The sequence below is a fragment of the Salmo salar genome, chromosome ssa10 (genome assembly GCF_905237065.1).
Source record: "Salmo salar chromosome ssa10, Ssal_v3.1, whole genome shotgun sequence".
NCBI classification, from domain to species: Eukaryota; Metazoa; Chordata; class Actinopteri; order Salmoniformes; family Salmonidae; genus Salmo; species Salmo salar.
The window spans coordinates 36,404,183-36,548,361 of NC_059451.1; the positions used below are offsets into that span (position 1 = coordinate 36,404,183).

The 144,179-nt window shown below is 42.7% G+C and overlaps 4 protein-coding genes across 11 annotated transcripts; 3 read left to right on the plus strand and 1 right to left on the minus strand.

Annotated features, from left to right (window-relative positions):
* Positions 1–24,680: 24,680 nt before the first annotated feature.
* Positions 24,681–29,502, plus strand: LOC106560321 (60S ribosomal protein L5). Its single transcript, XM_014123121.1, has 8 exons — positions 24,681–24,820; positions 25,483–25,552; positions 25,710–25,825; positions 26,256–26,390; positions 27,069–27,271; positions 27,828–28,005; positions 28,963–29,051; positions 29,341–29,502. The coding sequence occupies exons 1-8, from the start codon at positions 24,818–24,820 to the stop codon at positions 29,441–29,443; spliced, it is 897 nt and encodes a 298-aa protein (XP_013978596.1). The 5' UTR covers positions 24,681–24,817; the 3' UTR covers positions 29,444–29,502.
* Positions 29,503–29,990: 488 nt separating this feature from the next.
* On the minus strand, positions 29,991–51,763 carry dipk1a (divergent protein kinase domain 1A). Of its 5 annotated transcripts, none has more exons than XM_014123120.1 (7): positions 51,642–51,763; positions 51,172–51,255; positions 32,779–32,913; positions 32,434–32,571; positions 32,027–32,203; positions 31,517–31,732; positions 29,991–31,333 (listed from the first exon to the last, which is right to left on the minus strand). In XM_014123120.1, exons 2-7 carry the CDS (start codon positions 51,223–51,225, stop codon positions 30,734–30,736), a joined length of 1,320 nt encoding a protein of 439 aa, XP_013978595.1. In that variant the 5' UTR covers positions 51,226–51,255; positions 51,642–51,763; the 3' UTR covers positions 29,991–30,733. The 5 variants fall into 5 exon arrangements, with proteins under 5 accessions (XP_013978595.1, XP_013978594.1, XP_013978592.1 ...); XM_014123119.2 differs by lacking the exon at positions 51,642–51,763 and adding an exon at positions 51,373–51,512; XM_014123117.2 differs by lacking the exon at positions 51,642–51,763 and having other exon boundaries at positions 32,464–32,571; positions 51,172–51,509.
* A 107-nt stretch (positions 51,764–51,870) lies between these two features.
* LOC106560319 (coiled-coil domain-containing protein 18) lies at positions 51,871–105,996 on the plus strand. 4 transcript variants are annotated; one of them, XM_014123112.2, is made up of 27 exons: positions 51,872–52,247; positions 52,455–52,532; positions 52,654–52,821; positions 52,982–53,091; positions 53,178–53,306; positions 54,723–54,819; positions 54,995–55,116; positions 55,383–55,671; positions 55,887–55,959; positions 57,894–58,111; positions 63,894–64,049; positions 64,298–64,408; positions 64,734–64,865; positions 65,283–65,396; positions 67,091–67,168; positions 67,252–67,368; positions 67,725–67,892; positions 68,849–69,012; positions 71,429–71,631; positions 74,864–75,077; positions 88,978–89,098; positions 89,291–89,407; positions 91,080–91,148; positions 103,588–103,725; positions 103,981–104,118; positions 104,466–104,678; positions 104,830–105,729. In XM_014123112.2, exons 2-27 carry the CDS (start codon positions 52,482–52,484, stop codon positions 104,968–104,970), a joined length of 3,651 nt encoding a protein of 1,216 aa, XP_013978587.2. In that variant the 5' UTR covers positions 51,872–52,247; positions 52,455–52,481; the 3' UTR covers positions 104,971–105,729. The 4 variants fall into 4 exon arrangements, with proteins under 4 accessions (XP_013978584.2, XP_013978587.2, XP_013978586.2 ...); XM_014123109.2 differs by having other exon boundaries at positions 51,871–52,247; positions 88,978–89,407; positions 104,830–105,994; XM_014123111.2 differs by having other exon boundaries at positions 71,429–71,592; positions 88,978–89,407.
* Positions 105,997–111,492: 5,496 nt separating this feature from the next.
* Positions 111,493–126,729, plus strand: LOC106560322 (gelsolin). The gene is made up of 16 exons (XM_014123122.2): positions 111,493–111,752; positions 118,217–118,401; positions 118,795–118,949; positions 120,072–120,233; positions 121,347–121,496; positions 121,880–121,969; positions 122,126–122,347; positions 122,606–122,821; positions 123,442–123,575; positions 123,723–123,813; positions 124,055–124,225; positions 124,547–124,724; positions 125,066–125,181; positions 125,264–125,341; positions 125,658–125,718; positions 125,997–126,729. Exons 2-16 carry the CDS (start codon positions 118,221–118,223, stop codon positions 126,155–126,157), a joined length of 2,166 nt encoding a protein of 721 aa, XP_013978597.1. The 5' UTR covers positions 111,493–111,752; positions 118,217–118,220; the 3' UTR covers positions 126,158–126,729.
* The last annotated feature ends 17,450 nt before the right edge of the window (positions 126,730–144,179 follow it).

The following is a 144,179-nucleotide window of genomic DNA, read 5'->3' on the forward strand; positions in this document are numbered from 1 at the left end:
GTAGTCCGCAAGACAAGAGCCTCTGGAATTCACCTGACAGCGGGTGGCTCAGAACAACGTCAGTCACCAACTCATGTGACATCACACAAACTTAGAGTGCACTACTAGAGACATAACTTTGACCTCAAGAGGAAGTCTGAGGAACCTCAGTCATCAAGCAGGTTTTTGTTGTTCTGTCAAAAATGGTGAGTCACTTGATTTCTAGATCATTGCAAATATTCCCTGACCGTCAATTTCCTTATAATCACCACAATAATAATCCATGTCTAAGCGAGCGAGAAATACTGTATCAGTGCTGAAGAAAAATACAATTTTATCACACTCTCAGAATGACATTTACACAGTACAGTTTCCACTAGCTATAGGCCTAATCATAATGTCTGTTGCAAAAAAAAACAAAAAAACATTTAGTGTTGAGAACAACTAACTAGTCTGCATGTTGTTTTGGCTGACAAACTCAAGCCCATGGCTCTACCCAGTCCCTTGACGCAAAACATTTCGAAAGCAGCAGCTGTTACCATTCTGCTGGAATGAAAATACACACAGCTGTTTCTCTGGAGAGAAGACGCCTACGTCCACACCTGCAACATATTTCTATCTAGTGCTGTGGTGGGACGAATGTTAGAGAGTGACGCAAATTTGACTGTTGAGTGACTGAAATAGAGGATCATTGTATTAGACTAGGCGGCGTATATATTCAGTCTTGGAGAGCAACACTGATTGACATAATGCTATTGCATCTCTGGGAGCCGAGTCACGACTTCACACTTTAACCATATCCTGTCATTTAGATCTGCAGTACTAATGAGGCCTGACTGACATCTTTAGAGAGAAATCCTCAAAAGGAAACCCCTTCTTGAAAGGCTAACCTCAAGTCACTTACTCAATTTACACACAAGCCCACGGGAGCAGATGCTACCAGAGAGCGTCTCAGAGGCGTGTTCTGAAAAGTAACAACTCAGCTCTTCTTCCCGGACCGTCTACATCATTTATACATAGAGGCAATTTGCTGCGTCGTGAGAATGCCAGAGCAGAGCTGAATCCGAGCCGACATCCACCAAAACCTCATGCATTTTGAGTTACTGTAGCTTAATGAGGAAGAATATAGAGCTGGAGCGCTGTCCCATAGTGAGCCTCAGAGGGTGTTTGATTTCTTTCCTTCTTATCTGCTGGGCCAGTTCATTAATTAAAACAACAGCATGGTCTTTAAGTGCTCCAGAGTCCTAACGTTAACCCGTTTAAAGGTCTTATTCACATCGGCTACAGAGAACGTGATCACACAGTTGTCCGGAACAGCTGGTGCTCTCGTGCATGGTTCAATGTTGCTTGCCTCGAAGCAAACATAGAAGGCATTTAGCTCGTCTGGTAGGCTTGTGTCACTGGGCAGCTAGCAGCTGGGTTTCCCTTTATAACCCGTGATAGTTTGCGAGCCCTGCCACATCCCGATAAGCGCCAGAGTAGGTGTAGTAAGATTTGATCTTGGCCCTGTGTTGACGCTTTGCCTGTTTGATAGTTCAGAGGGCATAGCGGGATTTCTTATAAGTGTCCGAATTAGTGTCCCGCTTCTTGAAAGCAGCAACTCTAGCCTATTGCTCAGTGAGGATGTTGCCTGTCTACCTGGCTTCTGGTTGTGATATGTTCACACGGTCACTGTGGGAACAACATCGCCGATGCACTTATTAATGAAGCCGATGACTGACATGGTAAACTCCAATGCAATCGGATGAATCCCGGAACATGTACAGCATCTCATTTCCATATTACCCACAGATACAGTGCATTCGGAAAGTATTCAGACCCATCCTTTTTAAACATTTTGTTACGTTATAGCCTTATTCTAACATGGGTTAAATAAAAACAAATCCTCAGCAACCTACACACCACACCCCATAATGACAAAGCGAAAACAGGTTTAGAAATGTTTGCAAATTTATAAAAAGTCAAAACAGAAATACCTTATGTAAATATGTACTCAGATCCTTTGCTATGAGACTTTCTACAACTTGATTGGAGTCCACTTGAGGTAAACTCAATTGATTGGGCATAATTTGGAAAGGCAACACGCACCTGTCAATATAAAGGTCCCACAGTTAACAGTGCATGTCAGAGCAAAAACCAAGCCATGAGGTCGAAGGAATTGTCCGTAGAGCTCCGAGACAGGATTGTGTCGAGGCACATATCTGTGGAAGGGTACCAACAAAAAAAAATCGCCAGCATTGGGGGATGTTTTTCAGTGTGTCATGACGTTGGCCTCTCTCTGGGAACAGGGAGCACAGTTGACCCCTCCCCCTTGCACCATCCCACCACCTACCTCTTCCTACCCAGGCCCTGTGAAAACGGTCGTAAATTCCAAAGGAAATGTCCTGCCTAACAGGCCACAGTTGAGACAGAGGGGTTTCATAGAGAGACAAAGGAAATTCTTCCAACTCACAGAATTGGAGAACCGAATGACATTTATGTTCTGGAGAAGGTATAAAAGATCGGTGAAGAATCCAGCTACGAACTGGTCCGCTTGGTACAATTTGGTGATACCCATTGGAGACAATAGTACCATATTACCATACTAAGGTTTCTATAATAGCCTCAGCTATGGGACTTGCATCTAAATGGTTGTATAAAATGTATTAATAAGGATAAAGCTATTTGGAATACGTTGAGATGCTATGTACTGATGTTAATGTGATAGAATGTATTTCTGTTCAAAACTTAAAATCAGTCATCGGCACGCCCCCCCCAGGGACACAGACAGGACCAGGCGTCATGTGACATGCCTGTTCTATGTTCACGTATAAAACCCCCACCCTGATTTTCTTTCATCAGACCAGGCCTCCACTCCATTGCGAGTTGGCCAATAGGTTTGACCATCCAATTCCTCTACTGAAAGTTAACTTTTAGACTACCGATACTGACAGATTAAGAACAAGTCTTTGATATTAATTATTAGTCTGCAGCTAAGTACTCGATATCATCGAACGCGAAGACCGACGAAACATCCATTCTATAACGACATTAATGAATGTCGCTTTGAAAGATCCATTCTAACAGAGAGAGAACGCGGACAAAACTCTCCAACAGAACTCTCCAACAAGGATCCCGACACACACTGAGCGTAAATATATATTGATTGCAATTGTTCCCGAATGAGTGAGCGTTCATGTGCAAAGGATTAGCATATCAATTGTTAATATTAATGAACTTTGTGTGCCTTCTCAGCTGCCCTTTATGACCCTTTGTTTTAACAAGACACCACTAGGGCACATTACTCTACCAATTCTTTGTGACGATAATTACTGTTTGTATGCTTTCTGTGAATTACTTAGTTTAGTAAATAAATGATTTTAAGACAATTGATGTATGGATGACTTTTAGCAAAGGCTGGATTCGTGCAGATACAACAATTTACGACGTTTGGAATGAGACTGGACGCGAGGTAAAATACACCATTTAACCTGTTAGGGCTAGGGGGCAGCATTTGCACGTCTGGATAAAAAAATGTACCCGATTTAATCTGGTTACTAATCCTACCCAGTAACTAGAATATGCATATACTTATTATATATGGATAGAAAACACTCTAAAGTTTCTAAAACTGTTTGAATGGTGTCTGTGAGTATAACAGAACTCATTTGGCAGGCAAAACCCTGAGACATTTTCTGACAGGAAGTGGATACCTGATGTGTTGTATTGACTTTAAACCTATCCCATTGAAAAACACAGGGGCTGAGGAATATTTTGGCACTTCCTATTGCTTCCACTAGATGTCACCAGCCTTTACAAAGTGTTTTGAGTCTTCTGGAGGGAGATCTGACCGAACAAGAGCCATGGAACGATGATGGCCCATTAGACACCTGGCGCGAGTTCATGTTGGGTACCCTCGTTCCAATACGTTATAAAAGAGTATGCATTCGTCCACCTTGAATATTATTCATGTTCTGGTTAAAAAGGCCCTAATGATTTATGCTATACAACGTTTGACATGTTTGAACGAACGGAAATATATTTTTTCCCCTCGTTCATGACGAGAAGTCCGGCTGGCTTAGATCATGTGCTAACAAGACGGAGATTTTTGGACATAAATGATGAGCTTTTTTGAACAAAACTACATTCGTTATGGACCTGTGATACCTGGAAGTGACATCTGATGAAGAGAATCAAAGGTAATGGATTATTTACATAGTATTTTCGATTTTAGATCTCCCCAACATGACGTCTAGTCTGTATCGCAACGCGTATTTTTCTGGGCGCAGTGCTCAGATTATTGCAAAGTGTGATTTCCCAGTAAGGTTATTTTTAAATCTGGCAAGTTGATTGCGTTCAAGAGATGTAAATCTATAATTCTTTAAATGACAATATAATATTTTACCAATGTTTTCTAATTTTAATTATTTAATTTGTGACGCTGACTTGACTGCCGGTTATTGGAGGGAAACGATTTCCTCAACATCAATGCCATAGTAAAACGCTGTTTTTGGATATAAATATGAACTTGATAGAACTAAAAATGCATGCATTGTCTAACATAATGTCCTAGGAGTGTCATCTGATGGAGATTGTAAAAGGTTAGTGCATCATTTTAGCTGGTTTTATGGTTTTGGTGACCCTGTCTTTGACTTGACAAAACATTACACACAACTCTTGTAAATGTACTGTCCTAACATACTCTAAATTTATGCTTTCGCCGTAAAACCTTTTTGAAATCGTAAAACGTGGTTAGATTAAGGAGATGTTTATCTTTCAAAGGGTGTAAAATAGTTGTATGTTTGAAAAATTTGAATTTTGACATTTATTTGGATTCAAATTTGCCGCTCTTGAAATGCACCTGCTGTTGATGGAGTGCACCACGGGTGGCACGCTAGCGTCCCACCTAGCCCATAGAGGTTAAACCAGAAGATAATCGGCCTATACTACAATATATAATGTTATAATATAGGAAAGTTATATTAGGAAAATTATAACTTTGTAATCTGAATATTTTCCTTGGTGCCCCGATCTCCTAGTTAATTACAGTTAAACGATTAATCAGTTTAATCGCGTAATAATAATAACAACAACAAAACAACAACAACAACAACAACAACAACAACAACAACAACAACAGGGAGTTATTTTGATAAACATGTCTTCAGTTAATGGTGCCCAAAGACACGACAAGTTGCAGGGACTGGGAGACTAGTCAGGATCAAAAAATGAAAAATGAACGGAGCAAAGAACAGCGAGATCCTTGATGAAAACCTGCTCCAGAGTGCTCAGGACCTCAGACTGGGGGCGAAGGTTCACCTTCCAACAAGACAACCACCCTAAGCACAAAGCCAAGACAACGCAGGAGTGGCTTCGGGAGAAGTCTCAGAATGTCCTTGAGTGGCCCATCCAGAGCACAAATATCTCTAGAGAGACCTAAAAATAGCTCTGCAGCGACGCTCCCCAACCAACCTGGCAGAGCTGGAGAGGATCTGCAGAGAAGAATGGAATAAACTCCCCAAATACAGGTATGCCAAGCTTGTAGTGTCATACCCAAGAAGACTCGAGGTGGTAAATGCTGTCAAAGGTGCTTAAAAAAAAATACTGAGTAAAAGGTCTGAATACTTATGTCCATGTGAGTTTATTTGTTAAACATTTTTCTTCTTCTAGAAACCCGTTATTGCTTTGTCATTATGGGGTATTTAATGGGTGGGTGGGGGGCAATTTAATCCATTTTTGAATAAGGCTGTAACGTAACAAAATGTGGAAAAGTGAAGGGTTCAAAAAAGTTTCCAAATGCACTGTATGGGCATTTCACTGTTAGGTTTTAATCGCATGCAGGTAACTGGCACAGTAGAGTGCACTCAGTCACAAAATTCATTAATGGCTTACTTAGCTCACATTACAAAAAAGCCAGTTAAGTCTCAATGATGCACCTACTTTGTTTCACTTCTAATAAACAGTTCCAAAAAAATATAAATAAGAGTCAAGCATCTAGGCTATGCTTACCATGGCATCTAGGCTATGTTAAGGACCCTAATAATTAACTATTTATAGCCTGCAGATGTTAAAACACACACTAAAGGTGGCTAAGGTGTATGTAAACTTCCGACTTCAACTGTATATATGTATGTGTGTGAGATCAGACAGACATACATATATACAGTTGAAGTCGGAAGATTACATACACCTTAGCCAAATTCATTTAAACTCAGTTTCACAATTCCTGACCTTTAATCCTAGTAAGAATTCCCTGTCTTAGGTCAGTTAGGACCACCACTTTATTTTAAGAATGTGAAATGTCAGAATAATAGTAGAGAGAATGATTTATTTCAGCTTTAATTTCTTTCATCACATTCCCAGTGGGTCAGAAGTTCACATACACTCAATTAGTATTTGGTAGCATTGACTTTAAAATTGTTTAACTTGGGTCAAACGTTTCAGTAGCCTTCCACAAGCTTCCCACAATAAGTTGGGTGAATTTTGGCCCATTCCTCCTGACAGAGCTGGTGTAACGGAGTCAGGTTTGTAGGCCTCCTTGCTCGCACACGCTTTTTCAGTTCTTCCCACAAACGTTCTATAGGATTGAGGTCAGGGCTTTGTGATGGCCACTCCAATACCTTGACTTTGTTGTCCGTAAGCCATTTTTCCACAACTTTGGAAGTATGCTTGGGGTCATTGTCCATTTGGAAAACCCATTTGCCACTGAACTTTAACTTCCTGACTGATGTCCTGAGATGTTGCTTCAATACATCCTCATAATTTCCCTTCCTCATGATGCCATATATTTTGTGAAGTGCACCTGTCACTCCTGCAGCAAAGCACCCCCACAACATGATGCTGCCACCCCCGTGCTTCACAGTTGGGATGGTGTTCTTCGGCTTGCAAGCCTCCCCCTTTTTCCTCCAAACATAACAATGGTCATTATGGCCAAACAGTTCTATTTTTGTTTCATTATACCAGAGGACATTTCTCCAAGTACAATCTTTGTCCCCATGTGCAGTTGCAAACCATAGTCTGCCTTTTTTATGGCGGTTTTGGAGCAGTGGCTTCTTCCTTGCTGAGCGGCCTTTCAGGTTATGCCGATATCGGACTCGTTTTCATGTGGATATAGATACTTTTGTACCCGTTTCCTCCAGCATCTTCACAAGGTCCTTTGCTGTTGTTCTGGGATTGATTTGCACTTTTTGTACCAAAGTACGTTCATCTCTTGGAGACAGAACGCGTTGTCCCATGGTGTTTATACTTGCGTACTATTGTTTGTAGAGATGAACGTGGTACCTTCAGGCGTTTGGAAATTGCTCCCAAGGATGAACCAGACTTGTGGAGGTCTGCAATTTTTTTTTTCTGAGGTCTTGGCTGATTTCTTTTGATTTTCTCATGATGTCAAGCAAAGAGGCACTGAGGTTGAAGGTCAGCCTTGAAATACATCCACAGGTACACCTCCAATTGACTCAAATGTTGTCAATTGGCTTTAGAAGCTTCTGATAGGCTATGACATCATTTTCTGGAATTTTCCAAGCCGTTTAAAGGCACAGTCAACCTAGTTTATGTAAACTTCTGACCCACTGGAATTGTGATATAGTGAATTATAAGTGAAAATATCTGTAAACAATTGTTGGAAAAAAGATGCACAAAGTAGATGTCCTGACCGACTTGCCAAAAACTATAGTTTGTTAACCTCTCTAGGGCAGGTGGCACCAAATCGTCCCACCTACGTAACAGCCAGTGTAATCCCGTGGCGCGTTATTCAAAAACCTCAAAAATGCAAAAACTTCAATTTTTCAAACATATGACTATTTTACACCATTTTAAAGACAAGACTCTCGTTAATCTAACCACACTGTCCGATTTCAAAAAGGCTTTACAACGAAAGCAAAACATTAGATTATGTCAGCAGAGTACCCAGCCAGAAATAATCAGACACCCTTTTTTCAAGCTAGCATATAATGTCACATAAACCCAAACCACAGCTAAATGCAGCACTAACCTTTGATGATCTTCATCAGATGACAACCCTAGGACATTATGTTATACAATACATGCATGTTTTGTTCAATCAAGTTCATATTTATATCAAAAACCAGCTTTTTACATTAGCATGTGACTAGCATTCCCACCGAACACTGCCGGTGAATTTACTAAATTACTCACGATAAACGTTCACAAAAAGCATAACAATTATTTGAAGAATTATAGATACAGAACTCCTCTATGCACTCGATATGTCCGATTTTAAAATAGCTTTTTGGTGAAAGCACATTTTGCAATAGTCTCAGTAGATAGCCCGGCATCACAGGGCTAGCTATTTAGACACCCAGCAAGTTTAGCACTCAGCAAAGTCACATTTACTATAAGAAAAATGTTATTACCTTTGCTGTCTTCGTCAGAATGCACTCCCAGGACTTCTACTTCAATAACAAATGTTGGTTTGGTTCAAAATAATCCATAGTTATATCCAAACAGCGGCGTTTTGTTCGTGCGTTCAAGACACTATCCGAAAGGGTAAATAAGGGTGACGAGCATGGCACAATTCGTGACAAAAAAATTCTAAATATTCCATTACCGTACTTCGAAGCATGTCAACCGCTGTTTAAAATCAATTTTTATGCAATTTTTCTCATAAAAAAGCGATAATATTCCGACCGGGAATCTGCGTTTAGGTAAACAGACGAAAGAAAATAAAGCAGTCGGTCGACTCGGGCACGCGCCTAAGCCCATAGTACTCTGATCGGCCACTTGCCAAAAGCGATAATGTGTTTCAGCCAGCGGCTGCCTCGATATCGTTCAGCTTTTTCCCGGGCTCTGAGAGCCTATGGGAGCCGTAGGAAGTGTCACGTTAGAGCAAAGATCCTCAGTCTTCAATAAAAAGAGCCAAGATAAAAGACAACTTGTCAGACAGGCCACTTCCTGCATGGAATCTTCTCAGGTTTTGGCCTGCCATTTGAGTTCTGTTATACTCACAGACACCATTCAAACAGTTTTAGAAACTTTAGGGTATTTTCTATCCAAAGCCAATAATTATATGCATATTCTAGTTACTGGGCAGGAGTAGTAACCAGATTAAATCGGGTACGTTTTTTATCCGGCCGTGTCAATACTGCCCCCTAGCCCTAACAGGTTAACAAGAAATTTGTGGAGTGGTTGAAAATGAGTTTTAATAACTCCAACCTAAGTGTATGTAATCTTCCGACTTAAACTGTACACACACACACACACACACACACACACACACACACACACACACACACACGTTTAACAACTCAGCAAAAAAAATAAAAAGAAACATCCCCTTTTCAGGACCCTGTCATTCAAAGATAAGTAAAAATCCAAATAGCTTCACAGATCTTTATTGTAAAGGGTTTAAACACTGTTCCCCATGCTTGTTCAATGAACCATAAACAATTAATGAACATGCACCTGTGGAACAGTCATTCAAACACTAACAGCTTACAGACGGTAGGCAATTAAGCATGTCAAAAATACTGCTAAAACATTTCCTTCCGCTTCTCTGTCTGTCCTGTATTGCTGCCGGTATGAGTGCTTCAGTAGAGAATGCGTGATCAACAAACAGGATGATATTAAAACAATTTCCTCTCTCCATGTCCCTGTTATTCATGGACTGATCTGTTAACTGGTTTATCATCAGCTCCATTTTGCCAAATAGGAGATATTCTGTCATTCATTGGAGGTTATCTAGCAAGCTTCACAACTTGTCATTTTACTTTTGTTTGACTGCCGTTAGAAAGTTTGCATGATTTCGACAACGCTATAGCCTTCTCAGGGTGCGTCCTGAGAGCGCTCTGTGTCGAGATATGCTGAATTAATTGAGGAACATAACGCTTTGAATTTATGAACTGCCTGTTTCGCAATTCACAATGTCATTAGTTGATCAAAGTTACTCTGTCATTACTAAATATCAGTTTCATTTGCTGTGAAATCTTTACATAGAAGCCGAGAAGGTGGCATCTAAGAACACCCTGGCATGGTGACCATATCTTGGTTTTAAATGCTTAAAATGGGCACTTCGATTTTTGCGGTATTTCATGACATTCCTCGGGAGAAATATGAATTATTCCCGTTATTGAAACTTGTTAGATTCTCTGGAAAATATTTATCCCTAGTGGGGAGTGTGACTTGAGATTTGAATTACCCCACTGAGACTGAGCTTGTGGAGGACTGGCTTGTCTGTACTCACCACCATGACACTTTGGTCTTTGTTCTATGACAGAGAGCTCCCCTCTTCATTCTTGTCTAACCATAAACCATATAGAGTAAACTACAGGGATGGCACAATCCACATGAATCTAAAGGTGTGATTTAGCAGAGAACTGAAAAAATAAGAGGCTTCACAAATCACATTCACAGCTAATTCAGTTCCTTTGTAGTGTTCATTTTCTCAACATCATAGTGTGTGGATGTGTTGTCATAAAATCAGTTATTAGCATTCAGACATCAACATGGGAATACTGTTGTAGGCCACGTGTAAATTGTCTAGCCTAGGGTTTTCAATTGAATGCCAGCTTACCGTGTAATGGTTATTGCATTGAGGAAAGAACCTCGGAGGCCATCTGAAAATGCTGAGATGCCCTCTGTGTTTGAACTGAAAGGCCTTTATTCTCACGCATGGGAGAAAGTGTGCTTTTTCTGGAAGCACCCCCTTTCCCGTAGAACCCTCTCAGACAACAGCAAATGGAATGTACAGTGGCAAGAAAAAGTATGCGAACCCTTTGGAATTAACTGGATTTCTGCATAAATTGGTCATCAAATTTGATCTGATCTTCGTCTAAGTCACAACCATTGATAAACACACTTTGCTTAAATTAATAAAACACAAATTATTGTATTTTTCTTGTCTATATTGAATACATCATTTAAACTTTCACAGTATACGTTGGGAAAAGTATGTGAACCCCTAGGCTAATGACTTCTCCAAAAGCTAATTGGAGTCAGGAGTCAGCTAACCTGGAGTCCAATCAATGAGACGAGATTGGAGATGTTGGTTAGAGCTGCCCTGCCCTATAAAAACACTCACAAAATGTGAGTTTGCTATTCACAAGAAGCATTGCCTGATGTGAACCATGCCTTGAACAAAAGAGAGCTTAAATGACCTAAGATTAAGAATTGTTGACTTGCATAAAGCTTGGAAAGGGTTACAAAGCCTTGATGTTCATTAGTCCACGGTAAAACAAATTCTCTATAAATGGAGAAAGTTCAGCGCTGTTGCTACTCTCTCTTGGAGTGGCGGTCCCGCAAAGATGACTGCAAGAACACAGCGCAGAATGCTCACTGAGTTTAAGAAGAATCCTAGAGTGTCAGCTAAAGACTTACAGAAATTTCTGGAACATGCTAACATTTCTGTTGATGAGTCTACAATACGTAAAAAACTAAACAAGTAGGGTGTTCATGGGAGGACACCACAGAAGATGCCACTGCTGTCCAAAAAATAATTACTGCACGTCTGAGGTTTGCAAAACACCTGGATGTTCCACAGCACTACTGGCAAAATATTCTGTGGACAGATTAAACTGAAATTGAGTTGTTTGGAAGGAACACACATCACTGTGTGGAGAAAAAAGGCACAGCACACCAACATCAAAACCTCATCCCCAATGTAAAGTATGGTGGCGGGAGCATCATGGTTTAGGGCCTGGACAGCTTGCTATCATCGACAGAAAAGTTTATCAAGGCATTTTGCAGGAGAATGTAGGGCTATCTGTCCCCCAATTGAAGCTCAACAGAAGTTGGGTGATGTAACAGGACAACGACAAAAAACACAGAAGTAAATCAACAACATAATGGCTTCAACAGAAGAAAATGCGTATGTTTGAGTGGCCCCGTCAGAGTCCTGACCTCAACCCAATTGAGATGCTGTGGCATGACCTCGAGCGGTTCATACCATACATCCCAATAATATTGCTGAACTGATATAGTTTTGTATAGAGGAATGGTCCAAAATTCCTCCTGACTGTTGTGCAGGTCTGATCCTCAACTACAGAAAATGTTTGAGGTTATTGCTGCAAAAAGGAGGGTCAACCAGTTATTAAATCCAAGGGTTCACATACGTTTTCATGTCTTTACTGAACACCGTGTAAACATTCACAGTGCAGGGTGGAAAAAGTATGATTGTTTGTGTGTTATTAGTTTAAGCAGACTGTTTGTCTTGTGGCTTAGATGAAAATCAGATCAAATTGTATGACAAATGTATGCAGAAATGGAGGTAATTCCAAAGGGTTTCTTGCCACTGTATGTTCTCTGAAGGTGGCCCACATTTTAAAATTATGTTTTCTAATCTCCCTACTGTGCCACACTGCAATTTGAATTCTTATCGTGTGGAGTGGAGAAAGTATGTTTGTGTGCAATATAAATAATATTCTGTTCTTTTCTCATCCAGAAGTGACAGCAATGGATTAAAGTAAAATGGTGATTTTCCTCATGCTTATTTACTGAAAAAAGCTATCATAATTCACAGCATGTCAGGGCTCTACGTTGACTTTTTTTTCCTTTTTTTTTTCCAAGGATCACGTGTCTGCCTAGGTAGGAGCACACAAAGAAATTGAGGAGCACAATGAAAAATATTTGCAGTAACAAGCCGTTTTGTTTGTAGTAATGGCGCAAGCATGACGGTCACGAATCTGCACTCCGTGTATTCTCCATGGCACTCAGGGGCTGCAGTACAGTGAAGTTATCATTGCCACAATTATCATCTGGGTGATTTTTTTTTTCTAGGTGTACTGGTGCTCCTAAATAAAAATTCCAGGTCGCACAGCAAAATATTTAGGAGCATATGGAAGTAAAATGGTCGCGCGGTAGAGCCCTGCATTTAATTAGTTAGGTAAATAGGCTTAATTGATAGCTGGATTTGTTTTACGTTGTAGAAAACATAAGGGAAATACTGCTTTTCAAGGCGTATCCTAGTTAGGTTAATAGTGCCATGTTGGTCTATTCAGCAGTGTGGCACTGGGTACATTGCTCTTGGCTGCTATAGGCTTAGCCCCCAAGCATAGATAAGGAAATGCCTTTCTCGGTCTCTTTGTGAGTTTCAGTTCCCTGGTCTCAACGGCAATGTTGGTTTGCTGAGGAGCCCTTTATTCAGACTTCAGAATCATGCCTTGCTGTGTCTTTCATTAGCCATGCTGAATGCTTCTCTGGCTGGGTTGCAAATGGCACCCTATTCCCTATATAGTGCACTATATAGGGAATAGGGTGCCATTTGGGATGCTGCTTCTGAGTCGGGCCCCATTCATTCACCCCTCTGTTCCTTGGCTTAACAAAGGAGGAAATGATCACTGACTGCACCCACCCAGGATTTATGTAGGGGAGACTCAATACTGCATAGGCCAAGCTACTGAGAGGAATGTCAGTAGGGGTAGCCTACCACCTGCGCACTAGCAACCCTTTCAAGTATTTAATTGCATAGGCCTTGGCCTACTCCTGGTATTATTTTCAATTAAGGGCCTACAGCACAGAGGTGATGTCCGCTAGAGTGAGTTGTCCATCCGAGCCACATCCATCCACCCTGTACCCTACAACAACACGATGTGGACCTGAAGCATTAAACCCTGGAACAGGCTGTCTCTCTCTTCTTCCTTCCCTTTCAGTTTTAATCCCAGATAGTCATCTTTTCTCCTGCCAGTTAGTTCTGCCTGGCATGACACATTGGGGATGTGCTGAAGGAGCCTCTCACGCACTAACATCCTACTCTTGACTCCCAGGAGGAGGCTACCACCCAAATGGCACCCTATTCCCTACGTAGTGCATAGGGCACTGGTTAAACGTAGTGCACTGTACAGGGAATAGGGTGCCATTTGGGATGCAATCGGGTGGTATAGTAGAGCCTGGCTTTTTACCGAGACACCAATCGATGCCTGGGTAACATGAAAGGAAACAAACTAAATCAGACACCACAAATGTTCTATCAATATATATCTATCTCAGCAAAAAAAGAAACGTCCTCTCACTGTCAATTCAACAACTGAGACAAACTGAACAACTTCCACAGGCATGTGACGAACAGAAATTGTACCTGAACTAAGGGGGGGTCAAAATTAACAGTATCTGGTGTGGCCACCAGTTGCATTAAGTACTGCAGTGCATCTCCTCATGGACTGCACCAGATTTGCCAGTTCTTGCTATGAGATGTTACCCCACTCTTCCACCAAGGCACCTGCAAGTTCCCGGATATTTATTGGGAGAATGGCCCTAGCCCTCACCCTCAGATCCAACAGGTCCCAGACGTGCTCAATGGGATTGAGATCCGGGCTCTTCGCTGGCCATGACAGAACACTGACATTCCTGTCTTGCAGGAAATCACGCACAGAACGAGCAGTATGGCTGGTGGCATTGTCATGCTGGAGGGTCATGTCAGGATGAGCCTGCAGAAAGGGTACCACATGAGGGAGGAGGATGTCTTCCCTGTAACGCACAGCGTTGAGATTGTCTGCAATGACAACAAGCTCAGTCCGATGATGCTGTGACACACCGCCCCAGACCATGACGGACCCTCCACCTCCTATTCGATCCCGCTCCAGAGTACAGGCCTCGGTGTAACGCTCATTCCTTTGATGATAAACGCGAATCCGACCCTCACCCCTGGTGAGACAAAACCATGTCTCGTCAGTGAAGAGCACTTTTTGCCAGTCGTGGCTGGTCCAGCGACGGTGGGTTTGTGCCCATAGATGACGTTGTTGCCGGTGATGTCTGGTGAGGACCTGCCTTACAACAGGCCTACAAGCCCTCAGTCCAGTCTCTCTCAGCCTATTGCAGACAGTCTGAGCACTGATGGAGGGATTGTACGTTCCTGGTATAACTCGGGCAGTTGTTGTTGCCATTCTGTACCTGTCCCACAGGTGTGATGTTCGGATGTACCGATCCTGTGCAAGTGTTGTTACACGTGGTCTGCCACTGCGAGGACGATCAGCTGTCCGTCCTGTCTCCCTGTAGCGCTGTCTTAGGCGTCTAAGAGTACGGACATTGCCATATTTTTTGCCCTGGCCACATCTGCAGTCCTCATGCCTCCTTGCAGCATGCCTAAGGCACGTTCACGCAAATGAGCAAGGACCCTGGGCATCTTTCTTTTGGTGTTTTTCCAGAGTCAGTAGAAAGGCCTCTTTAGTGTCCTACGTTTTCATAACTGTGACCTTAACTTTTACATCTAGATGTTCCGCTAGCGGAACACCGCTCCAATATCCAATGATAGGGCGTGGCGCGAATTACAAACTCCTCAAAAATCCGAAAACTTCCATTTTTCAAACATATGACTACTTTACACCATTTTAAAGACAAGACTCTCCTTTATCTAACCACATTGTCCAATTTCAAAAAGGCTTTACAACGAAAGCAAAACATTAGATTATGTCAGGAGAGTACCCAGCCAGAAATAATCACACACCCATTTTTCAAGCTAGCATATAATGTCACAAAAACCAAAACCACAGCTAAATGCAGCACTAACCTTTGATGATCTTCATCAGATGACACTCCTAGGACATTGTTATACAATACATGCATGTTTTGTTCAATCAAGTTCATATTTATATCAAAAATCAGCTTTTTACATTAGCATGTGACGTTCAGAACTAGCATACCCACCGAAAACTTCCGGTGAATTTACTAAATTACTCATGATAAACGTTGACAAAATACATAAATTATTTTAAGAATTATAGATACAGAACTCCTTTATGCAATCGCTATGTCAGATTTAAAATAGCTTTTCAGTGAAAGCACATTTTGCTATATTCTGAGTACATAGCTCGGCCATCACGGCTAGCTAATTTGACACCCACCAAGTTCGGGGCAACCTAAACTCAGAATTACTATTAGAGAAATTGGATTACCTTTGCTGTTCTTCGTCAGAACGCACTCCCAGGACTTCTACTTCAACAACAAATGTTGTTTTGGTTCCAAATAATCCATAGTTATATCCAAATACCTCCGTTTTGTTCGTGCGTTCAGGTCACTATCCGAAGGGTAACGCGCGAGCGCATTTCGTGACAAACAATTTCAAAATATTCCATTACCGTACTTAGAAGCATGTCAAACGCTGTTTAAAATCATTTTTTATGCTATTTTTCTCGTAAAATAGTGATAATATTCCAACCGGACAACGTTGTATTCATTCAAAGACTGAAAGAAAAAAATTGAGAAGTCTCGTGAATGCGCATTTCAGTCTCACTGTCCCCAGGCAGGCCACTTACAAACTCTGCTGCTGTACTTTGCCCAGAGACAGCAGACACCCCATTCCACTTTCTGGTGGCTTTAGAGAGCCAATGGAAGCCTTAGAAAGTGTCACGTTACAGCACAGATGCTGTAATGTCGATAGAGATGCAACAGAAGGACAATAAATTGTCAGACAGGGCACTTCCTGCATGGAATCTTCTCAGGTTTTGGCCTGCCATATGAGTTCTGTTATACTCACAGACACCATTCAAACAGTTTTAGAAACGGTTGAGTGTTTTCTATCCAAATCTACTAATTATATGCATATAACCAGTTTAAATCGGGTAAGTTTTTTATCCGGCCGTGAAAATACTGCCCCCTAGCCCCAACAGGTTAACAAACCTCCAAACGAGCTTCAATGCCATACAACACTCCTTCCGTGGCCTCCAACTGCTCTTAAATACTAGTAAAACAAAATGCATGCTCTTCAACCAATCGCTGCCTGCACCCACCTGCCCGATTAGCATCACTACTCTGGAAGGTTCTGACTTAGAATATGTGGACAACTATAAATACCGAGGTGTCTGGCTAGAATGTAAACTCTCCTTCCAGACTCACATTAAGCATCTCCAATCCAAAGTAAAATCTAGAATCGGCTTCCTATTTTGCAACAAAGCATCCTTCAGTCATGCTGCCAAACATACCCTCATAAAACTGACTATCCTACCAATCCTCGACTTCGGCGATGTCATTTACAAAATAGCCTCCAACACTCTACTCAGCAAATTGGATGCAGTCTATTACAGTGCCATCCGTTCTGTCACCAAAGCCCCATATACTACCCACCACTGCGACCTGTACGCTCTCGCTGGCTGGTCCTCGCTACATTTGTGTCACCAAATTCACTGGCTCCAGATCATCTAAGTCATTGCTAGGTGAAGCTCCACCTTATCTCAGCTCACTGGTCACCACAGCAACACCCACCTGTAGCACGTGCTCCAGCAGGTATATTTCACTGGTCATCCCCAAAGCTAACACTCCCTTTGGCCCCCTTTCCTTCCAGTTCTCTGCTGCCAATGACTGGAACGAATTGCAAAAATCACTGAAGCTGGAGACTTATCTCCCTCACTAACTTTAAGCGTCAGCTGTCAGAGCAGCTTACCGATCTCTGCAGCTGTACACAGCCCATCTGTAAATAGCCCATGCAACCAACTACGGACCCGTGTGGATCAGTTGGTAGAGCATGGTGTTTGCAACGCCAGGGTTGTGGGTTCGATTCCCACGGGGGACCAGTACGGAGAAGAAGAAAAAAAATGTATGAAATGTATGCATTCACTACTGTAAGTCGCTCTGGATAAGAGCGACTGCTAAATGACTAAAATGTAAATGTAACTACCTACCCCGTTTTTGTTTTTCTGCTCTTTTGCACACCAGTATTTCTACCTGCACATATAAATCACTCCAGTGTAAATTGCTAAATTGTAATTTCTACGCCACTATTGGCCTATTTATTCCCTTACCTCCTTACTTCATTTGCACACACTGTATACAGATTTTCCTATTGCATTATTGACTGTACGTTTGTTTATCCCATGTGTAACTCTGTGTTGTTGTTTTTGGTCGCACTGCTTTGCTTTATCTTGGCCAGGTCGCAGTTGTAAATGAGAACTTGTTCTCAACTGGCCTACCTGGTTAAATAAAAAAAAACTCTGCAAATGTGACAAAAAGTTTGATTTGATATCCCCAGCCTAATTGTTACAAAATATCCAAACGGAGATTCAGTGAAAACAAAAATCTGACATTGATTGATCTAGACGAGGACCCCACTCTTGTCTTAAAGCAGTGTGATGGCGCAGTCCCAATCAAAACGGTGCTGAAATGATCATCTAGGTGACCACATACGACTATTGCTTTAAAATGAGTAGAATGGCTGGATATGACTTTGGGAGTTTCAGTACAAACAAGAATTTGACACGCCTTCAATTGCATTAGCCTACTTTATTCCAATATTTTCATCCTTCAGTTAACTATAACTAAGGTGAGTTTTCCGCTTTTTCTAGGCCCAATGACTGTTCCCTCACTCCGCAGCCAGCCGCCTCCGCTGCGCTGTTCTCAACACCAGTTTAAATAAATATAGCATACTGTTGTCTAGAAATCTTTCTTTTCTTTTTTTCCCCCAGGTTCAGGCTCATTTAATTTCTGTGATCTCGGGCTTCAGGTCACCGGGCTTGGGTTGAACTGGGATTGAATTTTCAGTTCTGATTAGAACTCTAAACTGCATTCGGGTCTTGTGTGCAGTCCGGCATTGTCAATTATGCGTGTGCTTTGTGTGAAGCAAATACACTAGTCTAAAGGCTTCCATGTAACAACCTGTTTAGATGTGCTGTTTTTTTTTTGCCAATCTGCTGCTGCGCATGTTGTGTATTTCGTGGAATTACATTAGCGCTACATTGGTGAAAAATGTAAACTAATTTCCTGGGTCTTGTCATTTCATTTTTTCGGGAAATGTGAAGAGTTGTCCCTCTCCCGGGATCCCAGTGTTAATCGCTTCTACCCACTACTCCTCCTAGCCAACAAACAAGCCAAGAAATCACTGAGGTTACATGGCAGGCCTGGACTGTAAGACAGCAGGACAGAGCAGCATGTGATTGTATTACAAAGCGCTTAACCTTAATGTCTAAAAACAGGTGTGCCTGTGAGGAGTAGTTTCCTAGTGTTATCAACTAGGCTAGGTCTAAGCTACGAAGTGGTATAATAGGGAGGGTGAAATTTTTTGTCTTTAGTCGATCAGTGATATGAAAAAGGAGGAAGAACCGTGTCAGCTAGCTACAGCATTACTAACTAACACCCAGCATAGCAACAGATGACTGCATGCCTGGATCAGCAGTTAAGTGGATCATGATGAAAGGGGATCTTCAGCACCCACTACGTCCCAAATTGTACCCTATTCTCTAAATATTCCACTACTTTTGACCATACGGTTCTGGTCAAAGTAGTTCAACAATTAGCAAATATGGTGCCATTTGGGACATACCCAGAGAGTTAGGGTTGAGGAGTGTTCCTGCATAGTGAGAGTGCAGCTATGTTTACTTCTAAGGCTCAGATGGAAACAGTGGGGGTTATAGAAACATTTCAGCAAGGATTTCATCTAGCACCTATGATGAAAATCCCTTGGTGTGCTTACATTCCATGAAAAGTAAACAAGCTAAAAAAAGGCGAATGGAAAATCAATGTCCTTGGCTGGCCCTACTGACACTGACTTATTTCTCACTGTACACAAAGAATTGGATGGCAGTACAGTAGAGGTAACAGTTGCAGTTCTCTCTCTCAGCCAATTACTTCAATTACAGGAGTGTGTCATCCAGGAAACCCTCATTTGAATAATTTAAAAGACCCCACATGGAAATTGACTGTGGTGGACTAGAAACAGATTATCTTCAACTAGATATGCTGTCTCAAAAGTGTAAAACGATGAGCAAATAAAATATTTCAGTTCCACCATTGTGTGACTAACGTTAACGTTACTATGACAGTAAAACGTAACTAACGTACAGCAACTGAAATGTGTTTAACGGGGGTTGTTTCTACAGTCATTATAAATGAGGCGTAAGTTTGTTAACTGTCCACGTTATAACTAACTTTCTGTTAAAGTTCATTGGATGGCTACAGGATTCAGTAAACAGTTTGCATGAAGTTCAACTAGCAATGATTTATAAATCCATAGCTAACCGTTGAACATATATTCGATGAGCAAACACCTTATGAAAGTTGCTAACGTTAGTTAGATTGCTAACTTAGCTTGTTGTAATACCTAAACAACTACCTATTTGGCGACATAAAAAGCCTAACTGAAATGCAGTGCCCTATATATCAACATACCAAACACATGATTAGCTCCAGGCTATTTCCAAACACTTTAACGTTAGCTAGCTAGTTACTGTAGTTAGTTAGCCAAAGCAACAGCTCCTTGCTCACAAAAATTTTTTTAAAGTCTGAACCGCGCTTACCGTGCCTAGTCGCGTTTTCAATCCTGAGAGATAAACATTAACTTTCCATTGACCAAAGTACAACTGCACAGACTTGCGCAATTGAATTTAAACAAGTTCAATAGCCTGGTTTCGGATTTATTTTTAGGCCGAGGCTGCTAGTTAGCTAGCTGATTCCACCAGGCAACAGCTCCACGTCCAACCAACCCATCGAGCCGAATACGTGTACACAAATCGAGTGCCAGCTCGTGCCAACAAAAGGGCAGCTCCAATGTTTACATCCACGGTACAGAGCATGCGTCACGTCAGTCGACCTCAAAAACCCAACTACCGAAAAATAGTACACTACTACTGCCATCTACTGTTTATTTTATTACCGTACACTTAGCTACAGTTGTTTAAATAACAAACCTTCAAGTTCCTTGATCAACTCTTTGACCTCTATATTAACTCCATCAGCTATAGCTAGGTTTTTGTCAACAGCCTTTTGAAAAATGTATCAAGTTCATGTCTATTAGTTCTTGTCAGCACACAACAAAATACCCTATCAGAGATTATAAACTGGGTGGTTCGAGCCCTGAATGCTGATTGGCTGACAGCTGCAGTATATGAGACCATATACCACAGGTATGACAAAACATATTTTTTCTGCTCTAATTACGTTGGTAACCAGTTTATAATAGCAATAAGGCACCTCGGGGTTTTGTGATATATGGCCAATATAAGGGCAAAGGGCTGTATTGGCCACATACTACACCCCCTCGTGCCTGATTGCTTAAATATAGACCCATTTGATAATTCGGTATCATACTTTTCATGTCATTAAAAAGAATCTAAACAATATCATATAATACAATATAAATCAAATCAAATTGTATTTGTCACATGCGCCGAATACAACAGTAAACAGTAAAATGCTTACTTACAAGCCCTTAACCAACAATGCAGTTTTAAGAAAATACCTACAAAAAAATATTAAAGTAAGAGATAAGAATAACAAAAAATTCAAGAGCAGCAGTAAATAACAATAGCGGGGCTATATACAGGGGGGCCCGGTACAGAGTCAATGTCAATGTGCTGGGGCACCGGTGTCTAGGTAATTGAGGTAATATGTATATGTAGGTAGAGTTATTAAAGTGACTATGCATAGATACAGGTCCTGGATGGCAGGAAGCTTGGCCCCGGTGATGTACTGGGCCGTACGCACTACCCTCTGTAGTGCCTTGCGGTCGGAGGCCGAGCAGTTGCTATACCAGGCAGTGATGCAACCCGTCAGGATGCTCTCGATGGTGCAGCTGTGAAACCTTTTGAGGGTCTGAGGACCCATGCCAAATCTTTTCAGTCTCCTGAGGGGGAATAGGTTTTGTCATGCCCTCTTCACGACTGTGTTGGTGTGGTTGGACCATGTTAGTTTTTGGTGATGTGGACACCAAGGAACTTTAAGCTCTCAACCTGCTCCACTACAGCCCAGTCGATGAGGTTGGGGGCGTGCTCGGTCCTCCTTTTCCTGTAGTCCACATTCATCTCCTTTATCTTGATCACGTTGAGGGAGAGGTTGTTGTCCATGTACCACACGGTCAGGTCTCTGACCTCCTCCCTATAGGCTGTCTCATCGTTGTCGGTGATCAGGCCTACCACTGTTGTGTCATCAGCAAACTTAGTGATGGTGTTAGAGTCGTGCCTGGCCGTGCAGTCATGAGTGAACAGGGAGTACAGGAGGGGGCTGAGCACGCACTCCTGAGGGGCCCTTGTGTTGAGGATCAGCGTGGCGGATGTGTTGTTACCTACCCTTACCACCTGTGGGGCGGCCTCTCAGGAAGTCCAGGATCAAGTTGCAGAGAGAGGTGTTTAGTCCCAGGGTCCTTAGCTTAGTGATGAGCTTTGAGGGCACTATGGTGTTGAATGCTGAGCTGTAGTCAATGAATAGCATTCTCACATAGGTGTTCCCTTTGTCCAGGTGTAAAAGGGCAGTGTGGAGTGCAATAGAGATCGCATCGTCTATGGGTCTGTTGGTTCGGTATGCAAATTGAAGTGGGTCTAGGCTTTCTGGCGTAATGGTGTTGATGTGAGCCATGACCACCCTATCAAAGCATTTCATGGCTACAGACGTGAGTGCTATGGGTCGGTAATCATTTAGGCAGGTTAACTTAGTGTTATTGGGCACGGGGGGAGTATGGTGGTCTGCTTGAAGCATGTTGGTATTGCAGACTCAGACAGGGAGAGGACGAAAATGTCAGTGAAAGGGCCTCCCGAGTGCCGCAGTGGTCTAAGGCACTGCATCGCAGAGCTAGCTGTGCCACTAGAGATTCTGGGTTCGAGTCCAGGCTCTGTCACAGCCGGCTGCGACCGGGAGACCCATAGGGCGGCGCACAATTGGAGAAAAAGGGCCAAAAATATTAATTATAAAAAATTATAAAATAAATCAAATTGTCAGTGAAGACACTTGCCAGTTGATCAGCGCATGCTCGGAGTACATGTCCTGGTAATCCGTCTGGCACTGCAGCCTTGTGAATGTTGACCTGTTTGAAGGTCTTACTCACATCGGCTGCGGAGAGCGTGATCACACAGTCGTCCAGAACAGCTGATGCTCTCATTAATGTTTCGGTGTTACTTGCCTCGCAGCGAGCATAGAAGTTATTTAGCTCGTCTGGTAGGCTCGTGTCACTGGGCAGCTCTCGGCTGTGCTTCCCTATGTAGTCTGTAATAGTTTGCAAGCCCTGCCACATCCAACGATCATCGGAGCCAGTGTAGTACGATTCGATCTTAGTCCTGTATTGACACTTTGCCTGTTTGATGGTTCGTCTGAGGGCATAGTGGAATTTCTTATAAACTTCCGGGTTAGAGTCCCGCTCCTTGAAAGCGGCAGCTCTACCCTTTAGCTCAGTGTGGATGTTGCCTGTAATCCATGGCTTCTGGTTGGGGTATGTACGTACAATCACTGTGGGTATGACTTCCTTGATGCACTTATTGATAAAGCCAGTGACTGATGTGGTGTACTCCGCAATGCCATCGGAATGTTCCCGGAACATATTCCAGTCTGTGCTAGCAAAGCAGTCCTGTAGTTTAGCATCTGCTTCATCTGACAACTTTTTTATAGATTGAGTCACTGGTGCTGCCTGCTTTAATTTTGGCTTGTAAGCAGGAATCAGGAGGATAGAATTATGGTCAGATTTGCCAAATGGAGGGCGAGGGAGAGCTTTGTACGCTTTGTATCTCTGTGTGTGGAGTAAAGGTGGTCTATAATTTTTTTCCTCTGGTTGCACATTTAACATGCTGACAGAAATTAGGTCAAACTGATTTAAGTTTCCCTGCATTAAAGTCCCCGGCCACTAGGAGCGCCGCCTCTGGATGAGCGTTTTCCTGTTTGCTTATGCCGGTATACAGCTCATTGAGCGAGGTTTTAGTGCCAGCATCAGTCTGTGGTGGTATGTAGACAGCTATGAAAAATACAGATGAAAACTCTCTAGGTAGATAGTGTGGTCTACAGCTAATCATGAGATACTCTACCTCAGGCGAGCAAAACCTTGAGACTTCCTTAGATATTGTGCACCAGCTGTTGTTCACATATATGCATAGGCCCCAGCCCCGTGTCTTACCAGAGGTTGCTGTTCTATCCTGCCGATGGAATGTATAACCCGCCAGCTGTATGTTCTTAAATGTCATTGTTCATCCAACATATAAACCAGCGTTCATATAATAACACCTTGTGATGGAAGCCAATCACTACAGCACAAACTCACCGGTGGCTCATTGTTGCCTCTGACAGTAGTATCAATTTCACAGGAAGTTTTGGAATGTTGCTGTCTAGAGTGGATTACAGCAAACATGTCACACTCAGAGGGGGTGAAATAGTAATCTTGGTTAACCCAGAAGTAAAATCGATGCAGAATCTGCCCACAGGAGATTAGTGACAGGGAGAATATTCAATGTCAGACAGAAGATGTTGAAATAAAGGTTCACTATCAGCTGTCCAGCTCAGACTAAAATAAGCACTTTGCCTTTTTTAAAACAGGTGAGAATGAGGCTAATGGCAGAACCGACTATCATGATCCACATAAGAACAAAAGGTCATCAAACAAACTTTTCTGGTTTTACATGGAAATTCCAGTGATACAAACATATCATATTTCTTATATCAGCCACACCCTCATCTGTCCTAAAAAAAACACTGACTTAAGACTCTTGCTTACACAATACTGTCTACTATGGAATGAAAATCAGACATAATTACAGAAAAACCCTCCCTTTGATGTCCCATGTGTCTTCTGTACAACATCATTTGGGTCTGTTGTTTTAATTATTAACATGTTCCTATTGCAATGTTTATTTTTATTCAGTAGATGTTCATAATATGCATGCACACACAGCATGGCACAGTCACAGTGTGATGTAATTTGTGTTGTAGGACACTTTGCAAATGCCTTCAATAAAAGTACTTGGAGGGTTTATTACAAACCCTCAAAGGAAAATCCCTCAGTGATGCACATTTTTTACCATGTACTGTTGTTGGAGCCATCTTATCACCTGGTATTGACATTGTCCACCCTATACAGTAGAGGGCAGTGTAGCATTTGTCGTACTCTAAAGCTACATCCTGCGACACGCTATTTACGCAACATGCGCAATGCCAACTTCCTTTTTCTAATGCAGCGGAGTCAAATCCCCTGTCTTTGACTCCAGGCTCCTGGTTAAGGAGACAGAAAAGACTGAAAATGGTTAGTAAAACGCCAAAATATGTTCCTACATACATATATAAGACATCAGATATGTGTTGTGTGCAATCACATGTTTCAGATGATTTTGAAAGCCATAGATGAAGATGGATTCCGTCCAGTTACCTCTCACGGGGGTCTATCAAACGTGGCCTAATGGCCGCCTGAATCAGTTCATGCTTCCTGTAGCTCTGTAGAGATCTTCTTAGCGATTTGTTACATTGTCTGTAATCAAGTCCAGTGATGTGAATCGCTAATAAACATGTTTGCAGTGTTGCCAAAGTCAGAGGATCGAAATTAAAACTAGCCCGAGGCTAGTACTTTTCACACCGGCTGGCTAGTAGAAAATGTGGTCAACTAGTTCGACAGTTGGTGAAATTGTTTTTTCATATATCGCATGGCACAGATTTTGGACCGGGATAGGAAAATGTGGTCAGTGCCCAAAATCCATCCCTGTGCTGAACACCGCAAAGTAGTGCTAACTAACTGCTAACTAGCCCATCAGCGAAGATGGGCCCAAGACTTGGTGTAACAATGTCTGACAGTTTAGCCACATAACATAAACTTTCAGTGCAGCATGTGTAACGTTAGGTCTACTTTGTATGTTGACAAGTAGCCAGGTAGTTGTACCGACATGGTAATTGGGTTACTGTCTTCTCTTATAGGGTTTTGTAAAAGTGGTGAAAAATAAGTCCTACTTCAAGAGGTACCAGGTCAAATTCAGGAGGAGGCGAGGTAAGGGATTTCTAAATAGTCAAAATTATTTGTTTTAGCACGTGATTGGAGTTGCAAATGCCATGACTGTCCAGATATTTCCTTTCACACTAAATACCCTATTCATTCCATTGATAAACCTCCATCTCACTGACTTTGGTATCCTTGTTCTGCATAGAGGGAAAGACTGACTACTTCGCCCGTAAGCGCCTGGTCATCCAAGATAAAAACAAGTACAACACACCCAAATATAGGATGATTGTCCGCTTCTCCAACCGGGATATCGTCTGCCAGGTAAGATGGGGGGAATTACCAGAATGGACAATTTATTTAGCAGAAACTTTTCTGAAGCAGCTTACGATTGACAGTAACACATTCATCAGTAACACACAATTGACAGTTACACATGTGGCCCATGTTAGAGTCAAACCCACAACTGTTGCCACCTGAGCACCATGCTCTAGTCCAGTTTAGTCCACTGAACAAAATTTGGAACTGCATTCTCGGCTCAATTCCACTAGATTGACCCCATTCTCACATGTCCCATGACGCTTTGATTTGAGGTAATCTGAGATGTCTCATGACGCTTTGATTTGAGTTAATCAGAGATGTGCCATACTATGAGGGGTTGGTTACCAGAAATCGGCGCAGCACGTGATATTGCCTTAAATGTTGTAGACTATATTGTCATTATTTCTCGTGTTACTTATGTGATTTGCTCCAGATTGCCTATGCCAAGATCGAGGGGGACATGATCGTGTGCGCTGCCTACTCCCATGAGCTGCCCAAGTACGGGATCGCCGTGGGTTTGACTAACTACGCAGCAGCCTACTGCACTGGTCTGCTGCTGGCCCGCAGGGTAAGATCAGCTCTCATACACCCCTGCTCTGACCTGATGCTCCCTCCATAGTTTTGTTCAATTTGCAGCACTATTAGTTAATGGGTATTCTATGCTTCTACCCTGTTAATGAAAGCTGTCTTTTCTCAACATTGCTTGTGCCATTTCCTTTCTGCAAACCTTGTTTAATCTTTTACACCTTGAACTCATTTCTAAGCTATTGACATAACTCTGGATCGCGTTCTGGATTGTTTGTTATAGAGATGCCATGATTCCCTGTATTACATGAGAAGTATGTCTGTTCTGGATCTGAATGGCCAAACAATCCTGTTGAACCATGCTTTTCTTTTTGCTCATTGTGAGGAATTGGCAGTTACAGGCGAAAGGCCACCTGTCAGTTTGACTTGATCCACTTGTTTAGCAACTGACTGTAATATAATATGCCATTTAGCAGACACTTTTATCCAAAGCAACATAGTCATGCGTGCATACATTTTCTACATTTGGGTGACCCTGGGAATGGAACCCACAATCTTGGCATTGCAAGCACAATGCTTTTCCAACTGAGTCATACAGGACCTCTGCTTTAGCCACCTACGGTGTTTCTTTCTTGCTGAGCGAGAACACCCTACCATTGTAGTCAGCTTGGCTTAATACTACAACAGATTTCTCCAATCCTGTTTTTGTCTTCCCCTCCAGCTGCTGAACAAGTTTGGCCTGGACAAGGTGTACGAGGGACAGGTGGAGGTCACTGGAGATGAGTTCAACGTGGAGAGCATCGACGGTCAGCCAGGTGCGTTCACCTGCTACCTGGATGCAGGGCTCGCCAGAACCAGCACTGGCAACAAGGTTTTCGGAGCCCTGAAGGGGGCTGTAGATGGAGGCCTGTCCATCCCCCACAGGTAATTACACTTTCCCTGGCTTAAGAACACGTTTTTGTAGCCAGGGGCCGTATGTATCAAGTGTCTTGGCGTAAGAGTGCTGATTTAGGATCTGCTCCCCCCTGTCCACAATCTTATTCATTGTCATTGAAAAGGCAAAACTGATCCTAGATCAGCATTCCTACTCTTGAGGCACATGATGCATACATCCCCAGGTCAAGATTTGTTTGTATACATCACACAGATCTGGGACTAGGCAAGTACTTCTGAGGTGGCCAGGATCTATGTTTTGCTTGATGATGATACACTTGAGGCTGAGTGAATTGTAGTTGGTCCTTCATTTGCCCAGGTTGATGTAACATGTCCTGTTTCAAGACGGGGCTGAGAGCAATATGAATCAGTAGTTTACCAGCCAAATGTTACGTTCTTGGTGTTCTGCGATCAATCATTTCATATGGCATTAGTGAAACTATTGGTCTTAGTGCACTGCCTATAATCCTCAGTCAAAATGACTGGGTCAGTAGTCCCTTTCTGGCTGACATTGTCCTGTCCCCTCTTCCCCTTCCTTTCTCCCAAGCACTAAGCGCTTCCCTGGATATGATGCGGAGAGCAAAGAGTTCAATGCAGAGGTCCACCGCAAGCACATCATGGGCGTCAATGTGTCCGAGTACATGAGCTATCTGATGGAGGAGGATGAGGACGCATACAAGAAGCAGTTCTCTCGCTTCATCAAGAATGGCGTTGCCCCTGATACGGCAAGTTCAAAGTTCACTCTGAACTCATTGTGATGTATCGGGAGGTGCCTGCCAATACATGTCTATTAGTTAAATTAGACCACAGCTGGATGGTTACGTGTTTATCTGCACTAGTAGCCACTTGGGATTGTATCACACACCCAGTTCTACCCGGTTTTCACTGAACCAAACTAAACCTGAGCTAGCATGGTTAGCTACTACTGCTCTGTTAAATTCTTAGGCCTCATGCCTGTAAGCATACTGGGGATCATATCAGCTTATGATGCAAATAAATTCTGAAGGGAAAGTTGTGCTGAATCCCAAACCAGTCTCTTCCCCTTGGCCCTCCATTTGCGTGTTCACGGAGCCCTATTTAAATGTGGAACATGAATTGTCATTCAAGTCACCCGTGTGTCCTGAAGTTAATGGTTTAATTTAATTCCCTCATCACTTAGGATGTCTCCACTTGGAGTTGTCAGCAACACGTGACACCAGAGTGCCCTCAAAACGATTTGGTAGGGGCGAGGGCCTGGTTTGGGATTCTGCGTTAACTTACTGTCCATTGCTTCAATCTATTCAATGTTCTCTGATCTACAGGAGGGGATAGGTGTTGACTTGGAAAGTCTGTAGTAACTGCTGCTTGATGATGATGCACTTGAGGCTGAGCAAATTGTAGTTGGTCCTTCATTTGCCCAAATTGATGTAATCAACGTTTCAAGACGGGGCTGAGAGCAGCACAGTTAATACATTTGTCACATATGTACGAGTCCTAAAATACAACTGACAAATGTGACATCCAACTCATTCCTATTATCAACTGGATGTGTAAAGTGTGTAGAGTAGAAACTATACTGAATCAAGTCTGCATCCAGCAGGAGCCTCTGTACCATTGCGTTAACATGTATTTGGTCTGTGCAATTGACTTTTTTTATTTACTCACTCCACATGGTACTAATGTTTGCCACACTTGTCTCGCAGGTTGAGGAGATGTACAAAAAGGCCCATGCTGGCATTCGTAACAACCCAGTCCACGAAAAGAAGCCCAAGAAAGAAGTCAAGAAGAAGAGGCAAGTTGATGAGCAATTTTGGCTATTTTCTATTGGAATGCAGTACTTACTACTGCGTTGTTGGTTTTCATGCTGTTATGACTAAAACCTGATGGTAAACTTGACTAGATGATCATGGTCTGAGTTGGGGTCAATTCCATTTCAATCTACCTCTTTGTATTTTAACATAACACATTTCAGTTTACTTATTGAATTGTCCCCAACCCTGCCCTTGGCATTGTAGTCATGTTCCCTGACATTGTTAAAATGCATGGTAATGTAGTAATTCTGACATGTTTGTCTCCCCCAGGTGGAACCGTGCCAAGCTCTCTCTGGCCCAGAGGAAAGACCGCGTTGCTCAGAAGAAGGCCAGCTTCCTCAGGGCTCAGGAACAGGAGGCTGCCGACAGCTAAACTCTGGTCCTAATGATGTAGGGACAATTCTTTGTTCTAATAAATCTACAGAAAAAGAATATAGCCTCTGTCTGTTATTGGTTTACCCCTCTATTATAGAAGCTACTGTGGAACTGATTTACTTACTCCTCTGAAGTGTTGGCTAGTCTCTTGATTGAAAACCATCCACCAGGGATATTCAAATATGAACCTCCAAGTTCTACTGCTGATTTCCATTCGTTCTCTCTAATCGGGAACTTATTTAGACCTGGGACACCAGGTGGGTGCAATTTTATCTGGAAGAACAAAAAACAGCAGTACGCCGACCTAGCTCGATTTGAATACACCCGCTATAGACAGTGTTCAATGCCGATTTGTTTGTCAACTTTTCCCTCAACATCCATTTAAAAAAACAATGGAATACAATTGGCATTGTTTACTAGAAATGTACAATGAGTCTAAACATTATACAATGAAGGGGGAAATTAACCCCTTCCCCTCAATTTGTAAAGCATTTTTACATGACGGTTTGATTGTCCCTCTATATACAAACGACATTCAACATCTGTCAATTGAAATGAGTTTATTAGTCACTAATCTGGCTTTCACATGACTGAGCAGGGGTACAGTCATGGGAGGGCATAGGTTAAAAACAAAAGGCCCAGCCAATCAGTTTCATTACAGACAGCTGATGAAACGGAGTAATTCTCTAGGTGGCTGGTCTCCGATGATCCCACAGGTAAATTAGCCAGATGTGGAGGTCCTGAGGCCGGTTGGATGTACTGCCAAATTCTCTAAAACTGAGGCAGTTTATGGTAGAGAAATTAACAGTCAATCCTCTGGCAACAGCTCTGTTGAACATTCCTGCAGTCAGCATGCCAATTGCATGCTTCCTCAACTTGAAACATCTGTGGCGTTGTGATCAGTGGCCTTTTGTCCCCAGCACAAGGTGCACCTGTAATGATCATGCTGTTTTATCAGCTTCTTGATATGCCACACCTGTGAGGTGGATGGATTAACGCTCACAAACATTTATACACAAAATGTAAGATTTGTGTGTATGGAACATTTCTGGGGTCTTTATTTCAGCTCGTGAAAAACAGAACCAACACTTTACATGTTGCGTTTATATTTTTGTTCATTATAGTTCCCAAAAAAGCTTAGAGGAGAGGGCGTTAGGGGGCAGCAGTGGTGTTCATCTGTGTCCTGATTCTCCACCCTTTCCCAAAGTGTGGATTTACAATGGTAGAAACGCAGTTCCAACCAATACTTTCAAATCCAGGGTCTAGATGTACCTATGTTTTAACCTCATTAGGAGTCCTTGGTGTGCGAAATCTTTTTCCACAACAAGCTCTTCAGGTTGTTCAGTATAAGCGAGTGTTCCATCTCCATCTGTTCGGCCGAGCCCTTTAATGCTATACAGGCATACAGCTGTTTCTCTAGCTCCTCCTGAATGTCAGACGGCGCCCCGTTCAGGAGGTAATCCTTCAGTGCGCCGCACGCCTTGGCCAGGTTGGGCTGCGTCACCTCTGGCGTACACCGGTGCTTGGTGAGGTCACAGGAAGTGCGACAGTCGGCACCGTACAAACAGTCCTCTTCCGTGTCGCATCGCCGCTCCCTCATGGCTTTCTGGAAGGTGGCCTCAGGGACAATGTGGCGAGTGTCCATCACCTTCAGGTCGTGGCGGTCGTTGTAACCAAAGCCGTCTGCGCTCACGTCACACATGAGGAAGGAGCCGAAGGTCCCGTGGAAAACATCCTCAACGAGCTCCAGGAGGCCGATGGAGATCTTGGCCTTGCGGGGCCAGGAGGGCGTGAACCACTGGTCCATGCTGCGTCGTACCCCCGCGGGGATCCACAGCTCCACCACCCAGGGCAGGCTGATGCCGTACAGGGGAGCATAGGGCACCTTCTCCACGTACAAGTTCAGAGGAAAAGGGAACAAGAGAGATGGGGGGTATTGAAAGAGGCAGAGGAGAGAGAGCTGTGATGACTTTCATCACATAAATAAGCTCATGATTTGAATCAATCTGTCATGATTACTGGATAATTTGTGGGGGTTTTTCTTCATAAATGGGCATTCCTATTAGATTACCTTCTCCATCACATACATGTCCCCACAGAAGCCCAGGAGCCTAGGGGTGTGCTCTCTGTCCTGCAGGACTATTGCTAGCAGAAACTCATTGAGCTGGAGAAGAGCCCACATGGAGCGGGCCTCCGGCAAGGAGATGAGGCCATCTTTGTTGTAGTCGGCCACGGAGAAAACCAGGCTCACTAGGTCTGGAAGGTTGGCCTGTTCACCCACCTTGGTCTGGAGAGGAATAAGGGGTGAGAGATACCTTCGTAACAGAACTGCATTAATGAACATGCTAGCCACTAAAGTCATAACACACTAACAAAGATGGAAATAAGTTACGTGAATGTGAATACTGTGACAAAATATCAATTAGCATTTATGAAATATTGGTGTCCTGATTATAAATGCATAATGTATGGATTATGAATGTGTTATGAAGACCTTCAAATAAGTGTTGCAAACATGAACCTATTAATAAAAGCTGGTAGTCTAATGAATCACACTGGGACGAGATGACAGTATTCTGACCTTGAGGTGGCTGAGGACCATCTCTTTGAACTTCTCTACGGAAGTTCCCTTGGTGGGCTTGTTGAACGGCGACGCCTCCTTCCTGTGCTCCATCTCAGCTCCCAGGTTATAATGAGGAACCTCCTCCATCTGGCACTTAATCACCCCCTCCAGGTCCCCCCAGCCACCTGAGTACACCTGAGACACACAGACCCACAACATGCTCATGTTAGTTCTCAGACGCGGAAACACTGTAGCTCTAAACACTATGGGTGAATCTCAAGTCCTTCCTTGATTCCTCATGTCCTCTCTCCACATCACCTGCCCAATGTCAGAAGGAAGTGAGATGCAGGTGGATTGGAGGAGAAGATCCTTGGATGCTCTCCTTCCCTCTTACATTTTGGAAAGGAAAGACTTTTGAGATTTACCGTAGAACTTGGATCAGAGTCAGATCTGACCTGGTTGTTCGGCTTGGCAGAGAGACACTTCCCCAGGTACAGCGTGTCTTTTTCACACAGGCTTCTGCATGCCGAGCCGTCGATCACTCCTTTCCTGTACTTGTCACACTTGGATAAATAGACATGGTGTTGGTTTGTATACTGTAACTAACAAATAGACAGACATGGTGTTGGTTTGTATAGTAACTCACAGGATGGTTTTAATACAATATGGAAGCTGACACTGGAATGCTGTATTTGAAGGAATAGTATTTTTTTAACCAGTAGGAGGCTCCATCAATTTACTAATTTCATATAAGGAAATAGAGAACTCACTATGGAATTCTTGCACTCATGTCCACGACACAGCTCTGAGTAGGATGAGTACTCCACATACACCACCCAGCTACCCACAAACACTGCCAGCCATGAGAAGAACAGATACTTCATGTGCAGGTAGGAGAATCGGGCCTGAAACAGAGAGAGCAAGGGAGTGAGGGAGAGAGAGAGTATATAATGAGATAGAGGGGGAGAGAGAGCTGTGATGACTTTCATTACATAATAATAAGATCATGATCAGAATACATAAATGGGCATTCCTATTCAAAGAGTTCAGGTGGAACAGCCTCCTTTATGATACTTGAACAGAACTTGACCCAGATATAGTGAGACTGAAGACGTGTAAACAGTATTTAGTTAATGTGAGTTTGATTATCCACAGGAGTAAATATCATGGAATGTAGAAAATGAATGATAGGTATGCTAAATATTGCCCCACATTTATGTTGCAATAACAAATGTGAAGTTGAGATGCACTGAGCATTACAGGGATTTTCAGTCATTTCCATAAGCAGGCTGGTCTAGTACCAGTAGTGTTGTTATCCAATTAATAAATGAATAGCTCCTTCACTGGGGTGCATGATGAAATATGAAACTTTAACTGAGATTCAGTATTATAACAATCATACAATCATGCAGAATAGATGAGGTGAGAGATTAACAGATAACACACTGACATAATTTGCGCTAAAACAGGGTCAGGTTGTGAGACGTGAAGATTCATAGAAAGAACAAAATTCAAAACGACACTTCCTCAAAAACGAATGTCAATTTAGATTTGAGTGGGTTTCAACAGAATGCATTTGGGGAAAGAAATAATTCATTTTGCTGTGCCAGAAAATCCTACCTTTCTCCATGTTCGTCAGGAACTAACAGCAAACAGAGCCATTTGAAATCTAAATGCCACTCAATGAAATTTGGCCGGATTGGCGTAAATCCCAGACCCCTCGTGGCTTAACATTCTCTAATCAGACATCTTAAACCTGCTTACTGTGTTATTCCTCTCCAGAAGGGCTGGGTGATCTTGTAAAATGTATAACGTGAAAGGAGTAATAACTATTGTTATTGAGAGGGAGAGCATGAGAGAGAGAGAGATGAGAGAGAGAAACAGTGTGTGCTTGGGGACAGGGAGTCGATACAGCCATAGGGCTCTGGTAAAATGAAGTGCACTATATAAGGAATAGGGTGTCATTTGGGACATAGACAGTGATAGACCAAGGAGGGAGGAGGGGTGAGGCCTTCTGTCTTGTTCCCAGTGTCTGTTGCGCCTGCATCTATGCTTGTTGTAGTCTAGCAACCATCTGTGAGAACAGACCATGTGACTCGTTCTTCCTAGACAGACTTGGCCACCGCAACAGAGAGAACAATAAATCACTGAGGTGAGGAGGGTCATATAATGAGGGGGGAGAGCGAGAGACATATCATCTATATATACTGTACGAGCCAGCATTGAGTCAATCATGTCATTTCATATGATCCCATATAGTGGCTTGCGAAAGTATTCACCCCCCTTGGCATTTTTCCTATTTTGCTGCCTTACAACCTGGAATTAAAATAGATTTTTTGGGGTTTTGTATCATTTGATTTACACAACATGCCTACCACTTTGAAGATGCAAAATATTTTTTTTATTGTGAAACAAACAAGAAATAAGACAAAAAAACGGAAAACTTGAGCGTGCATAACTGTTCACTCTCCAAAGTCAATACTTTGTAGAGCCACATTTTTCACCAAGTTCAGCTGCAAGTCTCTTGGGGTATGTCTCCATAAGCTTGGCACATCTAGTCACTGGGATTTTGCCCATTCTTAAAGGCAAAACTGCTCCAGCTCCTTCAAGTTGGAAGGGTTCCGCTGGTGTACAGCAATCTTTAAGTCATACCACAGATTCTCAATTGGATTGAGGTCTGGGCTTTGACTAGGCCATTCCAAGACATTTAAATGTTTCCCCTTAAACCACTCGAGTGTTGCTTTAGCAGTATGCTTAGGGTCATTGTCCTGCTGGAAGGTGAACATCTGTCCCAGTCTCAAATCTCTGGAAGACTGAAACAGGTTTCCCTCAAGAACTTCCCTGTATTCAGCGCCATCCATCATTCCTCCAATTCTGACCAGTTTCCCAGTCCCTGCCGATGAAAAACATCCCCACAGCATGATGCTGCCACCACCATGCTTCACTGTGGGGATGGTGTTCTCGGGGGGATGAGAGGTGTTGGGTTTGAGCCAGACATAGCGTTTTCCTTGATGGCCAAAAAGCTACATTTCAGTCTCATCTGACCAGAGAACCTTCTTCCACATGTTTGGGGAGTCTCCCACATGCCTTTTGGCAAACACCAAATGTGTTTGCTTGTTTTTTTCTTAAGCAATGGCTTTTTTTCTGGCCAGTCTTCCGTAAAGTCCAGCTCTGTGGAGTGTACAGCTTAAAGTGGTCCTATGGACAGATACTCCAATCTCCGCTGTGGAGCTTTGCAGCTCCTTCAGGGTTATCTTTGGTCTCTTTCTTGCCTCTCTGATTAATGCCCTCCTTTGCTGGTCCGTGAGTTTTGGTGGGCAGGTTTGCTGTGTTGCCATATTCTTTCAATTTTTTAATAATGGACTTAATGGTGTTCCGTGGGATGTTCAAAGTTTCTGATATTTTTTTATAACCCAACCCTGAACTGTACTTCTCCACAACTCTTCATAGTGCCGCTTGCTTGGTGGTGCCCCTTGCTTAGTGGTGTTGCAGACTCTTGGGCCTTTCAGAACCGGTGTATATATCTACTGAGATCATGTGAATCTTAGATTCCACACAGGTGGACTTTATTTAACTAATAATGTGACTTCTGAATGTAACTGGCTGCACCAGATCTTATTTAGGGGCTTCATATACAGTTGAAGTCAAAAGTTTACATACACTTATGTTGGAGTCATTAAAACTCGTTTTTCAACCACTCCACAAATTTCTTGTTAATAAACTATAGTTTTGGCACGTCAGTTAGGACATCTACTTTGTGCATGACACAAGTAATTTTTCCAACAATTGTTTACAGACAGATTATTTCACTTATAATTCACTGTATCACAATTCCAGTGGGTCAGAAGTTTACATACACTAAGTTCAATATGCCTTTAAACAGCTTGGAAAATTCCTGAAAATGATGTCATGGCTTTAGAAGCTTCTGATAGGCTAATTGACATCATTTGAGGCAATTGGAGGTGTACTTCAAGGCCTACCTTCAAACTCAGTGCCTCTTTGCCTGACATCATGAGAAAATCAAAAGAAATCAGCCAAGACCTCAGAAAAAGAATTGTAGACCTCCAAAAGTTGGGTTCATCCTTGGGAGCAATTTCAAAATGCCTGAAGGTACCATGTTCATCTGTACAAACAATAGTACGCAAGTATAAACACCATGTGACCACACAGCCGTCATACCGCTTCGGAACGAGACGCGTTCTGTCTCCTAGAGATGAACGTACTTTGGTGCGAAAAGTGCAAATCAATCCCAGAACAGCAGCAAAGGACCTTGTGAAGATGCTGGAGGAAACAGGTACAAAAGTATCTATATCCACAGTAAAACGAGTCCTATATCGACATAACCTGAAAGGCCGCTCAGCAAGGAAGAAGCCACTGCTCCAAAACCGGCATAAAAAAGACAGACTATGGTTTGCAACTGCACATGGGGACAAAGGTCATACTTTCTGGAGAAATGTCCTCTGGTCTGATGAAACAAAAATAGAACTCTTTGGCCATAATGACCATCGTTATGTTTGGAGGAAAAAGGGGGAGGCTTGTAAGCCCGAAAAACACCATCCCAACCGTGAAGCACGGGGTGGCAGCGTCATGTTGTGGGGGCGCTTGGCTGCAGGAGGGACTGGTGCACTTCACAAAATCGATGGCATCATGAGGTAGGAAAATTATGTGGATATATTGAAGCAACATCTCAAGACATCAGTCAGGAAGTTGAAGCTTGGTCGCAAATGGTCTTCCAAATGGACAATGACCACAAGCATACTTCCAAAGTTGTGGCAAAATGGCTTATTGACAACAAAGTCAAGGTATTGGAGTGGCCATCACAAAGCCCTGACCTCAATCCTATAGAACATTTGTGGGCAGAACTGAAAAAGTGTGTGCGAGCTAGGAGGCCTACAAACCTGACTCAGTTACACCAGCTCTGTCAGGAGGAATGGGCCAAAATTCATCCAACTTATTGTGGGAAGCTTGTGGAAGACTACCCGAAACGTTTGACCTAAGTTAAACAATTTAAAGGCAATCCTACCAAATACTAATTGAGTGTACATAAACTTCTGACCCACTGGGAATGTGATGAAAGAAATAAAAGCTTAAATAAATCATTCTCTCTACTATTATTCTGACATTTCACATTCTTAAAATAAAAGTGGTGATCCTAACTGGCCAAAGACAGGGAATTTTTACTAGGATTAAATGTCAGGAATTGTGAAAAACTGAGTTTAAATGTATTTGGCTAAGGTGTATGCAAACTTCCGACTTCATCTGTATAGCACGCACCACTTTTTTAACTAATTATTTTTTGAATTTCACTTCACCAATTTGGACTAATTTGTGTATGTCAATTACATGAAATTCAAATAATAATCAATTGAAATGACAGGTTGTAATGCAACAAAATGGGAAAAGCGCCAAGGGGGATGAATACTTTTGCAAGGCATTGTATCTCATCTATGTGGAACAATCACCTACATCTTTTGCGCATCCACAGAGTGTTCTACCCTGCATAACTATATCTACAACATATTACAGTCCTTCATTAAAACATAATTCTGCTCACTGCTATAACAGCACATTCATGTACACTACAGATGAGCCTGTTTGTAATGAACTAGTTTATTCTAATTAGAGAGCAATTGATGGAGAAACAGGCCTTAAATTGGGATATACATGGGTAGTTGCCTATAGTGGGCCTTGTGGAGTACAGTAATACTTCATCATTACAATGACTTGATTATGAGCTCTGTAATCAACAACCCAATGGTTCTCTGTGGTAACACATGGTTCGTTACAGGCAGACAGCTACTGTACAATCTTTTTCCTTTTTGACACACTCCAAATTGTTATTGCCTTTTGATAACATTTTCTTCCTGATTCATAATTCTAAAATGGACTATCTTAATGTTCTCAATAGATCAATAATGACATTACTTCAACACAGAGAGCTGGCTGAGTGGAGGAATAACAGACATTCAGAAACCCTTTCTATTCCATCTATTAATAATAAATATGTCCAATGTTTGACAGTGATGGACTCCCCCAGCCTCTCTCCCTCTTTCAGTTCCAATTTGCTTTATTGACATGACTGTCTCTCTCTGTATCTCTTCTGTGCAATTCTCAACTTAATACAGTACTTTGAGTGCCAATCTTCTCCCTCTATTCCATGTCGTGATGCTGTGTGTGGATCTGTAACCACATCTTACTCAATTCCCACATTTCCTTACCGTCCAATGGCTATGGACACGATTGTGAGTAAAGGTGAACTCTTGCGTCGTCTTTGCCCAGCACTTATAATGTGTTGTACATTGGACAATACCACTTTCTAAAGATGAACCCTTTACGCAAATGAGAGTCCCTGTTATCTGAATTGGATTTGAGTTTCTCTCTATAAGAACTCTTTTATTAGTGATGATGCACAAGACTTGGACTTGACACTCTCCCTTCATCTTCCACCCACCCTCTTTCACTGACAGTAAAGATGACTCTTCTTAAATCAATTTAGCCCTTCAGTCTGCATCCATCTCGCTCTCTAATCTAATCCTTCTCTCTCCCTATTCAATGGACCTCTTACTGTAATGTCAGTCCATTACTCTCCTCTTTTGTCTAGTGGAACACTTTGTCATCTCAGTGTTGAGAGCTGTGGAGTCTATTTTTTTTATTTTAACCTTTATTTAACTAGGGAAGTCAGTTAAGAACAAATTCTTATTTTCAATGACAGTCTAGGAACAGTGGGTTAACTGCCTTGTTCAGGGGCAGAATGACAGGTTTGTACCTTGTCAGCTCGGGGATTCGATCTTGCAACCTTTCGGTTACTAGTCCAACGCTGCCGCTCCTGACTAGTCACAAGTCACTTCTCTATTGTGATTGCAGGTTCAGAGCAACCGCTTTTTAGCGTATACTGGCTTGAGTTTCCTCTCTCCCCAAAGCCCAACCTCATTCTGTGGTCCTAGACCTGGACGGTGGTTGGAGCAGCTAGAGGTCAACGAGCTGTAATCTCAGTTAACCCTTTTCCTCTGTGCTTAGATTTTTCCATACTTGTGGAAAGAGTTTGTGCTTTCCAGATAAGTGTTCTCCCAGCCGTAGTGCCTTGATATTAAACCTAAAACATTCAGCATTCCACAGGACCGACAACTGCTCAGAATGTCATTTATAACAGCATGGTGTCTAGTGTAGTCCCTCTCTACATGCAGGCTGATCTCTGCCTCAGTCTCTCAGAGAACCAGATACACTTCACTTGGGAGGTGTGCCACAAAATATGATTAGAGCCAGGCTAATAACATAATCTGGAGCTTGCCTTGTAATTTATCTGTGGCCTTCCCTGGTCAAGTAATCTGAAGACCTCATACACTTGACTTTACACTGAGTGAACAAACATTAAGAACACCTGCTCTTTCCATGACATAGACTGACCAGGTGAATCCAGGTGGAAGCTATGATTCCTTATTGATGTAACTTGTTAAATCCACTTCAATCAGTTTAGATGAAGGGGAGAAGACAGGTTAAAGACGGATATTTAAGCCTTGAAACAATTGAGACATGGATTGTGAATGTGTGCCATTCAGAGGGTGAATGGGCAAGATAAAGAATGTAAGTGCCTTTGAACGGGTACGTTAGTAGCTGCCAGGCGCATTGGTTTGTGTCAAGAACTCCAACGCTGCTGTTTTTTTTACCCTCAACAGTTTCCTGTATCAAGAATGGTCTACAACCCAAAGGACATCCAGCCAACTTGACACAACTGTGGGAAGCATTGGAATCAACATGGGCCAGTATCCATGCCCCAACGAATTGAGGATGTTCTGAGGGCAAAAAGGTGGGGTGCAACTCAATATTAGGAAGGTGTTCTTAATGTTTGGTATACTCAGTGTACTGTATGTTTAGCGTGAGCATAATCTGTAGGTGTCCTAGTACTTTCCCAGTGTTTTTATACAAACCTATACCCAGAACTAAAGTCTTGCGTAATTGGTCAGAGGCTCGATTAAGTTCAGGGTCCATATGTGGGAAGACAGAAAGAGTATCAGAACTGGAACAAAGAACTCTCTCTTTGCAAGTTGCAGGCAAGTCTATGGCCAAATGTTCCCTCTCCTTTCGAAATTCTAAAAAGATGCTAACACCTTGTGAAACCAAGATTTGTCCAAAGCACCGGAGCAAATCCTGCTCGTTATCTCACGCATGCCATTGTACAAATCATGACAGATCTACAGTAACATTTATGTTTACGTAGTCTGTCCATGAGAGACTAAGAGAACTGCTACAAAGCAGCATGACCACACAAACAAAGCACTGTGTTCCATATTGATTCTTGCGTAGGTAGGTGCTGTAAATTGCATCCAACTGCAAAGTCATTATAGATAACACTCTGAAGGAAAATAAATATGTGGTTGTTCTTTAAAAATCTATGTTTTGAGGGCTTTCATTTTAACTCTGTGATTATGCATTTCTCACTCCTTTACAGGAGCCCATAGGCTGCTGGTGGGGAAAGAGCAAGGCTACATCCCAAATGGCTCCATATATAATGCAAATCGTGCCCTATGGGCTCTGGTAGAAAGAAGTGCACTAAAATGGAGCCCTAAAACACAGCTAATGAGGCAGCATTGATCCTGGCTGTTGTGACTGCTTGTTATTAATTACCAGCTGTAATCAGAGCTGTGGTGATGTAATGGGGTGTGTGGATGGGAAGGGTGGCAAGTCATTATAGTGCACTACCTTTGCCCTAAGATCCCGGGTCAAAAGTGGTGCACTATAAAGGGACACAGCCTCAGCCATTGCTTAGCCACTAAATAATCATGCATCCCATCAGGCCTTGGGTTTTATTTCCTTAATTGATTATCCCCTACATATTATATGTCTGAAACATGCTGGAGATACCAACAGGTCAATCGACATACAGAGACCACTGGTGTGCTGGGACTATAGTCTAACTAACCCTAACTACAGTCCAGCCTTTTACACTGAGCAGAGGTCCAGACATTGAGTCCATGCACAACAAATACATGGACAAAGGATGCACAACAAATACATGGACAAAGCACTTGTTATTTATGACCTGAAACTGCTCTTTGGCATCCAAATATACAGGGAGAGAAGATAGAAATGTTCTCTGCTCTTGACCCATTTCTATGCTGACACTTGTTTTGCAGCCCTGCTCACCAGTCATCCATTATTCATGATCATAAAGCTAGTCCTCTCTAATGGGCACTCTCTCCAGCGGTGAAGAGAGAGAGAAATGGAAAGAGAGAGATATATGGAGAGATGAGGGAGCGAGAAAGAGGGATAGAGAGATGAGGGAGGGAGGGACATATGAACAGGGAGAGGAAAGGGGGATACCTAGTCAGTTGTACAACTGAATGCATTCAACTGAAATGTGTCTTCCGCATTTAAGCCAACCCCTCTGCATCAGAGAGGTGCGGGGGGCTGCCTTAATTGACATCCACGTCATCGGTGCCTGGTGAACAGTGGGATAACTGCCTTACGAGGGATAGAGATGAGAGAGGAGATGAAGGGGAGAGAGAGAGAGGAGATGAAGGGGAGAGAGAGAGAGGGGATGAAGGGGAGAGAGAGAGAGGAGATGAAGCAGGGATAGAGAGGGAGAATTAAAAGAATGTGTCACACAGACAAAAGCAAAGCATTTTCCTCCCTAATATTCTACATGGGGAACACTAATAGGCTTATGCACAGTGCACACACATGGGAATCGTCAAGCGTGGAAGATGTTTCCTGGTGAGAGCTTCTTTTTGCACCACCTGTGTAAACTCTCTGCTTGCATCTCCCTCTCTCTCATAGGAGTTACGCACCAGTAACTCATCTGTCCCAGCATCCATCTCTCTTACTCCCAGGACTCCAACTCTCTAAAGGAAGGTGTCATTACTATTTGCTGTGTGCACTGTGCAGGCTCAGAGAGATGTCACACTCTGTGCATCCCAAATGGCACCCTATTCTCTACAAAAACACTATATAGGGAATATGGTGCCTTTTGGGAATCACACACTCTATTTGTGTGCACGGTGCAGGCTCTGGGAGATGTAACACTGTCTCTGTCTGTCTGTGCTATGTGCAGGAGCTATGCGCTGCCTGGTTGATCAGACTCATCCCAGTCCCAAGTCGGACAGCATACAGCAGGCAATAAGAAAGATGCCACCCCTCCCTCCTGGTCGAGGACACACCCTCCTGGTCGAGGCCACACCCCAATCCCCACACTGACTCAACCTGCGACAATAACACTACATGTTAACAGCAGATTTTGGGCCAGTTGTTCACTTTTCACTTACATACTGTATAGATACAACAGGCCATGAACATGGCATATGTAAGTTACAGTCTCCTCACATACAAGCATTCAAAAATACACAGCCTTGCTCACTCTTCCTCTCTCACTCACATATGCACACACACGTAAACAAGTGCACACACACGCGCTCAAACAATCACGCACGCCTACACACACACGCACAGAATAGCAGAAGTTGCCACAACAACTTAACACATTGCTTTTTAGCTCTCCCTTTGTGTCACAGGACAAAGTGACATGTCAATAGCGTTTAATTCTGACTTCCTGCTCTTCTGCTCCAGATCAGTTCAGCCTATCGAGCATGTCCAAAATACAAATGAAGTTTACACCGAAGGAGAGTGGGGTGGGAAGAAAATACTAACCAGCTAAATGCTGCATCTTAAGTAATATTGATTAAATTAGGCTCCCACCAAGTCCTCTGGGACAAGCTTAGACCTCAGACAGTGGTTTGTGAACACATGCTGATAGAGTCATGCACTGCAGAGCATGGAGAGGAGGCAATATGGGAGAGAATGGAGAGATGAGAGCACGCAGGTGTTCCCCTGAGGAGAGAGAGCTGTGGAAAGATGAGTTGGCAAACAGCTCCTCCTTAAACCTCCCCACATCTCTGAGTTTAACTGACTAGAATGTAGGTAACCAAAGCTTCCAAAAACATACAATTTATAACTCTGTTCTGTGCATGTGTGTTCTAGTTGGCACAGTTTGACAGTGCTAACATCAAATAAGATGATCAGCATCGTCATCATATCCCTCTATTGCACATACTGACACAGTTCCTCATATTCAGGCTCGGGCCACATCAGACCTGGTTCTCTCTCTTACTTCACAGGGACAAAACTGGTGGGTGGGCAATGGACGTCGGTCATTTTAATTCCTAATTGCCATACAAAAATACAGCAGTGCCTGATCACACGTTCACACTGTGTTAAATTGGTGACAAATCACAACAGACAAGTTTCTAGGCTACCCATATTAAAATGTGCAGCCAGGGCTACGTGTTTGGTGATCTCAACTATGGCTTTCACACAGGCCCATAGGGCTCTGGTCAAAAGTAGTGCACTATATAGGGAATAGGGTGCCATTTGGGATGAGTCATTCCCAGGATCTAACTCTGGTGGTAAAGGACTCAAGGAGCATTGGATGTCAGATCTGGATGACTGGGTACAGTAAACTGGACCCAGCATGGCAGGATTACCCTGTCTCCTGACAGACAGACAGGATCCATGGAGCAGTTTTATCTTGGCTGGACCACTGAGCTCTGCACACCTAGACAACCATGGCCTTCCACAGTATGTAGCCTATGTGGAGATGAAATTTAGGACGACTGCGATAACTTCAGCCACATGCAGTGCAATGTCTGACACTATTACGAGGAGTAAATCGGAAAGCAGACCCAACTGTACACAATACGCCTTTTGATGCTAAGGATTTGTTGAATGTTTTGTGGAACGATTTGTAATCTCTCATGGCAAGATTTTTGGTCTGGTTTGACAAGATTAAATTATTTGTGACATTCTGGGAAATTCTGTAGGCTACGGGGAGTACAATTTTAAACAGTGCCCTGCATAGATGAAACATAATCACAAGGAATCCATATCTCCTAGTAAGACTGCAGGACATCTGCTTGGGGTTTTATATACAGTTGAAGTTGGAAGTTTACATACACCTTAGCCAAATACATTTAAACTCAGTTTCACAATTCCTGACATTTAATCCTAGTAAAAATTCCCTGTCTTAGGTCAGTTAGGATCACCACTTTATTTTAAGAATGTGAAATGTCAGAATATTAGTAGAGAGAGTGATTTATTTCAACTTGTATTTCTTTCATCACATTCCCAGTGGGTCAGAAGTTTACATACACTCAATTAGTACTTGGTAGTATTGCCTTTAAATTGTTTAACTTGGGCCAAACGTTTCAGGTAGCCTTCCACAAGCTTCCCACAATAAGTTGGGTGAATTTTGGCCCATTCCTCCTGATAGAGCTGGTGTAACTGAGTCAGGTTTGTAGGCCTCCTAGCTCGCACACACTTTTTCAGTTCTGCCCACAAATGTTCTATGGGATTGAGGTCAGGGCTTTGTGATGGCCACTCCAATACCTTGACTTTGTTGTCCATAAGCCACAACTTTGGAAGTATGCTTGGGGTCATTGTCCATTTGGAAGACCCATTTGCGACCAAGTTTTAACGTCTTGACTGATGTCTTGATGTGAATTCAATATATCCACATAATTTTCCTTTCCTCATGATGCCATCTATTTTGTGAAGTGCACTAGTCCCTCCTGTAGCAAAGCACCCCCACAACGATGCTGCCACCCCCGTGCTTCATGGTTGGGATGGTGTTCTTCGGCTTGCAAGCCTCCCCCTTTTTCCTCCAAACATAACAATGGTCATTATGGCCAAAGAGTTCTATTTTTGTTTCATCAGACCAGAGGACATTTCTCCAAAAAGTATGATCTTTGTCCCCATGTGCAGTTGCAAACCGTAGTCTGGCTTTTTTATGCCGGTTTTGGAGCAGTGGCTTCTTCCTTGCTGAGCGGCCTTTCAGGTTATTTCGATTTAGGGTTTGTTTTACTGTGGATATAGATACTGTGGATATAGATACTTTTATCTTCACAAGGTCATTTGATGTTGTTCTGGGATTGAACGTGTCTCCTTCCTGAGTGGTATGATGGCTACGTGGTCCCATGGTGTTTATACTTGCGTACTATTGTTTGTACAGATGAACGTTGTACCTTCAGGTGTTTGGAAATTGCTCCCAAGGGTGAACCAGACTTGTGGAGGTCTACAATTCTTTTTCTGAGGTCTTTGCTGATTTCTTTTGATTTTCCCATGATGTCAAGCAAAGAGGCACTGAGTTTGAAGGTAGGCCTTGAAATACATCCACAGATACACCTCCAATTGCCTCAAATGATGTCAATTAGCCTATCAGAAGCTTCTAAAGCCATGACATCATTTTCTGCAATTTTCCAAGCTGTTTAAAGGCACAATCAACTTAGTGTATGTAAACTTCTGACCCTTTGGGATTGTGATACCTGTTTGGCCCTGTCCGGGGGTTTCATCGGATGGGGCCATAGTGTCTCCTGACCCCTCCTGTCTCAGCCTCCAGTATTTATGCTGCAGTAGTTTATGTGTCAGGGGGCTAGGGTCAGTCTGTCACATCTGGAGTATTTTTCTTGTCTTTTCCGGTGTCCTGTGTGAATTTAAATATGCTCTCTCTAATTCTCTCTCTCTCTTTCCTTCATTCTCTCTCTTGGAGGATCTGAGCCCTAGGACCATGCCTCAGGACTACCTGGCTTGATGACTCCTTACTGTCCCCAGTTCACCTGGCCGTGCTGCTGCTGCTCCAGTTCCAACTGTTCTGCCTGCAGCTATGGAACCGTGACCTGTTCACCGGACGTGCTACCTGTCCCAGACCTGCTGTCCCAGACCTGCTGGAACCCTGACCTGTTCACCGGACGTGCTACCTGTCCCAGACCTGCTGTTTTCAACTCTCTAGAGACAGCAGGAGCGGTAGAGATACTCTCAAAGATTGGCTATGAAAAAGCCAACTGACACTTACTCTTGTGTTACTGACTTGTTGCACCCTCGACAACTACTATGATTATTATTATTTGACCATGCTGGTCATTTATGAACATTTGAACATCTTGGCCATGTGCTGTTATAATCTCCACCCGGCACAGCCAGAAGAGGATTGGCCACCCCTCATAGCCTGGTTCCTCTCTAGGTTTCTTCCTAGGTTTTGGCCTTTCTAGGGAGTTTTTCCTAGCCACCGTGCTTCTACACCTGCATTGCTTGCTGTTTGGGGTTTTAGGCTGGGTTTCTGTGCAGCACTTTGAGATATCAGCTGATGTAAGAAGGGCTATATAAATAAATTTGATTTGATACAGTGAATTATAAGTGAAATAATCTTTCTGTAAACAATTGTTGGAAAAAGTACTTGTGTCATGCACAAAGTAGATGTCCTAACCGCCTTGCCAAAACTATAGTTTGTTAACAAGAAATTTGTGGAGTGGTTCAAAAACGAGTTTTAATAACTCCAACCTAAGTATGTAAACTTCCGACTTCAACTGTATGTTAGTATGAAATCGGCTTGTCTTATTGGAGCGTCCAACCGGCGAGTGACAGTGTTCCATCATGTTATGACCTCATTAGGAAGACGCAGAATGGCCAAGAAAACCCTCCGTGGGACTAAGATGGCAGACACACACACACACACACTCCCCCTTGTGACTGCTGGAACTTTTCACTTACATGGCTACTCACACAGCGGTGTGAAGGAAAAACACACACACACACACACACACGGGTGTGAAGAAAACGGGAGCAAAACAAAACGCAGCTCAGAGTGTCTCCTGGCTGAACAAAACAGACAGATGAGATGAGTTTTTGATGGTTTTTGATTCCGGCTATAAAATAAATTAAATATTTAACAGATATATTGATCACTGGGGGAAAAAAATTGCTACAAACATGAACCATATCTAACCAAATTAAAAAAAGGTTGGGCTTTATAAGTTGCAGTAAAACACCACTCGCATTGTAAAGGTTGGATCTCCTACATGGTCTCCAGAACACTGTATATATCAACTTTCCAAGTTGATTCGAAAAGTATTCAGACCCTTTGACTTTTTCCACATTTTGTTACGTTTAGTTTGTTCCCCCTCAATCTACACAAAATACATAATACTGACAAAACAGGTTTAGACATTTTTGCTAATGTATAAAAAAAAAAAATAGATTACAAGTTGTCCTTTAAAGTTCATGTGGATAATCTTGTGACAAAGCTTAAACTGAAATTGTTTTTGTTTTTTGTAATAAGGCTTTGCTTCCTGCTTATGGCTAGAAAGAAGCTTGTTCATGCCACTTTTCTCTCTGTAATTGATTATGGTGACTTGTCTATATGCATGCAACCTCCTCTGTCTTACAGAGACTGGACTCTGTTTATGATGTATCCTTGTGCTTTTATTACAAATGCCAAGTCACTCAGACACCTATGCACCAAATTGTAGGTTGGACCTCACTTTATATGCGTAGAAAGATACATTTGTATGTGTTCATCTACAAAGCCCTTTTGGGTAAACTCCCTCTTTACCTCTGTAGTCTGGTCTCCTTCACCACCAGCAGTTAACATACCCGGTCTGCTAGGTGGTTGCTACCTAAAGTCCCCAGGACATTCACAGTTTTAGGCAAGACTGCCTTCTCTTCTTGTACACCAGACCCATGAAATAATCTACAATCCATGCTTCATCTAGATATGTAAGTGCCACTGAATGAATTTAAAATATTGATGGGAGACTCTGTTACAGAGGAGTGTAAATGCTTTTATTTTTAGGCTGGATCATGTTGTTGTATGTTTTAATTATGTAATGTATTGATTGTTGCTGCCTTCTTGGCCAGGTCTCCCTTGAAAAAGAGACTCTGGGTCTCAATGGGCTTTTCCTGGTTAAATAAAGGTTAAATAAAATAAAAATACAGGACCTATATACTAGACGATGTCAGAGGAAAGCGCCAAAAATTGTCAAAGACTCCAGTCACCCAAGTCATAGACTGTTCTCTCTGCTACCTCACAGCAAGCGGTACCAGAGCACCAAGTCTAGGACCCAAAGGCTCCTTAAAACCTCTTACATCTAGATGTTCCGCTAGGGGAACACCGCTCCACTATCCAATGATAGGGCGTGGCGCGAATTACAAATTCCTCAAAAATCCGAAAACTTCAATTTTTCAAACATATGACTACTTTACACCATTTTAAAGACAAGACTCTCCTTTATCTAACCACACTGTCCGATTTCAAAAAGGCTTTACAACGAAAGCAAAACATTAGATTATGTCAGGAGAGTACCCAGCCAGAAATAATCAGACACCCATTTTTCAAGCTAGCATATAATGTCACAAAAACCAAAACCACAGCTAAATGCAGCACTAACCTTTGATGATCTTCATCAGATGACACTCCTAGGACATTGTTATACAATACATGCATGTTTTGTTCAATCAAGTTCATATTTATATCAAAAACCAGCTTTTTACATTATCATGTGACTTTCAGAACTAGCATTCCCACCGAACACTTCCGGTGAATTTACTAAATTACTCACGATAAACGTTCACAAAAAACATAACAATTATTTTAAGAATTATAGATACAGAACTCCTTTATGCAATTGCGGTGTCCGATTTTAAAATAGCTTTTCGGTGAAAGCACATTTTGCAATATTCTGAGTAGATAGCCCGGTCATCACAGGCTAGCTATTTTGACACCCACCAAGTTTGGTACTCACCAAACTCAGATTTACTATAAGAAAAATTGGATTACCTTTGCTGTTCTTCGTCAGAATGCACTCCCAGGACTTCTACTTCAACAACAAATGTTGGTTTGGTTCCAAATAGTCCATAGTTATTTCCAAATAGCGACGTTTTGTTCGTGCGTTCAAGACACTATCCGAAGGGTAACGAAGGGTGACGCGCCGGCGCGTATCGTGACAAAAAATGTCTAAATATTCCATTAACGTACTTCGAAGCATGTCAAACGCTGTTTAAAATCAATTTTTATGCGATTTTTCTCGTAAAATAGCGATAATATTCCGACCGGGAGTCATTGTTTTCGTTCAAAGACTGAAAATGTAAAATGGACTCTTCACGTGCATGCGCGCACCAGTCTCATTGTTCTCAGATCGACCACTATCCAAATGCGCTACTGTTTTTCAGCCATGGACTGCAGAGTCATCATTCAACGTTCTGGCGCCTTCTGAGAGCCTATGGGAGCCTTAGAAAGTGTCACGTTACAGCAGAGATCCTCTGTTTTCAATAAAGAGGCTAAAGAAGGCCAAGAAATGGTCAGAGAGGGCACTTCCTGTTTGGAATCTTCTCAGGTTTTGGCCTGCCATATGAGTTCTGTTATTCTCACAGACACCATTCAAACAGTTTTAGAAACTTTAGGGTGTTTTCTATCCAAATCAAACAATTATATGCATATTCTAGTTTCTGGGCAGGAGTAATAAACAGATTAAATCAGGTACGTTTTTTATCCGGCCGTGAAAATACTGCCCCCTATCCAAAACAGGTTAACAGCTTCTACCCCCAAGCCATAAGATTGCTGAACAATTAATCAAATGGCCACACAGACTACTTCCATTGTCCCTCCCTCCCATTGACACGGTACCGGTATCCCCTGTATATAGCCTCGTTATTGTACTGTGTTACTTTTTTACTTTAGCTTATTTGGTCAATATTTTATTAACACTTTCTTGAACGGCACTGTTGGTTAAGGGCTTGTAAGTAAGCATTTCACGGTAAGGTCTACACCTGTTGTATTTGGCGCATGTGACAAAGTTTGATTTGATTTGATCAAGTTGTAGAAACATCTCAAGGATGATCATTGGAAACAGGATGCACCCGAGCTCAATTTCAAGTATCATAGCAAAGGGTCTGAATGATTATATAAATAAGGTATTTCTGTTTAAAATTTTTGATGAATTTGCAAAAATTTGAAACATGTTTTCGCTTTTTATAATGGGGTATTGTGTGTAGATTGAGGATTTTTGAAATGTTTTATCCATTTTAGAATAAGGCTGTAACTTAACAAAATGTGGAAAAAGGGAAGGGGTCTAAATACTTTCCAAATACACTGTATACTAAATGTACAAAACATTATGAACACCTGCTCTTTCCATGACATCGACTGACCAGGTGAAAGCTATGATCCCTTACTGATGTCACATAATGAAGGGGAGGAGATGGGTTAAATAAGGATTTTTAAGCCTTGAAGCAATTGAAACATGGATTGTGTATGAAATTCCAAGGGTGAATGGGCTTGACAAAAGATTTATGTGCCTTTAAACGGGGTATGGTAGTAGGTGCCAGGCGAACTGGTTTGTGTCAAGAACTGCAATGCTTCTAGGTTTTTCACATTCAACAGTTTCCTGTGTGTATCAAGAATGGTCCACCACCCAAAGGACATTCAGCCAACTTGACACAAGTGTGCGAAGCATTTGATACAACATGGGCCTGCATCCCTGTGGAATGCTTTTGACACCTTGTAAAGTCCACGCCCCGACAAAACTGAGTCTATTCTGAAGGTAGGGGGGGGAGAAATCCCAAATATCATAATAATTGTTCATGATTCTTAACTTGCTTGTACAGTTTTAAGACCGTCGACAATCCTTTTTCCAGGATAGTGACCATTTCCACCTTAATGACCAGTTATTATATGCCTTTTATACAACAGGTTACATTGTGTGTGTTTCAAATGGCACCATATTCCCTATAGTGCACTACTTTTGACCAGAGCCCATACGGTAAAAAAAATAGTTATTTAATGAAAAGGTTTTGAATGGGAAGTCAATAGGATAGATAGCATAAGGAGCTCATACACGGACAATGCAAATAAGAAGGCTGATTTAAATACAACATAAGAATGCAAAGAAAAACATAATCTAGCAGACCTTGGGATTTAAATCAGTGCTCTCATCCATGGAAAAAAACCTTGTGTGTCCTGTCTTGTGTGAAAGCTGGATGATCCCTGTTGCTACGGAAACGGTGAGTACCTACTGATTTGGGCCAATGACTACAGCTCTTGGGCATCGACAGCGCAAGTACCCTATTGGAAATTAAATAGGATCAATCCAATACTCAAAAAGAAACAGTTGTATCAGAAACAACAGCCTCAATAATGGCAATGACAACCATATAAAGGCCAAAATGACAGTTTACCGATGATTAAAATATTGCAAATGAATGTATATGAAATCGTGTCCAAAAGAGCCTTATAATGTTCAAAGTAGCCTACCATACAGGGACATGAATAATCCCAACTGTCCAATAGTGAATAGGTGATTGTCTGATCACGAGAAAGTATAGGAAAGATTTCCCACTGGGTTTACCTGTATGTAGATGGGCTTCCTCAGCCAGACCCATGAAAACAGACCTCTTGCCATGGCAAATAGAGCACATCTCACAACACTAACCTGCCAGAGGAAGAAATCGCAATAAGAAGCGAAACATAGAAATCTAATCTCGTCTTCTGCACAATTATTCTGCCTTCTTGTGTAGCAATAATTAACCACAGTGTGTACAAATAATACCAGTCCATTTCACCAAATCCTTTCTCATCCTCCGTCAAATAAGCTCTTCCTTGGAAGTGCGCTTTCGGTGCTGCAAAATAGCAGCCACTTGAACGCTGCAGTACTCTGCCCACTAGAGAGTGGGAGGGGATTGTATAGGAAAAGGGGTCCTTGATAAAGGCGTATAGATTACAATACTGTCACAAATGTTAAAGGCCCAGTGCAGTCAAAAACGTGATTTTTCTGCGTTTTATAATATTTCCACATAATGAGGTTGGAATAATACTTACAATTTTGAAAATGATGATAATGCCCCTTTAGTGTAAGAGCTGTTTGAAAAAACTGCATGTTCATTTCAGCCTAATAAGAAAGAGAGTCCCAACCCTCTCTGCCAAAAACAACTGTTTTTCAGTTTTCCCCTCCTTGCAAAATTCTTGCTTGAGAAATTGCTCATTGCTAAGAAACGATTGTTTGTTTTTGACCATTTTAATTGAAAACAATCACAGTAATGTACTTAATTGTTAACCAGAAATGATTTGCTATTGAGATAAAACACGTCTGCTTTGTACCTTTAAAGAAAAGCTGTTCGGTAGACTGCTACTATGTACTGTAACTGTCTAAACAGCACATAGACAAAGTTGTCAAATAGTTTCTATACTGTCTTTGGTCTTACTAAAACGGTTACAAAGAAACACGCACGTTCTATGATTTTACGTCACTTAATCATGAAGCAGAGCGCAGGATTCCTATCATGTTGTAAAACAACACCACTTCCTCCAGCATGTACAGAGAAGTGTGGAGTGAGTGGCAGGCGAGCTTGATTGTATTCACTCTTCGCACCGATGTTATTTAGATTTTATGTCTAACCGCACCATGTCCACTGATTGACCAAACAGGTAAGAGCAGCACATAACTAAGCAATTGCCTCCGAACAAGGCATCTACTTACTGGTGGCTAACTAACATTAGCTAGCTAGCTAACAAACTTGCTAGCTAACGTTAGCTAAAATGTTAACCAACTGTAATATGTCGCTGACTTTGGTGTTATTGTTGCCTTACCTCTGAAGTTTGGTGCACATACTTCATTGATTTTATTGCATCCAGATTGCCACTGTACACACACTCACCAGGATGGCTGAAGAACGCAGGGTCTGTAGCAGTGCCTCACAAATTGAGTCAAAGGTGAGACGAGCTAACCGTAAATAGAGGCTTGCAAGAGATTATACTTGTTTTATGTATGTGATTCATTTATCAAAAACTGCTATTCAATGGAGGAATGCATTAAAAGTCATATTTTTTTCAGCCTCCCTCATCATCCTCTTCAATGAGGGAACTGGAATCTAAAAACTTGCATCTCAGAAGGAAGTTAAGCTCAGTGGAGGAAGAAAGTGCTTCTGTGATGCAAGAAAACAGACAACTGATCATTGAATTGGAAGCAGTGAATCTCGAACTTGCCAGCTCCAAAACCAAAGTATTCCAGCTTATGCAATTTCGTCCAACCTATTAATGATTATAACGCTATTCATGCAGGCCTTTACAGAGGGCCCAAATAATTGTTAATAATGTTGGGTTTGGTTCCACAGATGCTCAGCTTGAACTAAGACAAATTTGTTCACCTACAATGTTGACAGGTCCGGGTTCTGGGTTCCACCATAGGGTCTAAGACTTCTAGTGTGTGTCATATGAAGGAGGAGATTGAGGTTATGGAGGCTGAGGTTGAGGCCCAAGGGAATGCACTCAGGTTGGTAGGAGAATACACACACACACACACACAGATACACCTTTGTGAATGCAGTTGTGCTAGATGTGTTGCCATGTTCATTGTAGAGATACAGAAAAGAGGCTGGAGGAGACTGAAGAGACATTGGTCATAAAGAGCAGACTAGTGGACCAGCTACAAGAGGAGCTGATGGCTGCTAGGGCTGAGTTAGAAAACAGGACTAATCAGGGGATAAGGTAAGTAGTGATTCTATTTTCTTTAACAATCGCCACTTACTATAAACACGGAGTTCTCAAAACATTAAGAACACCTTGCTAATATTGAGTTGCACCCCCCCTTTTGCCTTCAGAACAGCCTCAGTTAGTCAGGGCATGGACTCTACAAGGTGTCGAAAGCGTTGCACAGGGATGCTGGCCCATGTTGACTCCAATGCTTCCCACAGTTGTCAAGTTGGCTGGATGTCCTTCGGGTGGTGTACCATTCTTGATACACACAGGAAACTGTTGAGCGTGAAAAACCCAGCAGTGTTGCAGTTATTGACACACAATGGTGCGCCTGGCACCCACTACCGTACCCTGTTCAAGGCACTTAAATCTTTTGTCTTGTCCATTCACCCTCTAAATGGCACACATACACACTCTGTCTCAATGCTTAAAAATCCTTCTTTAACCTGTCTCCTCCCCTTCATCTACACTGGTTGAAGTGAATTTAACAGGTGACATAAATAAGCGATCATAGCTTTCACCTGGCCAGTCTGTCATGGAAAGGACAGGTGTTCTTAATGTTTTGTATACTGTAATACACATCACCTGATGTCACCTCCTTGTACTAGTGCTTGTTTGTTAACTAAGATATACAGTTGAAGTTGACATACACCTTAGCTAAATACATTTAAACTCAGTTTTTCACAATTCCTGACATTTAATCCTAGTAAAAATTCCCTGTTTTAGGTCAGTTAGGATCACCACTTTATTTTAAGAATGTGAAATGCCAGAATAATAGTAGAGAGTGATTTATTTCAGCTTTTTTTCTTTCATCACATTCCCAGTGGGCCAGAAGTTTACATACTCAATTAGTATTTGGTAGCGTTGCCTTTAAATTGTTTAACTTGGGTCAAACGTTCCGGGTAGCCTTCCACAAGCTTCCCACAATAAGTTGTGTGAATTTTGGCCCATTCCTCCTGACAGAGCTGGTGAAACTGACCTCCACAACCTGTGGAGGTCTGCAATTTTTTTCCTGAGGTCTTGGCTGATTTCTTTTAGATTTTCTCATGATGTCAAGCAAAGAGACACTGAGTTTGAAGGTGGGCCTTGAAATACATCCACAGGTACACCTCCAATTGACTCAAATGATGTAAATTAGCCTATCAGAAGCTTCTAAAGCCATGATGTAATTTTCTGGTATTTTCCAGGCTGTTTAAAGGCACAGTCAACTCGTAAACTTCTGACCCACTGGAATTGTGATACAGTGAATTGTAAGTGAAATAATCTCTGTAAACAATTGTTGGAAAAATTACTTGTCATGCACAAAGTAGATGTCCTAACAGACTTGACAAAACTGTAGTTTGTTAACAAGAAATTTGTGGAGTGGTTGATACACAACTCGTTTATGTAAACTTCCGACTACAACTGTATTTTCTATTCATCCCAAAGAGTTGAGCAACAGAGAAAGGAAGCTCTTGTTACTGCAGAGAGGCAGACATTGGCTCTCCAGAGTTACAAGGGAAATATGTCTGAGAAACTGAAGAAGGTATGGAATAAGACGAATGACGAGTCGAGCTATGTAAATGACAAAAATGTAAATGTATTTTAAGCCTGTTTGTTCAGAATAAATGCTTGTCAGTACATGGTGAAATGCGCTGCTTATGTTTAGACATTGAAGTCTTTGATTGTATAGCGACGGGATGCTGTGTTGTGGTCCATAGGTGTTGGACAACGAGGCCAGACTGAAGGAGGCTCTTATCCAGTGTGATAAAGAGAGAGTGGTGTGGGAGAGGAGGTGTCTTCAGCTAGAGCAGGACAAGACCGACATGAACCAGCTGATCGGGTTGGTACTCAAGTGTCTGCTCGTCATATCTTACTTATTAGTTTCTGAATCAACCTCTGAAAATGTGTCTTCATCTCAAATAGATTCATCTCTGTGGTTACACTTCACTTGAATCATCTGTGATGAGAAGGACCGTGTAAAAAGGACCATTGTTCTTAAAACCATGATATGTGGATATGGTTGAGATTGGTTGTAGTTAGTAGAATACTAATACCACTGTGATGGACATGCCTTTCGTAATAGTAGTTGGGAATCTCTCTGACCAGCCAGTTGAAGGAAGAGTCGGTCAGAGCCAAGGAGATGAGTGTAGAGAGCGCCACGTTGCGTTCTCGTCTGGAAGAGGCCTCTATCCAGGCTGTGGAGCTGAAGAGAAGACTGAGTGACAGGGAGATAGTTGAGAAGGACATAGAGGTGTTGAGGAAGGAGTGTGGGGACCTACGCCACCTCACTACCAGCCAGGAGCAGAGACTGGAGCACTGTCAGAGAGAAGCACAGCAGAGCCAGGCTGAACAGGCCAGCCTAGAGGCCATCCTCAGCCTGCTGTATCTTAGAGAGGTGAGCCTAGCGCCATACTCCCTACTATACTCTCAAACTATACCCTCTGTGTATTGTTTATACATGCTATATTCTGTATGCTGTATGTGCCCCATACAACCATAGTGCACCCTGCTTATTGCTAACTCAGCATACCCTCAACTCTGTTCCAGACAATGATGGTGGACAAAATGTAATATACTGTTATGTAAAAGTGACCTAAATATTTGTTATAGAGTGGAGGGGGATCACTCTGTGCTAAGCCTTGTCTGCCAGCTCCAGTCTGTGATGTCCCCAAACTCAAGCCAGGTGATTTCCCTAGCTTACTCTTCAATACTATACATCGTATTGTAGTCTGTATAACCTGCGTGTACAAAACACTATCATGCACTTTCCATGACACAGGTGAATCCAGGTGAGAGCTATGATCCCTTATTGATGTCACTTGTTAAAGCCACTTCAATCAGTGTAGATGAAGGGGAGGAGACAAGTCAAATAAGGATTTTTACATTTACATTTACGTCATTTAGCAGACGCTCTTATCCAGAGCGACTTACAAATTGGTGCATTCACCTTAAGATATCCAGTGGAACAACCACTTTACAATAGTACATCTATATATTTTTTGGGGGGGAGGGTAGGGGGGAGGGTTAGAAGGATTACTTAATCCTATCCCAGGTATTCCTTAAAGAGGTGGGGTTTCAGGTGTCACCGGAAGGTGGTGATTGACTCCGCTGTCCTGGCGTCATGAGGGAGCTTGTTCCACCATTGGGGTGCCAGAGCAGCGAACAGTTTTGCCTGGGCTGAGCGGGATCTGTGCTTCCGCAGAGGTAGGGAGGCGAGCAGGCCAGAGGTGGATGAACGCAGTGCCCTTCTTTGGGTGTAGGGACTGATCAGAACCTGAAGGTACGGAGGTGCCGCTCCCCTCACAGCTCCGTAGGCAAGCACCATGGTCTTGTAGCAGATGCGAGCTTCAACTGGAAGCCAGTGGAGTGTGCGGAGGAGCAGGGTGACGTGAGAGAACTTGGGAAGGTTGAACACCAGACGGGCTGCAGCGTTCTGGATGAGTTGTAGGGGTTTAATGGCACAGGCAGGGAGCCCCGCCAACAGTGAGTTGCAGTAATCCAGATGGGAGATGACAAGTGCCTGAATTAGGACCTGCGCCGCTTCCTGTGTGAGGCAGGGTCGTACTCTGCGAATGTTGTAGAGCATGTACGTACAGGATCGGGTCACCGCCTTGACGTTAGCGGAGAACGACAGGGTGTTGTCCAGGGTCACGCCAAGGCTCTTAGCACTCTGGGAGCAGCACACAATGAAGTTGTCAACTGTGATGGCGAGATCATGGAACAGGCAGTCCTTCCCTGGGAGGAAGAGCAGCTCCGTCTTGCCGAGGTTCAGCTTGAGGTGGTGATCCGTCATCCACACTGATATGTCTGCCAGACATGCAGAGATGCGATTCGCCACCTGGTTATCAGAAGGGGGAAAGGAGAAGATGAATTGTGTGTCGTCTGCATAGCAATAATAGGAGAGACCATGTGAGGATATGACAGAGCCAAGTGACTTGGTGTATAGCGAGAATAGGAGAGGGCCTAGAACTGAGCCCTGGGGGACACTAGTAGTGAGAGCACGTGGTGCGGAGACGGATTCTCGCCACGCCACCTGGTAGGAGCGACCTGTCAGGTAGGACGCAATCCAAGAGTGAGCCATGCCGGATTTTTAAGCCTTGAGACATGAATTGCGTATGTTTTCCATTTAGAGTGTGAATGGGCGAGTGCCTTTTGAACAGGGCATGGTAGTAGGTACCAGGCACACCTGTTTGTGTCAAGATCTGCAATGCTGCTGTTTTTTTTTTTTATACTCAAGTTTCCCGTGTGTATCAAGAATGGTCCACCACCCAAAGAACATCCAGCCAACTTGACACAACTGTGGGAAGCATTGGAGTCAACATGGGTCAGCTTTCGACATCGTGTAGAGTCCATGCCCTGACGAATTGAGGCTGTTCTGAGGGCAAAAGGGGGTGCAACTCAATATTTGGAAGGTCTTCCTAATGTTTTGTACACTCAATTTATAGCACATATCTAATCTCCCATCTCTAGGCCATGTATACAGTAGAGTAGGTAAACTCTAACAATATCTTTCTTCCTTGCATGCCGTAACATTGTGGATACACATGAAAAATGCAAAGTATGTTTGTATCCTCCCAAAAAATGGTCTGTTTGTTTTTTGTGTCTACGGTGTGTCAGGGGAGCAGTACCAGCAGCTGCTGCCTGTGTTGCGTGCTGTGGAGCAGGAGAGAGTCACGCAGGCAGCTCTAGCCCTGGACCTGCAGGAGAGACTAAGGCAGACCCAGAAGGAGATGACTGCCCTACAGAACAACATGAACCAGAGAGACCTCCAGCTACAGAAACTGCACACAGAGCTGCAGGAGAGGACAGTACAAATTAACCAGCTGGAGAGAGAGGTAAGGATGGACACATGAATAGTGTACTGTACAACCATTTTTATTATGAGTGGTCTCAAATCAAGGAAGAAGGCTGTATCTCCAAGGAATCTGAGTTACATAGTGTCAAATACCAGTGTCAGAAATTTTGAGATTTGTGGCCAGATATATACACTGCTCCAAAAAATAAATGGAACACTTAAACAACACAATGTAACTCCAAGTCAATCACACTTCTGTGAAATCAAACTGTCCACTTCGGAAGCAACACTGATTGACAATGAATTTCACATGCTGTTGTGCAAATGGAATAGACAACAGGTGGAAATTATAGGCAATTAGCAAGACACCCCCAATAAAGGAGTGGTTCTGCAGGTGGTGACCACAGACCCCTTCTCAGTTCCTATGCTTCCTGGCTGATGTTTTGGTCACTTTTGAATGCTGGCGGTGCTTTCACTCTAGTGGTAGCATGAGACGGAGTCTACAACCCACACAAGTGGCTCAGGTAGTGCAGCTCATCCAGGATGGCACATCAATGCGAGCTGTGGCAAGAAGGTTTGCTGTGTCTGTCAGCGTAGTGTCCAGAGCATGGAGGCGCTACCAGGAGACAGGCCAGTACATGAGGAGACGTGGAGGAGGCCGTAGGAGGGCAACAACCCAGCAGCAGGACCGCTACCTCCGCCTTTGTGCAAGGAGGAGCAGGAGGAGCACTCTCCGAGCCCTGCAAAATGACCTCCAGCAGCGACAAATGTGCATGTGTCTGCTCAAACGGTCAGAAACAGACTCCATGAGGGTGGTATGAGGGCCCGACGTCCACAGGTGGGGGTTGTGCTTACAGCCCAACACCGTGCAGGACGTTTGGCATTTGCCAGAGAACACCAAGATTGGCAAATTCGCCACTGGCGCCCTGTGCTCTTCACAGATGAAAGCAGGTTCACACTGAGCACATGTGACAGACGTGACAGAGTCTGGAGACGCAGTGGAGAACGTTCTGCTACCTGCAACATCCTCCAACATGACCGGTTTGGCAGTGGGTCAGTCATGGTAGGAGGTGGCATTTCTTTGGGGGGCTGCACAGCCCTCCATGTGCTCGCCAGAGGTAGCCTGACTGCCATTAGGTACAGAGATGAGATCCTCAGACCCCTTGTGAGACCATATGCTGGTGCGGTTGGCCCTGGGTTCCTCCTAATGCAAGACAATGCTAGACCTCATGTGGCTGGAGTGTGTCAGCAGTTCCTGCAAGAGGAAGGCATTGATGCTATGGACTGGCCCGCCCGATCCCCAGACCTGAATCCAATTGAGCACATCTGGGACATCATGTCTCGCTCCATCCACCAACGCCACGTTGCACCACAGACTGTCCAGGAGTTTGCGGATGCTTTAGTCCAGGTTTGGGAGGAGATCCCTCAGGAGACCATCCGCCACCTCATCAGGAGCATGCCCAGGCGTTGTAGGGAGGTCATACAGGCACGTGGAGGCCACACACACTACTGAGCCTCATTTTGACTTGTTTTAAGGACATTACATCAAAGTTGGATCAACCTGTAGTGTGGTTTTCCACTTTAATTTTGAGTGTGACTCCAAATCCAGACCTCCATGGGTTGATAAATTGGATTTCCATTGATTCTTTTTGTGTGATTTTGTTGTCAGCACATTCAACTATGTAAAGCTAAAAGTATTTAATAAGATTATTTCATTCATTCAGATCTAGGATGTGTTATTTTAGTGTTCCTTTTATTTTTTTGAGCTGTGTTGTGTGTGTGTGTGTGTGTGTGTGTGTGTATATCTCACACACACACACACACACACACACACACACACACACACACACACACACACAGAGTTCAAGTTGGAAGTTTACATACACCTTAGCCAAATACATTTAAACTCAGTTTTTCACAATTCCTGACATTTAATCCTAGTAAAATGTCCTTGTCTTAGGTCAGTTAGCATCACCACTTTATTTTAAGAATGTGAAATGCCAGAATAATAGTAGAGTGATTTATTTCAGCTTTTTTCTTTCATCACATTCCCAGTGGGTCAGAAGTTCACATACACTCAATTAGTATTTGGTAGCGTTGCCTTTAAATTGTTTAACTTGGGTCAAACATTTCGGGTAGCCTTCCACAAGCTTCCCACAATACGTTGGGTGAATTTTGGCTCATTCCTCCTGACAGAGCTGGTGTAACTGAGTCAGGTTTGTAGGCGTCCTTGCTCGCACACGCTTTTTCAGTTCTGCCCACAAATTTTCTATGGGATTGAGGTCAGGGCTTTGCGATGGCCACTCCAATACCTTGACTTTGTTGTCCGTAAGCCATTTTTCCACAACTTTGGAAGTATGCTTGTGGTCATTGTCCATTTGGAAGACCATTTGCGACCAAGCTTTAACGTCCTGACTGATGTCTTGATGTTGCTTCAATATATCCACATAATTTTCCTTTCCTCATTATGCCATCTATTTTGTGAAGTGCACCAGTCCCTCCTACAGCAAAGCACCCCCACAACATGATGCTGCCACCCCCGTGCTTTACTGTTGGGATGGTGTTCTTTGGCTTGCAAGCCTTCCCCTTTTTCCTCCAAACATAACAATGGTCATTATGGCCAAACAGTTCTAGTTTTGTTTCATCAGACCAGAGGACATTTCTCCAAAAAGTATGATCTTTGTCCCCATGTGCAGTGCGTAGTCTGGCTTTTTTATGGCGGTTTTGGAGCAGTGGCTTCTTCCTTGCTGAGCGGCTTTTCAGGTTATGTCGATATTGGACTCTTTTTACTGTGGATATAGATACTTTTGTACCTGTTTCCTCCAGCATCTTCACAAGGTCCTTTGCTGTTGTTCTGGGATTGATTTGCACTTTTCGCACTAAAGTACGTTCATCTATAGGAGACAGAATGCGTCTCCTTCCTGAGTGGTATGACGGCTGCGTGGTCCCATGGTGTTTATACTTGCATACTATTGTTTGTACAGATGAACATGGTACCTTCAGGTGTTTGGAAATTGCTCCCAAGGATGAACCAGACTTGTTGAGGTCTACAATTATTATTGAGGTCTTGGCTGATTTCTTTTGATTTTCCCATGATGTCAAGCAAGGAGGCACCGAGTTTGAAGGTGGGCCTTGAAATACATCCACAGGTACACCTCCAATTGACTAGAATGATGTCAATTAATCTATCAGAAGCTTCTAAAGCTGTGACATTTTCTGGATTTTTCAAAGCTGTTTAAAGGCACAGTCAACTTAGTGTATGTAAACTTCTGACCCACTGGAATTGTGATACGGTGAATTATAAGTGAAATAATCTGTCTGTCAACAATTGTTGGAAAAATTACTTGTGTCATGCACAAAGTAGATGACCTAACAGACTTGCCAAAACTATAGTTTGTTCACAAGAAATATGTGGAGTGGTTGAAAAACAAGTTTTAATGACTCCAACCTAAGGGAATGTAAACTTCGACTTCAACTGTATCCACACTACCATTCAAAAGTTTGGGGTCACTTAGAAATGTCCATGTTTTTGAAAGAAAAATCCCAAAATTTGGTCCATTAAAATAACATAAAATTTATCAGAAATACAGTGTAGACATTGTTAATGTTGTAAATCACTATTGTAGCTGGAAACAGCTGATTTCTAATGGAATATCTACGTAGGCGTATTGAGGCCCATTATCAGCAACCATCACTCCTGTTCCAATGGCAGGTTGTGTTAGCTAATCCAAGTTTATCATTTTAAAAGGCTAATTGATCATTAGAAAACCCTTTTGCAATTATGTTAGCACAGCTGAAAACTGTTGTGCTGATTTAATAAGCAATACAACTGGCCTTCTTTAGACTAGTTGAGTATCTCGAGCATTTGAATTTGTGGGTTCGATTACAGGCTCAAAATGACCAGAAACAAAGAACTTTCTTCTGAAACTCGTCAGTCTATTCTTTTTCTGAGAAATGAAGGCTATTCCATGTCAGAAATTGCCAAGAAACTGAAGATCTCGTACAATGCTGTGTACTACTCCCTTAACAGAAAAGGCTAAATAGGCTTTAACCAGAATAGAAAGAGGAGTGGGAGGTCCCGGTGCACAACTGAGCAAGAGGACAAGTACATTAGTGTCTAGTTTGAGAAACAGACACCTCACAAGTCCTCAACTGGCAGCTTCATTAAATAGTACCAGCAGAACACCAGTCTCAACGTCAACAGTGAAGAGGCGACTCCGGGATGCTGGCCTTTCTCCTATGGAATAGCCTTCATTTCTCAGAACAAGAATGGACTTTCTTCTGAAACTCATGAGTCTTTTGTTTCTGACCATTTTGAGCCAGTTTCGTACCCACAAATGCTAATGCTCCAGATAATCAACTAGTCTAAAGGTCAGTTGTATTGCTTATTTAATCAGAACAATTTTCAGCTGTGCTAACATAATTGCAAAAGGGTTTTCTAATGATCAATTAGCCTTTTTAAAATGATAAACTTGGATTAGCTAACAAAACGTGCCATTGGAACACAGGAGTGATCGTTGCTGATAATGGGCCTCTGTATGCCTTTGTAGATATTCCATAAAAAATCTGCTGTTTCAAGCTACAATAGTCATTTACAACATTAACAATGTCTACACTGTATTTCTGATCAATTTGATGTTATTTTAATGGACAAAAAAATGTGCTTTTCTTTCAAAAACAAGGACATTTCTAACTGACCCCAAACTTTTGAATGGTAGTGTGTATGTCATATATGGATACATACAGTACCAGTCAAAAGTTTGGACACACCTACTCATTCAAGGATTTTTCTTTATTTTCTACATTGTAGAATAATAGTGAAGACATCAAATCAATGAAATAACACATATGGAATCATGTAGTAACGAAAAAAGTGTCAAACAAATCCAAATATATTTGAGATTCTTCAAAGTAGCCACCCTTTGCCTTGATGACAGCTTTGCACACGCTTGGCATTCTCTCAACCAGCTTCATGAGGAAGTCACTTGGAATGCATTTCAATTAACAGGTGTGCCTTGCTAAAAGTGAATTTGTGGAATTTTGTTCCTTATTAATGGGTTTGAGCCAATCAGTTGTGTTGTGTCAAGGTAGGGGTGGTACACAGATTATACACATTTTGGCCAAGGGATCGGCGGAATAAGTTTAGAGGGTGTAATACAATGTAATATTATTAATCTACAATTTTATGTTCTTAACCCTGGGCAACATGGGCCTGGGAGGCTCACAGGGATATTGGTTGCCACAGTACTCCACCAATTGATATATATTTTTTCAACTCAATACTTCTTGTATTCCCCCAAAAATATAAATAAAATAAAAATATAAATGCACTTGTAATTCAAGCTTTAAAACTGCAGGTATCTCTTTACCTCATGAAAATATGTTGAATTGCAGGATAATAGCTTTAAAGCTGCAGCAAACATCATCAGCAAAACATCTCTGCCACATGGCAAAATGTGTAGAATTGCAGGAAATTAGTTTGAAAACTGCCACATTTTCTATCTGATGCCAATTGGCGGGCCTTTAAAATGTTCCTACCCAAGGCTCGAAACGTGGTTTGTCCGTCTATGCACTGCTGAAGTCCTAGTAAAACTCCTTGATTGCTATTTTTATCTCACTAGAGTTGTGATCTGATTATGAGGGTGTCCCAACAAGTTTGAGAACCCCTGGTGTACTGTATGTGTGACTGATGTCTGTCCCCTGGTGGTGAATGTTGTATTGCAGTTAATATTGCAAACGGACGTGGCATTTCCCCAAGTACGGATTCCAGCTTTCACTTATAACTGTATAACAGCTTTTCACGTATATTTCACGTATAACAGGCGGCTCTCGTACTGGGCCTGCAGGAGAGACTAAGGCGGGCCCAGGAGGAGATGACTACCCTACAGAACAACATGAACCAGAGAGACCTCCAGCTACAGAAACTATATACAGAGCTGCAGGAGAGGACAGTACAAATTAACCAGCTGGAGAGAGAGGTAAGGATGGCCACATGAATAGTGTACTGTACCACCATTTTTATTATGAGTGGTCTCAAATCAAGGAAGAAGGCTGTATCTCAAAGGAATCTGAGTAGCATAATGTCACATACCAGGACAAGTGAGGGTCTCACTCACAGAATCAGAGCAATAAGGCCTTAAACCAGTGCCTGAAACAAAAGATAACACTTGTTGTATACAGTATGTGACAGATGTCTGTCCCTAGTGGTGAATGTGTTGTATTGCAGTTAAGGAGGAAGAATGTCTGCCTGGCAACTACAGAGCAACAGTTAGAGAAGAAAGATGCAGGACTTTCACAGGCTGTAGAGAAGACCACTGAGTTGGAGCTGAACCTGCTGGTAATGATGAAGTACTCAACACACACACACTGAAAATAAATTGTGTTGTCACTATTCTATCAAATGCTGAAGTCGGCTACACTAAACAGACACTGTGTTGTCACTACTCACACCCACACACACACACACACACACACTCACACACACGTGCTTTCACTTACACATGTTGGGTCTGTCTAAATCCACAAGGATGCCTCCCTGCCTTTTGATTGAGACAGACCCAGTTCTCTCTTTTAACTCACATGCACGTCATTTCACACACAGGCTATGTTATATTTAAGTGGGCTAGTTAGTTAGTTGATGAAGTCTCTGGTTTGAAACGTAGGAGAAGAGCACCAGTATCCAGCACTTTAAAACCACTCTGGACTTGAAGAAGCGGGATTTCCAGCAGGAGTTGGAGGAGACTCAGAGAGTTGGCTCAGAGCAACGTAAGGAGCTACAGGATCAAATCAAAATGGTGAGAGGGTACATGTATTGTATTCCTTTATTCACACTTGACTGTTCATAAAAGTCACCCAAGGTTACAATAAGCAATTCCATGAACTTTACATACTTTGTCTTAGAATAGTTATACATGAAAGCTGGAATCCGTATACTTGGTGAAACTGCCACTTCCGTTTGTGGTATTACTGCAAACAAAGACCTCTGTTTTCCTTCACATCATTGCCCATCGTACTTTGCCACGATGCTGAATGCTCCTCTGCTCCGTTTCATTGACAAAACAATAAGAAATGCGCTGGGGGTGAAGAGTGGCACTGTTTCACCTTATTCTGAATTTCAGCTTTAACATACAGTACAGTAGATGTTTGGGCACCTGCAAATATACTTGTTTGCTGCCTGTTTCATGTGATTTTTGTCTGCCTGTCCTATACAGTTGCACTCTCAGAAAGCAGAGCTGGAGAAAGACTTCTCTTCATCCCAGCATGAGAGACAGGAGGCCCAGCACAGAGCAGAGAGACTTCAGACCTCCCTCAACCAGCTCACGCATGTATGTCTGCCCCATACACAACACACCTCACATCACATTACCTTTACCTAGAGTGCATTCGGAAAGTATTCAGACCCCTTGACTTTTTCCACATTTTGTTACGTTACAGCCTTATTCTAAAACGGATTAAATATAATTTTTCCCTCATCAATCTATACACAATACCACGTAATGACAAAGCGAAAGCAGGTTTTTTTTTACATAAGTATTCAGACCCTTTGCTATGAGACTTGAAATTGAGCTCAGGTGTCCATTGATCATCCTTGACATGTTTCTACAACTTGATTGGAGTCCACCTGTGGTAAATTCAATTGATTGGACATGGTTTCTAAAGGCACACACCTGTCTAATATAAGGTCACACAGTTGACAGTGCATGTCAGAGCAAAAACCAAGCCATGAGGTCGAAGGAATTGTCCGTAGAGCTCCGAGACAGGATTGTGTCGAGGTACATATCTGGGGAAGGTTACCAAAACATTTCTGCAGCATTGAAGGTCCCCAAGAACATGGTGGCCTCCATCATTCTTAAATGGAAGAAGTTTGGAACCACCAAGACTTCCTAAAGCTGATTGCCCGTACAAACTGAGCAATCGGGGGAGAAGGGCCTTGGTCAGGGAGGTGACCAAGAATGCAATGGTCACTCTGACAGAGTTCCAGAGTTCCTCTGTGGAGATGGAAGAAACTTCCAGAAGTGCAACCATCTGTAGCACTCCACCAATCAGGCCTTCATGGTAGTGTGGCCAGACGTAAGCCACTCGTCAGTAAAAGGCACATGACAGCACGCTTGGAGTTTGCCAAAAGGCACCTAAAGTGCTCTCAGACCATGAGAAACAAGATTGTCTGGTCTGATGAAACCAAGATTGAACTCTTTGGCCTCAATGCCAAATGTCACGTCTGGAGGAAACCTGCCACCATCCCTACAGTGAAGCATGGTGGTGGTGGTGGTGGTGGCAGCATCATGCTGTGGAGATGTTTTTCAGCTACAGGGACTGGGAGACTAGTCAGGATCGAGGGAAAGATGAACTGAGCAAAGTACAGCGAGATCCTTGATGAAAACCTGCTACAGAGTGCTCAGGACCTCAGACTGGGGTGAAGGATCACTTTCCAACAGGACAACGACCCTAAGCACACAGCCAAGACAACGCAGGAGTGGCTTCGGGTCAAGTCTCAGAATGTCCTTGAGTGGCCCAGCCAGAGCCCGGACGGGAACCCCATCGAACATCTCTGGAGAGACTTGAAAATAGCTGTGCAGTGATGCTCCCCATCCAATCTGACAGAGCTTGAGAGGATCTGCAGAGAAGAATGGGAGAAACTCCCCAAATACAGGTGTGCCAAGCTTGTAGCATCATACCCAAGAAGACTCGAGGCTGTAATCGCTGCCAAATGTGCTTCAACAAAGTACTGAATACTTATGTAAATGTAATATTTTATTTTTAATACATTTGCAAATATTTCTAAAAACCTGTTTTTGCTTTGTCATTGTGGGGTATTGCGTGTAGATTGATGGGGAAAAAACGATTTTGTCAATTTTAGAATAAGGCTGTAACGTAACAAAATGTAAAAAGTCAAGGGGTATGCAATGTAGATCTTCACAGATTTATAAATCACACCCACGTCATTGAGTTTGACACAGAACGACACAGCTGGGCATCTCAGTATTAATCTGACTAGTGCTATAATCCTGTCACTTCCTAGGATACAGAGACGAGAGCCAATCAAGACCAGGAGGCCTTGAGAGCTCTCAGAGTGCAGGCAACAGAGTATATTACCAAGGTCAGTCCTTATGAAAACATATGCTATGGCAAATTAGTTATCAACTAAATCAGACTTTTTTTCCTGTATCGGTCCTGTTGCAGGTGAGGTTTTTGGAGACAGCCCTGACAACATGCCAGGATGAGTTGAGCGACTGTATGCAACAGATAAAGGGAGTGAAGGGACGCTACGAGAGAGAGCTGGAGACAAGCGCTAAAGAAGTAGAACATGAAGACCTTCACCTTGCTTTAATTTCCTGTGAAACACAACATTCCAGACACATTGTGTGATATCTGTGGGTGGGATGTTGTAGTCTGGTCCCAGATCTGTTTTTGCTCTCTTGCCAACTCCTTGTCACTTCTTCTCAAGCTGAACATGACAATGTGTGGCATGACCATTCCATAAGGAGTGGGCAGGAGAGCAGACTGGCACTGAGGAATTTGGGAACAATGTGAAGGATATGAGACCCCAAAAAATCGAGGATATGAGACAAAAGTTAAATACATTTCTAACTTGTGAAGTGTATGGATGAAGACTAGTGAAGTTCAAACAGGCAGTTCCAGTGTTCTGTCCCCAGGTGGAGGCTCTGCAGGCAGAGATGAGGGGTAGCTCTCTGGTGTGTCAGAGCTCCAGTGAGCAGAACTTGCAGCTGCAGCACACTGTCCAGAGACAGCAGACCATGCTGCAGGAGAGCACCTCCCGTGTGGCGGAGCTAGAGGACAGACAGGCGCTGTTACTGGAGCAGGTAGACAGACAGACAGACAGACAGATACTTTACTGTCCTCAGAGAGGAACATTATTTCCACAGCCTGTAAGTTACATACAACATAATGAGCCAACCAGCGTCAGAGATTGAACATAAACACAACACAGCAGTACATACAACATTACAGTTTTAATTGAACTCGGTGAATGAACAAATCGACTACTAGAGCGCGTGAGCTGCAGTTGTCATATCTAATGTACGAGTTTGAGATGCAATACAAATGTCTCTATTTGGAAACATTCTTCATTGCTTTAACTGGTACAGTTCTTTATGTACAAAGCCAGCTTTTGTGGGCCAGCCTGAACTTCCTCTAAGGGCCCAGCAGGGTTAATAAAATAGAGCTCATATCTGTTTATAACTGACTGTGCATGCTTGCTGCTCATACTGTTCATGAGTGTTTTGAAAAGCCTAATTGTTTAGACAGATTCCTGTGTTCAAACTGATTACTTTCGGCTTGCAGGGGGTGACTATAGTGCAGGCCGATTTTGTTTCTTGAGCGGATGGTCGCGGGGCCGGAACATAATAATTTGTAGACTGCAAATTGACCACAAGAAGCCCAAATAGAAATAAAATTTGACTAAAACATAATAATTTCAAACGTTGCTTACATTTGTATATGATCACGTGTCTCTCTTATGTGTGGGAACACTTGGGAACAGATTTCCAAACTTAAAATCACTTGGCGCTGATTTCCTGGTGTTTTTACAGTATTTTATGTCCAACAATAATTTAAAAAAATGCTCAGAAAACTTGGGGGGCCAAATAAAACCACTTCCAGTTGGGGAACCCTGGTATAGTGGGTAAAAAGTAACTATTTGTTCAAATTTACAGTACAGTTTAGCAGACCATTTTATTGTCATGGTTTGGAGGTTTGTTGAGAGGGTTCAATGCACACACTGTGTGTGTGTGTGTGTGTGGTGTGTGCATTCCTCCAGGTGGTCCGCTTGGAGAAGGACCTGGAGAAAGAGAAGGTGTTAGCCTTCAAAGAGCTGAAGAGGAGAGACCAGAGAGCCCAGGAGGCCATAGAGGGACTGCAGGAGGCTAGTCAGCAGGCAGCGAGACGTGAGAGAGAAGCCCTGGAACTCTCCAACTCTGTCACGTGAGACTAGTTTTTACTCCCTCTACTATTCTCTACTCGTCTCTGCTCTAATCTATGCTATTCGACTCTACTCTAATCTATGTTACTGTACTCTACCAGGGTTTGAAACTGTGACAAACTCTTGCGTTTGTGAACGTTTGACTTGGCAGTGTGACACCAATTTTTAATTAGGCACTAGGGTGCCTGTTTATTTTTTTGCTGGTCACATTAGTTTTTCACCTCACTCAAGATTCAACCATGATTTGGTCAAACGGTAAAGTACATTATCCACATGATTCCTGCCCTGTGGCTTGTGCATGTTTTGCTGGGGCCTGTGGCTATGATGAGCGAGCCACTCTGTCCTTTCCCAGGGAACAAAATGCTCCTGGAGAAAAAAAGTGTTCAGATTTTTAAAATCCGATTGCTGGGGATAACACAGCTATCCTGTTGTCACAGTTGAAGAGGGGAGGTTCTCAGCTTTCTGTTGGTATCATTTTTATTCCTGAACTCTCAATTTTGACCTCAATAGCAACTATTCTTCAACCAAGATATTTGATATGGCTTTCATACAGAGTGTGTGAAATGTTGCGCATTTGCTATTGCAATTGCATAGGCATAATTGAGCTGTAGGCTACAACTGCAACGTTTTTTGGACTTGACATTTACTGTTAGATTAATACATGGCTGCCAGCATTGGGTATTATGTTTAGTGTTACCGATCAAGCTAATGTGTTTTGAGATTTTGCGTACTCAGGTGGTGAATTAGCCCAAAATAAATGAGCCTAGAATATTAGTGCACATGTAAAGATGTAGGCAAGATTGTCTCTATTGAACAAAATACAATTCAGAACATTCTGGAGACCTATTTTAACAGTAAAATGTAACAATAATAGCTTATTTGTCAAACCAAAATTCATGACATTCACTGGATTAGGTTGCAGAATATCTTGAATCATGTATTCTTTCATGGACATGTTAGATTAAAGAAGTTTATTTATTTATGTATGTATTTATTACCATCTCAGTAGTTTACACCTCTTAAAAGCACTTCGAATGACCTTTGTAAGATGATTACAAATGTTTTAAATTGTGTGAACTGTGAAAAATATTTGATGCAACCAAATCATGGGCTGGTGCCACCAACTGAAAAAGTTAGTGGTACCAGTGCCACCAGGGGAACATGTTGGTCTGCTCTACTCTATACTACTCTACTGCCAAGAACTGCACTTTACAACACTGCACACACACGACCGCTATTAAATGTATCATTTTGACTTACTCTACTGAAACAAGGCTGCTTGTTGTTCTTGAAAATGTTATAATACTGTAATAAAAATTATAGCTACAATTCCAAGTATAGCTTTTTACCAATGCTCAGACACAACAGTAAAGCTTCATTCAAGAGTCGGTGGGTGGAAGTTCTATCAACATCTGACTTCCATCACCAAGTGATAAGTCTTGTCTTGTACTAATCAAGCTAGTTACTGATTGCACCAGTCTAGTGATTAGGAGTCAAATGAAGCAAAGTCAAACACATGCATGCCTGCAGTAAGGGGAAGTCTATATAAACTGTCTAATTCCTGATAAGGAATTATGTTTAAGTTAAGGTCCCATATGGGTTTCGTTAAACTAGATGCCTTTGTAAAGATGCAGGTTTTGACAACATACTGTACTTTATTATGAAAGACCAAACAGAATACAGTGCAATGGACATCTTAACATTGGATTGGACGTTATTATGTAATTGTGTAATATCAGTTGTTTGTTTATAATCGATAGTTGTCAGAGCGCTCCATTGTTTGTTGTTGGGTGGCTGCATTATAAGGCCTCTTTCAGCTGCTGAGAAGCTGGGAATGCATTTGATATGGCCAGCTTAACTCCCTGAGTTACTTTGACCTTGGCATCTCCAACTGTCATGTTTGTCATTTTCATGAATACAGGCTTGCCTAAATAGACTTGTGCTGAGTTAAATGTTCTCCTTCAACATTGAGCCTAATGTCTGGTTGAGTGTATAATGTCAGTTAGCTGCAGGGCTTGGTGAAGCCAGTCTTCTGACTATAACGCTCTGTTCTCAGTATTTGTTGTTTGGCGACTGTGCTCTCTGTTAGGGGTATATAAGCAGTCTAGATAGCCCATCCCCAAAAGATCAACCGGAGAACAAACACAACATACTATAGACCAGTAGAAGGGAAAGCTTAGAGATGTTCCATCCTGCCCAGCTCAGTACAGGCCAGGGAACCAGGACACGCACAATATCACTGTTATACTTCTCCAGACATCCCAAACCTTTTGTTATACTCACTTGGTTTCTGCATTGACAATTATCATTGTAATCAGTGCAAGCGACTTTAGGGTGACAGTTTACAGACATAGCGTGCCTAGTAGCCTTGTGCTCCTGTTGTTGAGAGCCAGGGTTTGTCTGTGTCCTGTCCTGCAGGCAGTTGTCAGAGGACATGAATAAGGTTCAGGGAGAGCTGAGTGAGCGAGAGCAGCAGATGCTGCTTATACGGAGAGAGAGCGACACCAAGACCTTACAGCTCTCTAAGATGGAGAAGATGCTAGCCGAGACCAGAGGAAAGCTGGACAAGAAGACAGAGTCTGGTACGGAAAGTAAAGGGCGGGACAACCGAGACAATATGGGTCTGTATCAATATCCTTACTTTAAGTCACTGAGCTTCTTCTCTGAAATGCATGAGAACTGCATTGTTTTGGTTATATGGATAAACTATCATAGAAGGATTAAAATGTGCTCTTAGAAAAGGTCGTTCCTAGAACCGTAAAGGGGTTCTTCAATTGTGTCCATAGGTTGGGAGAACCCTCTGAAAGAAACTATTTTTTTTGTTCCAAGTAGAACCTTTTCAAGGTTCTACGTCAGGGGTGGGCAAACTTTGGATCCGGCCTGTGAGCCCATTCAATCGCCCCCCAAAAATTATTTTGGGGTAAACACTCCAGGCCAATCTTGAATGTCTCAAACTAAATAGAAAGTATGTAGCTTTAGAATGGACCTACATGCTTTTTTTGTCTGGCCCGCAAATGGCTTTTGACAAACATTTTGAGAGAGAAAAATCTGTGTGGCCCTCTGCTGAATTTTGAAATCCCAATGTGGCCCTTGAGCCAAAATAATTGTCCATCCCTGTTCTACGTGGAACCCTTACAGGATCCCTTACACCACTAACAGGTTCTAAGTTCGTAGAACCTTTTTCACCATCAAAGGGTTCTACCTGGAACCAAAAAGTGTTCTCCTATGGGGACAAACGAAGTACCCTTTTTTCTAAGTGTAGTTATGTGACAGTGCATGTGCCCTTGATGATTGATTGATTTAATTTATTGGATAATTATTGGGTAAGTATTAGGCTGCTCCAGATGCATACAACATAAAAAATCTAAATCTAAGTATCTACTTTTGATAGCAATTAACTTTACAGAGTAACTAACTGTCTGTGTTCAAATGTTATTAGTCACATGCGACGAATACAACCTTACAGTGAAATGCTTACTTACGAGCCCTTAACCGACAGTGCAGTTTCAATAAGGAGCCGTAAAAATTAACAATATATACAGGGGGGTGCCGGTACAGAGTCGATGTGTTGGGGCACCGGTTAGTTGAGGTAGTATGTACATGTAGGTAGAGTTAATTAAAGTGACTATGCATAGATTACAACAGAGTGGCAGTGGTGTGGAGATGGGAAGGGGCAGGGGAAATGTGAATAGTCTGGGTAGCCATTTGACTAGATGTTCAGGAGTCATATGGCTTGGGGGTAGAAGCTGTTTAGAAGCATCTTGGACCTAGACTTGGCGCTCCGGTACTGCTTGCCGTGTGGTAGCAGAGAGAACAGTCTATGACTAGGGTGGCTGGAGTATTTAACCATTTTTTTGTCCCCAGGGATGTACTGGGCTGTTCGCACTACCCTCTGTAGTGCCTTGTCGGTCGGAGGCCGAGCAGTTGCCATACCAGGCAGTGATGCAACCGGTCAGGATGCTCTCGATGGTGCAGCTGTAGAAGCTTTTGAGGACCCATGCCAAATCTTTTCAGTCTCCTGAGGGGGAATAGGTTTTGTCGTGCCCGCTTCGCGACTGTAATGGTGTGCTTGGACCATGTTAGTTTGTTGGTGATGTGGACACCAAGGAACTTGAAGCTCTCAACCTGCTCCACTGCAGCCCCGTCAATGAGAATGGGGGGCGTGCTCGGTCCTCTTTTTCCTGTAGTCCACAATCATCTCCTTTGTCTTGATCACGTTGAGGGAGAGGTTGTTGTCCTGGCACCACACGGCCAAGTCTCTGACCTCCTCCCTTTAGGCTGTCTCGTTGTTGTCGGTGATCAGGCCTACCACTGTTGTGTCATCGGCAAATTTAATGATGGTGTTGGAGTCGTGCCTGGCCGTGCAGTCGTGAGTGAACAGGGAGTACAGGAGGCGACTGAGCACGCACCCCTGAGGGGCCCCTGTGTTGAGGATCAGTGTGGCGGATGTGTTGTTACCTACCCTTACCACCTAGGGGGCGGCCCGTCAGGAAGTCCAGGATCCAGTTGCAGAGGGAGGTGTTTAGTCCCAGGGTCCTTAGCTTATTGATGAGCTTGGAGGGCACTATGGTGTGGAACGCTAAAGCTGTAGTCAATGAATAGCATTCTCATATAGGTGTTCCTTTTGTCCAGGTGGGAAAGGGCAGTGTGGAGTGCAATAGAGACTGTATCATCTGTGGATCTGTTGGGGTGGTATGCAAATTGGAGTGGGTCTAGGGTTTCTGGGATGATGGTGTTGATGTGAGTGCTACGGGTCAGTAGTCATTTAGGCAGGTTACCTTAGTATTCTTGGGCACAGGCACTATGGTGGTCTGCTTAAAACATGTTGGTATTACAGACTCAGACAGGGAGAGGTTGAAAATGTCAGTGAAGACACTTGCTAGTTGGTCAGTGCATGCTCACAGTACACGTCCTGGTAATCCGTCTGGCCCTGTGGCCTTGTGAATGTTGACCTGTCTAAAAGTCTTACTCACATCGGCTGCGGAGAGCGTGATCACACTCTTCAGATACAGCTGGTGCTCTCTTGCATGTTTCAGTGTTATTTGCCTCAAAGCGAGCATAGAAGTAGTTTAGCTCATCCGGTAGGCTCGTGTCACTGGGCAGCTCTCGGCTGTGCTTCACTTTGTAGTCTGTAATGGTTTGCAGGCCCTGCCACATCCAACGAGTGTCAGTGCCGGTGTAGTACGACTCGATCTTAATCCTGTATTGACGGTTTGTCGGAGAGCATAGCGGGATTTCTAATAAGCTTCTGGGTTAGAGTCCCGCTCCTTGAAAGCGGTAGCTCTAGCCTTTAGCTCAGTGCGGATGCTGCCTGTAATCCATGGTTTCTGGTTGGGGTATGTACGTACAGTCACTGTGGGGACGACGTCATCGCTGCACTTATTGATAAGTCAATGACTGATGTGGTGTACTCCTCAATGCCATTGGAGGAATCCCGGAACATATTCCATCTGTGCTAGAAAAACAGTCCTGTACCTTAGCATCTGCTTCATCTGACCTCTTCTTTATTGATCTAGTCACTGGTGTTTCCTGCTTTAATTTTAGCTTGTAAGCGGGAATCAGGAGGATAGAATTTGATTTATACAAGTATCTTCTTTTTATAGCAATTAACTTTACAGCGTAAGTAACTGTCTGTGTTCTGATGCTATCCCTGTGTATTTTAGCAACTTTTAGATCTTCTTTGTCTGAGCGTCTGTGTCTTTAGGGGCCACTTTCCAGGTCACAGATTAAGCAGAGTCCTTGATTTAAATGCGCGTTCAGAATCTCGTCGAGGACTAGGCTTTATCTGGTGTCATCTCTCCCTCTGAGTGACTGTTTCTAACCTTGTTGTTCTTTGGGCCTTGTCCGGTTCAGTCCAGGATCTGGAGGAGAAGGTGTGTTTCACCAGGAAGGACAGGAGGAACTCCCTCCACCGCACCCAGCTGCTGGAGAGCCAGATGAAGACGGTGAAGGGAGAGCTGGTGGACACACTGGACCACCTGCAGGAGCTACGAGACCGGTTGAGACGCTCACAGGCCAACGCAGAGCAGCGCAAAGTTGACATGGAGAAACTGCAAGCAGGGATGAGGTGAGAGAGCCCCAAATGCAAACAGTCCTGTCCGTTGGCCTCATCTTGTGTTCCTACAGATGAGTTGGGCAGAAGCCCCTTCATCCCTCTCCCAAGTCATTTAGTACCTGAGGCTCCATTTGGTACCTGGTACTTTGGCCTCTCACTTCACTCCTTTTCAACAATGGGTCCATAACACCTCAAGCTTGAAGCTTGACGACAAAGCTGAATCCAAATACTTTTTTATTTGTAAAAATGTATATTGCCTCAAAGTAATGTTAAAATAATTACTGTATCTGTCCCCAAATTATCTGCTCCCAAATTATTTGAAATACTTAGCTACTTTGCTTTTGCGGGCGCCGAAGACGTGGATGTCGATTATGGCAGCCCCCCGCACCTCTGATTCAGAGGGGTTGGGTTCATTGCAGAAGACACATTTCAGTTGAATACATTCAATTGGACAACTGACTAGGTATCCTCCTTTTACTCAGTTTTTTTGTGACTTGATTTTCGTTGGGGGTTGACAAACACTGTGAACTTATTTCAGCTCCTATTCCCAGCACTTCTTACCCTGTCTGGGTTGTGTGGGAACTTGGAGCCAAACCAGAGTGTAAATTATTACCAAAGGACTGTGCTACAAGCCAATGGGAAAGAAGCAAAAATATGATGACCATGGTTCTGTTTTTAACTTGTGTAAAATTAGATAAACGCTGTGTTGCTTCTGTGGTGTTCTATTGTCAAGGGTTGTCCAAGGTTATGTGCTTAAAGTAATTTTCCAGGGGACAAAGACTGAACGTGGCTGTGACCCCACTCTCCAAGAGTGTCTCAGAGGGAGTTGGGATATGCAAAAAACACATGTCCAATTCACACATGCGTATTAATACACACTTGTACATGAAACGGGAGAAATATAATCATCCTAATTAGTTATTATTATTAGTGGGGCTTGCGAAGCAAGAGTCCCCACTTTAAAGGTTAGCCTAATTTCAGGTTATGCGACAAAACAAATAGTCATTGTGTAGAGAATCATTGTACCATCTAACAGCTTTGAAATATATTCTCCATAACAAAAAATATTGTATTTTCAGAAGTTTGAAGCTATTGTACAAAACTGAAAGTAAACGCAAAAGCAAACTTAAGAATGGGAAGCATAGAAATAGCGCACGTAGAACAGATCTACTGCTTCGTAGACTTGCTTTCATCGAGAATGACAGATCTATAATGCACATTTCTATATGGATTTGGTCGGGTCGCCCAAAAAGTTACATATTGCCGCTTTAAATCTTTGACATTCTTCTGACTTTTATTATTATTTAGAAAGCTACTCCTACACTGTTTTTAAAGCTAGGAACGCCATTCAAACTTTAACATGCATATCGGTCTGGAATATTGTGCTTTATCTTTTATACTTTTTAAACTATTAAGCTACTTCTCTGCTAATCAAATCTGATGTCGGTACAGAAATATCTGCTACTAACAATACAGCTGTTTTAGTAACTGCATAAACTGTAATTTTTTTATCACGTTTTCATAACATTAAATGCCTTATGAAATAATGACAGAAAAAAGCTTGTTAATGGAAATTTCAAAGCCCAAAATAGTGAACATTCAATTTCCAAAATATAAAAATATTCCATTGTCTCTGTCAGGTCCACATTGGGTAGATATCAATAGGAAATTACTGTGAAATAATACTAAATTTCAGTTGTGTATATTACTTTTTCCATTGCCTTAGTCATTTAACCTCTGCTCAGGCAGTAGCAGCCAGACAACATTATCTCTGTAGCCTACTCCCCATACTGTTCTGTCTAGTCATCCTGTCTACATTTACATTTAAGTCATTTAGCAGACGCTCTTATCCAGAGCGACTTACAAATTGGTGGATTCACCTTATGATATCCAGTCATTCAAAGAAGATAAAGTATACTTTCACAAACTGTCTATCCCTCTCTCTCGTCGGTGTCTTGTGTACGTTCCTCTCTCATGCGGTCTATGCAGTCTGTGTGTATCTAACCTACGTAGCAGGTGTAAAAGTGTATACATCTCTAGGTGGGGTTTATGACTTTGTGGCTGTGGTAACTAGTCACGACCTTGCCTGAGCCTCCAAAAAACTGCCGCAGTGGATTAATGGAATTCAGGTAATTGAACGGACGTCGGTCAATTAGTTGTTTAATAATCTGGAGAAAAAATCTAAATGTTGGTTAATCGCTCAGTACTACATCTTGGTCTACTTCTCTGCTGTTCAAATCTGGACTCAGAACATGATTATCTCCAATCAAAAGTTACAGATGTTTAGAGGAACTAGCTAACATCAGCTAACAGCTCTCTCATTTCATAATTGAGTAGCCCAAATGGAGCTGTTGCTATGGATACTAACAGACGCAGAGGAGCACGTGGCAGCACAGGCAAAAATTGACGAGGGTGAAGAGGGCAAGGCAGCCAAGGCAACAGTGCATCGTCCTACTTCTCAGGATCTTGCCTCGTGCTCTAAATAACTAAACAGACTATTTTGACTGTCTGTAAAGAGCGAAGCTGTCTCCGTTCACTCGCTTAATATTTCACCCGATCACTTCTCATTGCTGCTCTTTCAGTTTTCACATGCAACAACTGTAGTTTAGACACTAACCACAACTACTGAACCACGACTAGTGACCACAACCACACAACTACTGAACCACATACCTACTTACCAAAACTAATGACCACAACTACTGACCACAACCGCAAAATGGCTGACCACAACTACTGAACCGCACACCAACTTACCAAAACCACTGACCACAACTACTGAACCACACAACTACTGACCACAACCACACAACTACTGCCCTCAACTACTTACGACAACCACAAAACTACCCACCAACAGAACAGTAATTGTAACTCTTGAACCATTCAAGCTAGAGATACCAAATCAGCTTTCACATGTTCAGGCTATCCTATCAACCAACCAATCTTTTCCATCTACTCACTTTTTCAACAATAACCAGTCACCACCATTATTACGGCAGACTATACCAGTACTGTAACTTATTTCAAAACCATACATAGTGTACTTTAAAACAAGCTAGCAAGCACAGCATTTTTCTTTCAGGACACTTTTCAGCGTTAGCTTAAAGAGTTTATTTATTAGATAGAACTACAGCTAGCTATCAGGTCAACATACAAACATTTTCTGTACATAGTTCTTCAATTACCATTTTGTTTTAAAGAGCTGTCATCGCTAGATGCACCATCATATTTATTTCCCCAAATAATAGCCTAAAACTTTAATCATTACATAATTCAACTAAACTCAAACTTCATTTACACTGAACATTTTACAAAACGAAATTACTGTGCATCTAAAGTGCATTCGGAAAGAATTCAGACCCCTTCGTTTTTTCCACATTTTGTTACTTTACTACCTTATTCTAAAATGGATTAAATAAATAAAAAATCTCATCAACCTTATTTACATAAGTATTCAGACCCTTTGCTATGAGACTCGAAACTGAGCTCATGTTTCCATTGATTATCCTTGATGTTTCTACAACTTGATTGGAGTCCACCTGTGGTAAATTCAATTGATTGGACATGATTTGGAAAGGCACACACCTGTCTAATATAAGGCCACACAATTGACAGTGCATGTCAGAGCAAAACCAAGCCATGAGGTCGAAGGAATTGTTCGTAGTGCTCCGAGACGACAGGGTTGTGTCGATGCACAGACCTGGGGAAGGGTAGCAAAATATTCTGCAGCATTGAAGGTCCCCAAGGACGCAGTCCCCAAGGACACTCCAGCATTCTAAAATGGAAGACGTTTGGAACAACCAAAAGACTCTTCCTAGAGCTGGCCACCTGGCCAAGCTGAGCAATCGAGGGAGAAGGGCCTTGGTCAGGGAAGTGACCAAGAACCCAATGGCCACTCTGACAGAGCTCCAGAGTTCCTATGTGGAGATGGGAGAACCTTCCAGAAGGACAACCATCTCTGCAGCACTCCACCAGTCATGCTTTAATGGTAGACTGGCCAGACAGAAGCCACTCCTCAGTAAAGGCACATGACAGCCCGCTTGGAGTTTGCCAAAAGGCACCTAAAGGACTCTGAATGACTATGAGAAAAAAAGATTCTCTGGTCTGATGAAACCAAGATTGAACTCTTTGGCCTGAATTCCAAGCGTCACATCTGGAGGAAACCTGGCATCATCCCTACGGTGAAGCATGGTGGTGGCAGCATCGTGTTGTGAGGATGTTTTTCACTAGCAGGGGCTGGGAGACTAGTCAGGATCGAGGGGAAATATGAACGGAGCAAAGAACAGAAAGATCCTTGATGAACCTGCTCAGGATCTGACTGGAGTGAAGGTTCACCATCCAACAGGACAACGACCCTAAGAACACAGCTAAGACAACGCAGGAGTGGCTTCGGGACAAGTCTCAGAATGTCCTTGAGTGGCCCAGCCAGAGCCTGGACTTTAACCCGATCGAACATCTCTGGAGAGACCTGACAATAGCTGTGCAGCAACGCTCCCCATCCAACGTGACAGCTTGAGAGGATCTGCAAAGAAAAATGGGAGAAACTCCCCAAATACAGGTGTGCTAAGCTTGTAGCGTCATACCCAAGAAGACTGTAATTGCTACCAAAGGTGCTTCAACAAAGTACTGGATAAAGGGTCTGAATACTTATGTAAATGTGATATTTCAGCTTATCTTTATAAATGTCCTAATACTTTATGAATTCACTGTATTTATCTGAAACCTACAGCATGAATGATTGAGTTGCTTTGCTTTCCTAAGAGTGTTGTCCACGTGATCCTGCCTTTTATTCACATCTTACAGAAGATCACTTCGTATGTCTTTATGATTTCAGTTCACGTGCAGAAACTGTAGTAAAGACATTTTTATGATCTAACTGCCCCACAATCCAGAGTAATATGGTTGATATAGTAGTCTATAAAAGTAATCAGACCAATTATTTAACTTTGACTAAATGTAACTGCTTTGCTTTGGAATAGTAAATAAACTTTTTAAAACCTCTTCCATTACCACGGAAATACTTTTTAAAGAGCTACTGGGCGGCAAGTAGCCTATTGGTTAGAGCGTTGGGACAGTAACCCAGATCCGGCAAAGTGAAAAGTCTGATGTGCCCTTGAGCAAGTCACTTAACCCTAATTTGCTGCAGGGGCGCCTTATTACTATAGCTGACCCTGTAAAACAACACTTCATTGCACCTACCCAGTGTAAGGGACAATAAAAACAAAAATATACAGTTGAAGTCAGAAGTTTACATACACTTAGGTTGGAGTTATTAAAACTCGTTTTTCAACCACTCCACAAATTTCTTGTTAACAAACTATAGTTTTGGCAAGTCGGTTAGGACATCTACTTCGTGCATGACACAAGTAATGTTTCCAACAATTGTTTACAGTCAGATTATTTCACTTATAACTCACTGTATCACAATTCCAGTGGGTCAGAAGTTTACATACACTAAGTTGACTGTGCCTTTAAACAGCTTGGAAAATTCCAGAAAATGTCATGGCTTTAGAAGCTTCTGATAGGCTAATTGACATAATTTGAGTCAATTGGAGGTGTGGATGTATTTCAAGGCCTACCTTCAAACTCAGTGCCTCTTTGCTTGACATTATGGGAAAATCAAAAGACCTAAGAAAAAAAATGGTAGACCGTCTGGTTCATCATTGGGAGCAATTTCCAAACGCCTGAAGGTACCATGTTCGTCTGTACAAACAATAGTATGCAAGTATAAACACCATGGGACCACACAGCCGTCATACCACTCAGGAAGGAGACGCATTCTGTCTCCTAGAGATGAACGTACCTTGGTGCGAAAAGTAAAGATCAATCCCAGAACAACAGCAAAGGACCTTGTGAAGATGCTGGAGGAAACGGGTACAAAAGTATCTATATCCACAGTAAAACGTGTCCTATATCGAAATAACCTGAAAGGCCGTTCAGCAAGGAAGAAGCCACTGCTCCAAAACCGGCATAAAAAAGCCAGACTACGGTTTGCAACTGCACATGGGGACAAAGATTGTACTTTTTGGAGAAATGTCCTCTGGTCTGATGAAACAAAAATAGAACTGTTTGGCCATAATGACCATTATTGTTGGAGGAAAAGGGGGGAGGCTTGCAAGCCGAAGAACACCATCCCAACCGTGACGGATGGGGGTGACAGCATCATGTTGTGGGGGTGCTTTGCTACAGGAGGGACTGGTGCACTTCACAAAATAGATTGCTTCATGAGGAAGGAAAATTGTGGATATATTGAAGCAACAACTTAAGACATCAGTCAGGAAGTTAAAGCTTGGTCACAAATGGGTGTTTTCCAAATGGACAAAGACCCTAAGCATACTTCCAAAGTTGTGGCAAAATGGCTTAAGGACAACGATGTCAAGGTCTTGGAGTGGCCATCACAAAGCCCTGACCTCAATCCTATGAAAAATGTGTCGGCAGAACTGATAAAGTGTGTGCGAGCAAGGAGGCCTACAAACCTGACTGTTACCCCTGTTCTGTCAGGAGGAATGGGCCAGAATTCCCCCAACTTATTGTGGGAAGCTTGTTGAAGGCTACCTGAAACGTTTGACCTAACTAAACAATTTAAAGGCAATGCTACCAAATACTAATTGAGTGTGTAAACTTCTGACCCATTCGGAATGTGATGAAAGAAATAAAAGCTGAAATAAATCATTCTCTCTACTATTATTCTGACATTTCACATTCTTAACATAAAGTGGTGATCCTAACTGACCTAAGACAGGGAATTTTTACGGGGTGGGTGTGTGTGTGTGTGTGTGTGTGTGTGTGTGTGTGTGTATGAAACAAAACTATGAAATAACACAGATGGAATCATGTAGTAACCAAAAAAGTGTTAAAGACAGCTTTGCACACTCTTGGCATTCTCTCAACCAGCTTCACCAACAGTCTTGAAGGAGTTCCCACGTATGCTGAGCAATTGTTGGATGCTTTTCCTTCACTCTGCGGTCCGACTCATCCCAAACCATCTCAATTTGATTGAGGTCGGGAATGTGGAGGCCAGGTCATCTGATGCAGCACTCCATCACTCTCCTTCTTGGTCAAATAGCCCTTACTCAGCCTCCTCCATACTTTACGGTGGGAAATACACATGTGGAGATCACCTGTTCACCCACTCCTCGTCTCACGAAGACACGGCGGTTGGAACCAAAAATCTCCCATTTGGACTCCAGACCAAAGAACAAATTTCCACCTGTCTCATGTCCATTGCTCGTGTTTCTTGGCCCAAGCAAGTCTCTTCTTATTATTTGTGTCCTTTTTAGTAGTGGTTTCTTTGCAGAAATTTGACCATGAAGGCCTGACTCACATAGTCTCCTCTGAACAGTTGATGTTGAGATGTCCGTTACTTGAATTTATTTGGGCTGCAATTCCCGAGGCTGGTAACTCTAATGAACTCTGGGTCTTCCATTCCTGTGGCGGTCCTCATGACAGCCAGTTTCATCATAGCGCTTGATGGTTTTTGCAACTGTACTTGAAGAAACTTTCAAAGTTCTTGAAATTTTCCGTATTGACTGAACTTCATGTCTTAAAGTAATGATGGATTTTCTTTTCTCTTAGATGGCGCCGACAGAGATGGTCGCCTCGCTTCGAGTCCTTGTTTTTTTAGGTATTATTTCTTACATTGTTAGCCCAGGAAAATCTTATGTTATTACATGCAGCCGGGAAGAACTATTGAATATAAGAGCGACGTCAATTTACAAACATTACGAGCAATAATACGACTTTCCCGAAGCGCATCCTTTGTTCGGACCACCACCCAGGACATTGGATCTAATCCCAGAGGCCGACCCAAAACAACGTCGCCGCAGAAGGGGTAAACGGAGCAGCCTCCTGGTCAGACTTTGGAGGCGTGCACACCACCCACCACTTCTGAGTATATTACTCGCCAATGTCCAGTCTCTAGACTACAGGGTGGATGAAATTAGAGCAAGTGTTGCCATCCAGAGAGACATCAGAGATTGTAACATTCTCTGTTTCATGTAAACACAGCTCTCTCGGAATATGTTGTCGGTGTCGGTACAGCCACCGGGTTTCTTCATGCGTTGCGCCAACGAAATAAACATCTCTCTGGGAAGAACAACTCATGGTGTAATCATAGCAACATACAAGAATTCAAGTCCTTTTGTTCACCTGACCTAGAATTCCTTACAATCAAATTCCGACCACATTATCTCCCAAGAGAACACTCTTCGATTATAGTCACAGCCGTGTATAGCCCTGGGTCTCGACCCCGCCCTGTGCAACTGGGTCCTGGACTTTCTGACGGGACGCCCCCAGGTGGTGAGGGTAGGAAACAACATCTCCACTCCGCTGATCCTCAACACTGGGGCCCCACAAGAGTGCGCTCTCAGCCCTCTCCTGTACTCTCTGTTCCTCAATGACTGCCTGGCCATGCACGCCTCCAACTCAATCAAGTTTGCAGATGACACTACAGTGGTAAGCTTGATAACCAACAGCGATGAGACAGCCTACAGGGAGGAGGTGAGGGCCCTCGGAGTGTGTTGTCAGGAAAATAACCTCAAACTCAACGTCAACAAAACAAAGTAATGATCGTGGACTTCAGGAAACAGGGGGGTGCTCCCTCTGCTATCTACATCGACGGGACAGTAGTGGAGAGGGTAGAACGTTTTAAGTTCCTCGGCGTACACATCACGGACAAACTGAAATGGTCCACCCACACAGACAGTGTGGTGAAGAAGGCGCAACAGCGCCTCTTCAACCTCAGGAGGCTGAAGAAATGTGGCTTGTCACCAAAAACACTCACAAACTTTTACAGATGCACAATCGAGAGCATCCTGTCGGGCTGTATCACCGCCTGGTACGGCAACTGCTGCGCCCACAACCGTAAGGCTCTCCAGAGGGTAGTGAGGTCTGTACAACGCATCACCGGGGGAAAACTACCTGCCCTCCAGGTCACCTATGTCACAGGAAGGCCAAAAAGATCATCAACGACAACAACCACCCGAGCCACTGCCTGTTCACCCTTCTATCATCCAGAGGGCGAGGTCAGTACAGGTGCATCAAAGCGGGGACCAAGAGCCTGAAAAACAGCTTCTATCTCAGGGCCATCAGACTGTTAAACGGCCATCACTAACATTGAGTGGCTGCTGCCAACATACTGACTCAAATCTCTAGCCACTTAATAGTAAAAAATTGGATGTAATAAATGCATCACTAGTCAATTTATACAATGCCACTTTATATAATGTTTACATACCCTACATTACTCATCTCATATGTGTATATACTGTACTCTATACCATCTACTGCATCTTGCCTATGCCGTTCGGCCATCGCTCATCCATATATTTATATGTACATATTCTTATTAATTCCTGTCATGACGTTGGCCTGTGGGTAAAGTTTATGACCCCCCCCAATAAATACCTTTCTCCCTTCCCTCTCTCTCTGACTCTACTGAATGACTCTTGAATAGCCTTTGTTAAACATAGAGAGTCTGGGAACATCAAACAAGTGGGGGGAAAGGAACCATATTTCGGTAATAGAACCAGTTGAAAATATGCATTGGTACTTAATGTATACGATGTCTGTTCGGTTGTCATCTGAGACATTATGACTGATGACAGGATGACAAATTGTATCTGGGAAATTCTACACATTCTAGTTATCAGATTCACATGGAATTGTTGTGCAAATTAAATGTTTGAATATGAAACTATTTGTGATAAGATTAAATGTAATTTTAGCTTCCAAATGAGAGAATTGGGTTTTCATAAGGTTAGAGCCCTGCTCAATCAGTGGCCCGCCCCTGTGAAGAGACATGGGTTATAAACTATGAAACACACCCTTCTCTCCCTCCACTATATAAGCCCTTGACGAAAATGTAACCTCCTGTTCCGAGGACGATAGGACAATGGCCCATACGTTAAAAAGGACTAACATGTCAACTACAGAACTAAGCCAACCTCAGCGTGAGCTTTGGTTGTGAATGGTATGAACTTTGAACTCTTATTCACTAAAGAAGTGAGACATCCTAGCCGTTGAGTTAGCAACAGCAGCTGTAAACGTGGGCTAGGAAAGGACGGATGACGTATGCAGTCTAACACACAACGAAGATACTACAACATTTACAATTTATCACCAGAGACATTCTTCCGAGAACAGGAAGATCTCTGTTGGGCAACACGGCCAGCATCTACGACCAACCTACCGAAGCGCAGCTCAGAGTAAATGTTTATTGCATTTTCCTTTTCCAAATGGGCGGTAATTTAGAATGCATAAGATACTGTATTTACGATACCACAGCTTCTCCCTTTGTTCCTCAGTCTTCCCGCTCTTTCATTCAAGCCCAACCCCCTCTCTTTGTGTAACCAGCCGTCATATAGTTCCGTCCCCCAGGGAAGTTTTCTGTATGACATTTGCATTCTGTGTATATGTAATTCTGTGTGATTAGTTAGGTATTTAGTAAATAAATAATTAAACCCAATTTTGTATTGCTGATTCAACTTGTTAGCCAGGGTTCGTGAAGATAACCAAGAATTTACAACTTTCAGATGAGACTGAAATAAGGTGACGATTAATATTGACTGCTATTGATGTAAAATATTACTAGGTCTTTTTAAGAGTTTATTCGGAAGATAACAGCTCTATAAACACTCTTTCGTGGTGCCCCGACTTTCTAGTTAATTACATTTACATGATTAGCTTAACCTCTTACATCTAGACGTTCCGCTAGCGAAACACCTGGTCCAATATCCAATGATAGGCGTGGCGCGAAATACAAACTCCTCGAAAATCCGAAAACTTCCATTTTGCAAACATATGACTATTTTACACCATTTTAAAGACAAGACTCTCCTGTATCTAACCACACTGTCCGATTTCAAAAAGGCTTTACAGCGAAAGCAAAACATTAGATTATGTCAGCAGAGTACCCAGCCAGAAATAATCAGACACCCATTTTTCAAGCTAGCATATAATGTCACAAAAAACAAAACCACAGCTAAATGCAGCACTAACCTTTGATCTTCATCCGATGACACTCCTAGGACATTGTTATACAATACATGCATGTTTTGTTCAATCAAGTTCATATTTATATCAAAAACCAGCTTTTTACATTAGCATGTGACGTTCAGAACTAGCATTCCCACCGAACACTGCCGGTGAATTTACTAAATTACTCACGATAAACGTTCACAAAAAAATTACAATTATTTAAAGAATTATAGATACAGAATTCCTTTATGCAATCGCGGTGTCCGATTTTAAAATAGCTTTTCGGTGAAAGCACATTTTGCAATATTCTGAGTAGATAGCTTGCCATCACGGGCTAGCTATTTTGACACCCACCAAGTTTGGTACTCACCAAACTCAGATTTACTATAAGAAAAATTGGATTACCTTTGCTGTTCTTCGTCAGAATGCACTCCCAGGACTTCTACTTCAATAACAAATGTTGGTTTGGTTCCAAATAATCCATAGTTATATCCAAATAGCGGCGTTTTGTTGTGCGTTCAAGACACTATCCGAAGGTTAACGAAGGGTGACGCGCCCGGCGCGTTTCGTGACAAAGAATTTCAAAATATTCCATTACCGTACTTCGAAGAATGTCAAACGCTGTTTAAAATCAATTTTTATGCGATTTTTCTCGTTAAAAAAAGCGATAATATTCCGACCGGGAGTCATTGTTTTCGTTCAAAGACTGAAAATGTAAACATGGAGTCGTCTCGTGCACGCGCGCACCAGTCTCATTGTTCTCAGATCGACCACTTACCAAATGCGCTACTGTTTTTCAGCCATGGCCTGCAAAGTCATCATTCAACGTTCTGGCGCCTTCTGAGAGCCTATGGGAGCGTTAGAAAATCTCACGTTACAGCAGAGATCCCCTGTTTTGGATAGAGATGATCAAGAAGGCCAAGAAATGGTCAGAGAGGGCGCTTCCTGTTTGTAATCTTCTCAGGTTTTGGCCTGCCAAATGAGTTCTGTTATACTCAGACACCATTCAAACAGTTTTAGAAACTTTGGAGTGTTTTCTATCCAAAGCTAATAATTATATGCATATTCTAGTTTCTGGGCAGGAGTAATAATCAGATTAAATCGGGTACGTTTTTTATCCGGCCGTGAAAATACTGCCCCCTATCCATAACAAGTTAATCAGGTAATATTAATTACAGAGAAAGGATTTTATAGAATAGCATGTCATATCACTTAATCCGGCATAGCCAAAGACACAACATTCCTTTACACTTGTGTGTGTATAAGGTAGTTGTTGTGAATGTGTTAGATTACCTGTTAGATATTACTGCATGGTCGGAACTAAAAGCACAAGCATTTCACTACACTCGCATTAACATCTGCTAACCATGTGTATGTGACCAATAAAATTTGATTTGAACTTCACAGATCTTCTTTGTAAAGGGTTTAAACACTGTTTCCCATGCATAAACAATTAATGAACATGCACCGGTGGAACGGTTGTTAAGACACTAACAGCTTACAGACGGTAGGCAATTAAAGTCACAGTTATGAAAACTTAGGTCACTAAAGAGGCCTTTCTACTGACTCTGGCATCTCAATCCCATTGAGCATGTCTGGGACCTGTTGGATCGGAGGGTGAAGGCTAGGGCCATTCCACCCAGAAATGTCCGGGAACCTGCAGGTGCCTTGGTGGAAGAGTGGGTTAACATCTCATAGCAAGAACTGGCAAATCTGGTGCAGTCCATGACAAGGTGATGCACTGCAGTACTTAATGCAGCTGGTGGCCACACCAAATACTGACTGTTACTTTTGATTTTGACCCCCCCCCCCCTTTATTCAGGGAGACATTATTCCATTTGTTAGTCACATGTCTGTGGAACTTTGTTCATTTTGTCAGTTGTTGAATCTTATGTTCATACAAATGTTAAGTTTACTGAAAAATAAATACAGTTGACCCTGAGAGGATGTTTATTTTTTTGCTGAGTTTATGTACATTCCTCCCAAACTGCAGGGCACCATCGTTGCTTGGATGGTTCCAGTGTCTTGAACAGCCGCAGGGGGCATTTGTCTGACTGCGTCTGAAATGGCACCCTATTCTCGATATAGAGCTGTTTGACTAAAGCCCATTGGGCTCTGGTCAAAATTAGTGCACTATTTTTAGGGAATAGATTGCCTTTTGGGATGCTGCCTCTTTCTGTTTTCCTGGTCTTCTCTCTCTGGTTAGTGTCAGCTGAGTGTCTCCGAAGCAGCGCTCATGTTCTAACTCTTAACCCCGTGGCAAAGATGTGATCAGAGTAAATTTAGCATTGTGTTTTTCTCCCACACAGACAGCAGCATCATATGCTAGAAGGCTATCGGCTATGTTTATCATCTCCTGTCCTTGATCAAAACAGTTATCACTGATGTTATTGTACAGTTAGGGTTATCACAAATGTTTAACTTCAGTGAAATTAGAAAAATACCCTAGTCCTTCTGGATTTAGATTTTCTGGATATTGGGGTTTTGTGCCGAGCTCTGCTTGTTGATACACTTTTGGGCCCTTGTGTGTGCGCGATAATGTACTTTTACTTCGTACATTTTCCCTGACACCCAAAAGTACTTGTTACATTTTGAGTGTTTAGCAGGACAGGAAAATGGTCCAATCCGTGCACTTATCAAGAGAACACCCCATGTCATCCTTACTGCCTCTTATCTGGTGGATTCACTAAACACAAATGCTTCGTTTGTAAATTATGTCTGAGTGTTAGAGTGCCCCTGGCTATCCGTAAATTTAAAAAAACAAGAAAATTGTCCCGTCTGGTATGCTTCATATTAGGAATTAGAATTGATTTATACTTTTACTTTTGATACCAAATACTTTTACTTGAGTCATTTTCTATTAAGGTATCTTTTACTCAAGTATGACAATTGGTTACTTTTTCCACCACTGTATGTGTGTTTGTTTCCCCAGGGTGATACACAGTCAGTTGGAGGAGACATGTAGAGAGTTGGAGCAAAAGAAACAGGAGATTATAGACAAAGACACAGAAATTAAGGAAAGGCAGGAGGAACTTGAACTAAAATCCCTCCAGGTGCACCAAAGCAACCCACACACACACTATATGTACACAAGACTACATAACACAGACAATCATTTTTTCAAATATGTGGTTAACTTTTTTTATTTCACTTCTTTTTTTTTATCACTCACAATGGTTGCTCACGTCAACACCATGGTTTTGCCAATTTCTTTAATCCATGTATGTGATTCTCTGTGTGTCAAGCTCAGTAAATTAGAGGCTGCTGTAGAGCGACATACACAGAAGATGCAGCAGAAGCTCATCCTCCAACAGGGGACGCTGGAGATTTCCCAGAGAGAGGCCAAGGAGAGAACCAACCAGGTTTACTACATCACATCTCACTTGAGTTAACAGCACTCACTAATCCGTCTGAGTAGAACAGGTTTTCTGTCAATCAGCAACACATGCAACATGGTTCTGATAGTTGAAATGGATGTATGTTCTACTATGCTAAACTGTTATTGCAAATGTGTTCTGAACTATTATAACGGAGCCGTATGTGTTCCACAAACTCATTTTTGATGACCTGATATACAGTGCCTTCAGAAAGTATTCACACCACTTGACTTTTTTTTTTGTCTTACAAAATTGGGATTAAAATGGATTTAATTATCTTTTTTGGCAACAAACTACACAAAATACTCTGTCAAAATGGAAGAACATTTTTAACATTTGTAAAAAAAAAAAAAAAAAAACTTTTTAAAATAAATAATAATAAAACATGAATATGTCTTGAAGTATTCAACTTCCTGAGTCAATACATTTGGCAGTGATTATTACAGCTGTGAGTCTTTCTGGGTAAGTCTCTAAGTGCTTTCCACACCTGGATTGTGCAACATTTGCCCATTTATTATTTTCAAAATTCTTCAAGCTCTGTCAAATTGATCGTTGCTCATTGCTAGACAACCATTTTCAGGTCTTGCCATAGAATTTCAAGCAGAAAAGTAAAAACTAACTTGGCCACTCAGGAACATTCACTGTCTTCTTCATTAGCAACTCCCGTGTAGATTTGGCCTTGTTTCAGGTTATTATCCTGCTGAAAGGTGAACTCATCTCCCAGTGTCTGGTGGAAAGCCCAGCACCTAAGTTTTAAGGATGTGCGTATGACCACAAACTTTTTTGGGGAAAGTAGACAGAACCAAGTTTTCCTCCAGGATTGCTCCATTCCATTTATTTTTTTATCCAGGAAGAACTCCTCAATCCTTAACAATTACAAGCAAACCTATATGTTTATTCTGTACAGGCTTCCTTTTCACTTTCCATTCGGTTAGTATTGTGGAGTAACTACAATGTTGTTGATCCATTTTCAGTTTTCTCCTATCATAGCCATTAAACTGTAACTGTTTTAAAGTTGCCATTGGCCTCGTGAAATCCCTGAGTGGTTTCCTTTCACTCTGGTAACTGATTTAGGAAGGACGCCTGTATCTTTTTAGTGATTGGGTGTATTGATACACCATCCAAAGTGTAATTAAAAACTTCACTATGCTCAAAGGGATATTCAATGTCTTTTGTTTTTACCCTTCTATGAATAGGTGCTCTTCTTTGCGAGGCATTGGAAAACATCCCTGGTCTTTGTGGTTGAATCTGTGTTTGAAATTCGCTGCTCGACTGAGGGACCTTACAATTATCTGTATGTGTGGGGTACAAAGATGAGGTAGTCATTAAAAAATATTGTTGAACACTTATTACACACTGTCCATGAAACTTATTAAGCACATTTTTACTCCTGAACTTATTTAGGTTTGCCATAACAAAGGGGTTGAATGCTTTTCATTCTTTAATTAATTTGTACATATTTTGAAAAACAGCCCCATAATGTCAAAGTGAAATTGTTTGTCGCTGGCTTACACACAATCTCAATTTAATCCATTTTAAATTCAGGCTGAAACACAAACAAATGTGGAAAAAGTCAAAGGGTGTGAATACTCTCTGAAGGCACTGTACAGGTGCAAATTGTGTAATCTAGTGGTTCAGATGAGTTTGTGTGTGTCAGGTGGAGTTTCTGAGTGAGAGGCTGGAGTTGATACAGAAACAACTGCAGGGAAAGGAGGACCTGGAGAAGGTAGAGTTAGTCTCCATGCTGGAGGACAGTGGATGTATGGCTAATAACAATACTTGATTAGGGTTAGGTATATCATGCTTTAGGGTTAGGTAAAGCATGCTTTAGGGTTAGGTAAAGCATGCTTTAGGGTTAGGTAAAGCATGCTTTAGGGTTAGGTAAAGCATGCTTTAGGGTTAGGTACATTAAGGTTTCCCTAACTCTGTCCTGGGGCAGGTGTACATTTTGGATTTTGCCCAACCACTAAACAGCTGACATTTTTTTTTCAAAGCTTGATCAATAAATCAAATTGATTAATTAAGCCCTTTTCACATCAGCCAATATCACAAAGTGCTATACAGAAACCCGGCCTAAAACCCCAAACAGCAAGCAATGCAGATGTAGAAACACGGGGGCTAGGGAAAACTCCCTAGAAAGGCCGAAAACTAGAGAGGAACCAGGCTCTGAGTGGTGGCCAGTACTCTTCTGGCTGTGCCAGGTGGGGATTATAAGAGTACATGGCCAAGATGTTCAAACATTCATAGATGACCAGCAGGGTCAAATAATAATAATCACAGTGGTTATAGAGGGTGCAACAGGTCAGCAGCTCAGGAGTAGATGTCAGTTGGCTTTTCATAGCCAAGCATTCAGCGTTAAAGACAACAGTTGCAGTAGAGAGAGAGTCGAAAACAGTAGGTCCGGGACAAGGTAGCACGTCCGGTGAACAGGTCAGAGTTCCATAGCCGCAGGCAGAACAGTTGAAAAGAGACCATGTTTGTATGCAGCTTTATTTTTACATTGTTTGCAAACTAATATGTGACACGTATTAATGCCAAAATAACATGCAAAACGCAACAACACCACGTACACGATATATAATATACACTTCTCAAAAAAATAAAGGGAACACTAAAATAACACATCCTAGATCTGAATGAATGAAATAATCTTATTAAATACTTTTATCTTTACATAGTTGAATGTGCTGACAACAAAATCACACAAAAATAATCAATGGAAATCCAATTTATCAACCCATGCAGGTCTGGATTTGGAGTCACACTCAAAATGAAAGTGGAAAACCACACTACAGGCTGATCCAACTTTGATGTAATGTCCTTAAAACAAGTCAAAATGAGGCTCAGTAGTGTGTGTGGCCTCCACGTGCCTGTATGACCTCCCTACAACGCCTGGGCATGCTCCTGATGAGGTGGCGGATGGTCTCCTCAGGGATCTCCTCCCAGACCTGGACTAAAGCATCCGCCAACTCCTGGACAGTCTGTGGTGCAATGTGACGTTGGTGGATGGAGCGAGACATGATGTCCCAGATGTGCTCAATTGGATTCAGGTCTGGGGAATGGGCGGGCCAGTCCATAGCATCAATGCCTTCCTCTTGCAGGAACTGCTGACACACTCCAGCCACATGAGGTCTAGCATTGTCTTGCATTAGGAGGAACCCAGGGCCAACTGCACCAGCATATGGTCTCACAAGGGGTCTGAGGATCTCATCTCGGTACCTAATGGCAGTCAGGCTACCTCTGGCGAGCACATGGAGGGCTGTGCGGCCCCCCAAAGAAATGCCACCGCACACCATGACTGACCCACCACCAAACAGGTCATGCTGGAGGATGTTGCAGGCAGCAGAACGTTCTCCACGGCGTCTCCAGACTGTCACGTCTGTCACATGTGCTCAGTGTGAACCTGCTTTCATCTGTGAAGAGCACAGGGCGCCAGTGGCGTATTTGCCAATCTTGGTGTTCTCTGGCAAATGCCAAACGTCCTGCACGGTGTTGGGCTGTAAGCACAACCCCCACCTGTGGACGTCGGGCCCTCATACCACCCTCATGGAGTCTGTTTCTGACCGTTTGAGCAGACACATGCACATTTGTGGCCTGCTGGAGGTCATTTTGCAGGGCTCTGGCACTGCTCCTCCTGCTCCTCCTTGCATAAAGGCGGAGGTAGCGGTCCTGCTGCTGGGTTGTTGCCCTCCTACGGCCTCCTCCACGTCTCCTGATGTACTGACCTGTCTCCTGGTAGCGCCTCCATGCTCTGGACACTATGCTGACAGACACAGCAAACCTTCTTGCCACAGCTCGCATTGATGTGCCATCCTGGATGAGCTGCACTACCTGAGCCACTTGTGTGGGTTGTAGACTCCGTCTCATGCTACCACTAGAGTGAAAGCACCGCCAGCATTCAAAAGTGACCAAAACATCAGCCAGGAAGCATAGGAACTGAGAAGTGGTCTGTGGTCCCCACCTGCAGAACCACTCCTTTATTGGGGGTGTCTTGCTAATTGCCTATAATTTCCACCTGTTGTCTATTCCATTTGCACAACAGCATGTGAAATGTATTGTCAATCAGTGTTGCTTCCTAAGTGGACAGTTTGATTTCACAGAAGTGTGATTGACTTGGAGTTACGTTGTGTTGTTTAAGTGTTCCCTTTATTTTTTTGAGCAGTATATATATATACACATACATACATACATACATACATACATACATACATACATACATACAGTTGAAGTCGGAACTTTACATACACTTAGGTTGGAGTCATTAAAACTTGTTTTTCAACCACTCCACAAATGTCTTGTTTTGGCAAGTCGGTTAGGACATCTACTTTGTGCATGACACAAGTAATTCCAACTATTGTTTACAGACATATTATTTCACTTAACTCACTGTATCACAATTCCAGTAGGTCAGAAGTTTACATACACTAAGTTGACTGTGCCTTTAAACAGCTTGGAAAATTCCAGAAAATGATGTCATGGCTTTAGAAGCTTCTGGTAGGCTAATTGACATCATTTGAGTCAATTGGAGGTGTACCTGTGGATGTATTTCAAGGCCGACCTTCAAACTCAGTGCTTCTTTGCTTGACATCATGGGAAAATCAAAAGAAATCAGCAAAGACCTCAGAGAAAATAATTGTAGACCTCCACAAGTCTGGTTCATCCTTGGGAGCAATTTCCAAACGCCTGAAAGTACCACATTCATCTGTACAAACAATAGTACGCAAGTATAAACACCATGGGACCACGCAGCCATCATATCGCTCAGGAAGGAGACGCGTTCTGTCTCCTATAGATGAACGTACTTTGGTGCCAGAAGTACAAATCATTCCCAGAACAACAGAACAAAAGCATCTATATCCTCAGTAAAACGAGTCCTATATCGACATAACCTGAAAGGCCGCTCAGCAAGGAAGAAGCCACTGCTCCAAAGCCGCCATAAAGTCAGACTACGGTTTGCAACTGCACATGGGGACAAAGATCATACTTTTTGGAGAAATGTCCTCTGGTCTGATGAAACAAAATAGAACTGTTTGGCCATAATGACCATTGTTATGTTTGGAGGAAAAAGGGGGATGCTTGCAAACCGAAGAACACCATCCCAACCGTGAAGCACGATGGTGGCAGCATCATGTTGTGGGGGTGCTTTGCTGCAGGAGGGACTGGTGCACTTCACAAAATAGATGACATCATGAGGGAGGAAAATTGTGGATATATTGAAGCAACATCTCAAGACATCAGTCAGGAAGTTAAAGCTTGTAGCAAAATGGCTTAAGGAACACAAAGTCAAGGTATTGGAGTGGCCATCACAAAGCCCTGACCTCAATCCCATAGAAAATTTGTGGGCAGAACTGAAAAAGCTTGTGTGAACGTGGAGGCCTACAAACCTGACTCAGTTACACCAGCTCTGTCAGGAGGAATGGGCCAAAATTCACCCAACTTATTGTGGGAAGCTTGTGGAAGGCTACCTGAAACGTTTGACCCAAGTTAAACAATTTAAAGGCAATGCTACCAAATACTAATTGAGTGTATGTAAACTTCTGACCCACTGGGAATGTGATGAAAGAAATACAAGCTGAAATAAATCACTCTCTCTACTATTTTTCTGACATTTCACATTCTTAAAATAAAGTGGGGATCCTACCTGACCTAAAATAGGGAATTTTTACGAGGATTAAATGTCTGGAATTGTGAAAGACTGAGTTTAAATGTATTTGGCTAAGGTGTATGTAAACTTCCGACTTCAACTGTATACACATACACAGTACCAGTCAAAAGTTTGGACACACCTACTCAAGGGTTTTATTTATAAAATAGTAAAAATAAAGAAAAACCCTTGAATTAGTAGGTGTGTCAACTTTTGACTGGTACTGTGTGTGTGTGTGTTTATATATATATATATATATATATATATAGATATAGATATATATATATATAGATATATATATATAGATATATATATAGATATATACACACATTTTTTTCAAAGCAGAGCCCCACCTGCCCTGAATGACAGGTCGCCACTGCTTCAGTGTGTGACAGGTTTGTGATTCTGAAAGGATAGTAACCGATTTAACAGCGCACTCATGTAGGAGAGTGCACTTTTTGTAAATCAAATCAAATTTTATTGGTCACATACACATGGTTAGCAGACGTTAATGCGAGTGTAGTGAAATGCTTGTGCTTCTTGTTCCCGACAGTGCAGTAATATCTAACAAGTAATCTAACAATTCCCCAATAACTACCGAATACACATCAATCTAAAGGGGTGAATGAGAATATGTACATGTAAGTATATGGATGAGCGATGGCCGAGTGGCATAGGCAAGGTGCAGTAGATGGTATAAAATACAGTATATACATGTGATATGAGTAATGTAAGATATGTAAACATTATTAAAGTGACATTATTTAAAGTGGCGTTGTTTAAAGTGACTAGTGATCCATTTATAAAGTGGCCAGTGATTGGGTCTCAATGTAGGCAGCAGCCTCTCTGAGTTGGTAATTGCTGTTTAACAGTCTGATGGCCTTGAGATAGAAGCTGTTTTTCAGTCTCTTGGTCCCAGCTTTGATGCACCTGTACTGACATCAACTTCTGGATGGTAGCGGTGTGAACAGGCAGTGGTTGATTTCCTTGATTATCTTTTTGGCCTTCCTGTGACATCTGGTGCTATAGGTGTCATGAAGGGCAGGTAGTTTGCCCCCGGTGATGCTTTGTGCAAACCGCACCACCCTCTGGAGAGCCTTGCGGTTGAGGATGGTGCAGTTGCTGTACCAGGCAGTGATACAGCCTGACAGGATGCTCTCGATTGTGCATCTATAAAGGTTTGTCAGGGTTTTCGGTGACAAGCCAAATTTCTTCAGCCTCCTGAGGTTGAAGAGGCGCTGATGCGCGTTCTTCACCACGCTGTCTGTGTGGGTGGACCATATAGGTTTGTCTATGATGTGTACGCCGAGGAACTTAAAACTTTCCACCTTCTCCACTACTGTCCCGTCGATGTGGATCGGGGGTGCTTCCTCTACTGTTTCCTGTAGTCCCCGATCATCTCCTTTGTTTTGTTGACGTGGAGTGAGGTTGTTTTCCTGACACCACACTCCGAGGGCCCTCACCTCCTCCCTGTAGGCTGTCTCATCGTTGTTGGTAATCAAGCCCACTACTGTTGTGTCATCTGCAAACTTGATGATTGAGTTGGAGGTGTGCATGGCCACGCAGTTGTGGGTGAACAGGGAGTATAGGAGGGGGCTGAGTATGCACCATTGTAGGGCCCCAGTGTTGAGGGTCAGCGAAGTGGAGATGTTGTTTCCTACCTTCACCACCTGGGGGTGGCCTTTCAGAAAGTCCAGGACCCAATTGCACAGGGTGGGGTTGAGTCCCAGGGCCTCCAGCTTGATGATGAGCTTGGAGGGTACAATGGTGTTGAATGCTGAGCTGTAAAACACAAAGGGCCAGTGGTGTAGTGGCGTGTATACGCAGGTATAAACTGAACACCCACTTTTTTTCAGTGGGTATTGCATATACTCACTTCTTAATCCCTACTGACGCGTATCAATGTAGTGTAGAGGATATATACGACATATCAATTATGTAGTAGAATAGAGAAATAATGCACAAAGTTGCCTACACATTCACAAAGCACGTTAAATATATTTAGATGTGCTACGCGCACACAGCCTAGTTTCAGCGGAATGTCATCTGCAAGCAGCAAGAGTGTGCAGCTCAACTGGTTTTGGCATGGAGCAGCTCACAGAAGAATGACATCAGTAGCCAGTAGTGTAGGAAAGATGTTTCAACTTATGATATCTACCAGTAAATGCTAACTAAGGCAACAATGGGTATGCAAACCAGGTATTGAAAATGTTTAGTTCCGAATTGTTGGTGAGTAGGCTATTTGTGATGCTCAGTTGTCATCATGCCCTGTCAGGCCCACCCAATCAGATTGTTGTGGACAATACTTTTTTTTTCTGTAACATTTTGAGAGTGAAAATCAGAAAAACCATAGGAAAACAGGATTTTTCACATCACACAGGGTGCCTTTCCTTCACTGGGTGGGCCGATTGGGAACCTTTGGGCAAAATTTGAGTATACCCACTTCTCCACGCATCACTGCATAGGGGCGATGGAAACACAGCAGTCACACACAGCATCATGTTAAAGGATGATTAAGTACCAATGATAAGAATACAAAAACACAACCATTAAGCCTTTCCCACTTAAAACTAGTACTTCCCATTGCAAAAAAAAACATTTCATGTTTAGCACACAAAGTAACTGGTGACCTAAAGTTTAAATTGGAACTGACAGCGTTTTAACTACTTTGCCGATATGAAGCAAACAGACAATCAAAATATCAGTCAAAAATGTACAATTTCCAGTTCATGCTACAAAACCAACATAAGAGTTTTTAAAAGTAGGTTATATTTGACTCAACGTTCCATGACGTACACTAAGGCAGCTCAATGCATGATTAATATAATTCACCAATACATTTCTCGGCAGTCAAAAAAATATTGCTATCATGTTGTAAATCACAGCTGGCCTGGTACATTGTTTGCTGCCTCCATTCTGGATGTACTGTTTCAGTTTCAATGATTCAATATTCTGGACAAAAATTGACAAATGTATCTAATACCGGAAATGTCAATACAATCAAACTTGCAAGGGCAATGATCACAAGTCACAACGTGGCTAATAGGGTAGCGTATCTATTTATGTAGCAAGCTAAAAACACAGAGCCAAACAGAGCTAGCTAGCTGCTAAGAGGATGTCATGCCATCCCCTCAGTGTTTTTCGGTCGCTATACACAGCTACAGATGCCGATCGCAAGAACTTGAACAACTGTTATCCAGTGGACATATCTCTTGCATTCGCAAATTCACTCTGGCTATCTACGATTTCAGAGCACTCTCGTCTGAGTGTGCCAGTGGGCAGAACAACCGATTAATTGACAAACGGGAAAAACCCGCTGAATATGACTGGTGTCAGTAAACGTAGGCAAAAAAAATAATAGTTAGTCAAGAACGCTCTAGATAACATGTAAACAGCCTAACCAGCTCTGCTACGGAGAGTAAAATGGTCAGAGTGAGCTGTTCTCTCATTTGTGTCTGGAAGTAGCTAGCTAGCAAGCTAGCCAACTTTAGCCAGTTAGCTTGGGTGCTTGGTTGGGACAAGCATGCATTGGCAGGCATGCTGCAGAAGGGCGAGGAGACTACAATACTCCATCATTTATCAGTGCAATTTTGACAGCCCAAAATTTGAGAGGGTTTATCTAATGTTCCTTAGTTAGATTTTAGTTCATCTTGCTCTGGCTAGCATTAATTGTTGAACTTGTTGATGTGCATAACTGAGGGAGAGAGAGCCTACCTTTTCATGGTTGTTTGATCAATAGGACAGTAAAGTTCCAAAATGCAAGAGGACTCACGTGGTGTGTTTTTGATTTATATATTTTTTTACCCCGTTTTCTCCCCAATTTTGTGGTATGCAATTGGTAGATACAGTCTTCTCTCATCGCTGCAACTCCCGTACGGACTCGAGAGAGACGAACCCAACCAAGCCGTACTGCTTCTTGACACAATGCCCACTTAATCCGGAAGCCAGCTGCACCAATATGTCGGGTCGGCAGGTAGCCTAGTGGTTAGAGCGTTGGACTTGTAACCGGAAGGTTGCAAGGTCGAATCCCTGAACTGATAAGGTAAAAATCTGTTGTTCTGCCCCTGAACAAGGCAGTTAACCCACTGTTCCTAGGCCATCATTGAAAATAAGAATTTGTTCTTAACTGACTTGCCTAATTAAATAAAGGATAAAGGTTAAAAAAAGAAATTAAAAAAAAACACCGTACGCACTGCGCCCAGGCCGCCACAGGAGTCACTAGTGCGCAATGGGACAAGGACATCCCTGCCGGCCAAACCCTCCCCTAACCTGGACGACGCTGGGCCAATTGCGCGCCGCCCCATTTGTCTCCCGGTTGCGGCCGGCTGCAACAGAACCTGGACTTGAACCCAGAATCTCTACTGGCACAGCTAGCACTGAGATGCAGTGCCTTAAACCACTGCACCACTTGGGAGGTAATACTTCTGTTGTGTTTACATATTTGCAGAAATCCATTCAGGTGTAATTTGTGGCTTTTGGCAAATGCATTCTACTGATCTAAAGTCACGCTCTTGCAACTGCCAGTAAACACACAGTCCAGTTCAAAGAGAATGATGGCAGGTCCTTGTGGCAAATGGCTTGTTTGTATAAAGGCCTACAGTAGCTTTGATTGGCTATAGTGCACCGGTCTGCGTAGACAGATGCTTTTATTCTGTTTTATTTACTGCAGTGTCTATTAATTGTCCAAACGCATGGCCCCTTTCCCACTCTATATTGCTATAGAATTTCCACAAATGCCTTAGAATGTTTGGGAATTACGTATACTAAGAATTTATGAAAACGTGAAAATTACCATATCTAATTAATTGGTCGCTTGTCCCCCAAAAATGTTAGTGTTATATTCTTCCCAGGGGGGTGTATGAACAGACTTTAATAAGATATCATGATGCTAAAATGCTGTCAGTTTGACATTAAATGCAACAGTGTTTCACACACAAGTTATTTTTCTCAAAAAGATGGCTAACAGCAAGCATGCTGCAATAAAAAACACAATTCCACTCACCAGATGATGATAATTTGAAACTTAACTAGTTGAAAGTTATTCTTGAAAACAGAGATGCTAACAAATTAGCAACAACATCCTCTTTGATAACACTTGCTGCAGCCGCTGCAAACTAGCCAATAACAAAAGCTAGCTAGCTGGACCCTGGGAAAATTACTGCTCACTCTTGCGCAGTGACCTATTGGCCTTCAAGAAGGCAGAAGTTTCCATACATTTTTGTAATAACGGTCGCAGCCATTAACCTGTTTAGGATAGGGGGCAGTATTTTCACGGCCGGATAAAAAACGTACCCGATTTAATCTGGTTATTACTCCTGCCCAGAAACTAGAATATGCATATAATTGTTTGATTTGGATAGAAACACCCTAAAGTTTCTAAAACTGTTTGAATGGTGTCTGTGAGTATAACAGAACTCATATGGCAGGCCAAAACCTGAGAAGATTCCATACAGGAAGTGCCCTCTCTGACCATTTCTTGTCCTTCTATAGCCTCTTTATGGTAAATAGAGGGTCTCTGCTGTAACGTGACATTTTCTAAGGCTCCCATAGGCTCTCAGAAGGCGCCAGAACGGGGAATGATGACTCTGCAGTCCCTGGGCGAAAAACAGTAGGGGATTTGGAAAGTGGTCGATCTGAGAACAATGACACGGGCGCGCACGTGCATGTGAAGACACCATTTTCTTCTTTTTTTTTGTGTTTGAACGGATTCAACGTCTCCCGGTCTAAATATTATCGCTATTTTACGAGAAAAATCGCATAAAAATTGATTTTAAACAGCGTTTGACATGCTTCGAAGTACGGTAATGGCATATTTTGAAATTTTTTGTCACAATACGCGCCGGCGCGTCACCCTTCGGATAGTGTATTGAACGCAAGAACAAAACGCCGCTATTTGGATATAACTATGGATTATTTGGAACCAAAACAACATTGGGTGTTGAAGTAGAAGTCCTGGGAGTGCATTCTGACGAAGAACAGCAAAGGTAATCCAGTTTTTCTTATAGTAAATCTGAGTTTGGTGAGTGCCAAACTTGGTGGGTGTCAAAATAGCTAGCCATGATGGCCGGGCTATCTATTCAGATTATTGCAAAATGTGCTTTCACCGAAAAGCTATTTTAAAATCGGACACCGCGATTGCATAAAGGAGTTCTGTATCTAGAATTCTTAAAATAATTGTTATGTTTTTTGTGAACGTTTATCGTGAGTAATTTAGTAAATTCACCGGAAGTTTTCGGTGGGTATGCTAGTTCTGAACGTCACATGCTAATGTAAAAAGCTGTTTTTTTATATAAATATGAACTTGATTGAACAAAACATGCATGTATTGTATAACATAATGTCCTAGGAGTGTCATCTGATGAAGATCATCAAAGGTTAGTGCTGCATTTAGCTGTGGTTTTGGTTTTTGTGACATTATATGCTAGCTTGAAAAATGGGTGTCTGATTATTTCTGGCTGGGTACTCTCCTGACATAATCTAATGTTTTGCTTTCATTGTAAAGCCTTTTTGAAATCGGACAATGTGGTTAGATAAAGGAGAGTCTTGTCTTTTAAAATGGTGTAAAATAGTCATATGTTTGAAAAATTGAAGTTTTGGGATTTTTGAGGAGTTTGTAATTCGCGCCACGCTCTATCATGGGATACTGGCGAGGCGTTCCGCTAGCGGAACATCTAGGTGTAAGAGGTTTTAAGTCAAAATGTGATTGGTTGATTCCACTGTCACTCCAAAATGTTGCCCTAATACAGTTGAATGGCAGATGCGTTTTATCTAGCTCCGAATGGCTTAGCCAATGGCTGACTTGGCTAGCTAGATTTATCTCCCCAAAGACCAGCAAAGAAAAATCGTGATTGGATATTTTTTTTGCTTCAGTGTTAACCCTTTCCAACAAAAACTGAAGAGATTAAATCAGAACATTATTGAAAATAATAATATAATTACAATATTATTATTCTAATAATTATTTTATAAATCCTTAGCCCTCTGAAGGCGTAGAAGGCCCATTGTTCCCCACTGTGTTTGGGTTAGTAATAATTTGTAGAGTGTCTCTATTTTCCCTCAGCATGCATTTTTTCACTGTTCTGAATTTCTGAAATATGAACACAGAAATACTGGACATTTTGAACTCTTATTATTGTGGTGATTTGACAAAATAACAAGCATGGTCTTGAATTGGACTCGCATTTTTCTGATCTCGGTCTTGACTTGGTCTCTTGCTCCTTGTCCCCCTCCCGGTCTCGGTCTTGACTCTGACTCAGTTTCCTCCGGTCTTGTTCTTGAATCGGTCTCGCTTTAGGGGGTCTCGAACACAACACTGCTCTGTAGTCTCATGGGTGTTCTAACCAGATTCCCCGGGGGGAGTAATTTTTTTCAACACTTGGGCACTGACATTTATCCCACAATCCAATCCCATCTTTCCCATGTAACATCTTTGTCAACACGTCCACAGTGGGACAGGAGGAGGCTGTTGTCCTTGTGTTGTCCTAGTGGTTCTCAGAGAGAGGGGAGCGTGAGAATGAGTTCCTCAGTTTAACGTAATGATAGGCTTATTATCTAACACTGTAAATTATAACAGCATCTCACACACAAGCTGACCACAATAACACACTCTCACTCACTCTACTGTCTACTTTCATACACCACACACTATAATAGTTTCACCACTAATTCACTGGGCTACTACATTGGGCCCAGTTATCATCTCATACATCTTCCTTGTATTTTACATGATGAAGTCACCTCAGCTGACCTTTATCTATTTTATATCAACCGTGTCATGGAATGTTCCTTTGTTAGAGGCATAAGAAGTACTCATGTTGATATGTTGTTGGGAAAGGAACACTTTTCAGAAGTATAATATGTGGCAATGCTATGGCAGTTTTGCAATTGAATAGCCCAAAAAAGTTAATGAAACAATGGTATACGGTATCTACAGTATAAACCATGTCTATCTTGTCATTACACTACTGTTATCACTCAACAAAAACATGTTTACCAAGGGTTTCAGTTTTGACAGCTTTGTCTCAAGATGTTGCCTCAGCAGTTAGACATCAGTGTCTATTTCTGAGTTCTGACATAACATCTACTCTTCTTTTGTCAATATGGGTCTCTCATTTGACTGTCTTTCTGGAAGTCTTCTGTGTTCAATATGGGTCTCTCATTTGACTGTCTTTCTGTAAGTCTTCTGTATTCAATATGGGTCTCTCATTTGACTGTCTTTCTGTAAGTCTTCTGTATTCAATATGGGTCTCTCATTTGACTGTCTTTCTGTAAGTCTTCTGTGTTCAATATGGGTCTCTGATTTGACTGTCTTTCTGTAAGTCTTCTGTATTCAAAATGGGTCTCTCATTTGACTGTCTTTCTGTAAGTCTTCTGTGTTCAATATGGGTCTCTGATTTGACTGTCTTTCTGTAAGTCTTCTGTGTTCAATATGGGTCTCTCATTTGACTGTCTTTCTGTAAGTCTTCTGTGAACTGTGGCTACAGTATTTGTGTATGTGTGTGTGTTTGTGTTTGGCCATCAGGAAGCCTTAGTCCAGGGCCAGCAGCTGTTTCTGTGCAGGGAGAAGCTCCAGAGGACATCTCACAACCAGGAGATGCATAGTCGCTGTGAGATCCTGGCAATACAGCTAGAAGAAAGTGTTCAGTTATGCCGTGAAAAGGTTTGACCCAATCACGACACCCTCTTATTGTCTCCCACGTAAGCGCACATGTCCGTGGCGTGATATAATTTAATCAGCGCTTGTGTGCTGTGGTACTTACAGTAAATGCTATGTGATATAATTCCACCTTTTGAGCATGCAAGAGTATCAGTGTTTGTACTAGGTGCTGTAAAACATCTACTAGAGCGCTGTGGATACTGGAGTGCGGCACATAACGGTGCTAATGCCTGGTCATCTGGGTGATATTGGTGATAGGAGAACCATGCCAGGCATATGGAGGAGGAGCAGGGGAGGATGGAGGAGCAGGCTGCCCAGACTGAGGCCAGACTCCAGGCCACAGTGGCCTCCCTCAGACTGGAGCTAGACACACTGAGATGGCTGCAACAGAATGAGGTACCTAGAGCCTACTACATTAGGTCATAATAACTGTCTATTTAGTTACATTCACATCAAATGTTGTAAGAATGACCCAGGTTCAGTAGAGGGGTTAAAACTTTGACCCTTTTATACTGAGTTTCTCCTAGGAATTATCTGCTAAATTCCCAGGTCTATCCTCCCGTGCGAAGGGAGTATTTGGGGGTTATCTTACATCTCAGTTTACTAAATCGATCCTCTGTTTTTGTTGGATCCTCTGATTCAGAAAAGCATTAGATAAGAGGGACAGTCTTCTAAGTTTCTTGAGTACTGACAATGAGCATGAGTCCCTTCTGTTAAACCAATGGGGGTCTCTTCTCCTCCAGCTGTCAGCTCTACAGGAGAGCCAGGCGGAGGTGCTGAAGGCGTCAGAGTGTGTCGTCTCCACCCTACGCTGCTCCCAGGTTCAGCTGACCTCTGAACTACAGAATTACAGACTACAGCTGGAGGAGGCCCAGCACAACACCACCGCCCTGCTGGCAGAACTCAACACCAGAGAACAGCTGCTGCAGAGCACCAGCGAGACCCTGCTTATCAAGGTAGAGCTGTGAAGGAATATCCTCTTGTATGACTCCAAATAAACATCAGCTAATGTTTATTTGATAGTTCATTATCTTGGAGTTGCCATACCCATTGATTGTGGTCAAGTCATTATTATAATTATCTTTGTTTTGGGTGGGGGGGGATCAGGAATCCGAAATGACACGTTTAAGGACCAAGATCTCCAGCTTTGAGAGAAGCAAGGAGCTCCATAAAATAGCTGTTTGCTCTTGTCTGACCTCTATCAGGTCACAACCCTACAGCCCCCTCCCTACTCCCACCACAACGTAAGAGAGAAGACTGATAAAGAATACCTTTGTCGACAAATATACATTTTATTTTGAATATGAGATAAAGTCCTTTCGGACAAATGAAATGCTTTTGTTTTTATTGTATTGTAGACGAGTCTAGTAGCATGCACAAATGCTTGGTGGAGTGTAATGTGCTCATTCAGAATGTACTTTTGATTGCGCATATGACTATTTGTATTTTGTTGTTTACTATTAAAGTAACATTCAGCAGGTCTAAACACCAATTATAATTATTGACAACATATGCTAAACCACTGTGAAACGTGGCAGTGTTACAGCAGTGTTACGCCCTTATTTGTCTGTTCCAAGTGATCTGTGCCATTAGTATTGCTGCACGGAGAAGAGCTGCTCTCTGCAGGAAATTAAACGGAGCAGCATCTGCAGGCGATTTGATCCTAATGCTACCTCCAAATCGCTTCCCTTGCTCATCCTAGGAGTGGCTATGTAGGGTTCCTTATGATCCTAGGAGATATGGAGCAAAGCAATCTGTCTGTGTCACAAATGGCACCCTATCCCCTACATAGTGCACTACTTTTGACCAGAGCCCTATGGGACCTGGTCAAAAGTAATGCACTATATAGGGAATAGGGTTCCATTTGAGAAGCATTTGTTGTCTCTGCCAGGTTTACGTTAAAGGTGAGCAATTTAAAAATCATGTTATTGCACAGAGTGAGTCCATGCAACTTATTATGTGATTTCCAAAAAACTAAATCCACTTTGACATTATGGGTTATTGTGTGTAGATCAGTCACACACATGTTCAATTTAATACATTTTAAATTCAGGCTGTAACACAACAAATTGTGGAAAAAGTCAAGGTGTGTGAATACTTAATGAAGGCACTGTGTATCCTCAATCTCTCCAATTTCATTTTCTTTTAGGACAAGAGCAGACTAAGATATTCACAGATTGTGTCTGGATATGTTTGTCGGTGTGTTTTTATCTATACTGCAAGTGTGTGTGCACGTGTGTGTGCACGTGTGTGTGCGCGTGTGTGTGTGCGTGCGTGTGTGCGTGCGTGTGTGTGCGCGTGTGTGTGTGTGTGTGTGTGTGTGTGTGTGTGTGTGTGTGTGTGTACGTACAACAGACAAAAGCAGCAGAATGTGCTGAGGCAGCAGTCTGTGGTAGGAGGAGTGATGGTGATGGACCCGGCCCTAACCTGAGGCGACTGCTAGCCCTCAGTCATCCCAGGGCAGAGGTACATGCCTTCCCCCTCTGTCACACTGCCACGTGGGGAACAAAGTGGCCAAATACCCCAGCTGCTGACAGCTCAGCACCACACAATAGCAGCCAGAGACACAGCCTGCGGCCCAAATGGTACCCTATTCCCTATACAGTGCACTACTTTTGACCAGAGTCATATAGGTAAAAAGTAGTATATAGGGAATAGGGTGCCAGTTGGGATGCTACGCAGGCCCATACTCACGGCCAAGCTGCTGAACTCAACTGCCAATGTTCAACCACATTCTTTAGGCATCACACTTGATTTAATCTCTTGTGTGCGCCTGAACCAAAATGCATACATTTGGTTCCTGCGCTGGACATTGTCTTTTTCATCTCTCTATTAGACAGTATTCTTCCTCTTCCTTCTAAGTGTCCCTGACAAAAACGTAATTTTTCACACACTGTAACGGAAAAGTGTAATTTATACGGTAATTTTGGGTATTGTCAACAGTCAAATGCTGTGAAACATTTTACTGCAGCATACTTAAATGATGGTACATTATGGGAAAATGTGGGTGGGGAAATAATTGCTGTATTTCTAATGGTACTGTAATTCTACCCCACAGAATACAGTACCATACCGTATTTTTGTAGTACCAAAAACCTTTTGACCACTAGTGGGTGCATGGTATTGTTGTTTCTGACTTATTAACATATTTTGAGAGGTACCTTGTAAGAGCCTATATTTGCTGCGATATGAAATACAGTAACTTACTTGCCAATGAGCTGCCTGTAAGTTACTGTCAAATTCACTTCAATTCACAGTGCAAAGACAGCTCAATAAATGACTTTTTCGAAGAAGAACAATCCAACAGGCTTATTCTTAATGCACTGCTTAGGGTTTTCATTCTCCAAAATTGTTCTATAATCTTTTTACCCTCAGATTTGATCGTTTTTCATAAGAATATCTTGCATATTCAATGGTAAGCTGCGTGCAGAGGGCATTTAGAGGGATCTGTGTGGATTTCAGGGGGAATATTAAATGAAAAGCTTGTTGGGTTTCAGTTCTGGTGTCCTGCCACCTCTCTCTGTCAGCTGCCAGGCTATTTCTGCAGGTGGAATTGCACTGCTGTAACGTGGTTGATTGTTTTCACATAAATGTTCATAGATGTACACTCACTACACTGAGTATACAAAACATTAAGAACACATGCTCTTTCCATGACAGACTGACCAGGTGAATCCAGGTTAAATCTATTATCCCTTATTAATGTCACTTATTAAATCCATTCAGTCAGTGTAGATGAAGGGGAGGAGATAGGATAAAGAAGGATTTTTAAGCCTTGAGAGAATTGAGACATGGATTGTGTACAGTGCATTCGGAAAGTATTCAGACCTCTTGGCTTTTTCAACATTTTGTTACATTACAGCATTATTTATAAAATAGATTAAATAGTTTTTTTCCCCCTCGTCAATCTACACACAATACCCCATAATGACAAAGCAAAAAGAGGTTTTTAGAAATTTTTGCAAATGTATTAATAATAATAAACTGATATCACATTTACTCAGTACTTTGTTGAAGCACCTTTGGCAGTGATTACAGCCTCGTTTATTTTGGGATATGACGCTACAAGCTTGGCACGCATATGTTTTGGGAGTTTCTCCCGTTCTTTGCAGATCCTCTCAAGCTCGGTCAGGTTGGATGGGGAGCATCGCTGCACGGCTATTTTCAGGTCTCCAGAGATGTTCGATCAGGTTCAAGTTCGGGCTCTGGCTGGGCCACTCAAGGACATCCAGAGACTTGTCCCGTAGCCACTCCTGAATTGTCTTGCCTGTGTGCTTAGGGTCGTTGTCCTGTTTGAAGGTGAACCTTCGCCCCAGTCTGAGGTCCTGAGCGATCTGGAGCAGGTTTTCATCAAGGATCTCTCTGTACTTTGCTCATCTTTCCCTCGGTCATGACTAGTCTCCCAGTCCTTGCTACTGAAAAACATCTCCACAGCATGATGCTGCCACCACCATGCTTCACCGTAGGGATGGTGCCAGGTTTCCTCCAGACATGATGCTTGGCATTCAGGCCAAAGAGTTCAATCTTGGTCTCATCAGACCAGAGAATCTTGTTTCTCGTGGTCTGAGAGTCTTTAGGTGCCTTTTTGGAAACTCCAAGCGAGCTGTCGTGTGCCTTTTACTGAGGAATGGCTTCCGTCTGGCCACTCTACCATAATGGCCTGATTGGTGGAGTGCTGCAGAGATGGTTGTCTTTCTCTAATGTTCTCCCATCTCCATAGAGGAACTCTAGAGCTCTGTCAGAGTGACCATTGGGTTATTGGTCACCTCCCTGACCAAGGCCCTTCTCCCCCGATTGCTCAGTTTGGCTGGGTGGCCAGCTCTAGGAAGAGTCTTGGTGGTTCCAACTTCTTCCATTTAAGAATGATGGAGGCCACTGTGTTCTTGGGGAGCTTCAATTCTACAGAATTCTTTTGGTACCCTTCCCCTGATATGTGCCTTGACACAATCCTGTCTCGGAGCTCTTCGGACAATTCCTTCAACCTCATGGCTTGGTTTTTGCTCTGACATGCACTGTCAACTGTGGGACCTTATATAGACAGGTGTGTGCCTTTCCAAATCATGTCCAATCAATTTCATTTACCACAGGTGGAGTCAAATCAAGTTGTATAAAACATCTGAAGGATGATCAATGGAAACAGGATGCACCTGAGCTCAATTTCGAGTCTCATAGCAAAGGGTCTGAATACTTATGTAAATAAGGTATTTCAATATAGAATGTATTATGAATTTGCAAAAAATCTTTGTCGTTATGGGGTATTGTGTGAAGATTGTTGGGGAAAATGTTTTATTTCGTTCATTTTAGAATAAGACTGTAACATAACAAAATGTGGAAAAGGGGAAGGGGTCTGAATACTTTCTGAATGCACTTTGTGTGCCATTCAGAGGGTGAATGGGCAAGACAAAAGATGAAAGTGTCTTTGAACGGGGTATGGTAGTAGGTGCCAGGCGCACCGGTTTGTGTCAAGAACTGCAACGCTGCTGGGTTTTTCACACTCAACAGTTTCCCGTGTGTATCAAGAATACTCCACACCCAAAGGACATCCAGCCAACTTGACACAACTGTGGGAAGCATTGGAGTCAACATGGGCCAGCATCCCTGTGGTACGCTTTCGACACCTTGTGGAGTCCATGGCCCGATGAACTGAGGCTGTTCTAAGGGCAAAGTTGGGGGTGCGTGCAACTCAATATTAGGAAGGTGTTCCTAATGTTTGATACACTATGAATATGTCAGCCATAGATGCACATGAACACATGCAGGAGAAGACGCCTGTACTATCCTGATTGATGACTGTGAGAGTGGGGGAAAAAACACAGGAGAAAGAATGCATGATGCCTGGGGGTAAAAAGTATCCTGTTTCAGCAATTTATAGTTGTAGGGTGTAGACTGGAGTTGCTGGACCCACAAGAGACTGGGAATGGTGTCTTACGTATGTATTTTACATGTTTTCTTAGGGAAGGGTTTCCCAAACTCGGTCCTCGGGACCCTAAGGCGTGCACGTTTTGGTTTTTGCCCTAGCATTACACAGCTGATTTAAAATATAATCTAATCATCACGCTTTGATCATTTGAAATTGGCTGTGTAGTGTTAAGGCAAATCCAAAACGTGCACCCCTTGGGGTCACAAGGACCGAGGTTTGGGAAACTCTGTTTTATGGGTTGTTTAATTGTAGAAGAAAGGAATGATTTTCACATTCTGGTAACAACCTCAGACATTGAGCAACTTAAACCAAGCATCACATTTCTCTCATCTGAGTGGTACACATGAATGTGCCTCAACATGCAGTTTCATTCAGAATAGGTTTAAAGTCTTTGAGCAGTTTAATCCGGTGCATTCCCTATTGTTATTATACCCTCAATACTATTCTGTGGTGTCTGCAGCTGGCGCACATATTTTAAGCTGAGTGAGAGACGGCACAATGGGACAAGGTGTCCTGCCAAAATAATATTGAGACTGCCGTCTGCAGCACCCTCTGTAGCACTTTGTTGTCGAGGGCGGTGCAATTGTCTTACCAAGCACTGATGCAGCCAGTCAAGAAGCAAAATAATGTACTTTTATTTTAACTACTCATGTCATGCATGATGTCAGGGAAAACAAAGTAGTCTGTTTCAGCAAATAATAGTTTTTGGGTGCAGGGTTTGGGTCAATTCCATTTCAATTCCAGTCAATTCAGGAAGTGCACTGATATTCCAATTATCTTCAATGCTTTTCAATGTGGAAAATTTGGAATTGTAACTTGGTTCACTTTGTGAATTGACTGGAATTTAAATGGAATTGACCCCAACCCTGGTTGGGTGTAGACTGAGGTCACTGGGCCCACAAGAGACTGGGAATGCTGTCTTACCTGTATGTATTTTACGTGTTGGGTTGTTAGAGGTTGTTTGATTGTATTTGGCCTGAGAAGCTGCCGTTTGATTGTTAAAGAAAGAAATGAGTTCCACATTCTGGTAACAACCTCAATATGTTCCTTTGAGGATACTGAGCAACTTAAACCAAGCATCACATTTCTCTCATCTGAGTGATACATATGAATGTGCCTCAACATGCAGTTTCATTCACAATAAAGTCTTCACTATTGTTTTCATCCCCTAAATGCCAGGCCTATTCCTTGGCGTCTGCAGCTGGATCATATCTTTTGTAAGCGGAGTATGAGACAGCACAATGGAACAAAGTATCCTGCCAAAATAATATTGAAACTGCTCACGTCCTGTACCAGGATGCATTTAGATGAGCTGAACACAGCATGATATCAGACAGTCTTTGCTATACTGGATCCATGGGACCTCCCTACCCCCATTGAAGTCGAAATTAAAAGGGTTAAATAAAGGTAAAATAAAAAATATGAGACAGTGGCAAAGAAGAAAAGGGCACCAATCTCATAGCAGCAGAGATTAAGTTATTCTCTAGAGAGTTATTCTCTTCTAATCAGGTTCTCTTCTTTATAAGTGTGTTATTCTGTTTGTGTGATATAGGATTTGTGCAATTTAGTTTTATTTGTGTTTTTTGTTAGCAATAGGGTAATAGTGTAATAATTTGATTCTCTTTTTTATTTATATTTATATACTACAATTTGTTTCTATTTGTCTTTGTTACTTTTTGATATTTATGAGTCTTATTTTTGTATATATTTTTTATATTTAGATAGTTTTAAATGTTATGATTATTTATTTGCGTTGTTCCAAATGTCTGAATAAAATTTACAGTGCAGAATGGTGCTTTTTGTTGTTGTTGGGGGTGGAGGGGGGGGGCTAAAGTGGGGGTCCGCCCAGGGAGCCATACAAGCTTGAACCGCCACTGTTGCCAATGACTGGTACCTTACTCAATGTAGGCCTATAGTGGTATGTTTACGACGTGTTGTTACTTGCAGGTGGGTTGGGGCGCGTCCGGAGACGCCTCTTCTTTTCCGAGCGCTGACCTCCAGCTATATAATATCCTCTCTCACATTCAATCTTTTCACAATCAGGAATACTACACAACATCCAAATCTGACTTTGCTACTGAGTTCATCTTCGAGCGTTTTCTACTAACAGGTAAACATTTTTATAATACAACATTTTATAACTATACATCAACTGTTCTCATACAATAAGGATACACATAGATTTGTAAAATAAGTACATAAATTGATCGGGAAAAAAAGAAAGCCTATGTTCATGGAAAATAGGAAACATACTAATTTCTGTAGCTTCTTTAGAGACAAGAACTAAACTATAAAGTTGTTTATTATCAGAATCTTAAGTATTGAAGTAGAATGTTGCTGCCGGTAGAGATATGCTTTATCATATTGCAGTTGCGCTGTAAACTCATATCAGGTAGCCTAGGCTAGATGTCTTTCGCTATTTTAAATAGATGTCAAGATTATGTTAATTCACTCAAAATGTGTAGAGTGGCCAATCGTAGTTAAAAATAACTGTTTGTTCGAAAATGTAAGTAAAAAAATAAATAGAACTTAGATACGCTTCTATTTCATTAATCATTTCGTGAATTTACTGCCACTGTGCCTTTTAAATTGTAGTGCGTGTCGGCTGGCTGGAATCACATGAATCCAAGAGGGAAAAAACCTACTCAAAAACAGTCCTTGTAATGTGAGTCATGTCATATCTTGCAGCGGAATTAACAGAGATTAAAAGACTTGTAGGCTACAGTTCTCCATTTGATTGCTTAATTGAGTTGCTGTGTCAACATGTTGACTAGAGAATATGGAAAGTTACAAACACTGGCATATGAGTTAGAAATATTATAGACAAGGATTTGAACAAAAAAATAAGTCCGTCATCTATCTCTCTGTATGTTGATGCTTTTTTGCACAATAAGATTGTGAATGTAATATTCTAATGACTGATCATTCATATGAATTTAATTAATGAATTAAATATATAATCTATTCTTATCATGTTTGTCTCAATCTTACATACCATTTTTTGAGGGTCATGAATCCTATAGTTTTTGTCATCTGTGTTCTGAAGTGGTTTTGTGTTGAGTCATCCTCGACCAGAATGAACCCAGAACTCATCCAGTAGCACCACATAGGAAACAAGCTGCTAGGGGAATACTAGAGGATAATTGGTTAGAGGAACAAATGGGTCACAAATGGGCATATGTTTACAGATTCCTTCCTTGGGAGAAATGTCTCTTCTTATCCAATCTCACAAAAAGCTTCAATCAAAACATGGCTGCAGGAAAGATATATTGATATTATGTAATTCCTGCTTGTATGGTGAAATGGACAAGTACTGTACATTTTCAGTTGCTGGATTGTTGAGAAAAGGATCAGTCTTCCAAACCGTCAATTTGGAGAGAAAGTGAGAGAGCTACTGTTCCAAGTTCTCCCATGAGTCAATCAGGGTCACTTAATTCACTCTCTTTGCACCACCACCCTAGATCAACACAGATTTAGTGCTCTGGTCAAAAGTATTGCACTATATAGGGATTAGGGTGCCATTTGGAACAAAGCGTAGTTAGACACACAATTGTCAATAAAGGAGTAATAATAGTAAAGTAACAGGTTTTATGTTAAGTCCAATATGAGAGATATACTCTCATATACTTCCAGTAATAAAGACATAAGTTTATAAATTCAAGCACACATAACATTTTGGTTTTAATGATGTGGACTGGAAGACATCCATAGTAAGGATAAACTGTCCAAGAAAATAATGATTGGTCTCCAACAAACAGACACCCTGGTATCTGCTGCCATTATGGTGGGCCATTCCACAGAACACACACCTGTCTTATGTAAATAATACTGTTCATATGGCCTTCTCTTCGGTGGGCCAACAATTACCTCTGTTTACCTGAGGAAAACATTCACTGAGAATGGGAAGCTTTGCCCTGTGTTGTGTATTAAAACCTCTTAAAGATCGGACACTTTTTTTCAAAATTTTGCCTAAAATGACATACCCAAATCTAACTGCCTGTAGCTCAGGACCTGAAGCAAGGATATGCATATTCTTGAAACCATTTGAAAGGAAACACTTTGAAGTTCGTAGAAATGTGAAATTAATGTAGGAGAATATAACACATAGATCTGGTAAAAGATAATATACTGCTCAAAAAAATAAAGGGAACACTTAAACAACACATCCTACATCTGAATGAAAGAAATAATCTTATTAAATACTTTTTTCTTTACATAGTTCAATGTGCTGACAACAAAATCACACAAAAATAATCAATGGAAATCCAATTTATCAACCCATGGAGGTGGATTTGGAGTCACACTCAAAATTAAAGTGGAAAACCACACTACAGGCTGATCCAACTTTGATGTAATGTCCTTAAAACAAGTCAAAATGAGGCTCAGCAGTGTGTGTGGCCTCCACGTGCCTGTATGACCTCCCTACAACGCCTGGGCATGCTCCTGATGAGGTGGCGGATGGTCTCCTGAGGGATCTCCTCCCAGACCTGGACTAAAGCATCCGCCAACTCCTGGACAGTCTGTGGTGCAACGTGGCGTTGGTGGATGGAGCGAGACATGATGTCCCAGATGTGCTCAATTGGATTCAGGTCTGGGGAACGGGCGGGCCAGTCCATAGCATCAATGCCTTCCTCTTGCAGGAACTGCTGACACTCCAGCCACATGAGGTCTAGCATTGTCTTGCATTAGGAGGAACCCAGGGCCAACCGCACCAGCATATGGTCTCACAAGGGGTCTGAGGATCTCATCTCGGTACCTAATGGCAGTCAGGCTACCTCTGGCGAGCACATGGAGGGCTGTGCGGCCCCCCAAAGAAATGCCACCCCACACCATGACTGACCCACCGCCAAACCGGTCATGCTGGAGGATGTTGCAGGCAGCAGAACATTCTCCACGGCGTCTCCAGACTCTGTCACGTCTGTCACATGTGCTCAGTGTGAACCTGCTTTCATCTGTGAAGAGCACAGAGTGCCAGTGGCGAATTTGCCAATCTTGGTGTTCTCTGGAAAATGCCAAACGTCCTGCACGGTGTTGGACTGTAAGCACAACCCCCACCTGTGGACGTCGGGCCCTCATACCACCCTCATGGAGTCTGTTTCTGACCGTTTGAGCAGACACATGCACATTTGTCGCTGCTGGAGGTCATTTTGCAGGGCTCTGGCAGTGCTCCTCCTGCTCCACCTTGCACAAAGGCGGAGGTAGCGGTCCTGCTGCTGGGTTGTTGCCCTCCTACGGCCTCCTCCACATCTCCTGATGTACTGGCCTGTCTCCTGGCAGCGCCTCCATGCTCTGGTCACTACGCTGACAGACACAGCAAACCTTCTTGCCACAGCTCGCATTGATGTGCCATCCTGGATGAGCTGCAGTACCTGAGCCACTTGTGTGGGTTGTAGACTCCGTCTCATGCTACCACTAGAATGAAAGCACCGCCAGAATTCAAAAGAGACCAAAACATCAGCCAGGAAGCATAGGAACTGAGAAGTGGTCTGTGGTCACCACCTGCAGAACCACTCCTTTATTGGGGGTGTCTTGCTAATTGCCTATAATTTCCACCTGTTGTCTATTCCATTTGCACAACAGCATGTGACATTTATTGTCAATCAGTGTTGCTTCCTAAGTGGACAGTTTGATTTCACAGAAGTGTGATTGACTTAGAGTTGCATTGTGTTGTTTAAGTGTTCCCGTATAAAGAAAAAACATGCGTTTTATTTATTTGTTTGTTCCTTCTTTGAAATGCAAGAGAAAGGCCAATATACAGTTTTAGAACACCTACTCATTCAAGGTTTTTTTTTTTTTTTTTACTATTTTCTACATTGTAGGATAATAGTGAAGATATCAAAACTATGAAATAACACATGGAATCATGTAGTAACCAAAAAAGTGTTAGACAAATCAAAATATATTTTATATTTGAGATTCTTCAAATAGTCACCCTTTGCCTTCATGATAGCTTTGCACACTCTTGGCATTCTCTCAACCAGCTTCATGACGTAGTCACCTGGAATGCATTTCAATTAACAGGTGTGCCTTCTTAAAAGTTAATTTGTGGAAACTCTTTCCTTAATACGTTTGAGCCAATCAGTTGTGTTGTGACAAGGTAGGGGGGATATACAGAAGATAGCCCTATTTGGTAAAAGACCAAGTCCATATTATGGCAAGAACAGCTCAAATAAGCAAAGAGAAATGACAGTCCATCATTACTTTAAGATATGAAGGTCAGTCAATCCGGAAAATATCAAGAACTTTGAAAGTTTCTTCAAGTGCAATCGCAAAAACCATCAAGCGCTATGATGAAACTGGCTCTCATGAGGACCGCCACAGGAATGGAAGACCCAGAGTTACCTCTGCTGCAGAGGGTAAGTTCATTAGCGTTACCAGCCTCAGAAATTGCAGCCCAAATAAATGCTTCACAGAGTTCAAGTAACAGATAAATCTCAACATCAACGGTTCAGAGGAGACTGTGTGAATCAGGCCTTCATGGTTGAGTTGCTGTAAGGGAACCACTACTAAAATACACCAACAAGAAGAAGACACTTGCTTGGGCCAAGAAACACGAGAAATGGACATTAGACTGGTGGAAATGTGTCCTTTGGTCTCGAGTCCAAGTTGGAGATTGGTTCCAACCACCCTGTCTTTGTGAGACGCGGTGTGAGTGAACGGATGATCTCCACATGTGTATTTTCCACCGTAAAGCATGGAGGAAGTGGTGTTATGGTGTGGGGGTGCTTTGCTGGTGACACAGTCTGATTTATTTAGAATTCAAGGCACACTTAACCAGCATGGCTACCACAGCATTCTGCAGCGATACGCCATCCCATCTGGTTTGGGCTTAGTGGGACTATCATTTGTTTTTCAACAGGACAATGACCCAACACACCTCCAGGCTTGGTAAGGGCTATTTGACAAAGAAGGGGAGTGATGGTGCTGCATCAGATGACCTGGCATCCACAATCACCCGACCTCAACCAAATTGAGATGGTTTGGGATGAGTCGAACCGCAGAGTGAAGGAAAAGCAGCCAACAAGTGCTCAGCATATGTGGGAACTCCTTCAAGACTGTTGGAAAAGCATTCCAGGTGAAAATGGTTGAGAGAATGCCAAGAGTGTGCAAAGGGTGGCTATTTGAAGAATCTCATATAAAATATATTTTGATTTGTTTAATACTTTTTTGGTTACTACACATTCCATATGTGTTATTTCATTGTTTTGATGGCTTCACTATTATTCTTCAATGTAGAAAATAGTCAAAATAAAGAAAAACCCCTGAATAACTTTGGACTGGTAGTGTATGACTTAGGAATCTAGGTGCAATATTTGGCCACTAGATGGCAGCAGTGTATGTGCAAAGCTTTATACTGATCCAATGAACCATTGCATTTCTGTTCAAAATGTTGCATCAAGACTGCCCAAATGTGCCTAATTGGTTAATTAATACATTTTGAAGTTCATAACTGTGCACTCTCCTCAAACAATAGCATGGTATTCTTTCACTGTAATAGCTCATGTAAATTGGACAGTGCAGTTAAATGCTTGTTAATCTAAGCTTTCTGCCCATATTAGATGTGTCTATGTCCTGGGAAATGTTCTTGTTACTTAAAACGTCATGCTAATCACATTAGCACATGTTAGCTCAACCATCCCGTGGGGGGAAACCGATCCCGTCGAGGTTATTAAGGATCCTATAAGGATTCAATGGAACTATATGACATATATGACATTACTTGTGACATACAGCAATTATCCTCATACACATATGACAGCACACCATAGCAGTAGTGTATTATGAAACCTACTTTAGTACATAAACTTCCATTATCGTAACATAGATGCAGAGAATCAGGAAGCAAGTGCAGTTGGTGAGTTTAATAACAAAGAACATGAAGATATAAAAAACAAGAGAAGCGTACTGGACATGAAAACAAAACCAATACTGCCTGAATACTGAGGGCTAAATAAAGGGAGAGTAATAAAGGTGATGATGAAGTCCAGGTATGCATAACGATGGGGCGCAGGTGTGCGTATTGATGGTTGCCAGGTGTGTGTAATGTGGGTTGCCAGGACCGGTGGTAAGTAGACCGGTGACATCGAGCGCTGGAGCGGGAGAAGGGGTGACAATTATTAGCGCCATAGATTAACCTTTCACACTACAGACGCTCATTCTGATATTTTGTGCAATTTTTGATTGTGTGTATTGTTGTTATATTGCTAAATATTACTACACTGTTGGAGCTAGAAGCATAAGCATTTTTCAGTACCTGCAATAACATTTGCAAATCTGTGTACGCGACCAATAAACATTGATTTGATTTAAAGTCCTCCATAACAGGTGATAAAGAGCCATAAGTTTCCATCATATCTTTGACATCACTGAGGGGTTTTTGTGTTTGTCAGTGGTAATGACAGTCACCTTGTATAGCACTCACCAAACAGAGAATTAGATCAAGGCGGAAATAGTTAGATGGCTTGTAGAGTAGTGGATCAAGATAGGGGTTGGTTACTATTACATAACATTGTTGAAGTCCTAACTACGGCAAGCTCAAGTATGAAATGTTACTTTGTTTCTCCTCCTCTCCAGAACCATGGTGTTCCATAAGGAATTTCAGACTGCAGGGAAGGAGCCTGGTCTTCAGGTGTGGCGCGTGGAGAAGATGGATCTGAAGCCGGTTCTTAAACAGCTCCACGGGAACTTCTTCACCGGAGACTGTTACGTTCTTCTCTACACCACTGCCGCCCCCTCATACTACATCCACATGTGGCTGGGTGAGAGAGAGAGCTGGTTACCCGATTGATATAGCTTATCACCATGGTCACTCAGGCTGTGCCTTTTAACCATTATCCTATACATGCAGGAAATGCCCACATAGTGATAAGGGTTATCAAAAGATACATACCTGTTCACTTGTCATATCTATTTGATAATTAACTAAAAGGTTCCTCCCTTGTATTGTTGTGTATGCTCCGGGGAGAAGTTACCCCTATGTACAGATCTAGGATCAGCAATCCTAACCTTAACCATTAGTAGGACAAATGCTAAACTGATCCAAGAACTGCACCTAGGGGAAACTTTACCATACACCGTTCTGTATGTTCATATGGACTTTCCCATTGGTCTTCTTCCTCAACTCCCCACGTCTCTATTGGCTGATACCACAGGAAGTGAGAGTTCTCAGGATGAGAAAGGTGCGGCGGCCATCTTTACCACCCAGCTGGATGATTTCCTGGGCGGAGACCCGGTCCAGTTCAGAGAGGTGCAGAACAACGAGTCTCTCACCTTCCTGGGTTACTTCAAGTCTGGCATCAAGTACAAGGTTAGATATTACAGAATAACATCTCGGAGAGACAGTTGGGCATATCAGCTTAGATCAGATCACCATAGAAAAACCTTGAGTGTTTCTTGGTTAAATAAAGATACCCACACACGCTAGCACGCACACTCTACACACACACATATATTTTAATATTGTTGTATGGTGGTATTATACATTTAGTATTGTAGATATGTGGTGGTGTAATTATGTTCAATTATGTATTTTATATTTTGTTTTATGCGTGATGTAAGTGCCTTAATGTGTTTGGAGCCCGGAAAGAGTAGCTGCTGCTAAGGCAGCAGCTAATGGGGATCCTTAATAAATACAGTACTGCACATCCTTTTAAAAATGTCTCGCTGTGTCTCGCATGACAACCCCAGTATAGCTTTGGTTTCCCTTTCCAGCACTTAGATGCTTACTCTGTTGTTATACATCCCACTACTATACTTCTCTAAGTATGTCAGTGACATTGAACCCCAATGAATTTGAAGAGAAGGGTAATTATCAAAAAGAATGTGCATGGGTTTCTCATTAGGTTAAGTATTGGTAAGTAGAGTGGAGTCCCATTTGAACTTGTTGACTAATGAGACTCAATTTCACAGCTATTGATTACCAGCGTCCAGTTAAAGGATAGTAAAATGTGTATCAATCAGTACTCTAGTGAGAACAACAGCAACACACCCATCAAAGTATTGAAATACTAATGAGTCATGACACATGTTGCACATATTTGAAGCTGTACATGCACAAAAGAGGGATTTGCTAAAAAGGTAACTGTGCTATTTATAGTAATGTGTGTATTTAAGATTTAGCATCTGCAGTCGATATAGAGGGTTGCCATGGAGAGTTTCAAATGATGGACAGGCTAAGGGAGGACACATATGGGTCTAATTCCAGAAAGCCAAATGGCTACATGTCTGGCAAGATTTTACATTGGCTTTTGGATTGGCAAGTAGAGGAAGCTATGGAAGTAAATGTTTACTTACTACTCTGAACAAAGTTGCTGACAATGACGTTGGAGTATAACATGCAGTATGTAACATAAATATACACTTCTTATAAGCAATGTATTATTGTTAGCTTTGTTAACCTGATACACTATTTTCATTCTCTGTCCTTCAGCAAGGTGGGGTGGCCTCTGGCTTCCAGCACGTAGTGACCAACGACATGAACGTCAAGCGTCTGCTGCACATCAAGGGCCGCAGGGCCATCAGGGCCACAGAGGTAGACATGTCCTGGTCCAGCTTCAACAGAGGAGACTGTTTCATCATCGACCTAGGAAAGGTGAGGCTGGGATAGCCTATTGGTGACTAAGCTAAATTATGATATGTTACTAAGTCTCCTCAACCAGACTCGTGTGTTGAACTTGGCCAATGCTACATAAGGGGATTGTCACATAGGCAGAAACACAATGATCCCACATGCACAATGTTTGCATATGTGTAATGAGGGTGATTTGACAGCCCTCTCCAAAGAATGAGATACCCCAGTTGTTATTTTGTGGATCATGCATGAGCATGTATAAGTAGGGGAGAGTGGGATATGTTGAGCCATTTTGTTCATTCAGCATCACGCCGTCAAGGGAAATATAGTATTCTGTCTAACAAAGATATCTACATATATTTTAGGATGGTCTGTATCCCTGGGAATAATCAGAATTCATGTAAACGTTACCGTCTTGAAAACATTGCATGTCCAAAAACGTGGTCTCCTGGCACGGCTTACCCAGGGTGTGGGGTAAGTTGAGCCCCGGGACAGGGTAAGTTAAACCGCCTACAAATGAATGTGCTGAATTAAATATTAGCACTACCTTTTTAAAACCATGTCTAGCTTTTTTTCCCAAACACAATTCAACACAATCGCTTTTTTGTCTTTTAATAATTCTAAGAATATTTTAACACAGGTTTAACACCTAACAAACATTATTTTTCAACACTTTTAACATAGGCCAGGTCCTGTTGTTACCTCATATCCCAGGGATAATGCCTTGCATTACCCCAGGAAAGAAAACACTTCAATTTGCTTAACTTGCCATTGGCTCAACTTACCCCAAGGCAAATATTTTGACTAAATTAGCCCACGCAGCTACAAGGATGCACTTCCATGCTAGGTATATTTAAGCTTATAGAGGCCTCAACTGATGTATAGAACAATCTTAAAAGTATCTAATTTGGTTTAGATACAAGCATCATGAAACCTCTAACACAAAAAAAACTGTTTTTTGGGCCTGACTTGCTTATCAAACGATACATTTTGTGTATGGTTTCCTATAAACAAGGGTGGCTTGTCGTACCCATTTGGCTCAACTTACCCCACTCTCCCTTATGCATAAAGGCAAGAGTCTCTTCCCTTAGTCTGAGTCATGGCCATTCAGACAGCTTTTGTTTCTATTCTCAGGACATCTTCCAGTGGTGTGGCAGCGAGTGCAACAGATTTGAGCGTCTGAAGGCATCCCAGGTGGCCATCGATGTCCGTGACAACGAGAGGAATGGCCGTGCCACGCTGCTGATGATTGAGGAGGGAGGAGAGCCACAGGCTGTCATCGACGTGAGTAACTCTCTCTCTCACACACACGCACAACACACACCCACACACACAGATGATCGCGGAGGGAGGATAGCTACCTTCACCACCACTTCCTGACCCTGTTACATTGGAAGGGTCAGAGAATATGAGAGGGATGGTTACTGGCATCTGGCATTATTATGCGCTCTGGTACGACCTTATCTCATTCAATGCATTTAAAGGGTAAGGAGTTGTTCCTAGTCTTGCATGGTGGTCATAAACTATATACAAGGTATTTTATGCAATGCTGGAACCTTTTTAGAGGAGTGCACTGGGACTTCTTAGGCAGAGCTGATTAACTTGTCTATGACTTATTTCCCCTTATTCATGACATGAAGCATTGTTGTGATTGTGTTTATTTTTAGGCTCTAGGGCCCAAACCCAACATCCCTGCAGGAAGCCCTGATGACGAGTCTGTTGATAGATCCAACCAGAAGAAGGGAGCTCTCTACATGGTAAAGATTTGCAGCCTTGTGATGCTCCCAGTCTGACGTGTGTGTGTGTGTGTGTGTGTGTGTGTTATGGCATGGTGCTGCGCTGCGCACTGTGACAGCAAAAGTATCCATTTCCGTTGTCTCTGTATAATATTGATGAATAAAGATGTATTGTAGATCTCTGATGCGGCCGGCTCCATGAAGGCATCAGTGGTGGCCCAGACCAGCCCCTTTAAACAAGAAATGCTTTCCCCCAGTGAGTGTTACATTCTGGACAATGGAGTGGACAGCAAGATCTTCATCTGGAAAGGACCTAGTGCCAACACAGCTGAACGCAATGCTGCCATGAAGGCCGCAGAGCAGTTCATCAAGGAGAAGAAGTACCCCAGACACACTCAGGTAACGTTACATCAAACTTCTCCCCCGTCACTACTGCTGCCTTGAATATTCTGAACTTGTACCCATATTTGGGAAGTTACTCTCAAGTGGTAACACAGCCAACTCCGGAAGAGCACATGTTAATCCCCCTGGTCCGGCATTTTCCATACATAAGGGAAATGGCATTCCATGACAGCCACCACTCCACATCCCATCAACATCCTCTCAGATCTGTGGACTGATCAAGTCCTTTGAAGTCTACTCTATTTTATTCTACAGGTCCAGGTGTTGCCAGGCGGAGGAGAGACCACCCTGTTCAAGCAGTTCTTCTGTAACTGGAAGGATAAGGACCAGACCACGGGCCCAGGCCAGGCCTACAGCTTGGGGCGTATCGCCAAGGTGGTGCAGGTCCCCTTTGACTCCTCCGGCCTGCACACCAACAAGACCATGGCAGCCCAGCACGGCATGGTGGATGACGGATCCGGGAAGGTTCAGGTACGGCTGGAAGAGAGTAGTGATAACATACGATGATCTAACTCAGGACTATTTAAAACAAGTGGCACTGGCTGGGAAAGGGAAACGGGATACCTAGTCAGTTGTACATTTCAATTGAATGCATTCAGTTGTATCTTTTGCATAGGTACTGGAGGAGAGGTTTGGGAAATACTGATCTAACTCTACTACTCCTGGTGGGTTTAATGTAGAACATGACACACTGGGAGAAGTACAGTGAGTGTACAAAACATTATGAACACATTAGGTTTCATTTCTGGTGTCATGCCACCTCTCTCTGCCAGCTGCCAGGCTATTTCTGCTGGTGGGATGTGGAGCACTCTTGTAACTTGTCTCCCCACTTCTAAAACCAAAGTTGCGCCCCTATCAAGAATGGTACAACACCCAAAGGACATCCTTGACACAACTGTTGGAAGCATTTGAGTCCGCATGGGCCAGCATCCCTGTGGAACGCTTTCAATACCTTGTAGAGTCCATGCTCGACGAATTGAGGCAGTTCTGAGGGCAAAAGTTGGGGTGCAACTCAATATTAGGAATGTGTTATTAATATTTTGTACACTCAGTGTATGTCGTAATGTAAAGGCGATGGATTTCCTCCTCAGGTGTGGCGTGTGGAGGATGGTGACCAGGTGCCAGTGGACCCCTCCAGCTATGGCCAGTTTTATGGAGGTGACTGCTACCTGGTCCTGTACAGCTACCGCCTGGGAGGCAGGGAGCAGCATATCATCTACACCTGGTGAGTATTGTTCACCATGTCGCCACAAGAGGGAGACATAATCATGCTTAAGCTATAGGCCTAGCTCTGCTGGAGGCAGGAGCACATCCGTTCTCTGTGTTTGTCCCTATTCATATCCCTGTAAGATTGATTGATTGATGATTGCAGGCAGGGGCTGAAGTGTACTCAGGATGAGCTGGCTGCCTCTGCCTTCCTGACTGTCAGGCTGGATGACTCCATGGGAGGGTCTCCTGTCCAGGTAAAATACTAATTCAGACAATATTCATAACAGATATGTCTTATTTAATCACATCACATATGTCATAAGAAGGGGGTTTCTGTATATCATTGTCTTGACTTAAATGGTTGGACTTGTGAAGGCTCCAGAGGCACTGCTCTGTGGCTGACCCTGTGCAGGTTCCAGCCTCTTGTGTGTGTCGATCCTATTCTGTGGTTTGACGGATATGCTGAAGTGTCTCCTCTCCTACTCTCTCCTCCAGGTGCGTGTGACTCAGGGCCAGGAGCCGGCCCACCTGATGAGTCTGTTCAAGGGTAAGCCCATGGTGATCCACCTGGGAGGGACGTCCCGTAAGGGGGGCCAGAGCAGGGTGGGCTCCACACGCCTCTTCCACATCCGCCAGAGCTCCACCAGGGCCACACGGGCTGTAGAGGTCAGTCAGTCATACAACATATACAAATCAAATCAAAATGTATTGGTTGCATACATATATACACACACACACACTGAAGGCCTATGTAGGTTTAGGTGATCACACAACATACACAACCTACAGTACTAACCACTGATATTTTGAATGATCCTGATTACTTTAAATTAGGGCAGAAGTTATGAAGTTACATAAGGAATATGAGAAAGGAAAAATGTATATTCTGCCAGTTAATAAAGTAACTGAGGAGAATTATAGGATATGAGTACCTCACCACTTCTTTCTCTCGCTATCACTCCCTCGCTCCCATTCTCTCCTATCCAGGTGGAGCCCTCTGCTGCATTCCTGAACACCAATGATGTGTTTGTGCTGAAGTCCCCTAACACTGTGTTCCTGTGGAGGGGAGTGGGGGCCACTGAGGAGGAGCTGGCTGCAGCCCAATTCGTCACCTCTTTCCTGGGAGGAGGAAGTGCCACTGAGGTGTCAGAGGGCAAGGAGCCAGGTGGGTGTTTTAGTCTTACACCTAATCACAGGCATAACATAACATATTTTAGTGATGATAGGATTCATTTACATTAGGTTTTTCTATTTTAAATACGTTTATTGTAGCACTTTTATTAGCAAATAATACATGTGAACAGTCATTACAAAATTACTCACTTTAATTTATTTGTGTGTTTTTCTAGAGCTACTTTTTGTTTTTGAGGCAAATGTCATTGCCGGCCCCTTTATAGTTAATTTTTCCGATTTTCCTTAATTTGCATTGAATGAAACTTGTTTTCCATACTGGTATGATGAGTGTTTCTGATGTACCATATTGTATTGTTCCGCATCCTCCTCCAGCTGGGTTCTGGTCTGCTCTGGGAGGGAAGAAGGAGTACCAGACCTCTAGGAGTCTGCAGAAGATGGTTAAGCCACCACGCCTGTTTGGCTGCTCTAACAAGACTGGCAGGCTCATAGTGAGTAGAGGGGGATTTCTCTTAGTGTAGGGATGGAATATTTTATTGTGAAGGATACTCTGTATTCATCTCTCTCTCTCAGGCTGAGGAGGTGCCTGGAGATTTCAACCAGTCAGACTTGGCAACTGATGACATCATGCTTCTGGACACTTGGGATCAGGTAAGGTCTTGGCCTGAAGTTGAAGACCATTATACAGTATAATCCACATGATCCCAGTGGCTCTGATACAACTGAAGTCCTGCCATGATAGTTTTTAAAGGAAGTGGTCCAATCCTCCAATCCCTCTCCACATTCTGCTTTTATTGTTTCCCTATCCCATGATCCCCTGAGGGTGCAGGGTTGAAGCCATAGAAAAGAATGACATACTTCTTGGCATGGGTACACCCAATATGGCCGCCGCTCCACCCATCAAGGAGCATTGATTTGAATGGGAATGGCCGTTCTAGTCATTCTATTTGTTCTTTTACTTTTACAGATCTTCCTCTGGATCGGCAACGAGGCCAATGAGGTGGAAAGGACCGGATCAGCAAAAATTGGTACGATTGATTAATAATCTATTGGCCGTTGTTGATGCATACACGCTATCACTACCTCAGTGTAGTCACTAACAAAAAGTGTCAATCTATAGCAGGGTTTCCCAAACTCTGTCCTGGGCCACCCCGTTTAGTTTTTTCCCCTAGCACTACACAGCAGATTCAAAGAATCAAAGCTTGATGATGAGTTGATCATTTGAATCAGCTGTGTAGTGCTAGGCCAAGACCGAGTTTGTGAAACTGATCTATGGAGCTTAATGTAGAGCTTTCTTGTCTTTCAGCCAAAGACTATGTGGATTCGGACCCTTCTGGTCGCCGGGGCATTGCCATCACTACGATCAAGCAGGGAATGGAACCACCAACCTTCACCGGCTGGTTCCAGGCCTGGGACCCCAAGTTGTGGGAAACTGACCCTCTGGAGCGTATCCGCGCCCGCTTTTAAACTTTACTGTGCTCAACCACTTCCTCCTGCTCCCTCCCCTCGCATGGCTTCTTCTCCTGCATTATCCGCTACTCCTGAAAACACAAGGCCAAGAGATCTGCAAGACATATGCAAGCAGTTGGTCCCATAAACCCAATGAAACTGGTCTGGTCCATTATATTGGATTAGCCTGGTCTCAGATCTGTTTGTGTTCTTGCATACTCAATTGCTGGTATTGTCAAGCCAAATGTTTGTCATGAAAGTGAGTGACAAGAAGTTGGAATGATAGCACAAACAGACAGTCATCCAAGCATAGCCTGAGTGCCAATCTCAGAAAATGTTATGTTTTTATTTTGTTATTATCATTTATAAGTGTATGGCTTCTCAATGAAACAAGTGCCAATGCTCAAACAGAGGAAATGCACTTTTGCTATCTTATATGCAAAAAAATAAGCATAACAAAGTCTATTTCATGCTTGTATACTGTCGTAATTTTACTCTGAATCCGATAAAAATGTACTTCTGAAGAGAAACAACCAGGTTTTATGGGATTTGATGATTGTTGTAATTAAACATCCTGCTTTTTGAAAGGAGGTTGTGTTTTTTTTATTGTGTCTTGCATTATGTACACTGAACAAAAATATAAACGCAACATGTAAAGTGTTGGTCCCATGTTTCATGAACAGAAATAAAAGATCCCAGAATTGTTCCATACTCACAAAAAGCTTATTACTCTCAAATGTTGTGCACAAATGTGTTTATATCCCTGTTAGTGAGCATTTATTCTTTGCCAAGATAATCCATCCATCTGACAGCTGTAGCATATCAAGAAACTGATTAAACCCCATGATCATTACACAGATGCACCTTGTGCTGGGGACAATAAAAGGCCACTCTAAAATGTGCAATTTTGTCACACAACACAATGCCACAGATGTCTCAAGTTTTTGAGGGAGTGTGCAATTGGCATGCTGACTGCAGGAATGTCCACCAGAACTGTTAACAGAGAATGTAATGTTTATTTCTCTACCATAAGCTGCAACCAATGTCATTTTAGAGAATTTGGCAGTACACAGCCAGAAGAGGACTGGACACATCTCAGAGCCTGGTTACTCTCTAGTTTTCTTCCCAGCTTCCTGTTTTTCTTGGGTGTTTTATTTCTAGCAACCGTGCTACTACATCTGCATTGCTTGCTGTTTGGGGTTTTAGGTTGGGTTTCTTGTGACGAATGCTGATGTAAAAAGGGCTTTAAATAATACATTTGATTGATTGTGTGTGTGTATAGGTGTAGGCTATGTGTATGTGCTGGGTGGTAGACAATTTACCCATGACAGTGTTTATTTACCCTAGTCCGACTGACACCAAACACACACCACAGTCTTCCTCTACTCTCCCTCGCTGTGTACCACATGAGTCTCGTCAGCCAGGCTAAGTTTGCCACACACCCTATTTATTTTACCACTATCCCTGCTAACCCACAGCCACCCCACTAATCAATCTCATATAAAAGTCTTCAAACATTAGTTAAGCCCTCAGACGGGGCCAGGCGTACTTCTCTCAGTGTGTGTGTGTGTGTGTGTGTGTGTGTGTGTGTGTGTGTGTGTGTGTGTGTGTGTGCGCTATTGCATCCCACAACTGTCTCAGACTATGTTTGGAATATTTATTTCTCACACAGAATAGAATAGGTCAACTTTTGTACTATGTGGGGATAGTAGATGGACATAGGCTAGTGCTCTTGCTGTTTTTACCTTAAGCCTACTCATCTTGTCTGACGAAAAATAAAAGTTGACAGTTCTTCCAATATCTTCAATATGCACCTCGGACGCGTGCAGTTGCATCCAGGATGTGTCTGCCTTCACTTGTAGCCTGTGAGAAAGACTCGATCACGTGACCGGCATTGGATAATGAGAATTGAGCTATCTGAGAGAGCCATGTGAGTAAGAGGTGCTTTGGAGCAGGCAGCCGGGAAAAATGATTTATAATAACTATATTCAGCCCAGGGGCACAACTGCCAGTAGCCGCAAAATGCATACTTTTTTTTAGGGGCCATTACGGCCACACAAAGGGGATGCCGCAGTGAAATTCGAGGCATTATCAATTGCTTGTCAAATAGTGAATGAGAGACTGATGAAGTGTGTGCAACCTGAGCAAAAAACAAAGCAGAGCTCATGCCTTTCATTAAGCTTTTTTCAAATCATCATTAGAGTCTCATCATGCAGCCTTAGAATGTATTAAACATTAAAATATGTAGCCCAACGTTTGTATCACAACTAAAGTGTCATAAATAATTCTAAATTAAACATAATACAAGGACATGCTTCCTAGCCACCGTGCTTCTACACCTGCATTGCTTGCTGTTTGGGGTTTTAGGCTGGGTTTCTGTACAGCACTTTGAGATATCAGCTGATGTAAGAAGGGCTATATAAATTTGATTTGATTTGATTTGATTTGATGCTTCTTTGTTAATCAGTTAACACAGAATAGCTGTGCACGCACTCCCTCAAATTGTTTGGAGAAAATATACTTTCTATATTATTCAGCTACGTTCAATTGTATTCTTCATACTATAAAATAACGCCATAGATTTCTAAGCAAATCTTGTCTGCTGAATTAACTAGTGTAGCCCACAGCCATATGGCATAGCCAGGTCAGTAGCCTAACATAAGGACAACTCAGAGTATACTATTCTGTTCTTCTGAAACAGACTACAGTTTCTTCATATCATGTTTCTTTGGACCTGTCTAAAATATATCATGGATTTATTGTGTTGGTGTAGCTTTGTCACATGGACTTATTAGACTTTTCAAAATGTATATTTTCCAAAGGTCTGCATCAGTGGTGAACGATAAGGCACTGGAGTGGCGAACCACACTTGCTGTCTCTGCCTGGCCAGCTCCTCTCTCTCCACCGGGATTATCTGCCTCTGACCTTATTAAAGGGGCTGAGTCACTGGTTTGCTGTCTCTCTCTCTCTCTCTCTCTCTCTCTCTCTCTCTCTCTCTCTCTCTCTCTCTCACACACACACTCTCACTCTCACTCTCACTCTCTATTTCAATTCAATTACATTCAAAGGGCTTTCTTGGCATGGGAAACATATGTTCACCCAATAGATATTTGAGTTTACCAAAATTTGATTTGTTTTGGAATCATTTCTCTCTCTCTCTGTCTACCTCTACCGCACCTGCTGTCTCGACCTCTGAATTATGGGTTATGAAAAGTCAACTGACATTTACTCCTGAGCTGCTGACCTGTTGCACCCTCTATAACCACTGTGATTATTATTTGACCCTGCTGGTCATCTATGAATGTTTGAACATCTTGAAGAGAGATCTGGCCTTAATGGCCAAGTACTCTTATAATCCCCACCTGGCACAGCCAGAAGAGGACTGGCCACCTCTCAGAGCCTGTTTCTTTTCTAGGTTTCTTCCTAGGTTTCTGCTTTTCTACAGTGTTTTTTTCCTAGCCACCATGCTTTTACATCTGCATTGCTTGCTGTTTGGGGTTTTAGGCTGGGATTCTTGTGACAAATGCTGATGTATAAAGGGCTTTATACAATACATTTAATTGATTGTGTGTGTGTGTGTATAGGTGTAGGCTATGTGTATGTGCTGGGTGGTAGACAATTTACCCATGACACAGTGTTTATTTACCCTAGTCTGACTGACACCAAACACACACCAAAGTCTTCCTCTACTCTCCCTCGCTGTGTACCACATGAGTCTCGTCAGCCAGGCTAAGTTTGCCACACCCCCTATTTCTTTTACCCCATTATCGCTGCTAACCCACAGCCACCCCACTAATCAATCTCATATAAAAGTCTTCTAACATTAGTTAAGCCCTCAGATGGGGCCAGGCGTACTTCTCTCAGTGTGTGTGTGTGTGTGTGTGTGTGTGTGTGTGTGTGTGTGTGTGTGTGTGTGTGTGTGTGTGTGTGTGTGTGTGTGTGCGTGCGTGCGTGCGTGCGTGCGTGCGTGCGCGCGTGTGGTGTGTGTGCTATCACATCCCACAGCTGTCTCAGACTGTGTTTGGAATATTTATTTCTCACACAGAATAGAATAGGTCAACTTTTGCACTATGGGGAATAGCAGATTGACATAGGCTAGTGCTTTTGCTGTTTTTTCCTTATGACTACTCATCTTGTTGGCTGACAAAAAGTAGAGGTTGACAGTTGTTCTAATGTCTTCAATATGCGCCTCGGACGTGTGCAGTTGCGTCCAGGATTTGTCTGCCTTCACTTGTAGCCTGTGAGAAAGACTTGATCACTGGACTGGCATTGGACAATGAGAATTGAGCTATCTGAGAGAGCCATGTGAGTAAGAGGTGCTTTGGAGCAGGCAGCCTGGGAAAAATGTATTATAATGATTATTTCAGCCAAAGGGCACAACGGCCACTAGACACTAAAGGCATAAAAATGTTAGGGGCCATTACGGCAACACAAAGGGAATGCCGCTGTGAAATTCGAGGCAATATCAAGTGCTTGTCAAATTGTGAATGAGAGACTGATGAAGTGTGTGCAACCTGAGCAAAAAAACAAAGCAGAGCTCATGCCTTTCATGAAGTGTTTTTCAAATCATCATTAGAGTCTCATCATGCAGCCTTAGAATGTATTAAAAATTAAAACATGTAGCCCAATGTTAGTATCACAACTAAAGTTGTAAAATAATGCCATGGAATTCTTAGCAAATCTTGTCTGCTAAATGAACTAGTGTAGCCCACAGCCATATGGCATAAGGACAACTCAGAGTATGCTATTCTGTTCGTCTGAAATAGACAACCGTTTCTTCATATCATGTTTCTTTGGACCTGTCTAAAATATATAATGGATTTATTGTGATGGTGTAGCTTTGTCACATGGACTTATTATACTTTTTAAAATGTATATTTTCCAAAGGTCTGCATCAGTGGTGAACGACAAGGCACTGGAGTGGCGAACCACACTTGCTGTCTCTGCCTGGCCAGCTTCTCTCTCCACCGGGATTATCTGCCTTTGACCTTATTAAAGGGGCTGAGTCACTGGTTTGCTGTCTCTCTCTCTCTCTCTCGCTCTCTATCTCTCTCTCTCTCTCTGTCTCTCTCTGTCTCTCTCTCTCTCTCTCTCTCTCTCTCTGTCTCTCTCTCTCTCTCTCTCTCTCTCTCTCTCTCTCTCTCTCTCTCTATATATATATATATATATATATATATATATATACACTGCTCAAAAAAATAAAGGGAACACTTAAACAACACAATGTAACTCCAAGTCAATCACACTTCTGTGAAATCAAACTGGCCACTTAGGAAGCAACACTGATTGACAATACATTTCACATGCTGTTGTGCAAATGGAATAGACAACAGGTGGAAATTATAGGCAATTAGCAAGACACCCCCAATAAAGGAGTGGTTCTGCAGGTGGGGACCACAGACCACTTCTCAGTTCCTATGCTTCCTGGCTGATGTTTTGGTCACTTTTGAATGCTGGCGGTGCTTTCACTCTAGTGGTAGCATGAGACGGAGTCTACAACCCACACAAGTGGCTCAGGTAGTGCAGCTCATCCAGGATGGCACATCAATGTGAGCTGTGGCAAGAAGGTTTGCTGTGTCTGTCAGCGTAGTGTCCAGAGCATGGAGGCGCTACCAGGAGACAGGCCAGTACATCAGGAGATGTGGAGGAGGCCGTAGGAGGGCAACAACCCAGCAGCAGGACCGCTACCTCCGCCTTTGTGCAAGGAGGAGCAGGAGGAGCACTGCCAGAGCCCTGCAAAATGACCTCCAGCAGGCCACAAATGTGCATGTGTCTGCTCAAACGGTCAGAAACAGACTCCATGAGGGTGGTATGAGGGCCCGACATCCACAGGTGGGGGTTATGCTTACAGCCCAACACCGTGCAGGACGTTTGGCATTTTCCAGAGAACACCAAGATTGGCAAATTCGCCACTGGCGCCCTGTGCTCTTCACAGATGAATGCAGGTTCACACTGAGCACATGTGACAGACGTGACAGAGTCTGGAGACGCCGTGGAGAACGTTCTGCTGCCTGCAACATCCTCCAGCATGACCGGTTTGGCGGTGGGTCAGTCATGGTGTGGGGTGGCATTTCTTTGGGGGGCCGCACAGCCCTCCATGTGCTCGCCAGAGGTAGCCTGACTGCCATTAGGTACCGAGATGAGATCCTCAGACCCCTTTTGAGACCATATGCTGGTGCGGTTGGCCCTGGGTTCCTCCTAATGCAAGACAATGCTAGACCTCATGTGGCTGGAGTGTGTCAGCAGTTCCTGCAAGAGGAAGGCATTGATGCTATGGACTGGCCCGCCCGTTCCCCAGACCTGAATCCAATTGAGCACATCTGGGACATCATGTCTCGCTCCATCCACCAATGCCACGTTGCACCACGACTGTCCAGGAGTTGGCGGATGCTTTAGTCCAGGTCTGGGAGGAGATCCCTCAGGACACCATCCGTCACCTCATCAGGAGCATGCCCAGGCGTTGTAGGGAGGTCATACAGGCACGTGGAGGCCACACACACTACTGAGCCTCATTTTGACTTGTTTTAAGGACATTACATCAAAGTTGGATGAGCCTGTAGTGTGGTTTTCCACTTTCATTTTGAGTGTGACTCCAAATCCAGACCTCCGTGGGTTGATAAATTGGATTTCCATTGATTAGTTTTGTGTGATTTTTGTGGTCAGCACATTCAACTATGTAAAGAAAAAAGTATTTAATAAGATAATTTCATTCATTCAGATCTAGGATGTGTTATTTTAGTGTTCCCTTTCTTTTTTTGAGCAGTGTATATATTTCAATTCAATTACATTCAATGGGCTTTCTTGGGAAGGGGAAACATATGTTCACCCAATAGATATTTGAGTTTACCAAAATTTGATTTGTTTTGGAATCATTTCTCTCTCTCTCTGTCTATCTCTACCGCACCTGCTGTCTCGACCTCTGAATTATGGGTTATGAAAAGTCAACTGACATTTACTCCTGAGGTGCTGACCTGTTGCACCCTCTATAACCACTGTGATTATTATTTGACCCTGCTGGTCATCAATGAATGTTTGAACATCTTGAAGAGAGATCTGGCCTTAATGGCCAAGTACTCTTATAATCCCCACCTGGCACAGCCAGAAGAGGACTGGCCACCTCTCAGAGCCTGTTTCTTTTCTAGGTTTCTTCCTAGGTTTCTGCTTTTCTACAGTGTTTTTTTCCTAGCCACCATGCTTTTACATCTGCATTGCTTGCTGTTTGAGGTTTTAGGCTGGGATTCTTGTGACAAATGCTGATGTAAAAAGGGCTTTATACAATACATTTGATTGATTGTGTGTGTGTATAGGTGTAGGCTATGTGTATGTGCTGGGTTGTAGACAATTTACCCATGACACAGTGTTTATTTACCCTAGTCTGACTGACACCAAACACACACCAAAGTCTTTCTCTACTCTCCCTCGCTGTGTACCACATGAGTCTCGTCAGCCAGGCGAGGTTTGCCACACACCCTACTTATTTTACCACTATCCCTGCTAACCCACAGCCACCCCACTAATCAATCTCATATTAAAGTCTTATGACATTAGTTAAGCCCTCAGATGGGGCCAGGCGTACTTCTCTCAGTGTGTGTGTGTGTGTGTGTGTGTGTGTGTGTGTGTGTGTGTGTGTGTGTGTGTGTGTGTGTGTGTGTGTGTGTGTGTGTGTGTGTGTGTGTGTGTGTGTGTGTGTGTGTGTGTGTGTGTGTGTGTGTGTGTGTGTGTTTGTGTGTGTGTGCTATCACATCCCACAACTGTCTCAGACTATGTTTGGAATATTTATTTCTCACACAGAATAGAATAGGTCAACTTTTGTAGTATGGGGAATAGTAGATTGACATAGGCTAGTGCTTTTGCTGTTTTTTTCCTTAGGACTACTAATCTTGTTGGCTGACAAAAGGTAGAGGTTGACAGTTCTTCTAATGTCTTCAATATGTGCCTCGGACGCGTGCAGTTGCGTCCAGGATGTGTCTGCCTTCACTTGTAGCCTGTGAGAAAGACTTGATCACTGGACTGGCATTGGACAATGAGAATTGAGCTATCTGAGAGAGCCATGTGAGTAAGAGGTGCTTTGGAGCAGGCAGCCTGGGAAAAATGTATTATAATGATTATTTCAAATCAAATTTCAAATCAAATTTATTTTTATATAGCCCTTCGTACATCAGCTGATATTCTCAAAGTGCTGTACAGAAACCCAGCCTAAAACCCCAAACAGCAAGCAAAGCATGTGAAAGAAGCACGGTGGCTAGGAAAAACTCCCTAGGAAAAACTCCCTAGAAAGGCCAAAAACCTTGGAAGAAACCTAGAGAGGAACCAGGCTATGAGGGGTGGCCAGTCCTCTTCTGTCTGTGCAGGGTGGATATTATAACAGAACATGGTCAAAATGTTAAAATGTTAAAATGTTCATAAATGACCAGCATGGTCAAATAATAATAATCATAGTAGTTGTCGAGGGTGCAACAAGCACGTCCGGTGAACAGGTCAGGGTTCCATAGCCGCAGGCAGAACAGTTGAAACTGGAGCAGCAGCACGGCCAGGTGGACTGGGGACAGCAAGGAGTCATCATACCAGGTAGTCCTGAGGCATGGTCCTAGGGCTCAGGTCCTCCGAGAGAAAGACAGAAAGAGAGAAAGAGAGAATTAGAGAGAGCATATTTAAATACACACAGGACACCGAATAAGACAAGAGAAATACTCCAGATGTAACAGACTGACCCTAGCCCCCCGACACATAAACTACTGCAGCATAAATACTGGAGGCTGAGACAGGAGGGATCAGAAGACACTGTGGCCCCATCCGATGATACCCCCGGACAGGGCCAAACAGGCAGGATATAACCCCACCCATTTCAGCCAAAGGGCACAACGGCCACTAGACACTAAAGGCATAAAAATGTTAGGGGCCATTACGGCCACACAAAGGGAATGCCGCTGTGAAATTCGAGGCAATATCAAGTGCTTGTCAAATTGTGAATGAGAGACTGATGAAGTGTGTGCAACATGAGCAAAAAACAAAGCAGAGCTCATGCCTTTCATGAAGCGTTTTTCAAATCATCATTAGAGTCTCATCATGCAGCCTTAGAATGTATTAAACATTAAAACATGTAGCCAAATGTTTGTATCGCAACTAAAGTTGTAAAATAATGCCATGGAATTCTTAGCAAATCTTGTCTGCTAAATTAACTAGTGTAGTCCACAGCCATGTGGCATAAGGACAACTCAGAGTATGCTATTCTGTTCTTCTGAAATAGACTACAGTTTCTTCATATCATGTTTCTTTGGACCTGTCTAAAATATATCATGGATTTATTGTGATGGTGTAGCTTTGTCACATAGACTTATTAGACTTTTTAAAATGTATATTTTCCAAAGGTCTGCATCAGTGGTGAACGACAAGTCACTGGAGTTGAGAACCACACTTGCTGTCTCTGCCTGGCCAGCTCCCCTCTCTCCACCGGGATTATCTGCCTCTGGCCTTATTAAAGGGGCTGAGTCACTGGTTTGCTCTCCCTCTCTCTCTCTCTCTCTCTTTCTCTCTCTCTCTCTCTCTCTCTCTCTCTCTCTCTCTCTCTCTCTCTCTCTCTCTCTCTCTCTCTCTCTCTCTCTCTATTTCAATTCAATTACATTCAAAGGGCTTTCTTGGCATGGGAAACATATGTTCACCCAATAGATATTTGAGTTTACCAAAATTTGATTTGTTTTGGAATCATTTCTCTCTCTCTCTGTCTACCTCTACCGCACCTGCTGTCTCGACCTCTGAATTATGGGTTATGAAAAGTCAACTGACATTTACTCCTGAGCTGCTGACCTGTTGCACCCTCTATAACCACTGTGATTATTATTTGACCCTGCTGGTCATCTATGAATGTTTGAACATCTTGAAGAGAGATCTGGCCTTAATGGCCAAGTACTCTTATAATCCCCACCTGGCACAGCCAGAAGAGGACTGGCCACCTCTCAGAGCCTGTTTCTTTTCTAGGTTTCTTCCTAGGTTTCTGCTTTTCTACAGTGTTTTTTTCCTAGCCACCATGCTTTTACATCTGCATTGCTTGCTGTTTGGGGTTTTAGGCTGGGATTCTTGTGACAAATGCTGATGTATAAAGGGCTTTATACAATACATTTAATTGATTGTGTGTGTGTGTGTATAGGTGTAGGCTATGTGTATGTGCTGGGTGGTAGACAATTTACCCACGACACAGTGTTTATTTACCCTAGTCTGACTGACACCAAACACACACCAAAGTCTTTCTCTACTCTCCCTCGCTGTGTACCACATGAGTCTCGTCAGCCAGGCTAAGTTTGCCACACACCCTACTTATTTTACCACTATCCCTGCTAACCCACAGCCACCCCACTAATCAATCTCATATTAAAGTCTTATGACATTAGTTAAGCCCTCAGATGGGGCCAGGCGTACTTCTCTCAGTGTGTGTGTGTGTGTGTGTGTGTGTGTGTGTGTGTGTGTGTGTGTGTGCGTGCGTGCGTGCGTGCGTGCGTGCGTGCGTGCGCGCGTGTGGTGTGTGTGCTATCACATCCCACAGCTGTCTCAGACTGTGTTTGGAATATTTATTTCTCACACAGAATAGAATAGGTCAACTTTTGCACTATGGGGAATAGCAGATTGACATAGGCTAGTGCTTTTGCTGTTTTTTCCTTATGACTACTCATCTTGTTGGCTGACAAAAAGTAGAGGTTGACAGTTGTTCTAATGTCTTCAATATGCGCCTCGGACGTGTGCAGTTGCGTCCAGGATTTGTCTGCCTTCACTTGTAGCCTGTGAGAAAGACTTGATCACTGGACTGGCATTGGACAATGAGAATTGAGCTATCTGAGAGAGCCATGTGAGTAAGAGGTGCTTTGGAGCAGGCAGCCTGGGAAAAATGTATTATAATGATTATTTCAGCCAAAGGGCACAACGGCCACTAGACACTAAAGGCATAAAAATGTTAGGGGCCATTACGGCAACACAAAGGGAATGCCGCTGTGAAATTCGAGGCAATTTCAAGTGCTTGTCAAATTGTGAATGAGAGACTGATGAAGTGTGTGCAACCTGAGCAAAAAAACAAAGCAGAGCTCATGCCTTTCATGAAGTGTTTTTCAAATCATCATTAGAGTCTCATCATGCAGCCTTAGAATGTATTAAAAATTAAAACATGTAGCCCAATGTTAGTATCACAACTAAAGTTGTAAAATAATGCCATGGAATTCTTAGCAAATCTTGTCTGCTAAATGAACTAGTGTAGCCCACAGCCATATGGCATAAGGACAACTCAGAGTATGCTATTCTGTTCGTCTGAAATAGACAACCGTTTCTTCATATCATGTTTCTTTGGACCTGTCTAAAATATATAATGGATTTATTGTGATGGTGTAGCTTTGTCACATGGACTTATTATACTTTTTAAAATGTATATTTTCCAAAGGTCTGCATCAGTGGTGAACGACAAGGCACTGGAGTGGCGAACCACACTTGCTGTCTCTGCCTGGCCAGCTTCTCTCTCCACCGGGATTATCTGCCTTTGACCTTATTAAAGGGGCTGAGTCACTGGTTTGCTGTCTCTCTCTCTCTCTCTCTCTCTCTCTATCTCTCTCTCTCTCTCTGTCTCTCTCTGTCTCTCTCTCTCTCTCTCTCTCTCTGTCTCTCTCTCTCTCTCTCTCTCTCTCTCTCTCTCTCTCTATATATATATATATATATATACACTGCTCAAAAAAATAAAGGGAACACTTAAACAACACAATGTAACTCCAAGTCAATCACACTTCTGTGAAATCAAACTGGCCACTTAGGAAGCAACACTGATTGACAATACATTTCACATGCTGTTGTGCAAATGGAATAGACAACAGGTGGAAATTATAGGCAATTAGCAAGACACCCCCAATAAAGGAGTGGTTCTGCAGGTGGGGACCACAGACCACTTCTCAGTTCCTATGCTTCCTGGCTGATGTTTTGGTCACTTTTGAATGCTGGCGGTGCTTTCACTCTAGTGGTAGCATGAGACGGAGTCTACAACCCACACAAGTGGCTCAGGTAGTGCAGCTCATCCAGGATGGCACATCAATGTGAGCTGTGGCAAGAAGGTTTGCTGTGTCTGTCAGCGTAGTGTCCAGAGCATGGAGGCGCTACCAGGAGACAGGCCAGTACATCAGGAGATGTGGAGGAGGCCGTAGGAGGGCAACAACCCAGCAGCAGGACCGCTACCTCCGCCTTTGTGCAAGGAGGAGCAGGAGGAGCACTGCCAGAGCCCTGCAAAATGACCTCCAGCAGGCCACAAATGTGCATGTGTCTGCTCAAACGGTCAGAAACAGACTCCATGAGGGTGGTATGAGGGCCCGACATCCACAGGTGGGGGTTATGCTTACAGCCCAACACCGTGCAGGACGTTTGGCATTTTCCAGAGAACACCAAGATTGGCAAATTCGCCACTGGCGCCCTGTGCTCTTCACAGATGAATGCAGGTTCACACTGAGCACATGTGACAGACGTGACAGAGTCTGGAGACGCCGTGGAGAACGTTCTGCTGCCTGCAACATCCTCCAGCATGACCGGTTTGGCGGTGGGTCAGTCATGGTGTGGGGTGGCATTTCTTTGGGGGGCCGCACAGCCCTCCATGTGCTCGCCAGAGGTAGCCTGACTGCCATTAGGTACCGAGATGAGATCCTCAGACCCCTTTTGAGACCATATGCTGGTGCGGTTGGCCCTGGGTTCCTCCTAATGCAAGACAATGCTAGACCTCATGTGGCTGGAGTGTGTCAGCAGTTCCTGCAAGAGGAAGACATTGATGCTATGGACTGGCCCGCCCGTTCCCCAGACCTGAATCCAATTGAGCACATCTGGGACATCATGTCTCGCTCCATCCACCAATGCCACGTTGCACCACGACTGTCCAGGAGTTGGCGGATGCTTTAGTCCAGGTCTGGGAGGAGATCCCTCAGGACACCATCCGTCACCTCATCAGGAGCATGCCCAGGCGTTGTAGGGAGGTCATACAGGCACGTGGAGGCCACACACACTACTGAGCCTCATTTTGACTTGTTTTAAGGACATTACATCAAAGTTGGATGAGCCTGTAGTGTGGTTTTCCACTTTCATTTTGAGTGTGACTCCAAATCCAGACCTCCGTGGGTTGATAAATTGGATTTCCATTGATTAGTTTTGTGTGATTTTTGTGGTCAGCACATTCAACTATGTAAAGAAAAAAGTATTTAATAAGATAATTTCATTCATTCAGATCTAGGATGTGTTATTTTAGTGTTCCCTTTATTTTTTTGAGCAGTGTATATATTTCAATTCAATTACATTCAATGGGCTTTCTTGGGAAGGGGAAACATATGTTCACCCAATAGATATTTGAGTTTACCAAAATTTGATTTGTTTTGGAATCATTTCTCTCTCTCTCTGTCTATCTCTACCGCACCTGCTGTCTCGACCTCTGAATTATGGGTTATGAAAAGTCAACTGACATTTACTCCTGAGGTGCTGACCTGTTGCACCCTCTATAACCACTGTGATTATTATTTGACCCTGCTGGTCATCAATGAATGTTTGAACATCTTGAAGAGAGATCTGGCCTTAATGGCCAAGTACTCTTATAATCCCCACCTGGCACAGCCAGAAGAGGACTGGCCACCTCTCAGAGCCTGTTTCTTTTCTAGGTTTCTTCCTAAGTTTCTGCTTTTCTACAGTGTTTTTTTCCTAGCCACCATGCTTTTACATCTGCATTGCTTGCTGTTTGAGGTTTTAGGCTGGGATTCTTGTGACAAATGCTGATGTAAAAAGGGCTTTATACAATACATTTGATTGATTGTGTGTGTGTATAGGTGTAGGCTATGTGTATGTGCTGGGTTGTAGACAATTTACCCATGACACAGTGTTTATTTACCCTAGTCTGACTGACACCAAACACACACCAAAGTCTTTCTCTACTCTCCCTCGCTGTGTACCACATGAGTCTCGTCAGCCAGGCTAAGTTTGCCACACACCCTACTTATTTTACCACTATCCCTGCTAACCCACAGCCACCCCACTAATCAATCTCATATTAAAGTCTTATGACATTAGTTAAGCCCTCAGATGGGGCCAGGCGTACTTCTCTCAGTGTGTGTGTGTGTGTGTGTGTGTGTCTGTGTGTGTGTGTGTGTGTGTGTGTGTGTGTGTGTGTGTGTGTGTGTGTGTGTGTGTGTGTGTGTGTGTGTGTGTGTGTGTGTGTGTGTGTGTGTGTGTGTGTGTTTGTGTGTGTGTGCTATCACATCCCACAACTGTCTCAGACTATGTTTGGAATATTTATTTCTCACACAGAATAGAATAGGTCAACTTTTGTACTATGGGGAATAGTAGATTGACATAGGCTAGTGCTTTTGCTGTTTTTTTCCTTAGGACTACTAATCTTGTTGGCTGACAAAAGGTAGAGGTTGACAGTTCTTCTAATGTCTTCAATATGTGCCTCGGACGCGTGCAGTTGCGTCCAGGATGTGTCTGCCTTCACTTGTAGCCTGTGAGAAAGACTTGATCACTGGACTGGCATTGGACAATGAGAATTGAGCTATCTGAGAGAGCCATGTGAGTAAGAGGTGCTTTGGAGCAGGCAGCCTGGGAAAAATGTATTATAATGATTATTTCAAATCAAATTTCAAATCAAATTTATTTTTATATAGCCCTTCGTACATCAGCTGATATTCTCAAAGTGCTGTACAGAAACCCAGCCTAAAACCCCAAACAGCAAGCAAAGCATGTGAAAGAAGCACGGTGGCTAGGAAAAACTCCCTAGGAAAAACTCCCTAGAAAGGCCAAAAACCTAGGAAGAAACCTAGAGAGGAACCAGGCTATGAGGGGTGGCCAGTCCTCTTCTGGCTGTGCAGGGTGGATATTATAACAGAACATGGTCAAAATGTTAAAATGTTAAAATGTTCATAAATGACCAGCATGGTCAAATAATAATAATCATAGTAGTTGTCGAGGGTGCAACAAGCACGTCCGGTGAACAGGTAAAGGTTCCATAGCCGCAGGCAGAACAGTTGAAACTGGAGCAGCAGCACGGCCAGGTGGACTGGGGACAGCAAGGAGTCATCATACCAGGTAGTCCTGAGGCATGGTCCTAGGGCTCAGGTCCTCCGAGAGAAAGACAGAAAGAGAGAAAGAGAGAATTAGAGAGAGCATATTTAAATACACACAGGACACCGAATAAGACAAGAGAAATACTCCAGATGTAACAGACTGACCCTAGCCCCCGACACATAAACTACTGCAGCATAAATACTGGAGGCTGAGACAGGAGGGATCAGAAGACACTGTGGCCCCATCCGATGATACCCCCGGACAGGGCCAAACAGGCAGGATATAACCCCACCCATTTCAGCCAAAGGGCACAACGGCCACTAGACACTAAAGGCATAAAAATGTTAGGGGCCATTACGGCCACACAAAGGGAATGCCGCTGTGAAATTCGAGGCAATATCAAGTGCTTGTCAAATTGTGAATGAGAGACTGATGAAGTGTGTGCAACATGAGCAAAAAAACAAAGCAGAGCTCATGCCTTTCATGAAGCGTTTTTCAAATCATCATTAGAGTCTCATCATGCAGCCTTAGAATGTATTAAACATTAAAACATGTAGCCAAATGTTTGTATCGCAACTAAAGTTGTAAAATAATGCCATGGAATTCTTAGCAAATCTTGTCTGCTAAATTAACTAGTGTAGTCCACAGCCATGTGGCATAAGGACAACTCAGAGTATGCTATTCTGTTCTTCTGAAATAGACTACAGTTTCTTCATATCATGTTTCTTTGGACCTGTCTAAAATATATCATGGATTTATTGTGATGGTGTAGCTTTGTCACATAGACTTATTAGACTTTTTAAAATGTATATTTTCCAAAGGTCTGCATCAGTGGTGAACGACAAGTCACTGGAGTTGAGAACCACACTTGCTGTCTCTGCCTGGCCAGCTCCCCTCTCTCCACCGGGATTATCTGCCTCTGGCCTTATTAAAGGGGCTGAGTCACTGGTTTGCTCTCCCTCTCTCTCTCTCTCTCTCTTTCTCTCTCTCTCTCTCTCTCTCTCTCTCTCTCTCTCTCTCTCTCTCTCTCTCTCTCTCTCTCTCTCTCTATTTCAATTCAATTACATTCAAAGGGCTTTCTTGGCATGGGAAACATATGTTCACCCAATAGATATTTGAGTTTACCAAAATTTGATTTGTTTTGGAATCATTTCTCTCTCTCTCTGTCTACCTCTACCGCACCTGCTGTCTCGACCTCTGAATTATGGGTTATGAAAAGTCAACTGACATTTACTCCTGAGCTGCTGACCTGTTGCACCCTCTATAACCACTGTGATTATTATTTGACCCTGCTGGTCATCTATGAATGTTTGAACATCTTGAAGAGAGATCTGGCCTTAATGGCCAAGTACTCTTATAATCCCCACCTGGCACAGCCAGAAGAGGACTGGCCACCTCTCAGAGCCTGTTTCTTTTCTAGGTTTCTTCCTAGGTTTCTGCTTTTCTACAGTGTTTTTTTCCTAGCCACCATGCTTTTACATCTGCATTGCTTGCTGTTTGGGGTTTTAGGCTGGGATTCTTGTGACAAATGCTGATGTATAAAGGGCTTTATACAATACATTTAATTGATTGTGTGTGTGTGTGTATAGGTGTAGGCTATGTGTATGTGCTGGGTGGTAGACAATTTACCCATGACACAGTGTTTATTTACCCTAGTCTGACTGACACCAAACACACACCAAAGTCTTTCTCTACTCTCCCTCGCTGTGTACCACATGAGTCTCGTCAGCCAGGCTAAGTTTGCCACACACCCTACTTATTTTACCACTATCCCTGCTAACCCACAGCCACCCCACTAATCAATCTCATATTAAAGTCTTATGACATTAGTTAAGCCCTCAGATGGGGCCAGGCGTACTTCTCTCAGTGTGTGTGTGTGTGTGTGTGTGTGTGTGTGTGTGTGTGTGTGTGTGTGTGTGTGTGTGTGTGTGTGTGTGTGTGTGTGTGTGTGTGTGTGTGTGTGTGTGTGTGTGTGTGTGTGTGTGTGTGTGTGTGTGTGTGTGTGTGTGTGTTTGTGTGTGTGTGCTATCACATCCCACAACTGTCTCAGACTATGTTTGGAATATTTATTTCTCACACATAATAGAATAGGTCAACTTTTGTAGTATGGGGAATAGTAGATTGACATAGGCTAGTGCTTTTGCTGTTTTTTTTCCTTAGGACTACTAATCTTGTTGGCTGACAAAAGGTAGAGGTTGACAGTTCTTCTAATGTCTTCAATATGTGCCTCGGACGCGTGCAGTTGCGTCCAGGATGTGTCTGCCTTCACTTGTAGCCCTGTGAGAAAGACTTGATCACTGGACTGGCATTGGACAATGAGAATTGAGCTATCTGAGAGAGCCATGTGAGTAAGAGGTGCTTTGGAGCAGGCAGCCTGGGAAAAATGTATTATAATGATTATTTCAAATCAAATTTCAAATCAAATTTATTTTTATATAGCCCTTCGTACATCAGCTGATATTCTCAAAGTGCTGTACAGAAACCCAGCCTAAAACCCCAAACAGCAAGCAAAGCATGTGAAAGAAGCACGGTGGCTAGGAAAAACTCCCTAGGAAAAACTCCCTAGAAAGGCCAAAAACCTTGGAAGAAACCTAGAGAGGAACCAGGCTATGAGGGGTGGCCAGTCCTCTTCTGGCTGTGCAGGGTGGATATTATAACAGAACATGGTCAAAATGTTAAAATGTTAAAATGTTCATAAATGACCAGCATGGTCAAATAATAATAATCATAGTAGTTGTCGAGGGTGCAACAAGCACGTCCGGTGAACAGGTCAGGGTTCCATAGCCGCAGGCAGAACAGTTGAAACTGGAGCAGCAGCACGGCCAGGTGGACTGGGGACAGCAAGGAGTCATCATACCAGGTAGTCCTGAGGCATGGTCCTAGGGCTCAGGTCCTCCGAGAGAAAGACAGAAAGAGAGAAAGAGAGAATTAGAGAGAGCATATTTAAATACACACAGGACACCGAATAAGACAAGAGAAATACTCCAGA

Coding starts and splice junctions, on each gene's coding strand:
- LOC106560321 (XM_014123121.1), top strand. Junction 26,391..27,068: donor GTCTGCTGCTGGCCCGCAGG/GTAAGATCAGCT, acceptor CTTCCCCTCCAG/CTGCTGAACAAGTTTGGCCT. Junction 27,272..27,827: donor GGCCTGTCCATCCCCCACAG/GTAATTACACTT, acceptor CTTTCTCCCAAG/CACTAAGCGCTTCCCTGGAT.
- dipk1a (XM_014123120.1), bottom strand. CDS start 51,225: ATGGCAAGAGGTCTGTTTTCATGGGTCTGGCTGAGGAAGCCCATCTAC. Junction 32,572..32,778: donor ATGAGTGCAAGAATTCCATA/GTGAGTTCTCTA, acceptor TATTTATCCAAG/TGTGACAAGTACAGGAAAGG. Junction 31,733..32,026: donor TGGTCCTCAGCCACCTCAAG/GTCAGAATACTG, acceptor ATTCCTCTCCAG/ACCAAGGTGGGTGAACAGGC.
- LOC106560319 (XM_014123109.2), top strand. CDS start 52,482: ATGGCTGAAGAACGCAGGGTCTGTAGCAGTGCCTCACAAATTGAGTCA. Junction 89,408..91,079: donor CCAAGGAGAGAACCAACCAG/GTTTACTACATC, acceptor TGTGTGTGTCAG/GTGGAGTTTCTGAGTGAGAG. Junction 104,679..104,829: donor GCGAGACCCTGCTTATCAAG/GTAGAGCTGTGA, acceptor GGGGGGGATCAG/GAATCCGAAATGACACGTTT.
- LOC106560322 (XM_014123122.2), top strand. CDS start 118,221: ATGGTGTTCCATAAGGAATTTCAGACTGCAGGGAAGGAGCCTGGTCTT. Junction 122,822..123,441: donor ACGGATCCGGGAAGGTTCAG/GTACGGCTGGAA, acceptor TTTCCTCCTCAG/GTGTGGCGTGTGGAGGATGG. Junction 123,814..124,054: donor TGGGAGGGTCTCCTGTCCAG/GTAAAATACTAA, acceptor TCTCTCCTCCAG/GTGCGTGTGACTCAGGGCCA.